At 38.9% G+C, this 134,550-nt stretch overlaps 2 protein-coding genes across 4 annotated transcripts; both read left to right on the forward strand.

Moving 5' to 3' along the window:
- The first annotated feature begins 1,288 nt into the window (after positions 1-1,288).
- On the forward strand, positions 1,289-70,878 carry LOC148866995 (putative LRR receptor-like serine/threonine-protein kinase At1g56140). 3 transcript variants are annotated; one of them, XM_088981603.1, is made up of 24 exons: positions 1,294-1,486; positions 5,796-6,000; positions 6,101-6,178; positions 6,552-6,623; positions 15,160-15,231; positions 16,592-16,663; positions 22,775-22,846; positions 22,968-23,039; positions 23,154-23,225; positions 23,302-23,373; positions 23,542-23,613; positions 23,708-23,779; positions 23,908-23,973; positions 24,086-24,151; positions 27,305-27,349; positions 27,602-27,663; positions 56,139-56,524; positions 58,339-58,534; positions 58,657-58,818; positions 66,333-66,451; positions 69,461-69,671; positions 69,757-69,988; positions 70,098-70,251; positions 70,345-70,878. In XM_088981603.1, the coding sequence occupies exons 1-24, from the start codon at positions 1,357-1,359 to the stop codon at positions 70,702-70,704; spliced, it is 3,120 nt and encodes a 1,039-aa protein (XP_088837729.1). In that variant the 5' UTR covers positions 1,294-1,356; the 3' UTR covers positions 70,705-70,878. The 3 variants fall into 3 exon arrangements, with proteins under 3 accessions (XP_088837727.1, XP_088837728.1, XP_088837729.1); XM_088981601.1 differs by lacking the exon at positions 23,302-23,373 and having other exon boundaries at positions 1,289-1,486; XM_088981602.1 differs by lacking the exons at positions 23,302-23,373; positions 23,542-23,613 and having other exon boundaries at positions 1,289-1,486.
- A 55,523-nt stretch (positions 70,879-126,401) lies between these two features.
- Positions 126,402-126,920, forward strand: LOC148866996 (uncharacterized). Its single transcript, XM_088976446.1, has one exon. It carries the CDS (start codon positions 126,402-126,404, stop codon positions 126,918-126,920), a length of 519 nt encoding a protein of 172 aa, XP_088832572.1.
- The last annotated feature ends 7,630 nt before the right edge of the window (positions 126,921-134,550 follow it).

Genomic DNA, 134,550 nt, shown 5'->3' on the forward strand with positions numbered 1-134,550 from the left:
AAAAAGTAATTTAAAAGTCTCCTTTCGTTGGCATAAAAGTCAATCGTGATTGGCTAATAAAAATGCCATGTGTAATCCTTTCACATGAATTTTAATTAGCCAATATTAGTCAAATCTTCCTTTTCAGTTAAATTATTAATCCATCCAAAGTCATGCAAATTGTTAATTGTAGGTGGTTTTAACAAACAAAGCAAATCTCTCCTTAAGAATCCAAATGAGGTAAAATATAAAAAATCTTCCCTGATGTATCTGACAATCATAAAAATCTCCCATGATGCTTCATTCTAATAAAAACTTCCCTTATAATTTTGAAACAAAACTATAGTTACTCTCCATTTTATCATTGTTGTGATGCGAGTTAGTTTTTTTTTAAATACCGATCTTACCCTTATGTTTATCTATTTATATGAAAATTTATTAAAATACCCAAAAGAATTTTTTAACTTTTAGTTAAAAAGGTTTTTTGGGTCAAATTGAAAAGAGTTATTTTGTAAATTCTTTGGCTAGAGTGAACTAGTGAAATTTAGAAAGGCAAAATTGACATTTTGAATTATGTAGAAAGATGATCTAAGTCTCTAACATGTAGTAAGGGCAATTTATTAAAGGGCAAAATATAAAACCTCCCCTAATGTTTCTAACAATCATAAAAACCTCTTTTCTATTTTTGAAAAATTTAACAAATACCTCTCTTCCGTCGATGACCAAGACAGAAAATGTTAAAGAGATAATCATTTTTTTCAAATATACCTATTTTACCTTTTTATGAATTAATGTGCATCTATTTTTACTAAAATAATCCTGTCTCAACAGCTCCATAATCCACTCAAATACTGTTTATCTTCTTCCTCACGATGCACAATGACAGAATGGTAGTGCACTCCCCCCTCCAACCTTCCTTCTTTATGATTGTTAGAAACTTCAGAGGAGGTTTTTATGACTGTCTCCATTATTATAACTATGGTTTTGAAAATCGAACTGGACCGGATGGTCAGATTGTATGGTTGATCCGGGAGTTGGTCATGTGTTGAGTCTGGGTCCAATTTTGGACCCCAAAACCGTCCAGTCGAATTTCAGACCAGATGGTTGAACTGTTTAACCCAATTCAAAACTGTTCTATTTCCTGTCTGGTTTTCAAGACTATGACTGAAACAATGACCAAAGGGATGTAGCTAGATGGTTTTTCGTTTTAAAACCGTGGGGGGAGATTTTTATGATTATAGAATCTTCGGGCAAGTTTTTATATTTTACGCTAAAATATAAAAGAGGTATATCTCTCCCTCGCATAACGACGCATTAATCATAACTGCTCTTGGTCATCATCTCCGCGCAGAGACAGAGAGAGAATACGGAGAGGAAATGAAACCCATAACAAAGCTTCATCGTTCGTTGGCCTTTACCTTTGTTTGCAGCTGTATTTTGTCATTCAACCTAATCGATAAATCCGAAGCCCAAACAGCTGCCAAAGCTACTACGGATCCGATTGAAGGTACCTTTTGCAACTCTCTCTCTCTCTTGATACTTGTCAGTTTGATTTGATCGACGTACGACTGCAACTTTGTTTGTTCAGGTTGTTATTATGAATTTGTGATGATACAAATTCCTTGAGTTAGGTGATTAGTATAGCTGAAACCGTATGTCAGGTGGTTTGCATACAGTGATACAGCTGAATTATGAAAGAGATTAATTATCTTCCGAGCTCATATTCATGAAGCTGGACAAGATGTAACCTACTGATTTCACTGTTTGGATAATTACTTGTTTGCGATTAGATCTTTTAACCATTTCTTGGTTGTTCTTTACTTCAATCTTAGATCTGAAGCAGTCTATCATTTGTATGCTTTCTTAATTAAAAATTAAAAGGTTTTTTTCTTCCAACATGAGTTCTTTTTCTTGCTGCAAAATAAATCAAAATAACCGGATTTAAAAATAGATTTACTTTTCAAGACAGAAAACATGTTTTTTCATGTTTACATATTTATTTCATTTTTTGGAATGTTTTTATTGCTTTTAAACATTTTTTTTTTGTATTTGCACTATTCCAAATGGAGTCTAATTGATTGGTTTTAGAGTCCTGTTAGTATGAGAAAATCGTAGTTTTTCAGAGGACATAAGAAACCTCAACCTCTAACTTCATGGGGCATAATGGGACCCAATATCATAATGGGAAATGCCAATTCACGTAGGATTATGTGGTCACATCCTATCCTAGTCACCAATGCCCAACTTGTGTATTGGCATCAATTCCGAATTGGATTTTTTTGTTACAATATTTGACTATTTGATTCTGATGTAATACCATGACTGGATTTTATTGCCTCATATTTGGACATCACATCAGCTCCTCACAGGGCACACCCCACAGGTGGTCCACATGTACATCTTAGCGTGTATTGGGAACATTTTCCATACTTGTCAATGAAAAATATTCCCAAATCTCAGTATATGGTTGGGATGTGTTGTAGATGAGTTCATACTTGACATTGCATCTATCAAAAACGGGAATTCTGCTTCGATCAGGGCAAAGCCTATTCGAGCAGCTTTTACAGCCTTGCATTGAGAATATCTCGCTACTTATATACTTTATTTCATGGGAGATATTCCCAATGCAAGATTGCAAAAGGTGGTTGGAATGTTGTGAGCACAGACTGACCCTAATTCTCAAGAAAATGGGATCCATGTCAGAAAACTCGAAAGAAGGTTTGATATATATATGCTATATATATATATATACATGGTTCGACCTTGGTTGATTCTTCGCCTTGTAAACTTCTCTATTTTCCAATTTGATTCTCAATCTGCTTCTTTGAACATTGATGCCAATACATAGAGAATAGTGTGGTCACAATTCATTCCTATATCATAAAATTCCACATACCAGCATTTTACAGGATGTCTGATACGTGGAAATCTTTTTGCACAGGACAAGTGAGAATCCTCAAAGTCCAATTTCATGGAACTCATTATGACCCCATGTCAAAAAGGGGAAACCAAAAAAAAATTAAATGAGAATGCATGCCAATACATAAAATTTATGACCACCAAATAAAAAGTTAGGGTTTCTAAAAGTTTTTTTGGTCCTTGGTGTCATAATGGGGGAAGCATGCCAATACGTAAGAGCAAAATTTGTGTACATTTTCTTATGGGTGGCTCATTTGGTACAGCTGTTGGCTTCTTCCAGTAGAGGTGGTGGGACTATGGATTTATTGGGGTGGGTTACCCCAAATTCTGTATCCATTAAAAAAAAAAAACAAAAACAAAGACTTTCTATATATGTCTATATAAAAAATTATGGGTTCTAAAAGTTTTTGGTCATTTTCAAAAAGGGGGGGTGGGGACTATGCTCCCCATTCTCGATCCTGATCCCTACTGAGGAAAAAAACCCAGCCTCCACCCCCAATCCCCAATGGAGGCAGGTTCCCCATTGGGGACCCAAATCCCCGAATTCTTTTCTCTTAAATTGAAAACTTGTTTTGCGAAAAATATATTTACTTAAAGGAAAAATAAAAATCACTAACTTAAATGGGTTTAACATTTAATTAACATCATTAACACCAATATAACATAAAAATTAAAATTTGTATAATAGCATTATTATAATTATACGAAATTATTTTCAAAATTTAAAATATAAATAATATTTTAAAATATTTAATATATATAATTGCATTCGGGGTTGGGGCGAGGCGGGGATTTCACTCTCCACTCCCATCCTTGTCCTGATCTGGTATATCAATTGGATGCCATCCTTGTCCCTGCCCCGCTAGAGCAGTCTCCGTCCCCGACCCATTGGGAGGCCAGGTACCCAATAAGGACGGGAAATTGTCATTCTTAATTTTGGCCCGTTTTTGTCTTTCAACCACTGTTTTTAAAATTGGATCGGACCGGACAGTTAAACCGGGAATCGATCACTTAATTGGTTTCGTTTTTTTTCCAAAATTATTTTTTTCTAAAATCGTTGATTTTGATCAACAAACTGCTGACCCGGTCGATTAATTATTCGAACAATTCGAACTGTTTTAACCATTTCCCAAGTTTTTAATTTTTTATCAGAATGAGCCGAAACGGTCAGACCGTTCGATAACCATACCCCTTACCGGTTCGTTTTTAAAAATCATGCTTTCAACTCCATTTCTTCTGGTCTGGAGTATAAGCCCGAACATAATGCGGGCTAGCCTGGATGCTTGGTCCAGGCCCATACATATATTATCTGGCAGTCTTAAAACGTTGTTACCCATGTAAAAATCCTGACCCGGTCCCAGATCAGCCCTGGCCCAAGATCATTATTAATTGAAAGGCATGTGATTCATTTAATTGGATCTTAATTTAGGATGGATTACATCCGATTTGCATTCCTAGCATTTTATTGGTCCATCTTGTTTGGTTCTATAATGCTCAGGGTGCAAGTCGGGGCGGATTAGGTCAGGTTGACCTCAACCCTTGTCCAACTGTGGTTTTGAGCTCCAACCTGTTATTCAACCTGAACTAGTCTATTCTAACCAGGAATGATCATTCTTGGCCAGACTTGGAAACTCAGACTGATCCATAATATATACTTAAATATACTCTATATTTTTTAAATAGACTTCAATATACTCCCAACAACCAGCGGGTATACCCTTTTAACCTTCAAAAAAAAAAAAGAAATTTTTATCTTTCAATCATTTTTTTTAATTTTCAAAGAGAACCAGGGAAATCCATACCCCAACAACCAGTGACTGCCTTCTACATTCCTCCTCTCCTGTTCTTTCTTAACTAGAGAAGTTAACGAGAGATGGTGGCCCAACCCTACCTTTCTCTCATCGCATACTAGGAGACCTAAACTCAACTTCCATGACCATATGCTGATCATATTTTTTTTCTTTGACATTTATTTGTTTAATGATTTTATTGGTTCTTTTAGTATAAAAATGAAAAGAGAAAAAAAAAAAGAAATGTTTTGAATAAAAGTTGGGTTGAAAAAAATCAACCCTAACCCTAACCCAAAAATCAACTTAACCGGCTTTCCCAACCTAATCCAACTTGACATTTTTTTTTGGATCCGGTTCTAGCTAACCTGGATGAAGTTGTGGTCCTAGTTTGGACTGCAAATCAGGCTGGCTGGGCCAGGTTCAGATTAGTTCAAGTCCAACCCTAAGAATTGAGCCCAAAGCTTGAGACTAGCCAGAACCTGAGGTCAAGTCCAAACTATTCAACTAGGCCCAACCCGCACTAAAATTTGATACAATAGAGTTGGTTTATTAAAATAAAAATGCATGTATACATGGAAATATATCTATCATACAAATTATATAATCAAGCTAAGCTCAGGTTCAAGCTACCTAAAGACTAAGCCTGAATTCAACCCTAAAAAATTAAAACACCCAAAAATTTTGAACCCAGGCTTTGCCGGAGGACCCAAAATCCAAACCCAGCCCATATGAAATTGTGGGTTGGTCCGGTTGGATCAGTCAAGGATCGGGTTGGACCCGCCCAAATTGCACCCTTAGTCCTAACAAAGGTACCAACCTACTAAATCAAAGCCCTTCGATTTGTTGCTATGGCCCCACCTTAACTCATATGAAATGATTTGTTGATGGGACCACATCTAAGGCCATGATTTTCTGTTTTAGCCACGATGTCGTGGCATAAGAACTCCAAACGTGTTTTGCGCATCCACCGGTCACTGCTGTTTAGGCTATATGTTTGCGGTTACGAAAATTGAAAATGAAACTGCGCAAAACTCTTCTACTGGTTTGTGTAAACATAACAGTACGTTGACTTAACGAAGTGATGAGGTTGATGGTGGGGTGGTACAGTGGCAGCTTTAAACACCATCTTCCAAAGATGGGGAATCTCATCCCAGGATTCCGACTCCGCTTATCAGTGGAATACGACGGGAGATGTCTGCAGTGGTTCTGCCATCGCAAGCGTCGCAGGTGTCATTGACATTGAGACATTCAACCCGGGGATTATATGCGATTGCAAATACAACAATCGTTCTACTTGTCATATTACACGCCTGTAAGTGCTCTCTCACTCCATCCCTTTCATTGTTATGTATGTAGCTACTGGGTTGGGAAAACAGAATGAGAAATCTCACTTATGGTGTTCGTTTTGCCAGCAAAGTAATGGATATGGGGGCGAAAGTTCAAGGGGGAATTCCGGAAGAGCTCCGCAACTTGACTTATCTCGAATATCTGTATGGTTTCTTCTCCCTTCCACAAGTTGTTTTCAATTTCATGTACTTGAATTGAACTGAGCTTTTTAAATATGCTCAAAATACCCTCTTAAACATGGGCCTATATATATTATAGGCTCTGTTAAAATATCTGCACTTCATTCTAGGCTAAGGGTGTTTTTGGCTATCATGGTGATCAACATTTTCTTCCTTTATTGTTATTATTGGTGTATACATGGCTTTCCTTTTGAATAAATATCTGCTACGCCCGTTGGCGTAGCTTTGGGCTTTCATGGTTGAGGTTTGGCAAAAAATTGTGATGTGGACTCTGCAGAACAATGCTATACAGTTTTAAATCCACGCATTAAGTGAAGAGTAATTAATATTTTTGCAGGAAGTTGGATAAGAATCACTTGACAGGTCCCCTACCAGCATTTCTTGGCAACTTAACTAAATTGCAAGTATTGTAAGTAAAACTCATTCCTGAAAACTTGTTAGTTACTATTATTCAAGAGTTGATAAACTTGTTATTTACTAGTATTTCTCACCTGAAAGTTTACTCTTATTAATTTTTTAAGCATACAATGGAAAATATCAAAATTTAATCCAAACTGGAACTATGAGAGATGTTGATGCACCACAATCATGCTTGGTAAAGAATTTTTTGAATACTGCACGTAAGTGGTAAGAATTTGGGAGCACCCCATGTTGAGACATGTGACTGAATTGAATACTTTCTCTGAGAAAATGAAATGAAAATGTAAAAAATGACCATCATATATATTTTTAGGGTAGACATTAAGATTAAGGTTACAAGTGCAGACATCAAGATATCCATAAGACTACACTAATACATACATATATTTTGACTACAAAATGTGTCTAGTATATATGTATGTACTTAAATAAAAATAAAAAAGCAAATAAATTATTAACCACAGGATGAATAGAAAAAATGCAATAAGTTTGATTTGATTCAAACTTTAGACATATGGTTTTGGGCTGAGCACAGAGCTGATTTTTGATAGCCTTGGATTGAGGTAATCTCAAATTGGCTTGAGTTTGCAGCCCCAAAAGTTGTTCACTATTTATACACCATCTAATCATAAAGCCCTCAAGTAAATGATAAAAAGTGGGATTTGATTCCAACTTCCAAGTTTCTGCTACAACCATCTAGATACCTTACAAGTAAGCTAGCCGACATTTTACTTAGAAATACAATTTGAATTGATCTAGGAATAATATTATATTAGACATTCCCAGACCTGAAATATTTACATCATATGCTAAGAATAACATAGCATTTTCTTGCCAAGTGCTACATTCTACTTTAATTTCACTTCGCTTCAAAAAGTAGTACAGGAAATTTTATAGTTCTCAAAGACGATGTTTAAAGAGCAGAATTGTTTTATTTGGCAAAAGGTCTTCAAACAGTTGATGATCATAGAATGACTGAGAGCCTCTAGTTCATGATCATTTCATGGAGATGATTGGTTACATTTATGAACTGAAGTTTCAAGGACTGGTTTAGATTTAACATTAAGATCAAGCAATATTCACATCTTTTCTTCCTTTCTGTAATTAGTTTATATTGAATAAAAATATAAACAAGATAAATATCACCTTTCCTGCTCTCTGTAATATATTACACAGCAAAGGAATTAATAAAGAAGGAAAAACTTGTTACTTATGGAAGTAGGTTGTTCTAAGTCCAATAGAAAATGGAAGAGAAATCTTGAGAAGAAGGCCCTGAAGAAACATGGTCAGATATTGGAAGAAGAACTGTCCACACCTAGAATTGATCAAGAAGAACATGCTTTCTGAAGATATGTTCTAAGCTCAGATCATTGATACAAATGTGTTGCTCACTTTTGTTTCTACCTAATGTATTGACTTAGAAGCATCTTCTCATATGTGTAGCACTTTGTAAAGGTTTGAAGAAAGTGGAAGGCTTATTGAGGATAATTAAGATGGTAATCTACCTGGGGACTTCTATAACAGTTGAGGCTACTTCCGTAAGAACAATAGAATTAGCATTAAGGAAGATTTTTGATGTTTAAAAGATTGTTTTTTATACCTTAAATAAGAAATTCGATTTCTGTTTCTAAATTGTGGGGTGATGGTCATTCTTGTTTCTAGTAATAAGATTACTACAAAATTGAATAAACAAATTCATTATTTCAAGAAACATGGAGAATGGTTCCTTTGTCTTGTATCCTTCTTTAGAAACTAAGTGAAAAAGTTTCACCTAATAGCTTTCATAAGAGAATTTATGATACCATTAATCCACTTACCTATAGAATTTTAGACTTGGTTATATTAATGTTATTTTATTCACAAGACTAGTAAAGGATAGTCCCTTAGATTCTCTAATAGTATATTCCTACTTTAAACATTGTTTACTTTTTTTTTTGTAGAAAAACATTGTTTACAAGGTAAGATGATAAAAAGACCATTTCTAGGAAAATCCCTAATAAGCATAAGTGTGTTAGACTTTGGCATATATTGATGTATGTGGCCCTTGAATATTAGGGCAAGAGGTGGATATGTTTACTTTGTTGTTTTTACCAATGACTTTTTATGTTGTTGTTTTTACCAATGACTTTTTATGGTTTGGGTATGCTAATATCACAAACAAGTTAGGATCCTTTCAATGGTGTGGTAGAAAGAAGAAAAAGAACCTCATTAGATATGATCCAATCCTTTCTAAGCCACTAGTCTCTTAGAATTCCCTTAACTTTCTAGGGATATGCATTAAAGATTGTAATTATTTGTTAAATAAAGTTCCAACCAATTTAATTCTAAAAACTCCTTATGAGCTATGGACTAGTAAAAAAGACACTTCAAAGTATGAGGTTGCTATTGATGTTTCTTGTTCTTTTAGCTCCTAGCCAGGTTAGAGTCCTTAGAAGGAAGGACACCTTTATCAAGGAGGGAAGTTCATTCCCACTTTTATTCTAAAGTTTTTTCCACAACTGTAATAGGATTATAGGTATAGTTACCCATCATTCTGAGTTTCAGAATGTTGACATTCCCATGGCCATGTGGAATGCCCCATTTAGAGCTAAGTATAAGGAAGTTAGGTGAATTAAAATGGAGGTTTTAATAAAAATTAGACATATAAGGTCGTGGACTTACCTAACTGTTATGAATTAGTGGGTTTGGATTTTCATAATAAAGTATAGAACTGATAGGTCTATTGAGAGATACAAGAAAACACTGGTTGTTAAAAGGTAATACACAGACCCATTGAGTTGACTATTTGGTGACCTTTGCACCGGTAACCAAAATGAACTCATTGAGAGTGCTCCTAACTCTAACAGCATAATATTCTTAGCCACTTCATCAACTACATATGAAAAATGCATTTTTAAATGGAGATTTACTCAATTTATTTATGTGTATTTGAGGCATAGTATGCTTTTGGCAAGAGAGGAAATTTCTATAGTACAACATATATTGTTTAGTAACATGTTTAATTTCTTTGGTTGACACAATTTGGTTAAGGGCTGCTATTGATGCAATTGCCTAAAACATGATCTGTGAGTTCATAAGTTTGGTTAAGGGGGCTGTGATATATGCAGCATAATATATATATATATATATATATATAGGTTCCTAAATGTTTCAATATACTTGGTTGTTCCTAATAATAAGGAATGTGTAAAATTTTGATTGTGTATTCATTATCACTTTACAAGTGAAATCTTGATTGTATATATGTACGTGGTGCTGTGTAACAGTGTTCCTCAATGATAGGAACTGATGACTATAGTTACAACAGAATTGACAAAAGTAAAATAGATTCAAACATGGTCATGTGTATAATCAACTCTAATACTCCCTCTTAAGTTGGGGATTAGATGCAATGAATCAATTTGCATATCAAATTTTGAAATATATTTTTCCCTCAAAGACTTTAAAACATTTTCTATTCAAAAGATAAGTAGAAATGGATGTTGGTTTGATGAGACCTGATTGAATCTTTTTTTTGAACAATAAATAAATTCAGATTTCATTAAAACAGAAAAAACAAATTACAAAGGAGAGGTAAGAACTCTTAACTCTCACCGAATATTAAAAGCATAGTTACAATTGAGTCCAAAACAATTGATTTCTTCCCAACCCTTGTTTTACCAAAGCACCAGCAGAACTATTAGCTGTTCTTTTAACCCAACTAACTCTCACATCCATATATTGTATCGGCCATTTAAATTTCTTCTGTTCATTGCTGTAATTCTATAGTCTTGCTTCTTCCTTTTGCAACCAGTCCACCACCAGCTTTGAATCTCCTTATAAAATCAATTTACTGATGTTCATATCCTTTGATCTTTGCACTCTTTGCATATGAACACTCCTATGTCAAGCTTCCTTGCTTGAGGAACACTTGTCCTCGGGTCTTAGTAGATCCCTAAGAATGACTTACGATTATGCTTCCATTGTGTTGCTTTGTTAATGACTTCTTGATAGGTAATTGGTGGTGTAAACCTCCAATACCAAGAAAAATTCCTTCACTAAATCTCTCAACCTTTGAAGTTTATTTCATGTTCCTTAGAGAGGCCAGTTTTCCTTAGATCAAATTGGTGTAAATAAGGATCTTTGCAACTTTGTAAGTCAAATCTCCAATATAACAAGTGTGGTCTCCATGATTTTCAAGTTCATCAAGGATGTCAAAAGCTTCCTTTTGGGCAATGGGTTCTTCGTAAAAAATTGGAGGGTTTCCCATTCGATATCTTCTTCCTCAAGAATGGGTTTTAACATAGGAGGGGTGTCACTTTTTTGTTCATTCTCTTTCACCATTGTAAGAGCATAAGCTTCCTTAGTTCCTTCTAACATCTCGTCATATTTAGAGAATAAGTTGCTTCTCTCCACTTTAGAAGGCTTGGGAATACTCTGTAATTTGGAAAGGCTTAATATAACCTTTGAAAAAGGAGTAAGTATTTTTGAACCCATCATAAACAACTCTTCTATCACATTGCCATGGACGACTAAGAAGAAAATGACAAGCATCCATATAAACATCATCACACATCACATCATCTTTGTACTTCTTACAAATGGAAAACTGAATCAAGTATTGTTTATCAACTCTTACCTCATTTCCTTTGTAAAACCATGAGAGCTTGTAAGGGTGAGAATGCCTCTTTGTCTTCAGGTTCAATTTCTTTACCATAGATGTAACTACCACATTTGTACAGCTTCCTCCATCAACAATGATGTCAGACGCCTGCCATGAGAAGTGCAACATGTATGGAAGATGTCTTTTCTGAGCCAAGCTTCTTCTTCCACATGGATTTCATTAAAGTTGTGACAAATAATGAGAAACTATCCTTGATCAGCATAAATCAGTTCTTCTTCTAATTGCTCCTTAGAATATTGTGAATCTTCTTTTGGCCTCTTCTTCAACAAGAGAAACCATCTTCTGATTGGGGCAATCGGATGCAATGTGACCAGAACCTTGGCACTTGAAACATCCAATCTGTTTGACATTGGAAGAGTGTGGCTGTCCAGAACTAGCCACACTATCTTTCTTAAAAGTTAATTTTGAAGTGGTGGTCTCAAGGCTGTAGTATACTTAGAATCAGAGATGTTGCCTTGCTTTGAACCATTAACATGGTCAAGAAATCAATAACTTCTCCCATATGCCTCTTTAAATTATTGCTTACCTTCATTGTATTGAGAAATATATTGTATTTGGTTGTATTTGGGTTTTCTTTTAGGGAGAATGTTGGAGGTTATAAGGGTATATTTGTAATATTGATAATTTTTTGGGGACTTATATGTATTTATGGAAGAAAGAGGGGCCTGTGTGTAATTCTAATATAATTTGGCCTCTTGCTTATTTAATCCATTGCTTGTTTGGGATTAGGGTTGAGTGAGTGGGGACATTTGTTGTGAGTGCATAGAGAGGTCAGTCTTGTATCTCTTCTTCTCATAGTGGATGTTTTCTCTCTCTCCTTTGGATGTAGGCTACTGAGCTGAACCATGTTAAATCTTTGTGCTCTCTCTTTCTTCTTTCTTCTTCTTTTTTTTTTTTTTTTCTATTTTCTACTTGGTTTACTATTCTCTTTCCTGCTGTTTGACATGGTATCAGAGCAGGTCACGACCTGATTTGTTTTCCTTGTGAACTGCATATTGGTGTGAACACTCTGCTACCCATCAGCCTTGCCTTCTATCTGCCAGCACTGCATCATGTAGGGACCACTTTGCAAAGAAAAGGTTACAAACCTTTAATAGTAGTAACTGATTAAGGAGGTTAAAGGTTTGTAGGGGGCTTTAGTGTTAAATCAGTAAATAGTTTTAATAAGTTTGGGGCTTCAAACGCTAAAACTGATGCGACTTGGTCTTGAAGGGGAGAGAAAGGGGTGATCATTTCAGCCCAGCCCGACTCGGAAATTCCAGGCTTGGGCCCGGGCCCATATCAGGCCCGCAAATTTTAGGGCCTTACTTGGGCTTAATACTTCAAGCCCAGCCCACATATATTTAAACTTACACATTTTGTGTGTAATGTATACATATGTATACATGTTATTTTACATTATATTATATATTTTATACATAAATATTATAACATGACATGTATAATTTATATTATATGTAATACTTTATATTATATAATGTATAAAATAAGTTTATATGCATGTTATGTCATTTAATATATAGATATGTAATGCTTTATATATGAGTGACATTGGCCTGGAATCAGGCCCGGCCCGGCCCGGGCCTGTATTGACCTAGACTAGGGATTATGTTTCAGGCATGGAACCCCGGGCTGGGCCGGGCCCGGGCCTGGGCCTAAGCTATAGCCCTTATTATAAGTACAAAGCCCGGCCCGGCCCATGATCACCCCTAAGAGAGGGAATTGGATTTGGTGACTTCTAGTTATGAAATCATAGAGAAAAGGAAGGATGTGTCGAAGGCCTTGGAAGTTTCTGATGGTATTGGTGTCTTCTGTTGGTATGAAATTTGTAAGTTGGTGGCTGGGACAGGTGGGCACACTGGAGATAAAAATGGTGTGATTGGATTAGAGTCTTGTCCTCTATAATCAAATGATCTAAGCTTAGTGCCTAGCTCGGTTTCTATCCAAGAAGCGGTGATTCAAGAGAGAGAGGCTGTTGTAGAAGGTTTGTTGTTTGTTCACTGGTTGCTCTGGGGGGTGGAAGTGGGGATTGAGGATGAATCAGGGAATGGTGTGGAGGCGGTTGTAGGAGGTGGGGGGGTACTATGGGGGACAATATGGAGAGGGATGGTGTAGAAGTGTTGGTGATGTAGAGCTGGTAGTTAATGATTGCAGTCAAAAGAATGGATGTGATGGTGCGGAGAAGGACAAGGCTCTTCTTCAAAGGAGTTGCAAAGATTATTTGGTAGAAGTGGTAGTTGGAAATATTGGAGTTGATCTGTGTAGGAGGAAGGTGTCTAATAAGATAAATTTTGGTGAAACTTCAATCCTAAGACAGCTTTGAAGAAACCCAGAGGTCAAGTAAATCCCACATTGTGCATGTTATCATGGTTTTCTCGTGGTTAAAAGAGGGACTTGTTGGGGCAGGTCCTAGCAAAGGTATAAAAAAATTATTCAAGAGAAATGTGGTGAAATTTAGAGCCATGAACCAAAAGGTCCTTGCTTGTGAAAATCTACATTGCCAAGATGTTAATGCAGTGCCTCTTTAGGGGAGTTGGAGGGGAAAGGAGCTCTATAGGAAAGGAGGGTGGTAATGAAGGTTTGGGCAAAGTTGACAAGATGCTCTCTGAGGTGTAGGAAGTGAAGCAAGAAAATTTGGATCTAAAGAAAATTGTATAAGAATGTAGAGGTTTGGAAGTCTTTGGGGTCTGTTTTTCTTGGGAAAAGAGGTTTTCTCCAGAAGAGCTTTTGAGGAATTTGAGAAAAGAAAAAGGAAGAGTCTTAAGAAAACCACTTCAGGGGAAAGGGGAGAGGTGTGGTCAAGGAAGAAGGGCAGGAAGATGACTTCAATGGGGAGGACTAATCTCAGTCCTTAAGAGGAGTTTGTGGAGATCGGCATCAGTGGTTTTAAATAAGGGAGCCTCTTTTTCCTGTTAGATCATTAGTGGGGGAGCAATTGGGAGGTGTTTGAATTTCAAGTAGTGTTGTTGATATTTTTGCTTTGTCCTTTTGAGTAGTCATTAGTTTGAGTTGTTGACATTACCTTAACATCATAGGAGTGATAAAAGTGATAAAAGCAAAAGAAAAAGAGAAGAAAGATGATAAAGAACTGTGCAAAAGTAGATGGAGAGAAGACAAGAAGAAAGAGGGAGAGCAACCAAGGAGAAGCCACTTTTTGTCTCCTTGACTCTCGACCCTTGGTTTATTTCTATTTCATAACTGCTGAAATTAAAAAGTTATAAAAGCAAAAGAAAAAGAGAATAAAGATGATAAAGAACTGTGGAAAAGTAGATGGAGAGAGGAGAAGAAGAAAGAGGGAGAGCAACCAAGGAGAAGCCACTTTTTGTCTGCTTGACTCTCGACCCTTGGTTTATTTCTATTTCATAACTGCTGCAATTACAACTATGCCCCAGTAAGTGAAACTCATACAAAGGTAAGATGGTGAGCTGGAAAGAAAGACAAGAGTTCTCCCCAAACTAACTTTAACACATTGCTTAAATACTCTTTGGTCATAACCAATAACTAGGGGACTGAAGGATCACTTTATATTAGACCTCTAATAGACATCACTAGATTATTCTTTTATAGCTTATAATATGTTTAGTTTTGAGCGACAATGTAACTTTAGATCTGTCTAATGTAAAGTTATTGAACTTTTTCTTTTCTTTTTTATTTCTATTCATCTCATCATAAACATGTCTTTCTTTGTGACTCTTTATAACTGTACATAGTCTCGACTTTATATTGCTTTTCCACATTGTTTATTGTTTCATATTCATGCACCAATTCTAAATGTTGCCACTTATCTGTATTTCACTGGTTACCATTATTCGTTTTGGTTTCTACCATTTTATGTTAGTGACATTTGTTTCAATTTTACCAGGGCTACTGCTTATAATTCATTGTCAGGATCAATTCCAGAGGAGCTTGGAACCCTTAAGGATCTAGTTGTTTTGTGAGATATCTCCATAACCTTTTCTCTAATGTAAACAATAACTGAGTATGAGTTACACGTAACAAATCTAATGACAATGGAAAACCTTCATTACCTAATTATCTTGTTGGGTATCCCCATGTTCTTTTCTCTAAGATAAATAACATAAAATTTATTCAAAATTGGTATTTGACTAGAGTTTGATACATCCAGAATGAATATCAAGGTTTGATTTTGACTGCCAAGCATGGGTTGGGTGGATTGACCCATATGTTATGCATCTAATTAAAGCTCCAAGCACCCTAGGGGCAAAAGAATTAATTAGCACTATTCTATTGATATTATTATATGTATTTTTTTATCAACAACCATGGAGTTTATTAATGAAAAAGATAATTCAATCATCTCTAAAATAAGCCAAGGAGAGATAAAACCCCTTATTTCTCCCCACTTTCCTATCTTTTTGTTACAATTGAGCCCAAAGAAATTGCTCTCCCGATCCCTTGTTAGCTAATGTATCCACCAAGTTGTTGGCAATCTTTTTTACCAATTGGAATTTCACTTCCATGTCTTTAGTCAACCATCTAAATTGTTTCTTGTCATTTCTGAATTTCAACATCATCTCATTGCTTTGCAACCAACCCACCACCAACTTGCAATCACCTTCAATGATTATCCATTTAATATTTAGGCTTCTTGCTTTTTTACTCCTAGCATGCTAGGACTTCAGCTTTTAGAGAGTCACCGAAAGCAATCAGACTTGAATAGAGAGTAATTATATGACCCTTTCCAATTCTAAACACCCCACCTATTCCTGACAACCTTTGAATTGGCCATATTGCTGGCATCGAAATTCAGCTTAATGAATCCTTTTTCCAGTGGCAACCAAACAGGAATAATGGCATTCTTAGGTATAGAAGTCCCTGCAACTTCCCTCCAATTTTTATCCTTTTGATCTTGCTTTTTTTACTCCTTGCATTATAGGACTTCGGCTCTTAGACAGTCTCCAAACATACTTGGATAGAGAGCAATTATATGAACCTTTCCATTTCTAATGAATCCTTTAGAAGAGTAAGTTTTCTAAACCCCTCATAGTAATTATCAAAATAATCAATAAAATTTTTAGTGGTCACCCCTCCATGAGAGTAAAGATTGGGAATATAAAACCTTCTAAGCTATGAAAATGAAAATTTACAATGATTAGAGAATTATCAGAATAAAAGCTAGAAAACTGTAATTAATTGCAACCATGTATATAACTGCGGCAACTAAATGCTAATACGATGTTGATTGGTTTCATATTTTATGTTGGTAAGAAAAAGGAATAAATTTAATACTTAATTTAAAAAGTGTGTATTTTTATTGTTTGTATTTTGCACAGGTCTTTGGAATACAATAATTTCTCAGGAGCACTCCCTTCGCAATTAGGGAATTTAATCAATCTTGAACAAATGTAAGTTTTAATTATGTGTGTGCATGTGTACACGTGTGATTTTATGTCTATGTGAATAATAAAAAGTTGATATTACAATATGGGGTGAAAATTAGGTTTGTCTAGTTTTACTCTTTTCATTTGAGGACATCAACTAACTTGAGGTCTCAGAACCTGTGAATCCATACTAGAAGTCTAATAATAGTATTGGGGTAGTTATATTCTTAAGCCTAGTAAGAACCATAAAATTCTTGTAAGCTATGCCATTAATCATTACGATGGAGGGAAGTTAGTTCTAAAGTACTTAGGTGGCCTTAACTTGCTAAAATGACCAAAATGCCTAGTGAGAAAGGGTTATTTTAAAATACTTAGTCCACTTCATTCACAAACATAGAAAATTCTAAGGTTTAGAGACGTGATTTATGGTACCAATATATGGAGAGTATATGGAGATTATAAATGTTGCAAAATTTTTAGAGGATTTAGAATCTAAAATGTGCAATTCTTTGGGGTGCAATATTTACAACATATAGTACTCTACTATGTGAAAGTACGTTTTTATTTTATTAAATTGCTTATATATAATATATAAACAATTATATTTGTTTTCTTCTAGGAAGAAGAGAAGAAAGGATGAAGAAGAGAGAAGAAGGAAGAGAAGAGGAAGAGAAGAGAAGGAGAAGAGAGAATGGCTGGTTGGAGCCAAAACTCTTATCTGGCAGCACCCAGCTTTCTATTTATATCAATGAGATAAAAAATAAAAGAGGGAAAATTACATGCTTGCCCCTGGCAGCACACCCTAATAAAAACAACAATAAAAAAACAGTAAACAAGCTGACAACACCCTAAGACTAACAACACAAAAGACTATAACAACAAAAACAACTAAGAAATCATTCTAACAATACTCCCTCTCAAGTTGGGTTGAATATCTATCATGCCCAACTTGTCACATAGCTCATTATGTCGTAAGTGTGGAAGTCCCTTTGTGAGAACATCAGCCAGCTGCTCCCTGGAGTTAATATATGGCGTGCAGATTTCACCCTCTTCTAATTTCTCTCGTATGAAGTGCTTGTCCACTTCAATGAGTTTTGTCTTGTCATCTAGGACAGGGTTAGTAGCAATGTTTATGGCTGCCTTATTATCACAGTAGAGAGACATGGGGCTATTAATTGGGAACCCAAGCTCCCCTAGTAAATTCTTTAACCAAAGTGCTTCAGCTACCCCATGGGCCATAGCCCTATACTCAGCTTCAGCACTAGATCTTGCAACTACATTTTATATTTTACTCCTCCATATCAATAGATTTCCTTCCACAAAAGTGCAGTACCCACTTGTGGTTTTCTTATCATCCACATCACCTGCCCAATCAACATCTGTATAGACTTTCGCTTAATGGTTGTGCTTATGAAATAGCAAGCCAGTTCCTGGATACTTCTTTAGGTACCTAAGAATTCTTTCTGCAGCCTTCATATGTGGTATCTTAAGGGAATGCATAAACTGACTTAGAACACCAATCGGATAAACTATGTCCGGGCGTGCCATGGACAAGTAAAGCAATCTTCCCACTAGTCTTTGAAACTGTTTCACATCTTTTAGAGGTTCACCATCACAACTGCCCAATTTATTATCAACATCCATAGGGGTGTCTGCTGGTTTTGCAGCTAGCTTGCTTGTGTCTTGTAGCAAATCTAGGATGTACTTCCTTTGAGAGATGAAGATACCCCTTTTTGAGCAGGCAACCTCAATCCCAAGAAAGTACTTTAGGGGACTCAGATCCTTTACCTCAAATTAGGAAGCCAAGAACTCCTTCAACCTTTATATTCAGAGCTCCAATTCCCTGTAATAATGATATCATCCACATACACTACCAACACTGCAACTTGTTCCTAACACCTCTTAACAAAGAGAGTGTGATTAGACTGAAATTGTTTGAATCCTACCTGCTGAACTGCCATATGAAACATATTGAACCATGCTCTAGGAGATTGTTTTAGGCCATAGAGAGACTTTCTCAACTAGATCACCATTTAAGAAAGCATTTTTTATATCAAGTTGATGTAATTCTCAGTCAAGATTTGCAGCCAATGATAACAAAACCCGAATTGAATTCATCTTCGCTATAGGGGAAAATGTCTCATCATAATCAATACCATAAACCTAAGTGTACCCTTATGCTACCAACCTCGCTTTGTATCTTTCTACCATTCCATCAGCCTTGTGTTTCACTATAAACACCCATTTACACCCCACAGGTTGTTTCCCTTTTGGAACATCCACTAACTATCAAGTGTGATTCTTATGGAGGGCATTGATCTCCTCCTTCATAGCATCTGCCCATTCAAGATAAGTTAGAACCTCTGCCACATTTTTGGGTATGGGAATACTATCAACAACAGATAAGAATGCATGGTAAGAGGGGGAAATATGGTCATAAGATACGTAGTGGGTAATAGGGTGTTTGGTAGTACATGACTTGACTCCCTTTCTATGAGCAATTGGAATGTCAAGTTCATCCACAACTGAAATGGGAATAGGGGAATCAATAGGGACAAGGGTGCCTGGTTCATTTGGACTTACCTCCTAGGAGTCTGATGGCGTTGGTTGCTCAGTATCCGATAGCTCTACTTCTTTAGAACACTGTTGGTCTTTAAGGCATGTACGCAGGAAGACACGAAATGGAGTTGGATTCGGAATAGAGGGAAGAGAGACTTGGTGAACCTGTTTTTCCTCCTCTGTACTACTCTCCCCCTGAGGAGAAGCAGGGTAGAACGGTTCAGACTCGAAGAAGGAAACATCCATAGAGACAAAGTACTTATGACCAACAGGATCAAAACACCGGTACCCCTTTTGAGAGGAGGGATACTCAAGGAAGATATATAGAATAGACCGAGGGTCCGACTTACCACGAGGAGACAAATCATGAACAAAGGCATGACAACCAAACACTCTCATAGGGATGGAAAACAAAGGGGATTGAGGAAACAACAATTGATGGGGGGACTTGTAGTTCAATACTCTAGAGGGCATGCAATTGATGACATATGCAGTAGCAAGTACAACATCTACCTAGAAACGTTTCAGCACATTCATATGTAACATCATCCCTCATGCTATTGCAAGAAGGTGTCTATTCTTTCTTTTAGCAACACCATTTTGTTGTGGTCTTCTTGCACATGAATTCCTGTGAAGGGATCCATGGGAAGCAAAAAATTCATTAAGCTCACCATGGAAATATTCTTTTGTATTATCTAATTGAAAGATCAGAATCTCAACATGAAATTATGTGAACACCATCCTTTGGAAGTCCCTTATAATCTTTGGGACTTTGTCTCTGGTACACATAGGAAATATCCATGTATAATGGGAAAAGTCATCAATCAATGTGATAAAGTATTTATATCCACCCTTTGAAGTTATAGTAGTAGGCCCCCAGACATCAGAATGCACAATATGGAAAGGGAAATTTTCTCTTTTATTACATAAATGAAAAGTTGTTCTCATTGTTTGCTCAGTTGACACATTTGACATTGAAAATTTGACATCGAACATGACTTAAATAAAAACAGAAACAAACACTTTAATATTTCAAAGGACACATGGCCTAGACGATCATGCCACAAAAAAACTCGACTCTTATTGGATTGACCCAACTATGTGACTCTAAAGATGGCCCAATTGAAGATGACACTAAGAAACCAGCCTTGTTGTCGACAGTATAGAGACCATCTACTAAGCTTCCTCTACCAATCATCCTCCTAGAAGTTAGATCCTGAAAAATACACGAACCAAGAAAAAATGGTTACACTACATTTTAAAGAATTTGTGATACTACTAATGGAAAGAAAATTGATAGGAAGTTTAGGTACATGTAACACATTATTAAGGTCGAGGCCATGGGGAAGAGATATTAATCTCTGGCCTGCAATGGATGAGAATGATCCATCTGCAAGCCTCACCTTATCTCTCTTGGACAATAGGCTATAAGACTGGAAAAGATTTGGCTTACCAATCATGTGGTTCGAGGCCCCTAGATCAATAATCCAAGGGGAATCAGTGGTAGTGGAAACATGGAAGGTAGAGGCCGCATTACCTAATGTAGATGCAAATGAAGTAGGAGTACTAGTAACTAAGTTGGCAATTTGACGTAGAGCCCTACTATACTTCTAGATGATTACGGAATGAGTTCATGATATCCTCCTTAGGGTCAAAACTCGTGGACTGTTCCTGTGTAGCACCCAGGTTATAGGTAGATAGACCTGTTCATGGGCCGGGTAGGTCTTTCACTAGTTATTAATAGAATCTGATACCTGAGCCCGGCTTGATTGTCAGGCTTGTAATTGGGGCCTGAGCCCGACCCTCATAAAAGTCCGAAGCCTAGGCCCGAGCCCGAAGCCCGACCTATTGTTCCCAAATTGCAACTGTTTTCTTTCTAAATTGTTCCCAAATTTTCTAAAGTATTGATTTGATATAAAAGGTTTTTGAAGTTTTGTTTAAGGCCAATAATATGGTGGACTTGGATTGTTTGGGTGGAGGAGGTGGAAGGGTAACAAGTGTGTGTGATCGAGTGAGAAGATCAGGGAAGTTTAAAGGTTGAAGAAAGAAAGTGTGAAGATGGATTCGAAAGAGAGAGAAAAGGCCAAAAGAGGGAAAAGTTGGGTTAGGGTTTTGGGTTAAAAATAAAAATAATTAATATATAAAATATATTATATAATATATACAAATATTTATATATTTTTTATTATATAAAATAAAGTCGGGCCTGGATTTTATGATAAATCCTGAGCCCGGCCCAAAAATAAAGTGGGCTTAGTGTTTTGGGCCCAACTTCAGGCCCGCGGGCCTAAGAATATGCCTAAGCCTAGGCCGGGCCGTTAGGCTACCCGGCCCATGAACAGGTCTACTGATAGACTGAAAATTTTGATCTGCCATATTTGCTGCATTGTACTTCTGACCCTATGCCTTTTTTTTGTGTTTTTGATAAGTAGACCCTCCTTACCTTGCTCTTCCTTTTTCATAGCCCACTTCGGTTTCCCAAAGAACTCCCAACATGTGTTACGAGTATGTTTTGAATGCTGACAGTGAGTACACCACAACTTGTCCTTGTTATCAGCTTTCTTGGGATCACTTTTCTTTCCTACATTAGTATCACCTATTGCAGCTAATGCAATCCGCTACTCCCCCTCAGTTGCAACCATTACACTTCGTCTACTTTCCTCAAATTGGGCCAAGGCATACACCTCTTGGACTAAAGGCAATTTGCGACTTCCCAAAATCTGAACTCTTAGAGGCTCATACATAGGATTCAATCCCATCAAGAAAGCAAAAACCCGCTGCTGAGATACCAACTTCTTATAAGCTTTGGCATCATTATCATGTTAGACAGTGCATGCCCTTAGCTCCAATCGGATTGATGTACAGATACATTTATTGTAAATGAATAAAAGTACATAATTGTTTCATGTTATCATTGGTGTGTTTCTGTTTAATTACCGTTTAAACTGGATACTTATGAGACTCGTGTTAGTTAGAATGTTCTCAGTCGTTGGATAGACTTTGGGAGTTTATCCTTCCAAGGCTGACACTAATGTGCTGTCAAAGAAGTTGGGGCAACTTGTCTTAACTGCTAGGGTTAGACCTGAAGCACATGTAGTGTGTGTTTGATTGAAGCACTAGACTCAGACCATTTTCCAGTTATGCCCTGGACCTTAGAGATTGATGGGCAAAACTGAAAAGTTACACATAACCACTAGACTTGATTATGGTATTGCACTAGGTATCAGATCGAGCTGCCTTTGATATGCCAATCAGTGAGATCCTTTGGGGGTCAAAACTTGGGTATGTTGGGGCAGTCTGAGAATTCATTGAAGTGGGTGATCATAGTGATAGGATTAGCCCCTTTGTCGGACAAAGTGAATGATCAGGACTACACTCTCTTTGATAGAAACCAAAAACTACTGGCAGTGGATTTCAATCGTGTTTGAGATTTGGATTTGCAAAATATATTTATATGATATATATATATATAATGTTTTAAGAAAAGTGTTTGCAAAATGTTTTAAGAAAACCCACTAGTACCATATACAATATAAAATTGCTTGCCTTTGATTATATTCTTTTTCATTTTTACAGTTACATAAGCAGTACTGGACTAAGTGGTGAGATTCCTTCGTCATTTTCTAAGCTATTAAAAGTGAAAACTATGTAAGAAATTATGATTTTTATTAGTTTTGTTTAATATTTTACATTTGATTCCTTTATTAGAATAAGAATGAAAATTATTGAACTAACTTTATTTATCTATACGAAACCTATTGGATGTTAGGTGGGCATCAGATAATAAATTTATAGGAAAAATACCTGATTCCATTGGAAATTGGACAAGTCTAGAAAGTTTGTAAGTATGCTATTGCACAACTTTTATCTTTGAATACATTATAATTATATGATCTTTTAAATTGTGTGCTCCTTTTTTCATTATATTTTGTAAAAAGGTATTATATTTATACAGGAGATTTCAAGGAAACTCTTTTGAAGGTCCAATACCATCTAGCTTTTCTTCCTTGACTTCCTTGACTGATTTGTAAGTTCTTGATTTTCGTTTATTTAACAGATTATTACTTATTAAATTATACCGAGTATAATATTTTTTCTTGCAGGAGAATAAGTGAGTTATCTAACACAAGTTCGACATTGGATTTCATTAAAAATATGAAGAACTTAGTTACATTGTAAGAGAATTCACTAAGCAATGAAATAATACTTATAAATATAAGAAATAAGTATATACTTTCATTTTTTTGTAGAGTATTAGAAATAAGTATTCACTAAGCAATGAAACTTAGTTACATTGTAACAGATTATTTACACTCATTAGCTATACTTTCATTTTTTTGTAGAGTTTTAAGAAATAATATGATTTCTGGTTCCATTCCATCTAATACTGGAGAATACTCAAAATTGGGAAGTTTGTAAGTTAAATCTATTTATAGTAATTTAAAATAATGTATAAGAAGTAAACAAATAATGTTGTTCTAATTTCGTCTAGTTCATTGATTTATATAGGGATTTAAGCTTCAACAATTTAACTGGACAAATTCCTAGCTCCTTATTTACTTTGCAAGGGCTCAATATCTTGTAAGTAACATATAAATTTTATTAGTTATTGGATAGCACATCCTGACAACTAATAATATGTGTTTATCTTATACTTTCTTAAAATTCATAATATTTTCTCTTCACATGGTATTTCTTTCATGCAACAGATTTCTTGGAAATAATAGCTTATTTGGTCCTCTTCCCACGCAAACAGGATCAAATCTTCTTAATATGTATGTTATTATGGTTACTCTATTTTAATGTATGTACTTTCTTTTCATGTAACTAAGTCACATAGTCTATATATTTGCAATGCTTTATTCATTTGCATATGTTTTTATGCAGAGATTTGTCATACAATGAACTATCAGGAAGCTTTCCTCCTTGGGTGACAAATCAAAATATACATGTGTATGTTTAAATAGAAAATATTGTATCAATCATTTTCTTTTTATTATAGTTCACAAAAATAGTTTTATAGAGTTCTCATAAAAATGTTTTATTTGTCTTCGTTTATCTCTAAATATTGCTCAAAATGGAGAGGTAATCACCTGGAACTTTTACTACCTTTTAAAAAACCTATACAAGGGACGTAAATATTTTACCCTTGCAAAACTTTGGTTAAAAGGTCAACCAAACTAATTATGTTATTCAACATTACAAAGAGCTTAGAAACAATAAGATTAAGAATCTCTAGATTTTACTATATCACACTTTGTGCAATTTAAGGTGAGGTCCATGTGATCACACTTAGAATAATTCCAAATGAAGTTTGATAAGGCCCGACTTTTAGTTAGTTACATTAAATCATGCAAACAAGCCATGTATGGGTCTATTTTTAACAAGAAATATGGATCTACAAACTTCCTATTTTTCATGATTTGATTTGTCACTTTTATCTTTAGTTTCCTATTATAATTTGTATGCAATATGCCAATATGTATTGATTTAAGTAAAATTGATATAGTTCAATGCTACCATGATTTGAGAAAGGTGAGTGCTACTCTTTTACTACCAATCTCTTAAAAAATCTTTATGCTATCTCTAGAATGGAAGATGGAGAGAAGAGAGAAATAGAGGAGAGAAGAGAAGATAGTTTGCTAAAAGATAATGGGGGTGGCACCCCACTTGACTTATATATTAGGGAGTTCAAATAAAAGGAGAATATTACAAGTATACCCCTGATTACAACTTAATAGAAAAGTTACATAAAACAGGCCCACTAACAGCCCCCTACAGCCCATTATAGACCTAATAACATTCCTAACAACATTTTCCCTCAAGTTGGGCTGTAAATATCTATCATTCCCAACTTGGTACATATATCGATATGGTGGGTACTAGAAACACCCTTGGTGAAAATGTCACCCAACTGATCCATAGAATTTACATAAGGAATGCAGACTTCGCTAGCTTCAAGTTTCTCACGAATGAAATGTTTGTTGACTTTGATATGTTTTGTTCTTTCATGCATCAAAAGATTGTGGGATATATTGATTGCTGCCTTGTTGTCACAATACAATGACATTAGGTTGTGGACTTCAACTCCCAGCTCTTTAACATATTCTTAAACCACAAAATTTCTGCAACAAAATGTGCCATGACCCTATATTTTGCTTCTACACTTGACCTAGCAACCACCGTTTGTTTCTTGCTTCTCGAGGTTGCCGAATTTTCTCCAACAAAGGTTCAATAACCTGCAGTAGATCTCCTATCGTCAACTGAGCCAGCCCAATCTGCATCAGTGAAGACTTCTACCTTCAAGTGGCCATGCTTGGAAAAGAGGATACCTTTACCAGGAAATCTTTTCAAGTACTTCAGAACATTCTCTACAGCGACAAGATGAGTAGTCTTAGGGGCATGCATACAGTCATACACCAGCTCAACACCCCAACAACATAAGCAATGTTTGGTCTAGTCATGTATAAGTACAACAATCTCCCAATAAGCCTCCAGAACTACCTTACATTAGAGAGAGGCTCACCACCTTCTTCACCAAGCTTATGATTACTATCAATTAGAGTATTTGCAGGTTTGACCGACTCCAACCTTACTAGTGTTCTACAGAAGATCTAGAAACTTCCTTTGAGAAATAAGATGCTTTTGTGTAATCTCACAAATTTAATTCCTATGAAGTGCCTAAAAAGGCCCAGATCTCTAGTATCAAACTGAGCCCCCACAAATCTCTTTAACTTCTTTATCTCTAACTCCCAATTTTTCATGATGACAATGTCATCCACACAAACTATAAGAATTGTCACCTGATACCCTTCCCATCTTAACAAAGAGAGTTTGATCACTTTGACACTAGAAACCAACCTGCTTGATTGCATTATTAAATCTATCAAACCAAGCCCTTGGAGACTGCTTCAAACCATTGGTAAACTTTGCCTTCTGTTTCCTCTGAAGCAAAACTTGGAGGCTGGACCAGTGATTTAAAAGGCGCGCCTAGGTGCACAGGCGAGGCGCATCCCTAGGTCCTAGGTGCAGCCTTTCAAAAGGGCACAATGCGCCTTGTGCCTCAGCCCAGGCGTGCGCCTTTTGAAAATTTGACGCTTTTTTTTGCTTTTATTGAACATAGCGGCTAGGCCGGGGCCGACCCCCGTGCCATGCCCCAATTTGGTAATGTTGTTCATTCATTCATCCTAATAAAATGTCTTCTTAAAAAGCAATTAAAACTATAAAATCATTATTTTTTGTGTGAAAACTAAGAATTTAAGACCTAACGTGGACTTGTTTGGGCTTGCCTCGAGGGGCATGGCACAAAGGCGGCTCATAGAATCAGGAATGTAATATGTTTTACATTACATTAGCTACTTGAAGTAATGCAATTAAGTGAAAAAAGAGATTAGAGGTTTTACATGCTTGAAAATGTTTTATATGTTTGATTTTATTTTTAGATTCTCATTTGAATATGCTTTACATCTTAAGTTTATGTATTTTAATTTTAGACAATAGGTTTTTTAAAACATTTATTTTAAAATTTAAGTTTATATTTTTTATTAATTTTATGTTTAATATATATATATTTTTATTTTTTTGAACTTTTTGGCATTTTTATTAATTTTATGACAATTTTTTTTAGCAATTTTTTTTTTGTATTTTTGTGCCTTGCTTCAAAAAAGGCACAACCTCTACGAGACCATAAACTTCCCTTTGTTTATGGAAAACATAAAAAGTTGTAGACAATTTTTTTAATAGTTCTACATTGCATCTATATGCATTTATGGACATTAACTCGGTGAGGTGGAAATGAATTAGTCAAAGAAATCATAAACTTCCCTTTGTTTATGGAAAACATAAAATAGAGATCTTTATGTATTTTCTTACATACCAAGGGCTTTTTAACATTCAATTTAAGATATCCTAACCCATGATGATATATCAGAATCTAATGGGTAGTTCAAATATTTTGGCTATAAATCCCAATATGATAATATATATTTCATATGATAATTATACATTTCACATAATTTTCTACTTATTTGTTGATGTTATTTATATTTTTATCAGTGCATATGAAATTAGTAATAGTTTCTTTTCTTTGTTGTATGGAATGTGCAGGAATTTGATAGGCAATAACTTTACATTTGATAAATCAAACCTTAGGTGAGTTAATGTATATTTATAGCATCTAAAAGAATTTTTGTTGTTGCAATACAAATATATCACCACACTAGATCCACTGTTTTTTCATTCATAAGTCTACATTATCCCATTGATTCTAAGATTATTTTAATTCTTTTTAAAGTAATTAATATATTACCTAATCAAGGCATATCTATTTTTTTCTTGTTCATCATCTAAATTGAGGTTTGGGTTATCTTACTGATTTTGGGAGTATTTCCATTATTTATATAGTAATTTTAAAGGGCTAGGATGTCTCCAGCGGAACTTCCCATGCAATAGGGGTACACCACGTTGTAAGTAACAGTTTTTTATATTATATGAATTATTTAACTTGCAGATGATATAAACCTCCTTTAATATCTAACAGAAACAACTAAAATAAATTCTAGCCATCTTGAAAAGTTAAATGCATCAAACCTTTGTTGTAATTGACTTTGGATTAACCAATGCATTCATATAAAATAACTTTTGAGAACTTCAAAAGTTTAACTAAATTGTTTTTGCATTTGAGTGATTCTTGCAATCAGAAGTAATATAGGTAAATATATGATGCTGAAAAGACATGATACCTGAAGATTTTTGACCAATCAAATCCCCCTGTAAATTTTGATGAACACTGCCTGATTGGTTACAACCTCTACGAGACCAATTAATTGGTTTTAAGTTTATTTGGTATCATGCCTTTGTGGTATCATTGTCAAACCCATATTATTTAATGAATCTACTCAATTAGATTACATCGATCTTCTAACACCCGAACAATTTAGAGTTGCTCAAATTATTAAAATTTGACCACTCCATCTAGTGACAACTATGAATTTGTTAATCATGTAAGGAAATGTGTTATTAGATCTCCTATGATGAGTCCTACTCAACACTGTCCTAAACACCATTAAAAACTTTAGTCACACAATAAGCATAATTGTATAAGAAATAGCCCATAGCGAAAAAAGGCCATTACCCAATCTTGGTCCTAGCTATTTGAGGTCTTGGGAGAGGTAGACTGGATACAGTCCTAAGCTTCTTTGGCATCTTTTGCACAAAATGAGAATGTTATTTTTAATGATAGAGGAAATAACCAAATTATATAACAAACTTTCTTAGCCAAATAATCTCCTTTGGTACTTCACAAGTTACAAAATACTCTATATTTCATGATATTCTATTGGTTAACACTACTCTAACATATTAGTAGAAACCACTATCTGCTGATTTGGTCAAGCTTCTTGTGAAAGGAAGAGGTGAAAGTTGTAGATTTCAGCAATAGAAAGAGAAAGGGGAAGAAAGGAGAAGAAGGTCAACTAAGACTATGTGTCATAACCCTAGCCGCCAGCCCCTCATTCTATTTATATTTAACTTAAATATGAGATATTACAATGATGCCCTTAGTAGGGCGGCAACTCAAACTTAATAGTTACAACCCTTTTAAAAAATAAAAACTAATGGGCCCAAGGCCCAACAACTTAATTTAAAAGAAAATAAACTAAACACAAATAGGCCCACTCAACAACACAAATCGGTGGCCCCACTCAACACTTCCCCTCAAGTTGGGAGTAGATGTCACACATCCCCAACTTGCGTAGATCATGCTCCAGCTTATTCTTTGCAACGCCTTTTGTGAGAACATCAGCAAGCTGCAAATCAGAAGAAATGTATGGAAGACAAATTTCTCTAGAAGTTACCCTTTCTCTGATAAAATGTCTATCTACTTCAATGTGCTTAGTTCGGTCATGCTGGACTGGATTATGGGCAATATTAATTGCTGCCTTGTTATCGCAATATAGCATCATAGGTTCTTCTGCCTGTACACCGATTTCTTCTAACAGAGAATGGATCTAGAGAAGTTCTGAAACTCCATGTGCCATGGCCCTATATTCGACTTTTGCACTTGATCTTGCCACAATTGTTTGTTTTTTATTCTTCCATGAGACTAGGTTACCCCCAACTAGGGTGCACATTCTTGAAGTTGATCTTCTGTCATCAAGGCATCTTGCCCAATCTGCATCTGTATAAGCCTCTAGCTTCAACTGTCCATGATCAGTAAACAATATGCCTCTGCCTGGATGTCCCTTCAAATAATCAATGATCCTGTCAATTGCCTTCCAGTGCTGGTCTCGTGGAGCATGCATGTGTTGACTCACTACACTTACTGCATAGGAGATGTCTGGTCTTGTCATACACAAGTATAGTAGCGGACCCACAAGTCTTTGGTATCTCCCAAGGTCCTTTACTGGTTCACCTTCTGATGCATTGATTCTATGGTTCTGATCAATGGGGGTGCTAGTTGCCTTCGTTCCAAGCTTCCCTGTCTCTTGGAGAAGGTCCAAGACATACTTCCTTTGAGAGATAAAAATTCCATGTTTCGATCTTGCAACTTCGATGCCTAAGAAGTATCTCAGTTCTCCAAGATCCTTAATCTCAAATTCCTTATGCAGGTTCCTCGTCAGACTATCAATCTTACTCAGATCATTCCCAGTGACAATAATATCATCCACATAAACAATTAGGATTGACACCAAAGATCTCCTGCGCTTCACAAACAAGTTGTGATCAGATTGATTTTAAGTGTAGCCAAAAACAATCAGGGCCTTTCTGAATCTGTCAAACCATGCTCTGGGAGATTGTTTCAAGCCATATAGTGATTTCTTCAGCTTGCATACTTTTCCCTTTTCATCATTATCATAAAAACCAGCTGGAAGATCCATATACACCTCTTCTTGCAGATCCCCATTTAGGAAATCATTCTTCACATCCAGTTGAAACAAGGGCCAAGAGTATGAGGTAACAAGAGAAAGGACTATCCGAACAGAGGTCATCTTTGCAATTGGCGCAAATGTCTCTAGATAATCAATGCCATAGGTCTATGTGTACCCTTTCGCAACAAGTCTTGCCTTGTACCTCTCTATACTTCCATCTGCCTTATACTTTACTGTGTAAACCCAACTGTCTCCTTGCCTTCTAGTAGGTCCACAATTTCCCATGTCTGATTCTTAATCAAAGCCTCCATCTCTTCTTGCATAGCTGTCTTCCTCTCAGGTTTGGAGAGAGCCTCGCTAACACCCTTGGGTATAGACACTGAATCCAGAGAAGAGAGAAAAGCACGGTAGGAAGGAGAATGTCCACTGTAGGATAAGTACTGTGAAATACAATGAGCAGTGCACTTTCTCTTCCTTTTTCTAAGAGCAATAGGGAGATCAAGGTTATCTATAACAGTGTTAGTAGGACCAATGGGAACCGAAATAGTAGTGGGATCAAGAGGAATACCTGAATCCGTATCAGCCGAATCTGGAGTCTCCAAGGGATCGACAGGAAGTGGTATGAGTTCTGCTGTAGTGGAATCATTCGCCTTATGAAGTCTCTGCCGTGAGTAATGCTGTGAGACGAAACGCAAAGGAGGTGGCAAGGTAGGTGACATCGGGTGGTGGTCAAGCACAGGAGGGACTAGAACTGGGAGAGGGATAGACTGCTGACTTACTTCCCCAAAACACTCCCCCTGAGAAGGATTCCTTGAGAAAAAGTACGTAGATTCAAAAAAGGTAATGTCCATAGTAACAAACTAGTTCCCAGAGACTGGATCATAGCAGTAGTACACTTTCTGATTCTCTACATATCCAAGGAAGCACATTTCTTTGCCTTGGGATCAAGCTTCGAACAGTAAGGACCAAGGATATGCGCAAAGTAGACACACCCAAACACCCTTAGAGGAATATGAAACATCTCCCCCTGAGGAAAAAAGAAGGTTGAATGGAGTGCTGAATCCAAGTATACGAGAAGGCACCCTGTTAATCAGATATACTGCCGTGAGAACTACATTACCCCAAAAATGAACCGGAACTATAGCTGCGATCATCATGCTTCTTGCTGTTTCAACAATGTGTCTGTTCTTCCTCTCTGCAACACCAGTTTGCTGTGGACTGTAGGAGCAACTACTCTGATGGACAACACCATACTCCAACAGATATGAGGCAAGATGTCTCTCAAAATATTCCCTAGCATTGTTAGATCTGAACATCTTTATTCTCGTTCCAAATCGTGTTAGTACCATCTGGTGGAATTGCCTCACCAAGGATGGTACTTCATCGTGGGATTTCATCAGGTAAATCTAGGAATATCGAGAGAAATCATCCACAAACAGGAGAAAATAGCGATAGCCGCCCATAGAGGGAACATGATAAGGGCCCCACACATCCGAATGAATAACATCAAAAGGAGAAGAACATCTTTTATTATTAGGTTTAAAAGAGTGTCTACAATGCTTTCCAAGTTCACAACCTTCACACTTCAAACTTGGCAGACTCACAGACTTAAACAGTTTTGGAAACAAAGAACTCAAAGAAGATAAAGACAAATGACCCAGACGATTATGCCAAAGTATAATCTGATCCACAGATTTTGACTCACTGTCCCTACAAACATGATGGCTTTGGTGAAGAGGAAGAGCATCCAGGAGGTAGATTCCATTCACTTCACGACCATTCCCAATTGCCCTCTTTGAATCCCGATTGTGCAAAATACAGCGTCTAGGAGAAAAAATTACTGAGCAGTTCAGATTCTTAGTTAAACTACTAACAGATAATAAATGGGTGCTCAATCTAGGCACATGGAGGACAGAGGGTAAACAAATAGAATCATTAATCTTGACAGATCCCTTCCTAGCAATAGGAACAGGGGATCCATTAGCTATGAAGATCCTATCTCTGCCAGAACAGAGCTGGTAAGAGGAGAAAATAGTGGAGCAATGGGTCATGTGCTCTGAGGCTCTAGATTCTATAATCCAAGGAGATCTCTCCTTACCTGAAGCAGAAACATAGTTTGCAGTGACATGTGAACTACCTGTGTGGGCAAAAGGAGGTAGAGTGAGCTCCACCTGTGCTACCTGTACCTTGTTGTCCGCTTGTGGTTGAACTGGAACTAGCTGTATCCCTTTGATTCAGAAGTAACCCAAACCTCTCAAGCTCGACCCTTACTGCAGCAGCTGCAACAGACTCCAAAGCAGCTGTAGTAGGGGGCGGAGTGTCACCAGTAACTGCCATGTGCGCATTTCCTTTCTTATTCTTCAATCTGGTCGGCACAAGATGTGGGTGAAGCTTCCAACAAGTATCTCTTGTATGCTTAGACTTCTTACAGTAGTCACAGACTAAGTCCCTTTTGTCTTCCTTCTTGTTTTCATTGCCATTCTGTTTAGATTTGATAGCACTTACCATAGCGGACTGATCAGAAATGAGATTTTTCATCATTACATCCCTCCTGCACTCCTCTCCTGACACAAAGGCATATGCTTGGGAGAGAGTGACACTGTCCCTGGAAAGAAGATGCTGTCGTGCAATGTCATACTCAAGGTTAAGGCCAACAAGGAATTCGAGCACCCTATACTTCTCTAAGTGTCTTTGATAGGTAGCTGCATCCTTGGTGGTTTCCCAAACAAAAGTCTCTAGATGGTCGACCTCCTGCCACAGGGTCTTAAGGACTGAAAAATAAGCTGCAACAGATCTATCTCCCTGCCTTGTAGCAATAATCTGATTTCTCAGTTGATAAGCCCTAGCAACATTCTCCCTTTGTGAATAGGTTTCTGCAATCCCATCCCATTTCTCCTTACCAGTATTTGCCCATGAAAAATTTTTACTTATATGTGGCAACATGGAATTACACAACCATGTCATTACCATATAATTTTCCTGCACCCACTAGGAGTTGCCAGTTTTAGGTTTCACCTTTTCACCAATAATATACCCCAATTTTCCACAAGCCCCAATGGCCATCTTTGCAGATTGGGACCATTCCAAGTAGTTTGTACCATCCAACCTAACTATAGTAATGGTCCCAGCTTCGAAGGGGTCTCCAGCACCTCCTCTCACAGGTCCCATTTCATTCTTGGGCTTATATTCAACTCTGTGTCCCTCCATGCCTCTCAAAAGGGTATAGAAAACAAATAAAAAAAATGCAGCAAGAGCAAACAAAACACCTTCTGGAACCAACGACACTCTTTTGGTGTCTTGGACTTTCTTTCCACGAAAGATTCCTTTTCTGTAGGATGAGAGAAGAGAGAGAAAAAGCAATCGCCCTCTCTGAAGCCTCCAAACCACGTGGGACTTGAATCGCCCCTTATAAAAAACTCCAAGGAACCCTAAAAAATTAGGGCGCCACTACCTAGGTCAAAATTGAAGAGTCCAACAAAAACATGACTCTTCCCCTTTCTCTAGTTTTTCCTGATTCTGATGAGAAACCCTAGACCAGCTACAGGGTATATAGATCCATCAAGAAAATCCAAAACTGGGCTTATCTGAGAGCTTCGATCAACCTCTTAAATCTCCATGTAGTCGGCCGATCTAGGGCTGCATGAGAGAATCACTTCCAGAACCTTCAACCTGCTCTAACACCAAGTAGAAACCACTATCTGCTAATTCAGTCAAGCTTCTTGTGAAAGGAAGAGGTGAAAGTTGTATATTTCAGCAATTGAAAGAGAAAGGGGAAGAAAGGAGAAGAAGGTCAACTACGATTATGTGTCATAACCCTAGCCGCGAGCGCCTCATTCTATTTATATTTAACTTAAATATGAGATATTACAAAGATGCCCTTAGTAGGGCGGCAACTCAAACTAAATAGTTACAACCCTTTTAAAAAATAAAAACTAATGGGCCCAAGGCCCAATGACTTCTTAATTTAAAAGAAAATAAACTAAACACAAATTGGCCCACTCAACAACACAAATCGGTGGCCCCACTCAACAATATTGCTTCATAACATAACATAATAACTATTCATATCAAATTTAACTAAAAAGGTCAATTGATATTTTCAACCTGAAAAAGTCATAGGAGTGGGAAATAGAATCACCATCTATCAAATTTGAAATTGGAGGTGACGGGACTAGGGGTGCAGGTTGAGTAGCCAACTTTCAGGAATAATATTTTTAAACCATTTTGAGTTTTTAACGATTTCAAATATGCCTAAGGTTGTCCCAACTAAATTATAGGTATAGTATGGATTGAGAGAGGGAAAGATGTTAGGCACTCCCTCTCTCAAGCCCAATTTAGGCCTGAAGGATGTATTAATGATTCAAAATCTGATGGCTATGGGATTTTAGGGTCCTAGATCCATTCAAGTTCTACCTAGGCCTCATTTTCATGTGAGAAAGGCCATAGGAGTGGGATAGCTATGTAGTACTTTTCCTCTTCACTTCCTAGTTCAATCTTCACATTACTCATGAGGTTTTAGGATTTACATGAGCTAGGCCTAGGTCAAAATACCAAGTAGTGAAAGAATACAGCTCTACAAGTCTTGGAAAGAGCAAGTAATGGAGATTACTAGAAAGAATTTAAACAGACTCTACGTGTTATTGTTTACCATATGAAACAAGGAACTAGCATATAATTGGCACATGTAAGTTAGTATGCAAGTGATCAAGTTGTCAAACTATTGCAGCTTGAACTTAATCAAAGAATCTCATTCAAACTTTTACTCATATGTTGGTCTGAAAATGTGGAGAGTATTGACGTATCCTATTATAATAGTCCCTGTTGTATTGTATCTTATTCTTTTATATTTTTGTCTCTTTTAGCGCCTTGGTAGAATCCCTAGAGCTAAAAGAACCCCACCTCTTGCAAGCCTCCTTTACCTGGTCGAATTTTAAGGAAAACCAAGTGTGTTCTAAACTTGATAGATTCCTCTTTTCCATTGATTGGGAAGATCTTTGGGGAAACTTAGTAATGAAGTTACTTCCTAGGGTAACCTCTAATCATTGTCCCTCGTGTCTTAATCAAGAGCATCCCCTTGGGGGCTCCACTCCTTTCAGGTTTGAAAACATGTGGCTAGAAGCTCCGAAGTTCACTGAAAAAATAAGGAAGTGGTGGATGGAAAATGGAATCAATATCAATAATAAAGGAGTGAGATTCATGAAAAAGCTGAAGAGGCTGAAAGAAAGGATAAAGGATTGGAATAAAGAAGAATTTGGGAGAATTGAAGAAAAAAAGGGCTTAGTTGCTAAAAAGATTGAGGAGTTAGATCAAAAGGAGGCACAAAGAGTGTGCAGTGAGGAGGAAAGGTCGGAGGGATGGCACCTAAAGGTAGAATTAGAGGAAATTTTGAGGAAGGAGGAAATCTCTTGGAGACAAAAATCGAGATGCAAGTGGCTCTTGGAAGGTGATGGCAATACTAAATTCTTTCACTCGATAACCAATGGAAGGAGGAAAAATCTGATTTCTAGTGTTGAGGTGGAAGGTTAGGTGTTAACTTCAGAGGATGACATAGTAAAGACTTTTGTGGATCATTTCAAGTCAATTTTTGCCACTCTAGGTAAAAGGAGTTTGGAGGTAGAGGATCTGGATTAGACTAGAGTTTCGGAAGAGAAAGTAGCTCTTCTAGAAAAGCATTTGTGTGTGGAAGAGATTCATGAGGCCATTTTCTCAATGGAGAGATGTAAAAGCCCCTGGACCAGATGGCTTTTCTATGGCATTCTATCAAGATTGCTGGGAAATTATAAAATCAGATTTGGTATATGCCTTTAATGAATTCCACTTTAAAAGGGAAGATCTCCCTAGGAACAAATGCAACCTCCATTACTCTAGTGTCCAAGAAGAAAGAAGCTAGATCTCCAAAGGATTATATGCCAATAAGTCTTGTGGGTAGCTTTACAACGTAATTGCAAAGGTCTTGGCAGGAAGATTCAAGAGCATCTTACTGTTGTTAATCTCATCAAATCAAGTAGCTTTTGTGGAAGGGAGACAAATAATTTACCAGATCCTTGTGGCAAATGAATGTGTGGCAGAAAAGAAAAAACATGGAGGTAAAGGATTAGTGCAAAAAGCCTATGATATGGTGGACTGGTCCTCTTTCTTGGAGTTACTAGAAAAGTTGGGTTGGGAGGAAAATGGAAAAAGTGGATCAAAGGCTGCCTCAACTAGGCTCATTTCTCAATTCTGATAAATGGAGTGGCAAAAGACTTCTTCCTAGCCAAAAGAGGACTAAGGCAGGGAGACCCCATCTCCCCCTTCCTCTTCACCCTTGTTGTTGAGGTACTAAGCAGGCTGATATAGGAAACCAACAGAGAGGTTAGAGGGTAGGAAGAAATCAGGTTGTGGTGACTCATTTGCAATTTGCTGATAATGTAATCAATTTTTGTGAGGACTATGCTTAAGACATTTGAAGGCCCTAGTGGATTTTTTCCAAAGAACCTCAAGTTTAAAAATTAATTGGGAAAAGAGTGGTGTGGCAGGAGTGAATTTGGAAGAGGAAGAAGTTTGTTCGTTAGCTAGAATTCTAGGCTGTGAGGTAAAGAACTGGCCTCTAGATTATCTTGGCATGCCTTGGGGGGGGGGGACCTCCGAGAGCAGATAGCTTTTGGAAACCAATAATCGAAACATTTGCAAGGAAGTTAGCCATGTGGAAAAGGAGCTACATTTCTATGGAGGGAAGAATCAACTTGATTAGATCCACACTAGCTAACTTCTCCACCTATTACTTGTCCACCTTTAGAGTCCTAGTAAAAATTGCAAGGCAACTGGAAAAAAGTAATGAGGGACTTCTTGTGGGAACTGGGAAATGAAAAGAAAGGCCACCTGGTAAAATGGGAACAAGTATGTAAAACCAAGGACCAAGGAGGACTAGGTCTAGGGAATCTGGTTAAGAAAAATACAGCTCTCCTAGGAAAATGTCTTTGGAAGTTTCCCCTAGAAGGTGACAGATTATGGCACAAGGTCATTGGTAGCATCCATGGTGTAGCAGACAACGACTGGGATGCAAAACTAGCACCTTAGACAACTTCGAACTTCCCTTGGAAAGCAAATTTTGAGTTACTTCTTTTCTTAATTTTATTCGTTGCGATGTGGGATGTGGAAACAAGGTCCTTTTTTGGGAAGACCTTTGGTTAGGGGATTCACTCCTGAAAGAGCAATTCCCTACACTCTATGCTTTATCAGACTATAAGGCTGAACCTGTTGCCAGGTTTGGCTCACCCTCAGAACATGGCTTAAACTGGGACTTTGACTTCAAAAGGGGCTTGAGGGATAATGAGTGTGATTCCTTTGTTCCTCTGCTTTCAAAGCTAGATAAGGTTTTCTTGGTCCAAAATTCCTTGGACAGCAAAGTATGGTCTTCCTCTCCGGATGGTTTGTTCTCTTGTGCCTCCTTCAATATCCTCACCCTTTAGAGCCCACGGGAGAGAACTTCCTGGTGAAAGAAATTTGTTGCAAGACAATCCCTCCCAAAGTGCAGACTTTGTGTTGGGAAGTGTTCCTTGGAAAGATTAACACCTCTGACTTGCTACAGAAAAGAAGGCCAGCAAAGTGCCTTTCTCCTCATGTTTGTATCCTCTGTTTGGCTAGTGGTGAGACCCTTCCTTATTTATCGATTTCTTGCTCTCTTGTATCTTCTATTTGGGATTACTTTTCCTCACTTTTTGGATGCAGATGGAATCCTCCACAAGATGTGGTGAGCCAGAAAAAAAGGGCAAAATGCTTATAGAGGGTAACAAGAGCAGTTGTAGTTTGGACCATATGGGAAGAAAGAAATCAAAGGATTTTCTTTGAGAAGAGCAGATCTAAAGAGGAGGTAATTGAAACTATAAAAATCAAATCCACACACCGGTAAAGGCATTAGACATCTTCAAAGATGTTTCAACAAATGATATAATAAGAAAATGGAAGGAGGTGGCACAAATGGAATTGCATAAAGAAAGAACCAAGTGGAAACCGCCAGAGCCAAATAAATTGAAGTTGAACTTTTATGGCAGCTCCTTTGGGAACCCGGGGAGGGCTGGAATAGGGGAATTTTTCAGAAATCATCTTGGAGTGATTGTGGCTTTATTCTTAGGACCAATTGGGTATGGAGACTCGGTTCAGGCAGAGACAATGGCACTCTTGTAAGGGTTGAAATTAGCAGTGCATTTAGAAACTAGAGAATTGGAAGTAGAAGGGGACTCACTGTTAGTCATTTCTTGGGCTAAGCAAGTGAGCTCAGCTCCATTGGAAGTGCAAATTTGCATTTAGGGTGATTGAACTACTGGCCAAGAAATTTAACTCTACATTTGGGTGGATCAAAAGGACAACAAATAAATTGTTAGACACTCTGGCAAAATAAGGAGTTGATAGACCGTCTCTTTTTTGGGCAAAACTGTAGCTGAATGTGTTAAATAAAAGATAGATGATCTTTGCATTCTGGGGACTTTCTATACTATTTTACTCTGGAAAGTACTTGTAATCTGTTTTTGTAGAGGAGATGGGCCGAATGGCCCATAGACTGTCATTCTATGTTATGTTTATGTTTTCCTCTGTAATGGGCCTTATTCTGGGTCCATACTCTTATATACTTTGTTTTTGTAATTTCTTGCCCACCCAAGGGCCTCTATGTAATATTTCAAAGATTAACTCAATAAAATGTTTTAGAGTGTTAAGAGGGAGGTTTAGTTCAAACTCTCACTCTCTAACTCTCATTGCCGCGAACTCCCTCTCATCATCTTCTTAATCTTCTCTTGTTTGTTTGTTTTCTGGTTTTGCATCTAAAGTCAAGCAGTTCTATACTTCAAGAGGACTGTTTTTCAACTTGGTATTAGAGCAGGCCAGAGCTTGGTGTGACCCTCATGTGGTTCTAGTCCAGCTGACTGCATGAGGATGTTCTAGGGCTGGAAGTTTAAAGTCTTTTGCTTGGTTCTTGGAGGTCGTTGGAGGGTGCCCAAGTCTCTACCCACATGGAGATTAGTTCGGTGACCAGGAAGAATCAGAGAGAAAGGTGTTCGGCCTGATTTGAAGCTCAAATCAGAGATTCACATACTGTAAGTTACTGCAGTTATTGCTGGGTTATTTTCTTTGCTTGGGAGGGCTGTTAAAGTACTCGAAACCCCTCTCCATTCTGCCCTACTGTTCGACTGTTGCTGGATTGATTCAACTCAGAGATTTCTGGGTTATTTTGGGGAGCAGTTCGGCTGTTGTTGGACTGTCAAGTTGTTGAAACTGGTTTGGACTCAGTGGCATTAGTCTCTAATTCATCCCAACCCTTTTCTTGGACCTATACGAAATACTATTGAAGTGGTTTTCTACTAGTTATCAGTAGGGTGTTAACTACTGCACACAGAGTGTTTGTTAAAAGGCCTCTTAAGGACTATGGACTGTTATTTCTTCTCTTTGGGACAACGGTTGTTGGGGACCTGGAATACTTTGTGTTTGGAGGTCTGCTGGTTGCCCTTTGAAGGCTGAAATAGTATTTCTTCTTCTAGAAAGAGCAGCCACCAAGCTTGGCTGTTATGGTTGTCAAGACTGAACTGATTTTGTGAGTTGTGTGGTGTTGCCGATTCAGCTCAAACCAAGTTCATCAAGAATCCATGCACTTTGAGAAACTTATTAAAACCCTAATTGGAACCTTTTCATGATGGACATCTCAGACCTTGAAAGCAAGAGTGCTGCTGAATATGGACAGACTTTGGGAACCCAACCGATTCTATGTTGGTTGTAACTACAGTTAAACTTGATGGGACCAATTACTTGGCATGGTCACAATCAATGAAAATCCATATTTGTAGCAGAGGAAAATGGGGGTTTGTTTTTGGGAGCAAGAAAGCTCCCCCAGAGGATGATCCATCTTATGAGAGATGGATGCAAGAGAACTACACAGTGATTGGGTGGCTTGTGAATTCAATGCAGCGACAGATTAGTCAACACTATCTTTGGATGAACTCGGCTAAGGAAATCTGGGATAGTGTTGCAGAAACCTACTCCTAGAAATTGAATGTTGCCAGAGCCTATAAACTGAGGAGTGATGTGAAGAATCTAAGACAGGGGGAGAAATCCCTTGCGGCATACTTCTCAACCCTGAAATCTTTATGGCAAGAGATTGATCTGATAGAGGTTATAACATGGGATGCCCCCAATGATGCTGAAACATACAGGGAATTAGTAGAAAGGAACAGGGTCTTTGAGTTCCTAACTGGGCTGAATCCTGAATATGATATCACAAAGCAGAACATTTTGTCCAAGGTAAGTGTTTCATTGTCGCAAGCATATGCTTTGGTCAGCAGTGAAGAGAGTAGAAGACAAGTACAAGTTCAAGGAGTTGGCATCAATGATCATTTTGCAAATATGGGGGTTAAACGGGGTTATAGGGGCTTCCAGTGGCATAGGAAAGAAGGAGGTGGTCTGTGAATATTGCAAGAAGCCGAAACACACCAAGGACAAGTGTTGGAAATTGCATCCCAGTCTTGTCCCTGTTCGGTTCCAGAAGAAAAATGACAGTAGAAAGATAGGAAGTGCAAATGCAGCCATGGGTACAGATACAGAAGTTGAGTCTGCTTGTGCACAGTAGGCAACCATGAAAGCTGAGTATGAGAAGTTTGGAAAGATGATCAGCCATCTTGAAGGTGTAACTTCATCATCCAACCTTTCTGGAAATTCAGCCACCACCACATTTGCTCACTCAGGTATAAAAGCTTCTGCTAACCATGCATCCACCTTAGGTAATCCTAAGACCCCTTGGATCATAGACTCAGGTGCTTCTGATCACATGACCAACCTTTCCACTCTGTTTATTCCGTATGATTTGCTTTCTGGTCATGACAAAATCACCTTAGTTGATGGTTCTCTTGCCTCTATTTCTGGCAAGGGAACTATCAAGGCTACAGACTCCTTACTCTTATCTTCCACTCTTCATGTACCTAAATTAAATACCAATTTATTATCTGTAAGTAGCTTAACCAAGTCATTGAATTGTTGGGTAACCTTTTGCCCTTCTCACTGTGTGTTTCAGGACCTGGAGTCTCGGAAGGTGATTGGAAGTGGCCATGAAGCGAATGGAAGATACTTGCTCGACCCCCTTGGCTAATGCTTTGATCATCCCAAGAATGCTGTTGGTTCTACTTCTTCAGAGTCTGTCAGTCAAATTATGTTGAGTCATTGTCGGTTGGGTTATTTACCTTTTTATGCTTTAAGTCATTTACTTCCCGAATTGTTTAAGGGAGTCAGTGTTTCCAGTCTCAATTGTGAGTCATGTCAGTTGTCAAAGCATTGTAGAAACAATTACCCTGTGAGCAATAAAAGATCTTCTTTTCCTTTTCATATTGTGCACTCTGATGTGTGGGGGCCTTACCACCTTCTTATGGGGGGCTATAGATATTTCATCCTGTTTATTGATGACTTTTCTAGATTCACTTGGATATACCTAATGAAATCCAGTGATGAAGTCCCAAGACTTGTGAGGCTATTTCATGAGCTTGTTTTTACTCAATTTGATACCAAAATTAAGCTTTTAAGATCTGACAATGCAAAAGAGTATTTTGAGAAGAGTTTATCCTTGTATCTCTCTGACATGGGGGTTATTCATCAAAGCTCCTGTGTTAGAACCCCTGAACAAAATGGATTTGCTGAAAGGAAAAATAGACATATTGTTGAAGTTGCAAGGAGCCTTTTGTTTGCCTCACATGTTCCCACAAGATTTTGGGGTGATGTTGTTCTTACTGCTACCTATCTCATAAACCGTATGCCATCTAGGGTTTTAGGGTTTAAATCCCCCTTTAGTCTTCTTCATCCAGACAAGGATCTCTTCCCGATTCCTCTTCGTGTGTTTGGCTGTACCTGTTATGTTCACATTCCAAGTGCCCAGAGACAAGTTTGAACCAAAAGCCCACAAATGCATCTTCCTTGGTTACTCCCCCACACAAAAAGGTTATTGTTGTTTTGGTTCAAAGACTGGCACTCGACATGTCTCTATGGATGTTACCTTTGATGAGCTTTCTCCTTTTTATGGTTCCTCTCAGGAAGGACATTGTCAACAGGGGGAGAGTCTGTCACAAGTATTTGCTCTTCCTCTTCATGTCCCAGTTGAGTCACTTGACAAGCCTGTATCCTCACCAAATGAATCAAAGGAGGATCAACCACTTCATTCCTCTTACCCTAGTGCCCTTATTCCTTTACCTCCTCGTCCTACCCATAATCCCAAAGTGTATCAAAGGCAATGATCCAGGAATGAGCAAGTTGTTTCCCTTACAACAGATGAGGCTCATACATTCCCAATCACAGATGAGATAACAAGTACGGCTTCAGCCTCTTTGGAACCATCTTTCCCAGATCTTGATGTCCCCATTGCTGTTAGGAAAGGAAAGCGGAAGTGCACTGCACACTACATTTCCAAACACCTTTCTTATGATCTACTTTCTCTTTCATACTTCGCCTACCTTTCTTCAGTTGCTTCTAACCCCATTCCTAGGTCTGTGTCAGAAGCTCTTGGAATTCTAGAATGGAGAGATGCCATGAAGTCTAAAATGGATGCTCTACACAAAAATGATACTTGGGAGGTGGTGGATTTGCCTGAAGGGAAGGATCCAGTTGGGTGCAAGTGGGTCTTTACCATTAAATATAGGGCTGATGGGACTATTGAGAGGTACAAGGCCAGACTTGTTGCAAAAGGCTACACACAAACATATGGGATTGACTACCTGGAGACCTTTGCCCCTATTGCCAAGATGACATTTGTGAGGGTTCTCTTATCTCTGGCAGTTCACTTTGATTGGCCTCTTTATCAGTTGGATGTAAAGAATGCATTTTTGAATGGTGACTTACATGAGGTGGTCTACATGTGTCTCCCTCTAGGAATGTATGGGAAAGATATGCAAGGAAAGGTATGCAAATTGAAGAAATCACTTTATGGCCTCAAACAATCTCCTAGAGCCTGGTTTGAGAAATGTTGATAGTTGTTTTGTGTACTCAGGTTTAGTACCGCAAGGGTACTATTGTAATTTCTCCCATTTTTATGTTGTACGACTGGGCCAGTATAAATAATATCTCTTAAACTCGCCCCTGGCATTCTGGAGGGTTTTCAGTCCACTCGACTCTCCTCTCTTCTCTCCTCTCCTCTCCTCTCCTCTCTTCTCTTGCTCTTGCTCAACATGGTATCAGAGCAAGTCGTCTAGGCCTGAAGGGTGGTGTCAAGCAAACCTGTTGTTCAATGTTGTGCAGATGGTTTCTCCATCTCCCAGAGCTGCATCCCTCGAAATGCTAAGCTGTTGTGTTTAGTTCAACCCAGAAGTTATAGAGACCTTTCATCTCCTAGAGCTGTCTCCATCGAACTGCTAATCTGGTGTACTTAGTTCGACCCAGAAGTTATAGAGTCTTTATCATCTTCCAGCCCAGAAGTTGTACCCCTTGTCTGCTCGACTGTAGAGAGGCTATCGTTTGAGGTTCGTAGAGGGAGTTCTGGTTTATAGAGAGACTATCATCTGAAGTTAAAGGAGGTACTGGTCATCTTCTGTTCGGCTGCCCTATTGATTGACTGTTCAGCTGATTGATGGATTGTTGATTGACTGTATTCCTTAACAAAGTAGCTGTATTCAGCTGATTTTTTTTGGTATTATGGGCTGTTCGGCTACCCTGTTGATCTCATTGACTGGTTGGCTATCAGGCCTACTGATTAGGTGTGGTAAACTTCACCCTCTTTTTTTCACTCTGTTGGGAGATCATATGACTTCTGTTCAATTGTAGGTCATTCAGACCTAGTGATGTACTGCAACTGTAGTGTTTCTTTTTGATTCCTACAAAATCGTAGGTCATACAGACCTGTTCCTATACTACAACAACAGTGTTCAGACTTTGTTCTCAGTGAAACCGTAGGTCAGAAGGACCTGTTCCAATACTGCAACAGCAGTGTTCAGACTTTGCTCCTAGTGAAACCGTAGGTCAGAAGGACTTGTTTCTGCAATAGCCTTGTATGGCAGTACTCATTTGGTTGCTGTTTCTTTTTTATTCTGATATCATGGGCAGTGAAGATTCAGCCACATTTGAAGTTTCCTCAATGCTGAATGGAATGGGTGGGGGTGACCTATCCTTTACTATGGCTGTTGTCCCTCTTGATGGTTTAAATTACCTAGAGTGGTCAAGAGGGATCAAACTATACATCACTGCAAGGGGGAAGATGGTCTATATTAATGAGAGGATAAAAAAACCATCCTCTAGGAGTGCTGAATATGATAGATGGAATCAGGAGAACAGTATGGTTAAGTCTTGGCTCTTGGTTTCCATGCAACCTCAAATAAGGCAGAATTTCATGTGGGCTGAAACTGCAAATGAAATCTGGGAACAAGCAAAATCTACATATTCAGAATTGCGACACTATGCCAAAATTTATCAACTGTAGGCAGCATCATCTACTTGTAGACAGGGGGAGAGGTGTTTATCAGTTTATTACTCTGACTTGGCCTTTGTCTAGAAGGAGTTGGATCATTACCAGAGTGTGGATTGGAAGTGTGATGAGGATGCCAAAAGGTACAAGCAACTTGTCTCCCAGCAAAGGGTGTTTGCCTTCTTACATGGTCTAAATCCTATGTATGAATCTATCAGGGTTCAGATTCTCAGCTCTAAGGATCTCCCATCTGTTCAGGAAGTTTATGCTCTTGTACAATTTGAAGAAAGCAGAAGAAATTTGATGAACAACCCTGGTGGGGATGCAGTTGTGGTGCACTTATTGCCAGAAACCCCGACACACCAAAGATACCTGTTGGGATCTTCATGGGAAACCAAAATGGGCCTAGGATCTGACTAAGAAGCAAGGTTCAAAGGTGAATAAAAGGTCCAGATAGCAAGGTACAAAGAAACATCACATGGCCAACATGGTTACTCGGGAGAACCGCCCCCCATTTCTACTGTGACTTGGACACATCTCATTGGATCTGACCTGAGGGAGGATATTATGAATTCCTTCCGTGACCATTTAGAGCTCTATGGTAGAGCAATTCATCAGATGGATGCTCCTCCCTCAATCTCATTTGCATCTACGTTAGGTAACTATTCCACAGCTTTCCATGTTACTTTCTCACACCCTTGACTCTCCATGGATCATTGATTCTGGAGCGTCAAAACACATGACTGGTACGTCCTCTTACTTTCAAACCTATCACCCTCTTTCTGGAAGAGACAAGGTGAGACTAGCCGATGGATCATACACTTCCATAGTTGGTCAAGGAACTCTCTCTCTTCCTCTTGGTCTTACCCTTTCTGATGTCCTTCATGTTTCAAAATTTCCCATTAATTTGTTCTCTATTAGTAGTGTTATTAATTCCTTGAATTGCTCAGTGACTTTTTTCCCTTCTCATTGTGTGATTCAAGATCTGGCATCAGGGAGGACGATTGGTAGGGGACGTATGGTTGATGGACTTTACATGTTGGAGAATAAGGTCGGTCTTCATGTTACAGAGTCTATGAGTCAGTTCTGTAAGAAGAAAGTCTATTTATGGCATTGTTGTCTTGGTCATTTGTCTTTTGAGTCTTTGAAAGTTGTATTCCCAGAACTGTTTAAGTTAATGTCTGTTTCTGATTTTTCTTGTCAAACGTGTCAGTTAAGTAAACATTGTAGAACTCATTTTTTTCAAAGAAATAGTAAATCTGAATCTCCTTTTCACATTGTTCATTCAGATGTATGGGGCCCTGTTACTTTACCATCTGAGAGTGGCTACAAGTATTTCATTACCCTCATTGATGATTATTCTAGATATACTTGGGTATACCCGATGCAAACCAGGGAAGAAGTACCAAAAATCATTCAAGATTTCCAGCGGATGGTCTTCACTCAATTTCAAACTGAAATTCAAAATTTTCAATCAAACAATGCAAAAGAATTTTTTCATAGTGACCTCACGGAGTTTTTTGCTTCGCGTGGTTCCCTTCACCATAGTTCTTATGCTTGCACGCCACAACAAAATGGTGTGGTCGAACGGAAGAACCGACTTCTCCTTGAAGTGGCTCGGAGTTTACTACTTCATGTGAATGTTCCCAAACGTTTTTGGCTTGAAGCTGTTCTTTGTTTCACTTACCTTATGAATCGTATGCCCTCTCTTTGGTTAGAGTACAAAGCCCCACATCAACTTCTCTTTCCTAAGGCTCCTCTTCTTTTTATTCCTCCTCGTGTCTTTGGTTGTCGGTGTTTGTCCAAAATTTGTCTCCCACCCGTGGGAAATTGGATTCTTGTGTTATCTCTTGCATATTTCTTGGTTACTCCTTCACTCAAAAGGGATACCGTTGTTTTGATCCTGTTTCTCGGAAATTCTATGTCTCCATGGATGTTTCTTTCTTTGAAGATGAGCCTTTCTTTCCTGTTTCTCCTTAGGGGGAGTGTAGGCATGAAGAGAAACTGGTTCAGCTCCCCTCTCTCCTTGACCCTCCGCCTTTTCGTGTTTTTTCTCGTCATCGCAAAGGCCAACCAAATTCAAGAGTTGTGGAGAATCCAGAAGCTGTACCTCCAGTGCCACCAGACTCCTTGGGGGAGGATCATACTCACTCAGGTATTTTGGCTCCCAATGATGTCTTTGAATCTATTGAAAATGATTCCTCTACTGCTAATGATCTTGATCATTCTATTGCTCACAGGAAGGGTGTTAGATTGTGCACCACTAAACATCCCATTTCCAACTTTGTTTCCTATGAGAACATTTCACCCTCATTTCGTGCTTTCCTTACCTCTATTGACAATGTCCCTATCCCTAAGAATGTGACAGAAGCTCTTTCAGTTCCTGAATGGACAAATACCATGAAGGAAGAAATTAATGCCCTTCACAAAAATGGCACATGGGAACTTGTTGATCTTTCTAAGAGAAAGGTTCCAGTGGGATGTAAATGGGTGTTCACAGTCAAGCATAAGGCTGATGGAACAGTGGAAAGGTATAAAGCTCGCTTAGTGGCAAAGGGATTTACTCAAGCGTATGGAGTTGATTATGTAGAAACTTTTGCCCCTGTTGCCAAGATAAACTCTATTAGAGTCCTTTTCTCTCTTGCGGCTAATCTGGATTGGGATCTATACCAGCTTGACATCAAGAATGCATTCTTGAATGGTGACCTTGAAGAGGAAGTTTACATGATTCAACCTGCTGGTTTTCTGGCTCAAGGCAATGAACAAAAGTGTGCAAGTTGAAGAAGTCCTTATACGGGCTGAAACAATCACCAAGAGCTTGGTTCAGCAGATTCCATGCGGCAGTTCAGCAGAAAGGATACAGGCAATGTCAATCAGATCACACATTGTTTGTGAAAAGAGGAGAAGGTAAAATTGCTACTCTACTTGTATATGTGGATGACATAATTGTTACCGGTGACTGGGATGATGAAATTCAAAGGTTGAAGTTTTTTCTTGCCACTCAATTTGAAGTGAAGGATCTAGGACCTGCCAGGTACTTCCTTGGAATTGAAGTTGCCCGATCAAAGAAGGGTATCTTCATTTCTCAAAGGAAATATGTCCTAGATTTACTTCAGGACACTAGGAAGATGGGGGTGAAGCCAGTTGACTCTCCCATTGACCCCAACCATAAATTAGGTGACAACCGTGGTGAACCTATCAAGGATGTGAAACAGTTTCAGAGGCTTGTAGGGAGATTGTTATACCTTTCTATGACTCGCCCAGACATTGCATATGTTGTTGGTGTTCTCAGTCAGTTCATGCATGCTCCTAGGTCCTCTCATCTTGAAGCAACAGAGAAAATCCTTTGATATCTAAAGAAGTATTCGGGTACTGGTTTGCTATTTCAAAAGCACGAACATTTAAAAGTTGAAGTTTATACAGATGTAGATTGGGCTGGATCCCAAAGTGACAGAAAGTCTACCAGTGGCTATTGCACCTTTATAGGAGGGAACCTTGTTACATGGAGGAGTAAAAAGCAAAATGTGGTGGCTAGGTCCAGTGCTGAAGCTGAATATCGTGCTATGGCCCACGAGGTTGCTGAAGGCATGTGGATAAAGAATTTGTTGGGTGAGTTGGGTTTCCTAGTGTCCAAACCTATAACTCTATTCTGTGATAACAAAGCAGCTATAAGCATTGCTGCCAATCCAGTGCTACATGATAGAACAAAACACATCGAAGTTGACAAGCATTTTATCAGAGAGAAAGTTATCACAGGCGAAGTGTGTACTCCCTATGTCAATTTTGAGAACCAGCTTGCAAACATCTTTACAAAGGGTTTAAACCTTTCCAGACATCATGATCTTTGTGACAAGTTGGACATGATTGATATCTATGCTCCAACTTGAGGGGGAGTGTTGACAGTTGTTTTGTGTACTCAGGTTTAGTACCGCAAGGGTACTGTTGTAATTTCTCCCATTTTTATGTTGTACGACTGGGCCAATATAAATAATATCTCTTACACTCGCCCCCGGCATTCTGGAGGGTTTTCAGTCTACTCGATTCTCCTCTCTTCTCTCCTCTCCTCTCCTCTCTTCTCTTGCTCTTGCTCAACAAGAAATTTAGAGCTGCACTTGTTAAATTCGGCTATGTTCAGACACAGTCAGATCATACTCTCTTTGTGAAGAAAAGTGGATCTCTAGCAGTGTATCTCATTGTGTATGTTGATGACATTATAGTGATTGGTGATGATGCCTCAGGCATTCGGGCCCTTAAGTCTTTCCTCCATACAAAATTTGATATTAAGGATCTGGGAGAGTTGAGATACTTCCTTGGCATAGAAGTTGCTAGATCCAAGGATGGGATTCTTATTTCCCAGAGGAAATATGTCCTTGATTTGCTGTTTGAAACTGGAAAAATGGGTGCTAGACCAGCTGCAACTCCCATTGATATGAGTCACAAACTTTCAGCTTCAGATGGAACATTGTTGGAAGACAAAGGGGTCTTTTAGAGACTTCTTGGGAAGTTTTTGTACTTGTGCATGATTCGACCAGATATTCCCTATGTTGTCAGTTGTATTAGCCAGTTCATGCATGCTCCTAGAGATACTCATATGGCAGTAGTAGAACGGATTTTGTGCTATCTGAAAGGCCCTCCAGGAAAAGGAATTCTATTTACCAAGCATGGTCATCTGAAACTTGAAGCCTATACTGATGCTGATTGGGCTGGAAATATTGATGATAGAAGATCTACTTCAGGGTATTGCAGTCTAGTGGCTGGTAATGTTGTCTCTTGGAGGAGTAAGAAACAATCAGTTGTGGCTCGATCCTCCGTAGAAGCAGAGTATAGAGCCATGGCACATGTTGTCTCGAAATTGTTCTAGCTAAGGTCCTTAATGGAAGAACTTGGGATTGATCATGACAAACCCATGATGTTGTACTGTGATAATCAGGCTGCCATCAACATTGCTCACAACCCAGTACAACATGATAGAACCAAACATATTGAGGTTGATAAACACTTTAGTCGAGAAAGAGTCTCTTCCGGTGAAGTGTGTCTTCCATTCATTAGTTCTGAAGGACAATTAGCAGATTTCCTCACCAAGGGTATTTCCAAGGCAAGGCTTCAACATGACACTAGCAAGCTGGCATGATTAACATCTATGCTCAGCTTGAGGGGGAGTGTAGAGGAGATGGGCCGAATGGCCCATAGACTGTCATTCTATGTTATTTTATGTTTTCCTCTGTAATGGGCCTTATTTTGGGCCCATACTCTTATATACTCAGTTTTTGTAATTTCTTGCCCACCCAAAGGCCTCTCTGTAATATTTCAAAGATTAACTTAATAAAATGTTTTAGAGTGTTAGAGGGAGGTTTAGTTCGAACCTCTCACTCTCTAACTCTCATTGTTGCCAACTCTCTCTCATCTTCTTCTTAAACTTCTCTTGTTTGTTTGTTTTCTGGTTTTGCATCTAAAGTCAAGCAGTTCTATACTTCAAGAGGACTGTTTTTCAATTGTTTTTAAATTAATAATATTATCTTTCACTAATATATATATATATATATATATATATATATATATATATATATTGTTAGAGTGAGCCGAATAGGGGTAGTTTAGTAATCTCATGTCAGTTAAGTACTTTGCTTATGTGGCTGTTTTATTAGAGTACTCTACCCCACACTTAAGTGAGGGCAGTTTAGTCTTTGTAAGTGTAATTAGAACCTAATAAACATAAGGGGGTCGACTGAATGGGAGACTAATCAGTTTCGACTAAACCCTCCTGTTCTCTCTTTCTCTTGTCTTCTTCCTCATCTTCTTCTTCCTTCTTCACTGGTTCGGAGTACTGTAGCTGCTCCAAAACATGGTATCAGAGCGAGGTTTCTGACCTGCTTCCGCTTGCAAAGCATCTCAGCTGTGTTCGTGGCACCTTCTTCTTCGTTTCTGGTTAGTTAATGGAGAGAGTTGGTTCGCCCTAGGTCTGAGACATCACAGCTCACTCTCTGTTGCGCACAATTTTTCTTCATCAAGGAAGGTGATTTCAGCAGTGAATGGTTGGCTGATACTCTCAAAGGAAGGTTGGTTATTTAGTCCTTTTGTGTTACTGGTATTTCTGGGTAGGAACCCTTAAAGAATTAGTTAGTACTGATTAGAACCTAGAGAACTAGGTTCATTGTTGACCTAAGAAGGGCTGTGTGTGCAGTAGCCGAATGGTGTAGGGCTGCTGTGAGTTGTTGAGTGGTGTTAGGGCTGCTGTAGGTGGCCGAGTGGTGTAAGGTGGAATGCAGTGACCTTGCCAAGCTCCTTGTGGTCGTGTAATGCCTTCTTAAGTGTGTTAAACAAATCTGAAGTGGGTGTAGCAGTTTGACTGTGTTGTGGTGCTTGTGATGCACAATTTTTTTTATTATTGAGTGGTTGTAAGAGGGCCTACTGTTGTGTTGTGGTGCTTGTGATGCTTATGTGGGTCGTAGGTGTGTGAAGTCAGCAGTAGTGTGAAGAAGAACAAGTGTGTGCTCCCACTATTGTGTTTAGGGGCTGCAAAAGGTGCTGAAGTATCAAACTGTGAACAACATCAATCAGCTTGTAGCTGAGAAGTAAGGTTAGAGGCAACTGTGAAAGAGTACAATGGTAGCAATAGGAGATGGCTACAATGACCAGAAACCTAATGTGGTAATTTCCTCCGACTACCTAGGGGTACAAATGACCTCAATTAAGCTGAATGGGGAGAACTATGTTCCATCAGTGGAAGTGTTTCTCAAGGCAAAGAAGAAAGTAAAGCATGTAAGAGATGAGAAGCCACCGGAGGTTTGATGATTGGGAGCAAGAAGATGCTCAAATCATGACTTGGCTGTGGAATAGTATGGAACCCAAAATTAGTGCCAACTTCATGTTCCTTGATACGGCTAAGGATATATGGGAGCATGCTAAGAAGCTATATTCTGGACGAGATAACACAACAAGAGTGTATCAGCTTTATTAGGAGTATTTTGATTTACAACAAGGAACCAAAACACTAGAAGAGTACTATATGAACTCAATGTCTATCACCCCCTTACTCCAAATATTAAAGTTCAGCAACAGCAAAGGGAGCAATTAGATGTTACAAGATTTTTAGTGAGGCTGAAGCCGGAATATGAACTAGTTAGAGCCCAAATATTGGGGGGCTCTACTCTTCCTACACTTGAGGAAGGATTCTCAATGCTTCGTAGAATTTCTTTGGGACAGACAGAGAACTTCACACAGTCTGATAGATCAGCACTTGTGATAGCTAGAGGGGTTGGACATAGTACAAGAGAGGGAGGTCATGCTCCCCGAGAAGGCCGTGGCAGTTCCATGATTAGTCGGGGTGGTCGTGACTCAGGGGGAGGCCATGGCAGTGGGAAGAATAACTCTACAAGTAAATGTACACATTGTGGTAGAGAGGGACACAGTGAATTTCTGTTATGATCTACATAGCCCTCCCTCTAAATGGGCTAATCATGCTGTAGCAGGTGAGGTTGATATCAGTGACAGTAAACTGGCAGACCGAACTCCTCCCACATCTACATCTACCTCTGGGAGGGAAATGGTGAGCGTACCGCGTGATGAGTATGAACGGTTCCTTCAAACTACTTCACAACATACCACTGCCACACTTGCCCAATCAGGTATTGCTTGCATGTCATCTAAAACCCCTCCCTGGATTATTGACTCTGGAGCCTCAGATCATATCACCGGGACTCCAGGTGTGTTCTCTTCTCTTTCTGAAACCTCCACATCACAAACTGTTACACTTGCCAATGGGTCCTCATCCCCCATATGTGGTGTTGGTAATGTTGACATGGCTTTTGTGCCCTTATCATCTGTTTTATATGTCCCTAAGTTTCCATTCAATCTTATGTTTGTTAGTAAAGTAACCAAAGCTCTTAACTGTTCTGTTACCTTCTTTCCTTCCACTTGTGTTTTTCAGGATCTCAAGACGGGGAAGAAGATTGGTGGGGGGCATGAAGTTGGTGGACTGTATTATCTTAACGGTGGTGGATCTTCAATTGCTCTTCAGACTTCACTTACTCCTCTACAATGGCATTGCCGACTGGGACATCCATCTCTCAAGGCTCTCAAGATTTTGGTCCCGTCATTGAGTCATTTGTCAGTTTTGCAATGTGAGTCATGTCAGTTTGGGAAACATCGTCGTGTGTCCTTCAGTCCAAGAGTTAAGAGTCGTATGTTGAGTCCTTTTCTTTGGTTCATTTAGATGTTTGGGGTCCAATCAAAATAGTCTTATAATGGGTACAAGTATTTTGTCTCCTTTATTGATGATTGTTCAAGAATGACATGGATTTACTTAATGAAAGAAAGAAGTGAATTGTTTTCCATTTTTCAAAAATTCCATGCTGAAATACGCACACAATTTGATGTTCCAATCAAAATTCTCCGTTCAGATAATGGTCGTGAATACTTTCTTACTTCATTTCAACAATATTTAGAACAGCATGGCATTATTCATCAGACATCATGTGCATACACCCCTCAACAAAATGGGGTAGCTGAACGGAAGAACCGTCAGCTTCTTGAAACTGCTCGATCTATTCTTCACCACATGAATGTTCCTAAACATTTTTGGAGTGATGTTGTACTCACTGCATGTTTTCTCATTAATCGGATGCCCTCCATCCTTCATGGTCGGTCCCCCTTCTCTATCTTGTTTTCCACTTTATCTCCATTCCCATTAATTCCTCGTGTCTTTGGTTGTGTGTGCCTTGTCCAAAATCTGAGCCCTGGAATAGACAAGCTAGATGCACGCTCAATTAAATGTGTCTTCCTTGGCTACTCACGGACTCAAAAAGGGTACAAGTGTTATAACCCCATTACCCGGAAGTGCTATGTCTGCCCTGATGCCACATTTTTTGAGTCAGTCCCCTTCTTCTCAAGTCCTGAAGTGCCTTCGTCTCCACCCGCACTTCCTCTTCCTCTCCCTGTCAGTGATCCAGTTCCAGATGCTGTTGTTGGAGTAGACTCATCACCTCATCCCGTGTAGATCACCACCGAACGTCCACCAATCCGGCAAGTGTATACACGTCGAACAACACCGGCCCCTCCTCCAGCTTCTACCTCATTTGCGGATCCTCTCATGGCTCCTATTGTTGAACCTTCAGACATTGACCTACCCATTGCCTTACGGAAAGGTAAACGCAGTTCTACCCTCCATCCCATTTCCAATTTTGTTTCATTATCTCGTCTTTCTACATCACACCGCCAGTTTGTTTCCCTTTTATCCTCTATTTCCATACCTAACAATGTTCAAGAAGCTCTCAGTTCACCTGATTGGCGGCGGGCAATGGAGGAGGAACTTTCTGCTCTTCAACATACTCAAACGTGGGAACTTACTACTCTCCCACCTGGTAAGCATGTTGTGGGATGTAAATGGGTGTATACTGTGAAATACTTGCCAGATGGTAGTGTGGAGCGTCTGAAGTCCAGACTTGTTGCTAAAGGTTACTCACAGTTGTATGGAGTGGACTACATGGAGACATTCTCTCCGGTGGCTAAGATTGGTTCTGTTCGTGTACTAATTTCCCTGGCAGTTATGTATGATTGGCCTTTGTTTCAGGTTGATATAAAGAATGCCTTTCTCCATGGTGATCTTGCGGAGGAGGTATATATGGAGCAACCACCTGGGTTTGTTGCTCAGGGGGAGGATGGTAAGGCATGCAGATTGAAGAAGGCAATTTATGGGCTGACACAATCGCCGCGTTTTTGGTTTGGGAAGTTCAGTGAAGTGGTGAAGAGTTTTGGAATGAAGCAGTGCCAGGTAGATCACTCAGTGTTCAGCTATGACTTAGAAGCTGGGAAGATTCTATTAGTGGTCTATGTGGATGATATTGTCATTACTGGCAGTGATAAATTGGGGATTGGCAAATTAAAGGTATTTCTGCAACATCATTTCCAAACAAAAGATCTTGGAACATTGAAATATTTCTTGGGAATAGAGGTTTCCAAGTCAAAACAAGGTGTAAATCTGTGCCTAAGAAAATATGTTCTTGATCTATTGGAAGAAACAGGACTGTTAGGTGCAAAACCGGCTGAGACCCCTATGGAACCAAATGTTAAGTTGAGCAGTGATACAAGAGAAGTATTTGAAGATCTTGGAAGGTATAGACGACTAGTGGGGAAGCTGAACTATCTGACTGTCACAAGACCCGACATATCCTTTGCAGTCAGTGTGGTGAGCCAATTCATGTAGAACCTTCGTATACTTCACTGGGATGCAATTCTTAGAATTTTGAGGTATTTGAAAGGAGCTCCAGGCCGTGGACTATTGTATAAACCAGGAGGAAAACTTGAAGTAGTGGGGTATACAGATGCAGACTGGGCAGGCTCAGTGAATGATAGAAGATCTACTACGGGCTATTGCACATTTCTTGGAGGAAATCTTGTGACGTGGAAGAGTAAAAAGCAGACGGTTGTGGCCAGAAGTAGTGCTGAAGCTGAGTATAAGGCCATGGCACATACTACCTGTGAGTTAGTGTGGTTGAGGAATCTTCTACAAGAAATTGGGTTTCACATGGATAAACCTATGAGACTGTATTGTGACAACCAAGCTGCACTCCATATCTCATCCAATCCTGTATTTCATGAGAGAACAAAGCACATAGAGGTTGATTGCCACTTTGTGAGGGAGAAGGTCCTTGTTGGAGAGATAAACACAGAACATGTGGGCTCGAATGATCAATGGGCAGATTTGTTTACAAAAGCTCTAAACTCAGGGAAAGTGAACCATCTATGTAACAAGCTGGGATTATATGACATATATTCTCCAGCTTGAGGGGGAGTGTTAGAGTGAGCCGAATAGGGGTAGTTTAGTAATCTCATGTCAGTTAAGTACTTTGCTTATGTGGCTGTTTTATTAGAGTACTCTGCCCCACACTTAAGTGAGGGCAGTTTAGTCTCTGTAAGTGTAATTAGAACCTAATAAACATAAGGGGGTCGACTGAATGGGAGACTAATCAGTTTCGACTAAACCCTCCTGTTCTCTCTTTCTCTTGTCTTCTTCCTTCTTCACTGGTTCGGATTACTGTAGCTGCTCCAAAACATATATATATATATATATATATATGAAGCAGATGTTTGCATTGGATTCTGTGCAAATCGTGAAAGTCTAATGCAAACACCATATATCAACTAGTGTAAGAAAATGTGCTCTGCATGTGTGCAAGTATTAACCATATATATATGGATAGATAGATAGATATAGATATAGATACACACACAATATGTGGAATCAGCTAAACTCTAGGACTTTATAAACATTTTTATTTATTTATTTATTTATTATTATTATTATTATTATTATTATTATTAGTAGTAGTAGTAGTAGTAGTAGTAGTATTAGTAGTATTAGTATTAGTATTAGTATTGTTGTTGTTGTTGTTGTCATTGTTATTGTGATGTAGATGAAATAATAGATAGGCCCTACACTAGAGATCCTTGGTATCATATACCATTGTACATGCCTATATTAAATTTAATAGAACATGATGATTAAAAAGATGCATCGGCCACTAAATTCTATATTGGAACCATTGATTACTGTACTAATGAAAGGCAAATATTTTCTTTTGTAAAATGTGATAAATTATAAAAAGACGATTCATATTTCAAATGCAATAAATAGAAACTAAATTAAACTACTGGTTTTATTCTATTCATTTGTTTACAGATGCCAAATTTGCAATCAAGTGTGGTGACAAAACAATGAAAGATTCTAATGGAGATGAATTTGAAGGAGAAACTTATAACATTAGCGCAGCATCATACTTCGTTACAGACAATAGAAAATGGGCAGTTAGCAATGCTGGAATATTTTTTGATAGAGAAAATCCCAGTTACCTCCAAAGCACCGTGAGACCAATTCAAGGTGGAGGTACTTTAACAGTAGCCTTCTTTCAACAATCAAGGTTATCTCCAGGATCTCTAAGGTACTACGGCCTAGGTATGGAGAATGGAATGTATACGGTAAGTCTATATTTTGCAGAAACAGGATTTGATTGGGCAGCCAATTCCTGGAAGTTTCTTGGAAGGCGAATCTTTGATATTTATATTCAGGTATTGTGATTTAAGAGATATATCTTTTAATATTCAAGGATCTGAAACTTTTTGGTATCACTTATCTCAACCTTCACCCTCTAGCCTTTAACAGTTTAAAATTTTCAAATAACAAAACTATGCCCATTTACCTGTAGTAGATTTACTAGGTCCTAAGAGATTGAATAAAACATAACTCGTCTCAGGTTCTTATTAAAGTTCCAACTTTTTTCTTGAATTTTGTGCTTTAAGATGGATTGCGGTAAATGATGTAGAAGATGAAGTTAGAGTTTTTTACTGAACAACATATGCTAATGTTACATTAGTAGTATCAATTAAACAAATCAGTTCATTTCTTCTATTGGGTCTTGTTTTTTTATCTTGGTCAATACTTTTCTTAGATTAGAAAAAAGAAAGAATAAAAATGTTCTACGAAGTTAAAATAATCCCAAGCTATAATAACTATTTTTTTTTTCTTAAGAGTTTAAGCTCTTAACTTGAAAGGTTTAAATGCAACACAAGACCATTGTAAACACAGGATTATGAATCTTGGCAACATGAAAGCCCCAGATCTCCTATTAACTTCGTACTAGTATTCTTTTACCAATCCAATTATATCATAATATTTACAGATCTTGCTTTCATGGTAATCAATACTGGTACTTAAAACATGCTTTTGTCCACAAACTTGTGATATATTTAATAATGGTTGTAATATAAACTATGTAAAGCTTCCCTCCAACATTTAGATACCTCTGATAACCTCTTGTCGAAAAGGCTTTAGTCAGTTTCTCAGTTAATCTAAGTTACCATTTCGTCTCATAATAGGAGTAGTGCACTTCATGTAGAAATAATTTCTAGGTGACAAAATTGATCTTAACCCACTTGACATTATTTGATATAATTTGATGTGACGAAAGTACCCTTAAACAGATGCTAAACAATTTCTGTATGAAAAGCAAACTAAAAGAAAAAAATTAATGGTTCTACAACTAAGACCATAGACCATCTATATACAAGATCATGGAAGTGCATTATTTTTTTTATGTATTGATGTTCAATTGGATCAGATTCATAAATTATAATACCATGAGGAAGCAAGGAAGCACATTGATCTGATTGTCCAATGGGATGCCAAAATATAAACATTTAACTATGTCGTCAACATGGTTGGAAAGATCCACATTGAAAAGGACGGTCCATCTTAATAAATTAAGACCTAGCATTGATCTTCCCTCACACTCATACATTTTGTTAGTTCAGGTGTATCGGTCATCTACAGGGTGGTGGTGATTTGATCATGTACTTAGATATGTATGTATGTATGGAAACACAATTTATTATGGATAGAATAGTAACTTAACATTTTCTGTATTTGCATTTTGGTGGACTATCTCTGATAGGGAGGACCTTTGGTGGTATATGCAGTTGCAGGTAGTTTTAAACATTGTGAAAAGCATAAAGGGAGAGGTTTAGATAATTCCTCTTAATCCTAGTTTGTCGCAATGCAATTTCATTTATACCAGTGCAAAAGGGAGTGCACATAAGATGAATGCAAATTCTGATTTAGTTTTGTTTTAAATTTTACTCTGTTTTGTTTGTCTGCAGTCTAAATGAAGTAAAATAAGACCCAAGGAAAAGTAAAGTGAAACCCCAAGTGAAAGTGAACAAAAAATTACACTCCTGATTTATTCTCCTATAAATTTGCATTAATGTAAATGGAATCTCATTGTAAGCAAGTTGTGAATTGTTTTTCACCGCCTATTATTTATAGAATAACTTTCCAATTTTAAAGCTTTTATGTACTTGGTGTAGTAACAAATTTAATGCTACAGGGGGCTCTGCAAATAAAAGACTTTGAAATAGCAAAGGAAGCAGATGGAATGTTTATAGGCATTTCAAAGGATTTCAAGGTTAATGTAACAGAGAACTATGTTGAAATTCATCTTTTCTGGGCTGGAAAAGGTACTCAGAGAATACCTGAAGACGGCTATTACGGATCATCCATTTCAGCCATAAAGTTCAGTCCAGGTAATATCACATAGAATTTGATTAAACGCGCCCCCAAAGTGATGAATGTTGGCTTATCAAAATACTGTGTTAGATATTCAACTGATATTCTATTAAATACGGATAATGAATTTCACGAGTAGATTTCACACCAACTGTACGTGGAGATCAAACATCACCTTCATGGAAAAGGACGGTCTTGATTGTCGGTATTGTAGTTGCTGTTACAATTGCCATCTCTACATCCGTCTTTGCTTTCTTCTATATAAGACAAAGGAAAAGAAAAAGCATCCTCGAGGATGAAGGTAATATATTGATTTTAGTATTGATAGTGGGTTCATCTATTTTTATCTTATGTCAGCTACCATGTGCAGTATATTTATCCATTTTTTCTCCATTTTGGACGGAAATGGGGAAGCTACAGTAAAAAAAAAGCTTTCTAGACCTTTTTGTCCTCTGCTGATTATTGTGTCCTCCATTATACCACTAGTGGTCATTGTCCCTTTGTCCACATTTATTGAAAATATCAACCAGAATAGAAGTTGTGGAGGCTAGGTTTGTTTGCAGTGCAAATCTGTACCAGATACAAATTTTGCACCCGGTTCAGTTTTGCATCTGTCTGTTTGTAACTATGATTTACACTTCTACATGATACAAAACTTGAACTTTTTGTCTCATTTGCACTTGCTGGCTGTGTAAATGTTGCAACTTAAAAACTGATGTAAAATTTGCACCACTTTCCTCCAAAAATTGTCTCTCATATTAAGTGGGAACTACATCACCTTGCTTCCTACTTCACTTCCAAGTTCCAAACAAATAATCCTCCTCCTATATCCATGCTTTTTCATTTAAGGTGGTACCACACCATTTTACTTGCTCACAAACAAATGAGACAATGTCAGATCTGATGGAAAAGTAAACCAGAATTTACACCCAGCCTATTTTCAGTCCCACGTATTTACACAGTTACACCAGTGCAAATGAAATTCATACTGCAACCAAACAGAGTCAAAATAACATGAATGAAGAAACATACCCAACCCATAACACAGAAACATGCTTTGGCATTCAACAAACTTAAAGAAACTTTTGATGAGAAATAGTGAGTTATAGATTGGAAATGATTGATGCACTTGATGAAAGCACCTCCAACTTGTGAATAAACCCTAGTTGTTTCTAGGTCAAAGTAGAGAAGAAGACGGAAGAAAGAGAAGAGAAAGAAGGAGAGGAGAAGAGTGTTCGGCCAGACTAGAAGAGAGGATGTTCAAAAGTCACTCTCCTAGCCGACCCACTTGACTTTTATTCATAAAACTTAAGTTACAAGAAAGACAATTTTGTCCCTCATAGAAGATGGGACACATAACTTAAACTCAGATACAATAGACATTTCACTTTCATTAAGATACACCAGAATGACCAAAATACCCTTGACTCGAGCATTCTAACACTCCCCCTCAAGTTGGAGAGTATATATCATTATAGTCCCAGCTTGTTACAAATGTAATCTATTCTTCCCTGAGACAATCCTTTTGTGAAGAGATCTGCCCACTGATTTCCTGAGCTCACATGAAATGTAGTTATTACCCCACTTATCACTTTCTCTCTCACAAAGTGACAATCCACCTCAATATGTTTAGTTCTTTCATGGAAGACAGGATTGGATGAGATGTGAATAGCAGCTTGGTTATCACAGTATAGTTTCATGGGTTTGTCAATTGAGAAACCCATCTCCTATAGTAGGTTCTTCATCCATACTAGTTCACACGTGGTATGGGCCATAGCCCTGTACTCTGCTTCCGCACTACTTCTTACCACCACCGTTTGCTTCTTGCTCTTCCAAGTTACAAGATTGCCACCCAGGAAGGTACAATACCATGTGGTTGACCTCCTGTCTGATATAGAGCCAGCCCAGTCAGTATATGTGTACCCTACTATCTCAAGAGTTCCTCCCTTTTGGTATAACAAACCACGACCTGGAGCATTCTTTAGGTACCCAACAATTCTCAGAACAGCTTCCTAGTGAGGAACCCGGGGATGTTGCATAAACTGATTCACCACACTCACAGCAAATGATATATCTAGTCAGGTAATGGTCAGGTAGTTCAACTTTCCCACCAACCTTCTGTATCTTCCAGGATCATCAAACTCTTCACCTACATCCACACTTAGCTTGGCATTGAGTTCCATAGGAGTCTCTGCAAGTTTAGCACCTAACAACCCTATTTCTTCAAGTAGATTAAGAACATATTTCCTTTGACATAGGTTGATCCCCTGTTTTGACCTTGCAACTTCTATTCCTAAGAAATACTTTAGCTTCCCTAGATCTTTCGTATTGAAGTGGTCTTGTAAGAATTTTTTCTGCCAATCAATTCCATTGCTGTCACTTCCAGTTATGATAATATCATCCACATACACGACTAGCAAGATTCTTCCATCTTTTGAGTTATAGCTAAACACAGAATGATCAACCTGACACTGTTTCATCCCAAAGGCCTTCACCACTTCACTGAACCTGCCGAACCATGCACGAGGAGATTGTTTCAGTCCATAGATTGCCTTTTTGAGCTTGCACACCTTACCAGCCTCCCCTTGAGCAACAAACCCTAGTGGTTGCTCTATATACACCTCCTCAACAAGATCACCATGTAGGAAGGCATTTTTTATGTCAAGTTGTAGGAGAGGCCAATCATACATAGTAGCCAATGAGATCAACACCCGAACTGAACCAATTTTAGCCACAGGAGAGAATGTCCCCATATAGTCCACACCATATAACTGAGAATAGCCCTTGGCCACTAACCGTGCCTTCAATCGTTCCACACTGCCATCAGGAAGATTCTTCACTGTATAGACCCATTTACACCCAACAGTGTGCTTACCAGGAGGAAGGGTGGTGAGTTCCCATGTATGATTATGCTGTAGAGCAGAGAGTTCTTCTTCCATGGCTTGCCGTCACCCTAGAGAGATAAGGGCTTCCTGTACAGTCTTGGGAATGGGAACAGATGAGAGTAATGATATAAACTTTCAATGAGAAGCAGAAAGGTGAGCAGTGGAAACATAGTCTGAAATGGGATGAGAAGTACAAGTACGTTTACCTTTCCGCAAAGCAATAGGGAGATGAAGTTCTGAGGGAGAAGGAGCAGTAGCAGGATCTGTCGATGGGTACTGAAGTGGAGGAGGAGCCGAAGCACTTCTGCCGGTATACACTTGAGTAATTGGTGGCCTCTCTGTAGTAACAGGCATATGATGTGCCTCTGCAGTAGGAGTGGGAGCAACGGGAAGGGGGTCCACAACCGGAATAGGAAGAGGAACCACAGAGGGAGAAGAAGAGACCCCGACATCGGAGAAAAAAGGAACTGATCAAAGAAGGTGACATCAGGGCACACAAACGATTTATGAAACTTAGGGTTATAACACTTGTACCCTTTTTGAGTCCTTGAATAGCCAAGAAAAATACACTTCGTAGCTCGAGCATCTAGCTTGTCTACTCCAGGCCACACAACCAAAGACTCTTGGGGTGAGAGGAAAGGGAGACAAAGTGGGGAACAACACGGAGAAAGGGGATTGACTTCCAAGGATTGACATGGGCATCCGATTTAGCAAAAAACGGGATGTAAGAACAACATCACTCCAAAAGTGCTTTGGGACATGCATATTGATCATCAAGGACCGAGCAGTTTCAAGAAGATGTCTATTTTTCCATTCAGCTACACCGTTTTGTTGCGGGGTGTTGGCACAAGAAGTTTGATGAATTATTCCATGATGTTCTAGGTATTGCTGAAATGATGAGGAGATATATTCTTTGGCATCGGAGCGAAGTATTTTCATATGAACACCAAATTGAGTGCGTATTTCAGCGTGAAATTTCTGAAAAATAGAGAACAATTCACTACAGTCTTTCATAAGATAGATCCATGTCATCCTTGAAAAGTCATCAACAAAGATTACAAAATACTTAAACCCATTGTATGACACCACTTTAACTGGACCCCATACATCAGAATGAACTAAAACAAAAGGACTTGAGACGCGACTATCAATTCTTGGACTAAATGAGACGATGATGTTTTCCCAACTGACATGACTCACAATCTAATGATGAAAGATGACTCAAGGATGGAACTAGCAGCTTCAAAGTCTTGAGAGAGGGATGACCAAGTCTGCAGTGCCATTGGGGAGGAGTAAGAGACGACTGAAAAGCCACTAGATGGCCATCACATGGTACAAACCACCGGCTTCATGCCCTCCACCAATCTCCGTCCCCATCTTGAGATCCTAAAACACACAAGAAGAAGGGTAGAAGGTTACAGAACAATTAAGGGACTTGGTTAATTTGCTAATAGACATAAGGTTAAAAAGGAACTTAGGAACATATAAAACAGATGCTAATGACAATGAGGAGAGATCAACATCACCAACACCACAAATAGGAGATGTAGAACCATTAGCAAGTGTAGCTGTCTGATATGTGGAGGTGCGAGAAAGGGAAGAAATTACATCAGGAGTCCCAGACATATGGTCCGAAGCTCTAGAATCAATGATCCAGGGTGAGGCTTTGGAAGCTAAACAAGTCATACCTGAATGGGCAAGTGTAGCTGTGTCCTGCTGAGATGTTTGAAGAAACTACTCATATATTGCCCGTGGTACACACCATTTCCAACCCGGAAGCACAAGTGGGTGTGGAGGGGGTTGGGGCAGTTTGCTGGCTTTCAGTAATTGTGCTACTACCCTTAGATGTAACATGGTGAGCCCAAGTGTTGGGTGGACCACGCAAATCATAGCAGAAATTAACTATGTGCCCCTCTAAGCCACAATGTGTACATTTTCTCTAAGCATTACCCCTTCCTTTTCCACGGCCTCCCTCTGACTCACGGCCTCCAGTCCGGCCACTGGCCCGGTTAAACATGTATCCACCATAGTTGCTTGGAGGGCCACTGCGCCACCACCACTTCTACTTCCACGACCACTCCCTTTAGTCACTACCAAACTAGATCTATCAGAGAAGGAAGAATGTTCCACCGGCTCAATGGATGTCTTCTTAAGACGGGCAAAAACTTCTTCAAGTGAGGGGAGAGCTGATCCCCCCAATATCTGTGCTCTGACAGGCTCATACTCAGCCTTCAAGCCCACAAGAAACCTAGTCACATCGAGCTGTTCACGTTGCTGTTGTTGGATCTGGACATCTGATGTTAGAGGGTGATACACATTTAGCTCAATGCGGATGTTCCTCAAACTTGCATAATACTCTTCTAAGCTTTGACTTCCTTGCTTCAAATTGAAGTACTCTTGGTATAACTGATATACCCTAGTTGTGTTGTCTTGTCCAGAGTACAACTTTTTAGCATGATCCCAAATCTCTTTGGTTGTATCTAGGAACATGAAGTTCACACTAATCTTTGGTTCCATGTTGTTCCAAAGCCATGTCATTATCTATGCATCATCTTGTTCCCAATCACTAAACTCAGGAGAATCAGAGGAAGGTTTCTCCTCCCTCACATGTTTTACTTTCTTCTTGGCCTTCAAGAACACCTCTACAGATTTTGCCCATGGTACATAGTTCTCACCATTCAACTTGATGGATGTCATTTGAACACTTAGATAATCTGAAGAAAGCATGATGCATGTTTTGTTGTCATTCCCAACTACAGTTGAAGCCATCTCAATTAGTTCTCCTTTGAATATACACCACAATCTGACACTTGTCACAAGACTTATCTCACTTATGATACCACCAACCCATTTTCTTCAACTGCACATTACACACTACACTCTAAAGCTGAAATCATTCAGTCAACACATCAAACACTTGGACTGCACACTGCAGGACCATCTACCACCAACACACCACTACTGAAATTACTCAGTCATTTCATCGAACACTTGTTCTTCATACTGCAGAACTGATTACACACAAGGTCTAGGGGTTCACTTTTAAGCATTTAGAATCATAGATATGTCAGCCACTACAACACAATCAACACCACACCATTGCTGTCGTGGACATCAGCAGTCTACTACTCTTCTTTCAGCACACATGCGAGTAAGAAAACACAAAAAAAAAACATGACTGATATGTATATCAGTTTCACCCAGCACCACAACAACTAACTTTTGAAGCACAAAAAAAAAATCAGCATTCACAGTCCATTTCTGAACACACGACAGCAGTGTCCATACCTGTATACGCCCAGCCCTCTTCGTACACTGAATAGAGGGGCTAGTATACCACTTAAACGACCACCACAGCACCGGCCAGAGGCATTCTCATCTCTAGGCCCTCAAAACGGCAACTCCTTTTCAGCCCTTTATCGAGTCTTCAATCAGATCAGATGTAGGATGATGAAACCTACTATGAAGCTGGCGGCGAACCCAGGAAGAAGACAGCAGCAAGAAAAAGAACACGAGACCTTAATGCTCTGATACCATGTGAATAAACCCTAGTTGTTTCTAGGTCAAAGTAGAGAAGAAGACAGAATAAAGAGAAGAGAAAGAAGAAGAAGGAGAGGAGAAGAGTGTTCGGCCAGACTAGAAGAGAGGATGTTCAAAAGTCACTCTCCTAGCCGACCCACTTGACTTTTATTCATAAAACTTAAGTTACAAGAAAGACAATTTTGTCCCTCATAGAAGATGGGACACATAACTTAAACTCAGATACAATAGACATTTCACTTTCAATAAGATACACCAGAATGACCAAAATACCCCCGACTCGAGCATTCTAACAACCCTGACCATGAATCAACATTCTACATTCTTATTATTGATTTTAAAGCTAATAGTTGTTAAATCCTTCCTAATGATGCTCCATCTACATTCTCCATTTTTGAAAGGGATGCAAGTCAGGTACCTGGCTTGAAGAATTTACACTGGTTTTGGGATGGGCTGATTCAATTTTTATCAAATGCTCAGCCTGAGCCTGCACAAGCAGCCCTGATTTTAGGCAAGGCTGCAGACCTAATGTGTAGTCCTCTCACTGTAAAATAATTTGAGCTTACAAGAATTGAACTTGGGCCTCCTTGTGCATTCCATACACACAAAAATTGATATTGTTTTTTGGTATTCCTTAGAAAAGCCATTCCATGAAATCAAATTGCCCTAAGTTAAATAATAGCATCTAAATTAGTTGTAAATAATAATGTTGATGATTTTTTAGGACAGCACATAAGATTAATGGCAAACTATTTTGGTTCATTTAAGTTCTTCAGACCAAAAGTTCTTAACCAATTTTATTTCAAGATGACGCCTCATATGATAAAGAACACTTTGTGATACATTCAATAACGAACCGGGAAAAGGCTTAGAAAAATGAACCAGGAAAACAAAATAGCTTCTAATTTTTTTTCTAATAAATTATTGTGAGGCTTATCCAATATAAAGTTTCAGGTTATGTGAAAGATAGCTTGCATTTAGACAGGCTTCAGGATTTGTGTTTTTAAAGCCCTAATTTTAGGCTTTTTGTTTTTGGGCATAAAAGTGTGTTGACTTCAGAATGTTCAAAGAAACACTTAAACACTCACAACGCTTGGTCACATTTTTGTTTACCACAGACCAAAGCTTAAAAGCAGAAGCTTATACAATCATGGGCTTATTTATTGGCTTATATGATTCAAAAATAAATCTGCTTGATAATGCACACACTGTGCACAGAACTCTGAAGCAGGGATTTTGATCAAGCATGCAAGACTGTGTATTGGCTTATTTCTATCAAACTATGCTTGTTATTAATAAAATTAATCGGATCACATTAGAAAGTGTAATAGGATTGCATTGCAAAATAGCCCATTGCAAGAGTTATAACCTATCTATTTATAAATTGCAGAGATTTTATCAATGACTCCCAAAGCCAACATTTTTAGTTATGTTGAACTGAGATCTTCCACAGAGGACTTCAATCCTAAAAATAAGTTAGGGGAGGGTGGATTTGGACCTGTTTACAAGGTAAGATTTAATTAGATTTACCATTTATATTGCACTAGCAAATACACACGTGTTTTGCACATGACATTTTAAATGATGATGATGATGATGATAGTAATAATGTGTCCAAATTTTTATAATTCTATGTTTATAAAAACAATTATTATTTGTCACACTAATTTTTGTTTAATATGATAGAATATATAATATTAGAGTTGTGCCCAAATGTTTTCTACAAAATTCAGGTATTTTTCATAATTCTTTTATGTTTTTAACTTTTTTATTTTTACTATTTAACAGTGAGATCAAGGGTTAAAACATTTGACCTGAAAGATTGAATAGTTGATCTGCCAGTAGATGGGAAAACAATTTTATTTTTGGGTCAATTTTAAATTTCATATTTCACTCCCATCATCATTAAAACAATCCCTGTATATCACACTTATTTTTCTTTAATATGATTCACAGTTGTCAAGGCATCTAGGTGATTTTTGGTGACACCGGGGCACCTAGTAACCTAGTTGCCTAGACAATAAGAACTTTATAAGGTAAAGAACTAAATTTTGGTTAGCTCTCTAGTTTTGTATACCATTCGGCATGCATATTAATTGAAAAAATAGCAATCCTTTTTATTAAGAACTTTAAATTTCCTTAACAAAACTTGGAAAACCATCATATCTAAAAGATAAAATCTTGTAAATATATTAATTTCATTATTTTCAAAAATAATACTCAGTATCTAAAAGAGCAATTTCATATCTACTAACAACTAAAGAAGGTTATAACTTGTATGATAAAAATTCAAGATGGAAAGTAGAATAGAAAAAGAACAAGGATGATAGCATGGTAAAACATTAAAACATGGATGATAAAAATTCAAGATGTAAGAAAGAAAGAGAGAATAAAAACAAAAAAAAAAAAAAAGAAACCTCTTTATACTTCCATGCATTCTTTCTTTTTTCCCTTCTCAAACAGTCAAACTCTTTGATCTTTTAAATTTCAGTAGTAAAACATTAAAACAAAGAATAAATGATAGCATACTATATAATAGAATGTATTAACAAAACATATTTCTCAAGGAACTGTTCAACCTAAAAGCTTAAGCTATTAGGTGAGGTCCCTGAATAGGTCATGCAAAAGCCCATCGGGCTTGATGCATGGACAAGCACAGGCCCACACTTACCTTGTGCTTAAAGTTAATTAATTGTAATGGGGGCAGCAAGGATCAAACACTAGACCACTTGATCAAAAAGGCTCCGATACCATCTCAAGGAACTGTTCAACCTAAAAGCTTAAGCTATTAGGTGAAGTCCCTGAATAGGCTTTTATTCTCTAACAATGTTAATAAGATGTAATATAAATGATGTTATAATAAGGCATCCACTTTGTCATTTTTGTCACTTGGGTTGACACCTTATCGCCAAGGCTGGTGTCTTGTTTCTATAGGTCAGGCATTTAGGGAGGGTGCTCAGCCAAGGGCACCTAGTCACCTACGCAACACCTTGACAACTATGGTATGGTTAACATAAACTATAAGATATGTGCCCATTTTTTCTACAATTTTTTTATTTTTTTGTAATGCTATACTTATTTATATTTAAAAACTTATTTAACTATGATATCATAGGTTAACCCATTTGACATGGATGGTTGAATTGCATATCCACCACTTGTACAGAAGAATGGTTTTGCTTTTAGGTCAGTTTTAAAAAACATGGGTTTTATATTGTTAGAAAGTATTGAATATAAATTATCCAATTTGTAGAATTTATTGGTGAGAAAAATACCTTAAATATAAGATTTAATGAGAGAGTATGAGAATTAATACCTTAAATATTAGACTTGATAAGGGTGAATTAAATGAGGTGAAAATTTGTAATTTAAATTACATTTTCTGTCCTCACAATTAGAGAGAGACCAAATTCAAAAATAGGGGTATTTTAATCAAGAAGAAAAAGTTCCACAAGCTCATTTGTACTTTTAATAGTATTATAGATATAGATGTAGATATAGATACAGATTATGCGACAAGTTGAGGTCATAGTCAAAAGATAGAATTGGATTTTATTTGTTTGTACCAAGAGATTGTTAAACAAATTAACCTTAGATTCATACTAGTTGCCTAAGCCATAGGGTGTTATCATCATTGTTTATGCATACTTCATGAATAAGCATGTAACGACAACATGAGAACATTGAGTTGGCTGCACTATATAGGTGTTCCTGTGGATGCATTTATTCCAATTTATAAAAAGAAAAAATAACCTACTTGTAATCAAACCATCTTTTCAATGTAGATAAAGAACCGGGTCCAACCATGATTGGGTTGGTAAGATCCCCTTTATTTATGAAATCATTTTAATATTTACATATATAGAATAGTAAATATCAATTAACAAGGTGAAAATAAAAGGATAAAAAACAGAAATTTATACGTTTAATGTGTAGAACATTTTTATCTCACTCACCTTATACCCAGGTTAAAAATACAGTGTGTTCTATTGACAATCAATGCCAACTTTTGGAAAAAAAAAAAAACTATCATGAACCCAGTTTAATTCTATCATTGGTCAACTGCTTCAAGGTTCACTGTTACGTTTTAATTAAAATCTTATTTTTTTTTTTTTATAAAAGTGTGATTTTCGGAGAATCAAACCAATTTTGACTTTTATCTTTTCAGTCTGATTGAACCCAATCTGACCATAGGTCTGGTCTGTTTTTAGAAACACTCAATGTGTTCTGTGAATTTCTAGCCAGACTTTGATGCTCTACAGAGTATAGACATGATGGGGCCAATATCAACCGTTGTTTTCTAGTTGTGTTCCCTTGGTTCCTGTCATGCCTGTAAGGCTCTGAACTCTGGAAAAGTTTTGCTTGCTAGCATTGATCAATTGGTATTAATTTAATCATATTGTTTTCCCTTTTGCATGCTTGATAAACATTGCAGATATTTAAAGCAAAAGAATATTGCAGATATTTTTCATAATAAGAGTAGATACATCCATAAATTTATACTGAAAATTTATGCAGGGAAAACATTCTGATGGGAGGGATGTGGCTGTGAAACAACTCTCAGTAGTATCCCCCCAGGGAAAGAGGCAATTTGTAGCAGAGATTTCTACAATATCTGCTGTTCAACATCGCAACCTTGTAAAGTTATATGGATGCTGTATCGAGGGAGATAAACGACTCCTCGTTTACGAGTATCTTGAAAACAAGAGCCTTGATCAGGCACTCTTTGGTATGAACTTATCTCAGCACTATGTTTTATGCTCTGAACAGGATGCATAAAGATAAATCTGTATAAAATTGGAGCAAATTTGCAGGAAATACTCATCTATATCTTGATTGGACGACACGCTATGCAATTTGCTTGGGGGCAGCAAGAGGCCTAGCTTATCTCCATGAAGAATCCAGTCCAAGGATTGTACACAGAGATGTGAAGGCTAGTAACATTCTGCTTGATGCCGATTTGAACCCCAAAATTTCAGATTTTGGTTTGGCCAAGTTATATGATGAAAAGAAGACGCATATCAGCACCCGAGTTGCAGGAACAATGTGATCTCCCATAACTGCATATTACTTGTATTAAATCATAACAAGTTGCATATTACTAATCTTTTCCAATTTAAATTAACGATTCCACTTCTTGGTTTTGCCTTTGTAGTGGATATCTCGCACCAGAGTATGCTATGCGTGGGCATCTAACAGAAAAGGCTGATGTCTTTGGATTTGGAGTTGTTGCTCTTGAGGTTCTTAGTGGAAGGCCAAATACTGACTACTCAAATTTGGTTTCAGAGAAAATATATCTTCTTGAATGGGTATTAGAAGAAACAACTTACCGAATTTATCTACTGTATAGTGGTACCACTTATAGCATTCCTTCTTAACACCATCATTTCTTAATTCTTTAGGCATGGAATCTACGTGAAAATCACCGTGAACTGGAATTGGTGGATCGAAAACTGAAAGAGTTTAATGAAAGTGAAGCTCACCGACTCATAGGAATAGCTCTCTTGTGTACTCAAGCATCACCAACACTACGACCATCCATGTCACGTGTTGTGGCCATGCTAGCTGGAGACATTGAAGTGGGCGAAGTCACATACAAGCCTGGCTATTTAACGGATTGGCAATTCAACGATATTATCAGCACTCAAGCTAGCAGCAGTACTTCAACGTTTGTTCCAAACTCAGGCATGAAAGCTAATTCCAGTCCTCCCATAGATGTTACTCAACCAGTCCTCAATGACAGTATTGTTCAAGCGAGGTGAAAGTATGTTGTTTTGACATAAAGAAGGATAGAATCCATATTACTCAAACCCAGTAGCTCTGTTTAGTCGACTAATATAATTTTCTTGTCACAAAGGCTTTGTTTGCAGTGTGAATTTCATTTGCACTGGTGTAAATTCATGGGATTGCAAATAGGTTTGTGAATTCTGGTTTAATTTTGCTTCGGTTTTGGCTTTGTCTTATTTGTTTGTGAGAAGCAAAATAGGAAGTAAAATAGTGTAGTTCTCACCATATACGAAAGATAATGGGGGTAGGAGTGTTATTTGTTTGTGAGCAAGGTAGGAAACATGATGATATGATCCTCACTTTATACAAAAGAAATTGAGGTAGGGGGAAAGGGGTGCAAATTTTGTATAATTTTCTGGGATGCAAAATTTACATTTATAGTGGCTAGTGAGTGCAAATAAAACAAAAAGTGCAAGTTATGTGTCAATTCGGATTGTAACTCATTAATAAACAAACGAAAGCAAAATTAAACCGAGTGCAAAATTTGTTTACAGTTCAAATTTTCACTGCAAACAGAGCCGAAAACAAAACCTAGAGCTTCGAAGTGATAAAGCACCGTTCTTGAGATGGTCAAAATTTGTGGTACAGAGCTTCCCATTGTATGACTTGAAAAAAAACGCAAGACTTCCAAATGGCCATTTTTTATGACGTCGATAAATGCTACCGTACAGGTTAATCAAATCCTTATTTTATATTCGACACTGGATATATGCCCCATACAATGCACCAATTAGATTATTAGCAATACCTTTGCTTCATTTTGTCATTGTCAATTAACCTCATGCAATGTTGTAGTTAAGTAGGCTCAGGTTGAAAAGAGTATAAATACAAATATATACAGTGCAAATATATACAAAATAAAATAATATAAAATATAAGATTTTGCACTCAATATATTTGTATTTATACTCCTTCCAAACTGAGTAAAGATCTTTTATTGACTATTTCCCAACCTATTTTCTAAGTTCCAGGCGTCAAATGGAAAATTTGCTGGAAACATCGACTTACAGGGTGTCACCTCAACTTGATACCTTGGATGCTGTAGAGCACCTGCAATTTGAATAGGACATTAGAGATCTCGGGTGATATTTCTGGGGTATGAACTTCAATGGTCAAGTCAACAATGTCAAAAGTAAAGAAGAGCTGAAAATCTCGGTGAGGTAAGACGATGTGCTAAGGTGTTTGTTGTGTGTAGTATCCAATGTACTGTAATAAATGAAAAACTCACATATTTATAGGAGAGGAGCTTCGCTCAATAATGGGCACATCACTTACACAAGGCCAAAACTAGATTGGCTTGTTACATCTTGGGTTGACACGTAATGTGCACGTGGTAAGCAATAAACCTGCTTTGAATGAAATGGAATTGATGCTCTGATGTGTTGCTTCCTTGGTTAACCAGATGTACATGTTATGAGTTGGCATTAGGTCTATTTCATCAAATCAAGTGAACTCGGCAAGGTCAACTAGGCTTAGGTGAGCTTGGCTGGGTCAAGATGGGCTTAGGTGAGCTTGATCAGGTCAGTTGAGCTTAAGGGAGTTTGGTCAATTCAGCTCAGCCTTCTAAGGTAATGTGAGGTCAACTGACCATGTTGACCCTAGCTTGTTGCCATGTGGTGTGCCTTTTGACTGGTGATCAGTTTTGGCCATATCATATGCCTCCACTTCCAAGATGAGGTAGCATCTAGATTGACTCACTTGAAGTGTCAAATTAGTTACTTGTCTCTAAGGTGATGGGTTAGCTGTATCTTGTGTTCAGCTAAGTTAGTATAAGTTAGCCACCATCCCAAGTCATTTTCATAGCATTGATACTTTATTTTGGAAGGGGAGGTTGCTAGTTGAGCCTTTTAATGAGGTGGTTGTTAGGTCAATTTGATCAAAAGCAAGGTTCAAAGTATCAACATGTATTGGCTCGTATAAGTCGATACATATTGTTTCGGGAGCTACCTGATACGCCCCTATAGAGGGTGTATCAAGGTTCTAACCGGTACAGGGGGAGGAGCCTTGAATTGGCCCCCCTGAACCAGTTTTGAAAAAAATAAAAAGGTATATCACGCGATACGCCCCTACCTGCATATCGGTATTTAGAACCTTGGCTAAAAGAGATGACATTGGGTCAGCTACTTCAAGTCGCCTTGGATGATAGGTAGATTCAAGTTGGCAGCCCTAGACAATAGGTCAATACAAGTCGGTCATTCCAGGTCAACCATTAATAGGTTGGCCATTTGGAGGTTAAGTCATTAGGTTGGTTACTTCTTGGGTGAAATGGACGTTTTGTTCAATTTCCACAACATTGCCATTTGTTACTACCAAAATTTGTAACAAGGATAGAATTGAAAATTTGCAATTGTGAAGCACCTATGACCAAAAGAAAACATCAAAGACCTTGGGGTGATATCACTAGGCATGAACTTCAATGGTCAAATCAATAACACCAAAAGTAGAAAAGATGAGTTGAAAAGTTTTTTTATCAATAACAATCAGCTTTATTAAAATAGAAGGGAGCAATTACAAAATATAGGGGAGGTAAAAGGACTTAACTCCCCATCAACAAATTACACAAAGAGATAAATTAGAAATTAGCCAAAAACAAAGACACCCTATTCACCCCTTACTTAGCTAAACTATCAACAAAAGAGTTGGCATTTCTTTTCACTTACTTGTACTTCACCTCAATGCCCCTAGAATACCATTTGAACTTTTTCCTTTCATTACTGTAGTTCCACATGTTATTGTTGTCTTCCTTTAGCCATCTAACCACCACCTTCGAATCACCTTCAGTGACCAATCTTCTTAAGTTCAATTGTCTTGCTCTTTGTATTCCTTCCAAAGTCGTAGAGATCTCGGCCTTGAAAGAGTCTTCTCCAATTAGACCTAAATACAAGGCCATAATAGACCCTTCCTCATTCTTGAAGACACTCCCAATCCTAAATGACCATGGATTTTCAAAACTACCCCCATCAAAGTTTATTAGTTTTATGAATCCAGAGGGTGGGGAAGTCCAAATGGGGCTAGAAATTCTCTTAACTGGAGCAGAGTTTGCTATCTCTTTCTGATTTCTCAGAAAATCAATCATGGAAAAGTTTGTAAAAAGGACCAATGATTTCAGCCAGTGAACCACCCTTAGGTGTACCAGATCTATTAAGCTTTCAGTTGTTCTTTCTTTGTCTGAAAATATACGAGAATTCCTTTCTTCCTATAAGGACCAACTAATTGCTGCCCAAATGCATCTCCGCATAATCCTCCCTCTTTTTTAGGCCAACTAAAAAAGGACAAAGAAAGGGGGAGTCCAATTACACCCAAAAGGGGATAAAGCCCATTCCCAAATAGATTTAGAAAACAAGCAACCATAAGGTGGTATCCATTTTCCCCATCAACCTTGTAGAGAGAACATTGATTTGGGGATAAACAAGAATTAGGTCTCTTTCTTCGAAGTAGGTCACTTGTGTTGATTCTTTCTAATAAGTTTCTTAGCAAAAACTACCAATCCGATGAGGAATGAGATTACTCCAAACCACTTTAGAAGGGAAAGTAATCTCAAAAGGAGTAGAGGGATGAGCTAATGTTTCAAAAAAAGAGGCATAGGAGAAGGCATCTAAGGAGGAAGGGGTCAAAATTCTGATATATTAGTGGGGTTCAATAAAACTTTATCAGTGATGTTTAACAATGCCAAAATGTAGTCCAAATTTGTATCCCTAATGGCCCTTCTCAGGCCTAGGTTCCACTCAAAGCCAAAAGTTGAGTATGAAGGAACTAAAAAGGAAGAAATAGGTTTATTCTTTAGGTCTAATAAAACAAACAAAGAGGAGAACTGTTCCATCAAAGGGGAATCCCCAACCCAAGTTTGTTCCCAAAATTTTATTAGGTTACATGAGTTCAAGTCATACTTGATCCAAGGAGAGACTGTTGGAAGTATATCATGGATGGCTTTCCACGAGGATGCAGCTATAGCTCTTGCCAAAATTCTAGGATCTCAGCCATTGTCCTCTAGCCCAATAATGCTAGTCATTATCTTCGTCCACAATGCCCCTTTTCAAAGGAAATCTCTACAACCATTTACCTAATAAGGTCATGTTTCTTTTCCTAATATTCCCTATTCCAAGATCTCTTAGGCTTTTTCTTCTAGTTACCACCTCCCAATTCACCCTATGATCCTTCTTCTCCACTCCCGGTTCCCATAAGAAGTCCCTCGTAAATTTTTCCAACATGTTTGAGGCTTTGGTTGGAAGCTTAAACACTGACAAGAAGTAACAGATAAGTTAGCTAAAGTAGATCTAATCAAAGCAGTCCTCCCTCTCAAGGATAAATAATTCTTCCTCCAAGAAGCAAGTCTTCACTCAAATCTCCTAGGGGGAGGCTTAAGTAATTCAAAGGCCAACCCGAAATTGCACAACCTAACACACATGCATAAACTCTTATTTCCCTCTCCTCTATGTTTACCCCCGTTATACAACTCTTATCAAAGTTCACATTGAGATTATACATTTGCTCAAAGAGTTGTATTACCAATTTTAGGTTCATTATCCAATTTATGTCCCCACCTTCACAAAACAGAATTGTATTATCTGCAAATTGCAAGTGTGTAAGTGGAACTTCCTCTTTTCCTACTCTCCATCCTCTTAGTAAATTCCTCAAATCAACTCTATGAATTAATCTCCCAAAAACATCTGCAATCAAAGTGAACAAAAAGGGGGAAAGTGGGTCACCTTGCCTTATTCCTCTCAAAGTACGGAAGAAATCCACCAAGTTTCATTCACCAGAATGGAATAGTGGCAACTCCTAATACAACCCCAGATCCATTTGCACCATCTGTCCCCAAACCTAAAGCAACTTAACACTTTCAACAAAAAAGACCAATCAACTAGGTCATAAGCCTTTTCTGGGTTTAGCTTGAAAACCACTCACTACTTTGATTTCCTAAAACTCTCCAAGCTCTCATTTGCAATCAATATTTGATTGGTTACATATCTTCCCTTCACAAGCACTCCTTGGTTGAGTGCAATAATAGTAAGGACTTCTTTAATCTTAAGAGAACACTTTTCCAATTATGTTGTACAGATTGTTTACCAAGCTTATTAGTCTAAAATCCACCGATTGTGATGCCTCTTTCTTCTTTGGGACTAGAGCAATAAATGTTGAGTTCAATCCTAGATTAATTACTCCCCTTCTATAAAACTCATCAAAGGCTGACACTAAATTGTGCTCCAAAAGTTTCCAACAGTCCTAATAGAAATCCACTATAAAACCACCGTCTTGAGTTTTTGTTTTGTCCATCGAAAATATTGCTTCCTTTATTTTCTCTAGCTCAAATTTTCTTTCTATCCACTTCTTGTTTTCTTCTCCTCAATTCAGCCACTCCAAACCTTTTAAACAAACCCTCCCATTTAAAAGTCTTCTAAAGATAGATTGGAAATGATTAACAAAGGCCTCCGCTATCTCTTCTAGATGGGTTTTGACTACTCCATTAACTTCTAGTTTTGAGGTGAAACTTTTTCCTACCATTTGCCATAACATGGAATAACATAGTATTTCTATCTCCCTCCTTTAACCATTTACACCTAGATTTCTGTCTCCAACTTATTTCCTTATTATGCAATAGATCATTTAGTTGCTTCCTCAAATTCCATTTATTCTCATTGTTTGTTTCTCCAAAGGATCCCCTTTCTTCCTTCGAGTCCAAATCTTCAATTTGCTTCATCAAAATTTGTTTTCTTTCCTCCAATAGTACAAATTCCAAAAGGTTCCACTCTTTAATATGGGCTTTTAGGTATTGAAGCTTCTTGTGAAATTTCATACCCTCTTAGTTAACTGAAGGACTAAATCACCCCATTGTTCCTTGATTTTCTCAATAAACCTTGGGTGGAGCAAGTACATATTCTCAAACCTGAACGAGTAGGACCATCACCTCTTACTTCTTTCTTACACAACACTATAGAAAAGCTTTGTAAGACATGGATATGAGGTGATGTGATACAAATAAAAAATTATTTTTTATTTGATATTTAAAAAATTAAGAATTATAATAATTAGTTGTTATTATTATATATAAAAATAAAATATTATATATTTAACATTTTTATTATATATATTATTTTCTATATATAATATTTTTATATTTATTATTTTTTATATGTGTATTATATGTATGTATGTATGTATGTATGTATGTATGTATGTATGTAGAAGAGCAATTAGGCTCATGAGCCTCATGAGCCAAGCTTTATTAGGCTCGAGCTCGGCTTGAAGCTCGGTTTAAACCGAGCCTAGCCAAGCTTGAATAGCCCGTGGCCACCCCTACTCACACGTGGCCAGAGCTTAGTCCACTTCTCACACCCTGGGTTGATACATTATGTACACCTTATAGACAGTGGGCCTACTTTGAATGCAATGGCATTGATACTCCGATGGGTGTCCATGTTTTGCTTCCTTAGCATCAAGTTTGTTTGCAGGTCAAGTGAGCTTAACTAGGTCAGTTCGATTAGGTTAGCTGGCTTAGGTCAGCTTGGCTAAGTTAGGTGGTTTAGTTTAGGTGAGCTTGGTCAAGTTGGCTCAACCTTCTAAGGTGATTTAAGGTGAGCTTGGTTTTGGCCACACTTAAGAGATTTATATAAAAAAGAAGAGAGAGAGAGAGAGAGAGAGAGAGTACAAATGCTAAGAGAAGAAGCAAATGATGCTAACAAGCATTAAAAACCTGAAGTAACTTAAGACCTATCAATGGGAGGCATCTAATATGGTCAAAACTGATGAGCATCAATCAAAAGCCACCATGTGGCAATAGGTTGGAAGAATAGTGATCAATTGACCTTACATCACCTAAAAACGGTAGCAAATCCCTTCATTAAGGCTATGTTTGGTTTAAAAGAAAAGGTTAATGGTTTATAAAGGTTTCCTTATCTTTCTCTTCCTTTTCCTACTTTTTTCCTTCATACCAAATACAACCCAAGTGAAAAAAGGGAAGAAGGAAAAGAAAGGGAAAATACTAACCCACAGGCATTTTGTTAGAAAACTTCTTTTGCTTCTACAAGGAAAAAAGAGAGGATGGGGGTGTCCATAGGCCATGCCAGGTTGGCTTGCTATAGTGTGAGTGACACAATTAAACCATGTCGGACCAGTAGGGGTGATCATTTTTATCCTAGCATGGAAATCCAGGCTTGGGCTTAGGTTTATATTCAGGCCCAACTTGGGCCCCACATCAGTTTCACAAATTTCAAGGCTTTCCACCTAATACTTTAAGCCTAGCATGCATATGTAGTCTGACCCACAATGGCACAATGCCATGTCATGCCAAGCATGGCACGTCCGCGTGCACACACACATAATCTTTGTAAAAAATTTTTGGGCCGGCCTACGAACCTGGGCCCATGCTAGGCCCCTCCCTAATCTATCTGGCCATGTCTAGACGACCAGCTATGGTGTGGGCAACATGACAAAATCATGCCATGCCAGTAGGGGTGATCATTTTCAGCCCAGCCCGGAAAATTTGGTCTTGGGCCTGGGCTAATACTTCAAACCCGGCCCACATATATTAAATTATATGTATTTTATATATGTACATTTTTATGTTATATTATATATTTTATATGTAAATATTATAATTTGACTCTTATAATATATATTTTATACATTGTATTATATTATATAATGTATACAATAAATTTTGTGTGCATATTATATGTTGAATAATATAAAATATTATGCAGCCTCGGCTTAGTTTCAGGCCCGGTTTGGGCCTAGGCCTATTCTATAGCTGTTATAGGTACAAAGCCCAACCTAGCCCATAATCACCCCTACATGCCCGGCATAGCTCACATTACACTTAGGTCCTGTTTGCTTTTCGGTAAGTTAATTATACAGGTAAATGCACTTACCTAGGTAAATGTTTCCTAAGAAAGATTTATGTGAGTAAGTGCATTTACCCATGTTCTTTTATTTCCCAGGTAAATAAGGTAATAACTATTTTATCCATAAAAAATCTATTATTAAAAGGGCATTTTTGTTCCATTCAACATTCAAGTGTTGGCAACTTTCCCCCTAGTTGGAAAAGTTATTTATCCACCTATGAGATGGGATACTTAGGATAAAATTTCCCTAGTCCCACATAAATCTGAAAAAAGAACAAGGGTTTCTTGGTTAATACCAATTTTCCTCCTCTCAAAATCCAAAAAAGGAATGCCCCTTACAGTGATATCACTACTAGTTCGATGTTTTGGATAATGTGAGGAAGATTATGAAAATTCCTAAATAATGCAAGGAGAAAGATGACAATGAATCTTATTTGGCACATGAGAGAAAACATCACGTATAAGGTGACAAAGTGACCTCTTGTTGAGACTTTTTAGATAGGGATGCAAATGGACTAGATTGGGTTCGAACCTGGGTATATCTGAATCCAATCCAATACTATGAACAGTAGATCTGATCCAATCGGATCTCACAAACATTGATTTGAATTCAAATCCGATGAGAAAGTCAAATATTTGGATCTAATCCGATCTGAATTATTATTTTTTAATTAATAAATTATTAAAAGAAAAATAATTATAACAATTTAAATAAAGAAAAATAAAAAATACAAATATCTTTTCAACTATTTTCATCATATATATACATGTTTTTATAAAAAAAAACAAATATATAACAAATTTACAAAAAAAAATACAAAAGTTCTATATAAATAAATGAATGACATATATACGATGGTCCACGTCACCATGCCTCTCCTTGCTCCATTACCCCACCCTGCATTCTCCTTGACTCTCTTCTCTCCCCTTAACACTGCTCCCATTAAGCCATGCCATCATCCTCTCTCTTCATTCCTCTCTCTTCCCATTGGGTTCTCTCTTTCCCCCCAGCCCCACAATTCGCATCTCTCACTTTCTCTAACAACCTAACATCTCTCCTTAATCAGCTAAATATATGTTCTATCCTCTCCTTCACTTCTATCTATATTTTCCCTCTATTCTCTCCACTTTCCCATAAACATATGGCCTTAATTTATTAAGATTTGGTTTTCCAAATGAAACAATATTTATATCTATAAACATGATCTCAAGAAAAGAAAGGGGAATAAGGGGAATTTGATGTTTCTTATATATTCATGGCATCTTTTATTCGAAGATATTTTCTAAATCCTTCTTCATATTGAAGAATGCCTTCCCAGGACACTTTATGCCAAAGAAACTTGGGAGAGGTGGATAAAATTGGGGAATCATGGAAATATGAATAGGGAGGGATCACATTCCTTTATGTTCAAGTAATTATGATTATTATGTACACAATTATAGTTGGTACTGTAGTCATTTTGCCATGTCCGAGCACAATGGTTAATTTGAATACAGTGTTCAATACAAAACTGCTATTGAAACTATAAAAGGCAGATTGAGATACCAACTTTGTTTCAATTTTCCACTAGGTACACTTAGTTCCCTTCTGTCGTTGATTTTATTTTTGATTTGAAGCTTTTGTTCAAGTTCACCGTTGACTTAGGTACGATGTCCACCATAATCTCTAACTTTTTCTAGAAAATATTCTACCAAAAATTGTGAAATAATTATTTTAGAAATAATTTATTATTTAACAAATATTAAATAATTTAATAATCTACCAAAAATTAATAAACAATCTATTACTTAATAATTTTTGGTTAATTAATAAATGTTCAAAATTTCAACGTTTAGCATAATTTACATTAATCATTGTAATTTAATAAGTTTTCATTAAACTTTTATAATATTATTTATTGATAAAAGATATTACTAATTAGCGTAATTTATTAATTTGAATAAAATCAATAATTATAGTAATTATCAAATAATTTAGGGAAACTTTTTAACTAATAATCAATAATTATTTTTAAATATATAATTTAAAAAATTAAGAAATTAAAATATCAAAAAAATTCTCCATAACTATTGAAATAATAACCCACTATTATTATTCAATTAAATAATTATTAAAAAACTCTTGGGAAAATTAAATTAGGAAATTAATCTATCAAAATTGTTTCTTAATTATTTAAGTAACAGTCCATTATTATTGTTATTTCAATAAATAATTATTAAATAATTTAGAGAAGTTATTAAATCTATCCACATTGATCTAGACCACTTGATTGACTTCAACCGTACCTGGTTTTACATTAATTAACAACAAATGATTTACTTTCAATTAAAATTAATGTAATTTATCATAGTTAAATTAATTTACTATAATTACATTTACTTTGATTAATAGTAAATAATTTAGGCTTAAAAAGTAAATAATTTGCATTAATTCACATTAGTTTATTGTTATTGTAAATAATTAGGCCCCGTTTGGTTCATAGGAATAGGGGTATGGAATTGGAATCGGAATGGACTTATTCCAATTCTAGCCATTTGGTTTGGCAGAACCAAAATCCCATTCCCATCCTTACTGGTATGGCATTCCCCCATTTGAGGGACTGGCCATTTCCTACCTCTCCCTTGGGAACCAAATAGACTATGGGAATAGAGCATTCTGATTCCAATTCAAACTATGAATCACCCTTAATTTACTATACATTATTGCTAATCAATAGCAATTTCAATAATTTTTTTTGGAAATTATCATAAAATATTGTAATTTATTGTTATTTAATTTACTGTTAGTCAAATAGTTATAGAAAATTATTAGAATTGTAGGGAAGACAAATTTTCCTATAAAACTGGGGCCCTACCCCGCCTTGTCCTGAACGGGGTGAGTTTTCTCAAATCTTAAATGGGGATGGGGCAGAGCCGATGTGGGGGCAAGGAAAATATTTTTGTCCCAAATTAGGGACAGAGGTTTGAATATAATTTCCTTGAACTGGATGGTAAATTAGTAAAATATTTGTAGATTTAATATTGATTTTTTAAAATATCTCTAAGCTTTCCTCATATTCTTGTAATTCTATGATCCCATAATTCTATTTATAAAATACCCTCAAATTGTCATAATCCAATTCCTAAAATACCCTAAAATTCCCATAATCCAATTTGTAAAATATCCATAAATTAGATTATTTTTTTAGATGATTGCCTTAAGGTGGGAATAGAGTGTCTTGACTTACAGGGGTGGGTGCCCCATACCGTTCATCACACGGGCCCCGTTGGGTACGCTCAGATCAGATGAAATCTGATCCAATCCATTTGTTGCACTATTTTTAGGAGTCTTATCAGCTCTGCACTTTGGGCACACAGCCCCAAAACTCGCAATATCATTCTCTTGACATCAAAGTGAATTTGAGAAGGGCCAAGGCCTAAATTGGGGTGGATGACTAACATGAGATCACATTGGCGCGCACAGGGCAGTTTGGACCACATGTATATCTCAGCGTACACTGGATGACTAACATGGGAGATGTTCTCGATACTTATCATGCGGAAATGTTCTCAATGCATGGTTGGAAACATAGAATGAATTATGGGGCATGAGTGTGGGATGCTGATGCGAAATCGACAAAAACATGGATCTTGTACACAGGGCCGGTCAGCCTCCGTTTTCTGTCATCAGGAGCTCCACCGTGGAGCAGGGCTGGTCGTAGAACCTGAACCAAAATATTATACCAACCAAAATATTATACCACATCGTGTGTACCTGTGTGATGCAATCAGTGTTTTATTTATTAAAACCCCAGCCGAAATTTCTTTCAATCATCTACCTTAATAAGTCAACCTATGATATGAATTTAAAATTTTCAAAAACAATAAAATAAAATAATACAAGAAGCTGATCACTTGCTGAATCGGACCAGAAGGGTCAATGGTTTAACTGCCAGTATTATTCAAGTCAATGAATCGTTGACAAGGCAACAGATATTTTTTTGTAAAATATTACTTTGGAGGTTGATCCAAATCGATACCATTGACAGGATCACCAGCTGACTATATGGGTAAGTCGGAACCCGTCTTCTGTGAGGGCGGATTCAGTACTCACAAAATTGTATTTACTCATTTTCTGTGACTAATTTATTGATAGGAAGGCATTCCCAATATAGGGCTGAAAAGGGTTGTGAGCAGTGGCGGTGCTAGAAATTTTATTCTGGAGGGATTAAGTTAAACAAGAAAATGAAATAATGAAATAACGACTAGAAGAGGTAGTGTTTCAACAGAAAAGGAGTGAGAAGATTTGAGTCCATTACTTACATATTTTCTTAATGATGTGTTTGGTTGTAATGCAAATTTATTTATATTAGTATAAATGCATCAGAGTGCAAATGTAAAAAATGTAAATTCTTGTTTAATTTTGTTTTGGATTTTATTTTATTTGTTTTCATGTCTTAATTTACTTCATTTGTATCATAATCAAACAAAATAAGCTAAAATTTGAAACAAATATAGGTCAGAATTTACACTCAAATCATTTGCACTGCCATGGCTTTGCATCAATATAAATTTATTTACATTGCAATCAAACGCAGACTATGGAAAAAATAAATATTTTTTTTTTTTGAATTTTGGGAGTTAGAGAATAGTTAGGGAGTTTATATTTTCAATCCAGTGTCCACGTACTAGATATATGAATGATAATTTAAGGACCCCCACCAATATACTTGACTCTGCCCTTGGTTGTGAGAACAATATAAGCACAATTTTGTGTGAGGACTAAATCCGATTTCATTTTTTTAATGGATTTCGAAACTGGTTTTCTATATAGTTTGCCCTACTCTCTTCCCGGTCAAAACCCCATTTTCTAGTTCATAAAGAGGAGAGCTGGTGAACTCATTTAGCAACAACAACAAGCCCTAGCCACATTTTACTTTTTTTTTTTTCAAGTGCGGTACATTTTTACTTGACTGATGCTAAACCTACCCAAACAATGAGCTGCTGGGTTACACGATACTGCACAGTAGCAATGTCAAAGGAAGACGTACAATAGGTTCTTTCAATGCTAAGAATTGTAGATTGAGAACCTCCTTCTAGGCAATAAAGCAAATGGATGATAGTCTCAAGGATTAATTCTTCAGCTTCTCCAGGAGAGAAACAATTGCGAGTTTTTATAATCCAAATCTGAGTAATTGGGTCAGATGTCGGATTGGGCATCAAATTTTTTCTCTGTTGTTGGTGGCCCTAGTTTTCAACGGAAGTAACCCTAAACTTGGTAAATCTAAGTTGTGTTTGGTATCATTTTTCTGTTTCTTCATGAAATGTTTGGCTTTTACTTTTTTTTGTTAGTCATGAAATGTTGGGTTGATCAATATAAATAGGAATTAAAATATGAATTGTGATGCTGATCAATACAAATTTCTATTGTTATTTGGAACATCAACTTTGATATTTCAACTCTAAACAGCAATGATACTCCCTTATTAAGACAACTCGTCTTTTTCGTCAATTTTTAATGATCATGAAGAAACTGCAATTGTACCAAATACGAATTGTCCTATGTCAGATGTCCAAAAGACTCTCTAAAAAGGAAAATAAATACCTAGAAATACGGATACAGCCGATGTAGCTCCTTCTTATAAACCACATCCTGCCTGCAAATTTGGCATCAATTCACGGTTAGGATGCATTCCCCCTGTACTATGAGGCTATAAAATTCTGATCTGGACTGATTGATCATTCTAAATAAATAAATCCAGCCTAAAGCTCGGTCAAGGGGTGAGCATAGTTTGGTTGAAATAAAAAAGCCATGCTCAAATTTGTTTTTATTTTTTTGGTTTAGGGAGTATTCCAGTTATTGGTTTCAAGGTTCAAAATATGGATCGGGCATATCGGACGAATTGATACTGTTTTTTTTTCACTTTTTTTAATTTTTTTTTTGAAACCGGTTCAGGGGGGCCGGTTTAGGGTTCCTCCACCCCCTGAACCGGTCAGACCCCCGATAGATCCACTATAGGGGTATATTGGAGGGGTCCTAGAACAATATTTATCCACCGATACATGTCGATACTCTGAACCTTGACTGGTTTCAATCATTAAGTTTAAAAATTAATTAATAAAAAAACTATGTAATCTGGTTTATTTGGTTTAACCAAAATAATCGAATAAGAAATTTGATTTTGTTTTGTTTGATTTAATTTTTAACCGAATAAATGAATGTTCACCCTAAGTCTTCTCCTTCTCAAATTTGATAGATCTTTGACTGGTTCTTTTAATTACCTCATATAACAGGTAGAGAATATGACTACTCAAGTTTGGAGAGGAAAATATTTAGGCTGCATTTGGTATTTCTTATTTTAAAGAACTTATCTTTTTGCAGTTAAAATGCCTCAATTTTAACTTAAAAAAAAAACAAATTCTTTAAAATAAGGAATGCCAAATGCTGTCTTATCCCTTCCAGGTGAAAAAGCCCTTTTGAAAGCTGTGGGTGCAGCTATTCCCACATATCCAAGAGCACTTTTTCTGCCTGAATTCGTGCTTGAATCACCCAAGATGAAGAGAAGATTTTGGTGGAGCGGTGAGAGAGAGGTTATATAATGCTGAAAAAAAGGAAAAATTGGATAAGGTAGGCTAATATTTATCCCCTTGGTAGAATGGTATCATCATAGCCCGATAGCCATCATTAAAAGTCACAATCTCCGATTATTTAAGGATTATCTTCCCGTTCTAATGGTTTATTGGCCCTCAAGGATATTAATTATGCCCTAAGTGGATGTGAAATTAATTTGCTTTTATCACTATGTAGGCAGACTGGTTCCTGAAAGCCAGCCCTAAGATTTTGGATTGAAGGAAAAAGTAGAAAAAGGGGGGAGGGAAATGTAGGAAAATCTTTATAACCAAACATAATCTAAAGGAAGGGTTTTTACACAGTAGGGGTGTCAATGGACCAGTTATAGGTTATACCCTATTCAAATCAAAATCAAATTGGACGGATTGGATAAACCAATAAGATATATAGAATTTGACCAGTTCAGATTTAATAATCCAAAGTATTTAGTGGATTCATAATGGATTTACTTAGGATTGAGTTGGGTTAAACCAATACCCAGTCCATAGTAAAAGATAAGAATACAAGTATCAATGGAACAGGTATTGGGAGATTGAACAATCTATACATTGAATTGAACTGGTCCATAGTATTCATTAAATTGGTTTCATCTGTAATGGATTCATATTAGACCAGTTCATATTGGACCAAATGTGTATGTCAGAAGTTAGCATCAGGTCAATTTGTTTAGAACGGGTGAACTCAACTAGGTTAGCTGGCTTAGGTGAGCTTGGTCAAACTTGCTCAGGATGTGAGGTTAATTGACCACTTTGCCCCAAGGTCGTTGCTTTTGACAGGTGGTTGATTTTGGCCATATTACCAAGATTTACATTAAAAAAAAGAAAGGAGAGAGAAGAAGAAGAAGAAGAAGAAGAAGAAGAAACCTAAACATATAAGCCTGAAAAGTACAATATATACAAGTGCCAAGAAAAATTGCAAATGATGCTGAGAAGCATTAAAAATCTGAAATAGCCTAAGACCTATCACCAGAGGGCATATGATATTGCCAAAACTGAGCACCAATAAAAGGTGTCACGTGGCAAAAATAGGGGTGCAAATAGGGTTGGCCCAACCTGAGCCTTAACCGGTCCAGCCCATAACTTTACATGGGTTGGGTTTAAATTTTCTATCGTCAAGTTGGGCCTGGGTCGGAGCCCAAAAGTTCAGGCTTTTAAAATTTTTGAGTTAGACTTGGGCCTAGCCCTTAGAAAGTCCGAACCCGGTCTGATTATATACATGTATATGTGTATATATAAACATATTTACATGCATACATGCATATATATATTTTTTTAATAGACTATAGATATATGCATATATGTATATATATATATATATATATATATCAACTTTTAGTGTAGATTAATTGACCAACTTGAGTTCAATCTAAATTTGGCCTAGGCTCGAGCCCAACTGAAGTGCATCAAACCTTAGGGTTGGTCCTGGGTTAAACTATAAAACCCAGCCTAGCCTGACCAATTTGCACCCCTAGGCAACAGGCTAAGGGAAAATGCAGCCACTCAACAGGAATAAAATAAAGAAGAAAAGACGAACAAGGAGTGCTAAGAGAGCAGCCCCAGTTACATAACCACCCTTGCAAACCAGAAAACCAGATATGATAAATTAAAACTTGTCTATTTTTTCCTGAAAATAAAATAATATCATGATGAGAGTCGTGAAGTTATGAAACAACGCTTTTATATTAGCAATTGTAAAAATAAAGGAAATTTAAAAGCCGATGTGAACACCGGCATGTGATTGAAATGGTCCTCACAATTAGGGGTGGATAGGAATTGAGCCTTTACGATTTATTCGAGTTCGGTTTGAGAAAAGTTCAATTCGGTTTAAATTAAATTGAACTAATATATTATAAAAATAGTTTTTATATATAAAATTTTTTATTTTTATAAAAAGTTTGGCTGAGTTGAAATTACAAGTTTTTGAGTTGAGTTTAATTTAAGATCAAATTTATAATTTGAATCGAATTCAAATTCAAATCTCATAATTTTTTTAATGAATCAAACTTAAATAACTAGATATTTGACTTGGCTCGGCTCAAATCCATCCTTACAATTCTTGCCAATGCTTAATTTCCCCTCTCATTTGGAGTCTAGATCTTGACTAGCCGGCCACGTTCAAGTTGTGCCCTTACATAGGGTATAACTCTTTCTCATTTCTGCCTCTGGTTGCAGCTCTTTCTAATACAGAGTTTCGCGACATAGGACATAACTCTTTCTCATTTTAGTTGTTGATAGCCCAAGTTCTCAATGGAACTAACCCTAAACTTGGTAAATCTATTGTTCTCATTAACAGGTTTGTAGAAGACCAAGAATTCCCTTTGTCAGATTGCAAAAGGATCCTTGTTTTTATGGTTGTAAAAGCAAAAAAAGAAAATAAATAAGTCCAGCCCAAAGCTAAGACAAGAGGTGAGCATATTTTGGTTAAAACCGAACTGATTTTTATTTTTAGGGTATTCTGGTTATTGGTTTCAATTTTTAAATTTGAAAATTAATTAATCAAAAAACCATGCAGTTTGGTTTATCCCTTGTAAGTGTAGAGAATATGACTATTCAAAGTTGGAGAGGAAAACATTTATCCCTTGTAATTAAGGGAACAAGTCCAAGCTGTGGTTGCAGCTATTCCCACATATCCAAGGTCATGTTTTTCTACTTAAGTTTGTGTTCTACGGGCTACCCTGAATAAAGAGAAGATTTTGGTGGAGGGATCGATGGGAGAGAATTTGATGCGAAAGAAGGAAATGTTGGATAAGCGAATATATATTTATTCAATTATTCCTTGATTGAAAGTCACAATCACCAATTATTTAAGGATTATCTTCCCGTAAGAGTATTTTTTGGTCAAGATATTAATTATGCCCTATAGAGTGAATGTGGAATTTGCTTTCACTAGTTAGGCAGTCTGGATTCCTGGTTTTGTTTTGTTTTATTTTATTTTATTTTGGGTCATATTGATCATGGTTTTATTGAAATTAATAGTGCCAAATGATGTTATCATCCAGAGATGTTTCTAATACATAAGGGAGATTTTCAGTAAGACGTTGTGAGGCGCATATGTGAATTCGGATAATTGTCATTCATGCCTGGTCTGATAAAGAATCCAAAATTTTGAAAAAAAAAAAAAAGTTTGCATGAGCTCAAAAATTGATTTTAGTAGTAATATTGTAGAAATAGCTCAGTCAACGCAACTCAATCACCGTAGAATCCTTTCAAACGGATTCATAATTTCACCACGAAATAATTTGTTAACTGAAACTGAAAGCCTTCCAAACGGGCACCGGATCAGTTAACAGTGTGGAGCAAGATATGTGGTTGGTTTTTGTCCTTATGTTAATAAGTAGTTTGTATCTGTTTTTTCCTCATTTATTGAAGCCTCACTTTACTCTCCAAAAAAGAAATAAAAAAGCCCAGAGCTAGATTGATAAAAGCCAACGTGGACAATGTTCGACGAGCTTCCCTACTTGCAAAGTTAGTTGTGTGAAGGGTGGTTCTTGTCCTGCTATTTCAGCTCACTTCACAAAACCATGGGCTCTCACTCTCCGAGAACGTGTTGGCAAGGCAGAATAATTTAAACAAAATTATGCTTAGTTAGTGCATGCACAACAACAGTCTTGGTTGTGTCCATTTCGCGTCGATTTTATAGGCCTGCAGGTAGATTACACCAGAAGTTGGCTGCTGATGTGGCTGACTTTTGCCGATTAGGGATCATTCTCACCGCTATTTTTTTTTTTTTTCTGCTTTGATTTGCTTTGGTGGTTGTTTGTGTGTTTTTCTGTTTCCAGCACTTGTCTTGGGTTCCATAAATATTATAAAAATTATATTGAAATATCACATATTATAAATTGTTAAGCTCTTAAACTAATTTTATCAATTTAAGTTTTCGTTTATCTAAAAGGTCTATGATACTAGTTAAGGGAATTTGCCCCACTTCGAGCATGAGGTAAGTTGTATAAAGATGAAACAGACATAAGAAAAAGGAGAATTTCTTTTATATCCTTATCATTTCCATTGTAATGACATATATAGTGATGCTTAGTAGAAAAATGGTTAAGCCAGAGAGGCACGATGCGTAATTAAGATTGTCCTTGAGCGGTTTCTATCCCCTGAACCGAATGGGTTTGGCAATATTCCTTCGAGATCATGGTATCTCCTGTTGCGGCAGCGAGCATGATTATAAGACTGTGGTAGCATGTGTGAGGGGTCTTGGGTACCAGTGGAACTCTTCTTATCATTGCCTAGTCCTACATGGTGGACCTTGTCCTCAAGGTCAAAGTCAGGGAATTGTTGGACTATGTGAGTCAATGGTTCCCATGTGGAATCTTCTATGGGAGGTCGGTCCATTTAATCAACAGCTAGGTCTGCCAGTGATGGTTCACCTTGATATTCCGGGAATCCAGAACCCGTTCAAGTGTGTAGAGTGGAAGGGTCGAGGCATAGCTTCAAAACGAAAATGTGGAAGACTGGGTGTATCCTTGCAGTGGGAGGGAGTTGGAGGCAGTAGGCAACAGGGCCAATTCTATCCAAAATATTGAAGGGACCAAAATAGCGTTTTGAGAGCTTGTGTGAGGAGCGAGCTGCAATGGATGACTGTCGGTAAGGCTGAAGCTTAACATAGACCCGGGAATCAACTAAAAATTCTTTATCCCGTCGATGCTTATCCAATTGGTTCTTCATGCGAAGTTGGGCACGGGTGGTGCTTGAGCAGTGAAAGGGTAGCAACGCGGTGACACATATGATCGTCAAGAACATCGACTGATGTGGAACTACAGATGTAATCAACCAGTGAGGGTGGACATCGTCCATAAAGTGCTTGGAATGGGGTCATGCCAATTGAAGAATGGGTGGAGGTATTGTACCGATATTCCGCCCAAGAGAGTAGTTGTACCCAAGACTTAGGCTGATCTCCCATAAAGCACCTCAAATAAGTTTCTAAGGTTCTGTTGAGAACCTCTATTTGGCCATCCGTTTGGGGATGATAGGCACGGCTAAATTTCAATTGTGTGCCCTACAATTTGAAGAGTTCCCGCCAGAAATTACTTAGGAAGAGCTTGTCTCTATCGCTAACAATAGACAGGAAAACCATGCAAACAAACCATCTCCTGAATGAAGTGTTCTACTAACTTTGAGGTCATGATCGTAGTGGGGAGGGCACAGAAGTGGGCATACTTGGAGAGTCGATTAACAACTACCCATATCATGTTCTTCCCCTGAGCAAGAGGCAGGTTTTGGATGAAATCCATTGAAATGTCATCCTAGACTTGTGAAGGAATTGGAAGAGGTTGTGAGAGACCCTTGAGTGTTGCTGGTTCATACTTGTTCTGGAGACAGATATTGCAAGCTGCAATGTATCTCTTGGTGTCCTTGGCCATGGACGACCAATAAAAGGAAGAAGACATCCGACTCAATGTTTTGGCATAGCCAGAATGCCCTCCTTGAAGTGAGGAGTGGAATTCCTACAAGAGGCATAAGCACAGGTCAGTTATAGTAGGGACAAAAATTTTTCCTTTGTACAGTAGCAAGTTGTCTTGTACAATATAATTTGATTAATCATTACAACAGTCGTGGAGCTCCCAGAGTAATTGTTGGGCCTCAGGATCTATGGTTATGGCTTGGCAAATGTGTTGTGAGAGCGCCATGAACAGAGAGAGAGCTGGTTTGGACCATCGGGAAAGCACATCAATTGCTGTGTTGGACAAGTCAGGTTTGTATTGGATTGTAAATTTAAAACCCAATAGCTTGGTCAACCACTTTTGCTACTCTGGTGTTTGTATTATTTGGTGAAGAATCTCTCAAAGGTTGTGATGATCTGTGATAATGGTGAACTTCCTTCCGAGTAAATATTGTTGCCACTTGTGTACTGTTGCAGCAATAGTGTACATTTCTCAGGCATATGTGGAGGTAGATTGGAGTCGAGAGCCTAGTCACTCACTGTAAAAAGCAATGGGACGATGGGCCCGGGAGAGGACGGCCCCAATGGCCACCGTGGATGTGTCTATCTCAACTGTAAAAGGGATGATGAAGTCAGGAAGTGCTAGTACCGAGAATGTTGCCATAGTAGTTTTGAGAGCCAAGAATGCCTCGATTGTTGCAAGGCTCTAGTAAAATTGATTGTGTTTTAAGATTAGTCAAAGGAGTAGTGATGGAAGCATAGCCGCGAACAAACTTGCGGTATAGCTAGTGAGTCCCAAGAATCCACGAAGAGCCGTGACAGAGGAAGGTTGTGGCCATGAAAGCATGGCGTCAATCTTTCGGGGATTAGCTTTAACACCATCAGCTGAGATAAGGTGCCAGATATTCGATTTCAGGCTTACCAAAAGAGAACTTGGAGAACTTTGCATAAAATTGATGTTGGTGAAGAAGAGAGAATACTGAGTGCAAATGTTGGAAGTGATCAGCCCATGATGCACTATAAACGAGGATATTGTTGAAGAAAACCAAAACAAATCTCTGCAAAAATGGTTTGAACAGAGAATTCATTGTAGCCTGAAAGGTAAAGCAGGTGTTGGACAACCTGAACGGCATTACGAGAAACTCGTAATGACCCTCGTGTGTGCGAAGTGCATTTTTTTAATGTTTGGCTTGTGCACACAAATTTGAAAATAACCAGAGCGTAGATCTTGAAAAAATATTTTGCACCATGGAACTCGTCCAAGAGTTCATTGGCAGCTGGAATGGGAAAATGATCCTTGACGGTCATTGCATTGAGAGCACGGTAGTCAACACAAAAGCGCCACGATCCATCTTTCTTTTTATTGAGTAGCACTGGGGAAGAGAAGGCGTTGGTGCTATGATGAATAAATTTTGCTTGTAGCATGTCGTGAATCTGCCACTCTATCTCGTCCTTCTGGAAGTGAGGGTATCTATAGGGTCTCACGTTAATGAGGGTGGTGTTTGGTTGCAAGGTAATGTGATGTTCGATGGTTGAAAATTGATGGAGGAGGTGGAGAATGTCAAGGGCGAGGGTGGATGGAAAGCTAAAAGGGGAGTCACAATCAGGGGAAGGGGCTTCAATGTGGAAGAAAGCGGTTGTGGCTTGGGTCGTAAGGAGGTGTCGGAATTGGTTATGGGTAATTGGGACTGGTTATGTAGGTGATGGAATGCCATGATGGGTAACAGGCTAACCATTGAGGCTAAAGGACATTGTCAACGCTTTATGGTTAGTGGTGATCAGCCCTAGTTTTTTGAGCCATTGAACACCAAGGAGGTGAAAATCAATGGGAAGCGGAGTACCTTGGATGATCAGGGTGACGGAGGCGCAAGTTCCTATGCATTGTAGTTGGTCGTCGTTGCCAACAGTCATTGATGAAAAGGTGGAGGGGTTGACAGGAAGGTGGAGAAACGAAGCGACGCGGGGTGTAGGAAGTTGTGTGTGCTCCCAGAGTTGATAAGGACAAAATTGGGGTGAGAAAGAATGAATGCGAGTAAGCGGAGAGAATGGGGAAAATCGTTGCCGTGGAGGGCATGGAGCAAGATTTCAGGGGATGGTTGACAGTCGATGTCGGGGGTAGGTGAAGCATCAAGGTCGGGAAATTCAAAATCCTCATCAGGAAGGAGGAGGAGGAGGAGTTGTGGAGTTTTGCACCGATGTCTGGGACGAAATTTTTCATCATAGTTGAAGCACAGTCCTCGGGCCCATCGTGTTTGTTGCTCAGCCAGGGGTCAGGCAACGAATGTTGGGTGGTAAGTTTGGAAGAGGAGGTGGAAGGCTCAGCAGGGGTGGTTTGGTGGAGGGGGGTAGTGGCGAGGTAGAGGGTCGCGAGTTGGTGCTCAAAGATGGAAGGAGAGTGATGGAGGGAGGGGGAGGGAAAGATGGTTGGGGCGGCGATTGGATGTGGTGTGAATAACTAGGGTAGAGGATAGTTTATCCTCTATCAGTTTTTCAAAAGAGAGAGTAGAAGAGATAGTGGTGAGTTTGACGACTGCTAGCTCTCGTTGTATTTCGGGTTTAAGTCCAAAGATGAAGCGGTTAAGGATTGTTTGAGGGGATAGGTCATCGATGCGATTACATCGGAGACTGAGGAGGTGGGTTAGCTTGAAAAGGGCGGCTTGGTGATTGGCAAAGGAAGAAGGTCCGAATTGTTCTTCAATTGTTGTGATTAGATTGGTCTAAGTGGATAGCTGCTTGTTGCGATGCATCCGTTGAAACCAGCTAAGAGCTTGACCGGTCATGAAGGAGGCAATGTCGATTCGTTGTTCGTCTAGGGTACGATGGAAGTTAAAATAACGTTTGGCCTGGAAAATCCTGTCCTGGGGGTTGGAATCATCAAAGTGTGAGATTTCGCAGCGGAAGGGATGAATGGAGACCAGAAAGTTGGTGGCAGAAGATGAGAAAGTTGATTGAGGAGGGAGGGTGACGGTTGGCTTGTCAGGGCGAGGAAGACGAAGGACCGGTTCATTGAGGGTGGATTGAATGTTGTCGAGCTTGGTCTGGTGGTCTATGCGAGATGAACGAAGTTCTTCGATGGCATCCTCTAATGCTTTGTATCTAGTTTGGACACCAGCGGCGACTTAGTCGGTCATGGAGGTAGAGCACAGAACGAAAGCACCAGTTGATACGAGTTAAGGGACTTTGCCCCACTTTAAGAATGAGGGAAGCTCTATAAAGATGAAATAGAGATAAGAAAAAGGAGAATTTCTTTCTATATCCTTATCATTTCCATTGTAATGACATATATGGTGATGCTTAGCAGAAAAACGGTTATGCCAGAGAGGCACGATGCGTAACTAACTAAGGTTGTCCTTGAGCGGTTTCTATTCCCTGAACCGAATAGGCTTGGCCTATTCCTTCGAGGTCATGGTATCCCCTATTGGGGCAGAGCATGATTATCAAACCATTGCAGCTTGTGTAAGGGGTCTCGTGTACCATTGGAGCTCCTCCTATCAGTCTACCCAGCAACACATGCTATGGGGTTCGTCCAACCGCCACTTAGAACTCTGCCTTGATACTGTAAGGCCCAAACTCTTTGCAACATCCTTGAGCCAAGGGTCCATGAGATGTTGGCATTGAATTCCATTATCTCCATGCCTAAACTTTTGTCTCCTATATCCACGATACTCATGCTTCGTAAAGTGTGCTCAGATACCACATTTATCAAATTACCTACATCTATCAACATATAATGGCTTATTGTGGTGGGAGTCTTCTACCATCATATCCTCGAGGTCAAATGAGATAATCCGTTCCTTTTTCCTATCCCATCTCTTCGACCTCTGCCAAGGCCCTAGCCATCCTATGATGTGCCTCTATGGAATGCTTTCTTCTTTAAAGAACCTCTAGAGATGTTATGCCATTGATCATGTTTATTCTCCCTGCGAGGGCATGGAGTGGCAAGGGCTGCTCATCTATTCCCTCAACAGGCATCTAGGAGTGGTCCTTCAATTGCACAAACTCCTCAAAATACTTTGGAGCAGGTAGCAATTCATGATATTGTGTGAGATTGCTTGGTGAAATTCACAAAAGTACATGCTTCATTTCTCTTCTTTAGTAGGCGGTCGAGAAATCGGTGACTGTTGAGTCTTGCCATCCGCAAGTAATCTCTCCATGATGACCAACACCTCTTGCTTACTATAGGAGAATGGGGATGGCCGTGGTGCATCAGTCCCTCCTCTTCCTCTTATTCCTCCACGGGTTGGGGATATTCGGTGGGAGCGGATCCCCTCTATGGTCCTCTTTAGGCCTCTTAACTGTCCAAGTTGTCCTTGTTGTGCATTGTCATAGGGTGGTGAAGTCCTGCATGTTCAGGTTCTCCAGGTTAGCATAGTAGTGGGGGTGCATGTTCCTAACGCACTCCTTCACCAAATTGAACTCCCTCACCATGTCACCATGGAGTTTGTGGGTGGCCACATGGAACTTTTCCAAATAGGCCAACAAATCTTTGGTGGTGTACTACTTCACTCTCCTAAGATTTGCCATAATGAGTTGGGTCTCGACAATGAACCACTGCGAAAGGAATCTCTCTGCAAGTTCCTCCCAAGAATGGATGCTACCTAGTGTTAAGTTGACAAACCAAATATAGGCTAAGCCGGTGAGCATCTTGGAAAACTCCCTGAGCTTGAGATCTCCATCTACATAGTGCTAACCAAGGGCTTCCTCAAACTTGCTAATGTGCTCTCTAACGTTTCCATGGATGCCATCATAATGTTGCTAGGAAGCGGGTGGATAGTAGTCCTGAGGGTAGGGTTTTTGCACAATGCGCTGACAATAAAGCCCCTAATACAAAGATTGGTAGATTTTTCTATTAGAGTTGCCTCCAACTAATGACTACAGGCACTTCAATAGCTCCTACTTAGACATTTGATGCAAACGATCCCTCTAATATTCTATTGATGGAGATCCCAGGGGTCTTCTATTGCATGGACTCGAAACAGTGGTGATGGTGGCCGTGGAGGAATTCTTCGTGATGCTCCAAGTGATGGTGACTCCTATTGGTATTGCTCCGCTAGTCGGGATGGCTCAGATATGGGATCTTTATCCCAATGATGGTGGATGGACACATGAGCCATAGATCTTGGTCCTAGCATCAATGTTGCTGACGGATGCATCGGTGAGGTTGGTGCCACCAATCTTTCTATCAACCAACTGAAGAGTTGGTCTTGCTTTTCCTCCATTTTGGAGAAACATTGTTGTTGTAGATCTTCCATTTGGTTCAGGCGTCCCTCCAGACCATAGACCTTGCTAGCCAAATTGACGAAATGATCATGGATCATATCATTGTAAAAGAACTCTTCTTGTTGTTCTTGCGCTGACATATCCAATACTGAACCCTTTGGTACAGGTGATTGTACTACGGATTCATCTTGAACGACGGTGATATTCTTTCATCGTGGCATCCTACTAGGAGCTTGCAAAATTGCAACTAGAGATTCTACTGTAAGGCTGGTGTGGTGAAAATGGTGTTAGCTCTAAAAATGTAAGTAGGATGCATGAGGTTAAGGGATAACAGAAAAGGGTTTAGAAAGGCTTGAGAAAGCTTAGAAGAACCTAGGAATGAGATCAGAACTGAGTCCAGATCACCAGACATTAAAATACATTCCAACAGCTTAACAACATCATTTGACACCACACATCTCATACATGGTGGGTCCCACTTTATGATGGGTCCTAGTCTCATGGTGAGATGTGTGATAGTAGATCAAGTTGGCAGGGTGTTGAAAGGTGTTTTCTTGGCAAGAAATTCCAATTCATCAAAACTTGGAAAATATTATAGAGTCTCTAGTATGTCTCTCCAAAGATGGTAATGTCTCTTTTCTATCGTCAAATACCTCCTATTTATAGGTGGAGATGAGAGTCTGTTTTGCGTGTGCATTTATGGAAGATTCCAAAAATCCTGCTTGTCCATTATTAATGCGAATCGTGAAACCATTAGGATGGTGAAACATGTAGGGCAATGATTCATAGAACATATCTGGCAAACTCCTACCACGTGTCATACCCAAGGAAACATATTCCAATGCTCGTAACTGTTGTTACAATCATCTTTTCCCATGCTTTGTCTTTTCTGAATACAATTTGCAGGAGTGCCTTTCTAGTGAATCTCTACTTTGTCTTATCTCTTCTTTTTTATCATGTTTCATGATTTGAGCATCTGTCTTGATTTTATTTTTGCTTAGACCGCGGGTTTAGTACATGTGATTTCAATCGTGAATCCACTGTACTATTTTGGTAAGTCCTCTTACACTTGAGACATACCTTGGGACTCTATGTTTTCTTGTAGGTATATAGATTTGGACTAAAACACTGCCTAAGAATTTTGAAATGTAAGCAACCTCAAATCACATCTGTAGAATAGAATAAGTAGAGGTGAGAGTGCAAATTTGTTAAGACATTGTGAGGTATGGTTGGTGATGAAGGGTGATTTGGCCTGACCTCGTAACAAGGGGACACGTGGACGCGACCTGACTAAGCAGATGATAGCTCAGCATGATCAGCCCACAGCATAACAGTCTTGGGTACTCATCTACCTCGGGCTAAAGTGACCTTGAGACAGGGTCACCCTGAAGTGAGACCGCCTTGGTACCAGATCGCAACAAGAACACTTAGATGCCAAGGCACTTCAACATTTAGTTCAGTTCGGGACTTAAAGGCGTTAGCTCAGGGATACCGACATGCCACTATGAGGTTCCAGAAAATCCCTCCGACGGTTCCAGGACTTCACGGGATCACGCCACGTAATAGCCAGTGTCATCTCCCCCGGCCGATTCGGGCGGACTCGATAAATCTTATCAGTTAACAACACTATCTCCCATTATCGCAGAAACGAACCTCGTCGTGATGAGAATTCCAGAACTACTCCACGAAACCCACGATGACTCCATTATATAAAGGATCCCCCAGGGGTGCAAGGTATGCGTGATTTTCTACTCTCAAGCTACCTCATTTTCAAGCAACTTTAGCTCGCTACTAGCCCAGTAACTTAAGCATCAGAGTGACTTCTTCGAGTTAGCATCCCGGGGTTCTCTGATATCCTTGCAGGTTCAATCCGCCACCTGTCTGGAAGCCAAGTCACCTCCAGTTGGGAGCAGCCAGATCGTGCTCAATCAATTGGCATCGTTTGTGGGAAGCGCTACTAGAAGCTTCTTTCCACCCAAAATCTCAAACCCATAATCAATGGCATCCTCCAGCAACGCCGGACAGAACGGTGAAATGAACATCTCCGGGGTGCAACCTTAGATCCCGACTGTGTGCATCGGTTAGTTTACCATACCGCACTTCGCAGGTGGGATCCCTACACTAACTATGCCTCAAGCAACTGTGCCCGTGAATGCCCCACTTCCTCCTGTAGTGGGTGCGACTTTTGCTGAACCAATTGTGGTTACCCATGGAGTCGAACAGAATCAGCTCGACAACCTGGTACACTACGTGCGGGCTATTCAAGCCCAAATGCAATAGGTCTAGCAATTTCAGCATTACCAACAACAAGTTTTGTACTACATCTACTAGCAGTAGTTCCCACCGTTGTAGCAGAATCAATAGCCAGTTCCAACTCGGCATCCGGCGACACAGCAAAACAAGTATCACCATCAGAACAATTGGCCTCCTCATTGGAGAGAGACTTCCTAGATCCAAAATCTTCTCAGGAGCCAGGTATCATCCCGCGGTAGGAGGGAAAGGAAAGTTACTCCTTCCACCTCGCAGCAAGTGAACAGGTTGGGAGACACTTAGTCCGCCAGAGCTACTTATCCTCGGCCCTCGCAACTTGAAGGTTCGCGTGTAGGGAACTTGTTCGGGGTTTTGGCCGTGGACTCCAGACGAGGCCCCTCTGTTCACAGTAGCTAGCGCCAATAGTCCAAGCCACTCCATGCCAGGACATTGCCCGACAAGACGGAGGTCAGCAACACCAATGTGGAGCCCTGTTAAGAAGCAACAAAGGCGGCGTCCTAAGGCACGTCGAGTAGTAGCTCCAAGCCAGCTCGCTGGACCCAGTCAGCCCGAGCAACCTAAAGGTAAAGAGGAGGCGAGCTCAGAAGCCACAAAGACCGCTCCCCTCCTCTCTGCGTCATCCCCTTTGTCCTCCGAGCTCCTGGCCACCCGATGCTGAAGGACTTTAAAGTACCTTTGCTGGATAAGTATGACGGGTCTTTCGATCCAAATGATCATGTAGACTCCTTCCAGTCCCAGATTCACCTGGCTGGAGCTGATGAATCTTGTATGTGTGTAGCCTTCTCTACAACCTTCAAAGGAGTAGCTCGCACATGGTATAGGAACCTCGCACCCGGGACAATCAAGATTTGGGTGCAGTTTGTGCAAATGTTCACCTCGCACTTCATCACCAGCAAGAAGTGTCTGAGGTCACAAGAAAGCATCCTCAACATAGTCCAGAGGGAAGGGGAGTTGATTTGAAGCTACATCAAACGCTTCAATGACACTTGTTTGAAGATCCCTGACCTGGATCCCGATGTAAGGCTCACGGCAGCAAAGAAGGGTATTACCCACAGAGAATTCAAGTGGCACATAGTGGCAAACAAGCCCAAAGACATCACTGAATTCCTCAAGCTCACCGATTAGTTCATTGGGACTAAAGATGAGATGCACCAGAAGACTGAAGCTCCAGCGGAGAAGAGAAAAAGGGAAGATGACAACCCAAACAACAGTGGCAGCAAAAGAAGAAAAAGCAAGTCCCCAACCAGGGGAGGAAACAAGTCAGATCAGCGTTCCTAAACTCCTCTAGTTGAAAGGATGAGCTACACGCCCCTCAACACGAAGCGGGGAGAAATCCTCATGGCGAGAATAGAAATGTTTATTGTCATTTTCATAAAGATCACGGTCATAGCACTGAGAATTGTAGAAATCTCCGCGACGAGATAGAAGAACTCATCCGTCGCAGATACTTAAAAAAATTTGTACAAAAAGAAAACAAAAACCAGACAGATCGGTAGGGGGAGCAAAGGAGAGATGCTCCTGAGTCCAGCAACAAACAGAGCGGGCAGCCGCAGAGACAACTGCCCGAAGAGAACGATCCATGGAGTAATCAATATGATTATTAGCGGGTCCATTATCGCGGGCTGCACCTCAGTAGCAAGGAAAGCCTCGGTTCGCGTACTAGAACGTAAGGAGCAGAATCCACCGAAGCGACCTAGGCTCGAAGATCCAATATTCTTTACAGAGGATGATGCGTGCGGGGTTCAGTATCCCCGTCACGATGCCCTAGTCATAAAGATGAGAATCAATGACTTTGAGGTGAAGCACGTCCAAGTCGATTTAGGCAGTTCAGCGAACATCCTGTTCTAGGACGCATTCGATAAGCTCCAACTCCAAGAAGGCGATCTCAAGCCAACAGATACACCCCTGGTGGGCTTTAGTGGAGAAGAGGTCAACCTGCTTGGTCTAGTCTCAATACCCATAGAGGTCAGCACGTGGCCCAACATCACGAGGTTCGAGCATACATTCCTGGTGGTCGCGACTCCCTCCTCATAAAATGCCATAGTAGGTCAGCCTATTACCCATGCACTTCGCGTAGTGGTTTCCACCTACTACCTAGCCATGAAGTTCCCTATGGACTACGGAGTAGGTGTAGTGCAAGGCAATCAGCTCGAGTCTCGCAAGTGCTATGTCGCCGCTCTCAAGGGGAAGGCCAAGATAGCGGTTGATGTCGAGCTCGAGCGACCTGTGGAGTACCCCAGTCTCAAAGGAAGATCTATCTAGAACTCTCCAGATCAACACATCGATTGTGGAACCACTCCGTTCTCAGCTGATATGTTTTTTATTTAAAAGTTTAGATGTATTTGCATGGTCCACGGTAGAGATGCCCAAAATAGATCCTAGTATTATAACGCACAAATTAAATATTGATCCTTTAGTCAGGGCAGTTAGACAAGCAGTTAGACAAAAAAATGCAACCTCGCCCCAGAGCGTTGGAGGATAGTTGACGAGGAGGTTGGGAAGCTCCTTGTAGCTGATTTCATTAAGGAGGTCAATTACCCGAGCTGGGTGGCTAACCTAGTTCTGGTAAAAAAGGCCTATGGTAAATGGCACATGTGCGTCGATTATACTGACCTGAATCGAGCTTGCCCGAAGGATTATTTCCCACTCCCTAAGATCGACCATTTAGTGGACGCGACCTCATGGCACGAGTTGCTGAGTTTCTTGGACGCGTACTCAGGATACAACCAGATCCGGATGGACTCTGCTGACGAGGAATAAACAACATTCATAACTGAACTAGGATTGTACTATTACAAGGTCTTGCCCTTTGGGCTAAAAAATGCCACGGCGACCTTCCAAAGACTTATAAATAGACTATTTGAGCCATTGATCGGCAATAAGGTTGAGTGCTATGTAGACGATATGGTCGTCAAGACCCAGTTTCCAAACTGTTTAATAAATGATTTACAGCGTGTTTTTGAAATTTTGCGCAAGTATAATATGAAGTTAAACCCTAACAAGTGTGTCTTCGGTGTCACCTCGGGTAAATTCTTGAGTTACATAGTCAACCGACATGGCATCGCAGCCAACCCCGAAAAAATAAAGGTCATCCTAGATATGAGGTCACCTCATAATTTGAAGGAGATTCAGAGGTTGAACGGTCATATAACCGCTCTGAGCCGCTTCATGTCTAAGTCGGCATATCACTACTTGCCTTTTTTCAAGGCAATTAATAAAAGCAAAGACTTTGGGTGGATCAAAGAATGCCAGCTCACCGAAAAAATACCTAGCTAGCATCCAATTTCTGACCCGACCTGAGGAGGGAGATGTTTTAAAGTTTTACCTCTCCGCGAGTGACAAGGTAGTCAGCTCGGTATTGATAAAGGAAGTAGATTGGGTCCAACGACCTATCTACTATGTCAGTAAAGTTTTGCAGGATGTCGAAACAAGGTACCCAAAGATCGAGAAACTGGCGTACGCGTTGGTCATAGCAGCTCAGAAGCTTCGTCCATACTTCCAAGCCCACACCGTTGTCGTCCTCACCAACAAACCTCAGAGGCAAATCTTACTCAAGCCCGAGGTATCTGGCAGACTGACGAAGTAGGCCATCGAACTCAGCAAGTACGACATCCGGTACGAGCCTCGGATGGCGATTAAGGCCCAAGCCTTGGCCGATTTCGTTGCAGAATGCACCTTCAGCACTGCAGTCTCTAAATTAATCGAGCTCAAGCAAAGAGAGGAAGCTTCAACCAGTGTGGCACCAGTCTTGGTTAGAGCAAGGCCGACCTCGGACGAGGAGCCCTGGATCCTCCATCTAGACAGCTCATCTAATCAACAAGGAAGCAGAGCTGGTATAATTCTGTACGGTCCAAGCGGGGTGAAGCTGGAGTACGCACTTCGGTTCGAGTTCGTAGCATCTCATAATGAAGCGGAGTATGAGGCACTGATAGTCGGGCTCGCTCTAGCGAACGAAGTGCAAGCAAAACGCATCGTCATCTGCAGTGATTCCCAGCTCGTGGTCAACCAGGTCACCGACGATTATGAAGCTCGCGACCCCACCATGGCTGCTTATCTAGCCAAGGTCAGGGGAGTTCTATGCAGCTTCCAGTCATACTTCATCAAGCAGATTCCAAGGTCCAAGAACACTAAGGCCGATGCCTTGTCCCGGTTAGCCAGCACGAGCAGCAACACCATGAGGACCGTGTATATAGAGAACCTACCTCGGCCCAGCATTCTCGGGGGGGCAGAAGTGATCGCTCCCGTTGCACAAGTAGGGCCGAGCTAGATTGACCCACTCGCGAGCTACTTGCTTCATGGGACTCTCCCTGCAGATCGCAATGCGGCCAGAAGGATAAATCAATAGGCAGCCAAGTACGTCATGATAGACGAATAGCTATACCAGAGATCCTACACACTCCCCTACTTGCACTGCTTCCGATCCTCAGAGGTCAAGCTCGTTCTCCATGAAACTCATGAAGGCCTGTGTGGCGGACACTTGGGAGGCAGGGCCCTCACCCAGAAAGCGCTGCGACAGGGGTACTAATGGCCTACAAGGAAGGTAGATGCACTTGAGCTTGTTAAGAAGTACGATAAATGTCAAAGGCACGCAAACATCCACCACTGACCTGCTGCTGACCTGAAGTATCTCATTAACCCGTGGCCCTTCGCACAGTGGGGAATCAACATTCTTGGACCATTCCCGCTAGCGACAGGACAAAGGAGATTCCTGGTGGTAGTAGTGGATTACTTCACAAAGTGGGTGGAGGCGGAACCCCTAGCAACAATCGCAGCCCGAAGCATACAAAACTTCTAGAGGAATATAGTATGCCGCTTCGGGCTACCTCAAGTGCTTATCTCTAACAATGGCAAGCAGATCGAAGATATCAAGTTCTAGAATTGGTGCACCGAGATGGGGATACAACAGAACTTCACTTTACTAGCACACCCTCAACTAAACGGGCAGGCGGAAGTCACGAACAAAGCTATACTCTGTGGACTAAAGGCCCGCTTAGCTCGAGCTAAGGGACTATGGGTAGACAAGCTGCCCAGTGTACTATGGGCTTATCGAACCACCGCCAAGACCGCCACAGGTGAAACCCCCTTCAACCTCACCTATGGCACGAAAATGGTAATCCCACCCGAGATCGAGGTGCCTACATTATGCCTAGAGGCATACGAAGAAGAAGCAAACAATGACGAGCTCTGTACCAACCTCGACCTGGTGGAAGAAGTACGGGACCTAGTGTACATTCGGACTATGGCCTACCAGCAAAGGGTGGCTCGGTACTATAATTCCCGGGTCAAGAAATGACACTTCCGTGTTTGCGACCTAGTCCTCAAAAAAGTCATGGTACCTAGGCCCGGTCTCGGTGAGCTCGGACCAAACTGGGAAGGTTCGTACCGAGTAAGACGGGTACTCGGGGAATGTATATATGAGCTCAAAACCTTAGAGGGAAAATAGGTACCTCAAGCGTGGAACATCGGAAACCTAAGGTGATATTACCTGTGATTGCCAAAATTGAGAGAGGACTACGAGTCACTCCCAGAAGTCCAAGGACTAAAAGTGTCGAGCTGATAAAAGACCTCGGCACTATGATAAGTCACAGTCGCCTCGTCGAAATGGGCACATAAGTCCCAGTCGCCTCTTTGGCATGGGCATACAAGACCCAATTGCTTCTTCGGCATGGGCAAAACCAAGAGTGGACTGTGAGTCGCTCTCAGAGCCTAAGGGTTAAGGTGCCGAGCTAACAAAAGACCTCAGCACCTCATAAGTCCCAGTCGCCTCCTTGGCATGGGCATACAAGTCCCAGTCGCCTCTTCGGCATGGACAGACATGACCTAATCACCACTTCGGCATGGGCAACTCATTTTCATGCCTAAGGTATAGACAGTTTGGGTATAAACCCTACGATGTCTAAACCACCTCGGCATACAATGAAAAAGTTGAACCCCAGCAAAGGGACAAATAACATCACCAAATAGCCCGCGTGCAAACAAGTCAGGTAGATACCCTACAATGTCCACGCACCTCGAGTACAACGTGTGAAGTTTCCCCTACTTGTAGTCCAGCTCGGTAGCTCGATAGTTCGGGGTAACCTATACTTATTTGGTTAGTTCGTCAGTTAGGAAATTATTTGTACTTAGAGCATTTGGCAAAAAAGTGTATTCCATTGATGTGAAGAGTTCATTACAAAAAAAAAAAAAAGAAGAAAATTCTCTACTCTAAGCCAAGCTCGAAGGCCCGGAATTTTCAAGGAAGACTCAGTGTTCTTTGCCCTTGTCCGAGGCCTCCGTAGGAGGATCAACCCTTTCGCCAGCACTGACCTCTCCGATGTCAAGCGGCTCATCGTCAGTCTCTACCTCAGAGTCCAGGTCTTCAGCGGCTTCGATGGCCATTTCATTTGAAATCCTCGAGGTGGTGATAGCACTTAGATCAAGCTGTGGGAACTCGTGCCTAGTCAACCACCTACTGAGCTTGAAGCCCTTGTGGTAACCTTCCATCCTGGCTTCCATCAGCTCTCCCTGGAACTCCTCCGAGCTCTTGTACTCTTAGACGGCCTTTCCTTTGGATTCTTCCACCGCCTGAAGGAGTATCTCGATTCGTTCCTTGACATGGGCCTCAAGGTTTTCCACCTCCCATTCCAACGCTACATTCTCGGACATTAGTAGTGAAATGAGCTCCTTCTGAGCCCGGGCATCGTTCTTCAGCTGGCTGATCTCACTACGGGCCAGATTCAGCGGGGCATGAGCTTCACGAGACGAGGACTCAACTGCAAGAGCCCGCTTCAAATGTAGCTCGGACTGGTATGTCAGAGTGTGCACGACGAAGTTCACTTGCCAAAGGAAAACCACAGTTAGTATCGAAGAAGTCTTAAACACAAAATTGAAGAAGTCAAGATGAAACTTACCACCATGTAGTGAGTAGCAGCTCGAGCTCTGAGTTGAGCGACCGACAGTTCGGTCCAGCTTGCGACCTCCTCAGCGTACACTACGGTTTTGCTCTTGAGCAGGCTATATTTCGGAGTCAAGATGCTCTGAACTGTTTCCTCGCTACCTGAAGATGTGGTAATTGTAGGAGTGGGCTCCAAAGATGCCTCCTCGGGCGCGTGAGGCGGGTGGCCTTCCCTGGTTCCTCCTCAATCAGGTCAATGGAGGTTGCACAGTAGGGGACTGTTCGGACTCAGGCATGGTAGCCTACAGTGACTCGACACGAGCTCTTTTGGTAGCTCGCTTCTTCTTCCCCCTCATCCGGTCAAAAAGTTGATCCGCAACAAGCTTCATTGGAGCTGCAACAGAAGCAAAATGTCAACAACTTTGTCAGAAATAAAGTAAAGACACAAACAGAGACGACTTACCAGGATTTAGGCCAGCTTGCACGAGCTTATCTTCAATCACATAATCTGCGAAGTTAAGGCCGAGCTCCGCCCAAGATTGCAGCACTTCCCTTGTCTTCAGGTCTAGTCTAACATTGGGATCCTGAATGGCTGCCCTCTAAGAGTCGGGAAGGGCCATCCCTCAGTATTATGGTCCATGAAATAACCTCTCTTCCAGGTCGGGACCCTATTTGGGAGCCCGTGCAAAAGCTTGTAGCTCGGACAAGGAGACAGGTAATAGGTCCACCTATGCTCGGGAAGGACACGGGAGGTGTTCTTCTTGATGGACAGGATCGAAGAAAAGATATCGAGGTCAAGGGGCAGTTTATAGTCACAAAAAAGCGAGATGGTCCCTACTACATTGCGAATTGAGTTCGAGTGCAGCTAGTCTATAGTGATATTATGAGCTACGAGCTGCTCGTAAGACGAAGACCAGCTACCAAAAGAGTTTCAAGACTTCTACGATCAAGGGATGCAACGAAAGACGAAGACTAGCTACGAGTTGATCCTCGAAGATCACGATCTCATTGTGATCATGCTCCCAAGGGAAGTTGCCTAGCAGAAGACTGTAAAGGAGGTCATTTGGGAGGTTGTACCGAGCTATTAAGGCCTGGAGCCTGTCCACTATCATTGTCGAGGGGCCAAAGTTGTCTGGCACCCGACCTCGGTGTGAGGAGGATGCTAGGTTTCCAGAAGCCTCTCACGCCTCCCAGAGTGGTTGTGCCTTAGGAGGGCAACAGACCATTTCCAGACCCGAAGTAGCTTTGGTTTGACTATCGATCTGGACCGAGGCACCCACCTTGGCCTCATCTATGAGACTATTGAAACTATAGCTAGACATGGAAAAGAAACTGAATCGAAGAGGAAAGCTAGGGAAGACTCACCAAGGAGGAAGACCGAACCGAAAAAGGAACACCGCACAGAAAGACTTGAGCTAAGGAGCTTGAACACGACCTCAGACTGAAGGAAAATGAACTTGTGGCGAAGAAAATGAGTATCGGGTTCCCCTATTTATAGTCATTGTACCGGAGAATCAATGGTCAAGATCAAAGCAATCCAATAGCTCCTAAGAAAACCGGTTGCACAACCCCCGATGTTGAAATCGATTTAGCACATTTTTTGACGTCCGCGGAGGTTGTAGATCGCGTGACATCCACGTGTAAACTAGACGTGACCCGGGTTATTCTTGGTTGAGACGAGCAGTCGAACTGGTCAGACCAACGATTCATCTGACGAAGCAACCTAGACCTCGAGCCAAATCCATACATCATGAACTCCCCACACCAAGTCTGGACCCCTAGCTCAGGGAGTGGGGGGCAATTGATGAAGGGTGATTTGGCCCGACCTCGTAACAGGGGGGACACATGGACGCGACCTGACTAAGCAAATAATAGCTTAGCATGATTAGCCCGCAGCAAAACAGTCTCGGGTACTCATCTACCCCGGGCTAAAGTGACCTCAAGACAGGGTCACCCCGAAGTGAGACTGCCTCGGTACCAGAATCCAACAATAACACTTAGATGCCAAGGCACTTCGACATTCAGTTCAATTTGGGACTTAAAGGCATTAGCTCGGGGATATCAGCATGCCACTGTGAGGTTCCCGAAAATCCCTCCAGCGGTTCCCGGACTTCATGGGATCATGTCGCGTAACAGCCAACGTCATCTCCCTCGGCCGATTTGGGCAGACTCGATAAACCTTATCAATTAACAACACTATCTCCCATTATCGCGGAAATGGACCTCATCCTAACGAGGATTTTGGAATTACTCCACGAAACCCGTGAGGACTCCATTATATAAAGGCTCCACCCCCAGGGGTGCAAGGTATGCGTGATTTCCTGCTCTCAAGCTCTCTTATTTTCAAGCAACTTTAGCTCACTTTCTATCCTACTGACTTAAGCATCGGAGTGACCTCGCCGGATTAGCATCTCGAGGTTCTCTAATATCCTTGCAGGTTCAGTCTACTGTCCATCTGAAAGCCAAATCAACTCCAACTGAGAGCAACCAGATCGCGCTCAATCAGTTGGCATTACCTTTGTCTTAGGGTTAGAGATTTCGATTCCAAAGCATAGATATAATAATCACTACTTAAAGTGTATCCATGGTAAATGGAGACCTCACTGGGTTTGTGTAAGTGGAGCCACCCCACATGGTATACTTTCTTTTTGACAATTATCCCACATGGTGTATACTTAATTAGTTTAGAAACCATAGTATACTTAAGTGGTTTGGTGAATCTACATGTAATTTAATCCTAAAATAAGATAAAAGTCTTCTTTGATAAGCCAATAAAAATCAAGTCTTCTTTTAAGTTGAGATTTGATTTTCCATTTAAAGTCTTATTGGCAGATAAAAAGTTAAGCATTATGGTTAATTTTTCAGAAAAATTAATCCTAGCGTATAAAAAAGCATCTCTCTTTCTTAACAATAAAGAAATGTCTCTACGAAACACGCACAAGATAAGCATACAGACTACATTAGATTTTGCTAAACTAATCCCATGAAACATCTTCAGCCTACCTTGGCACCTCTTCTGAGATGCTGATGTCAATTCAAATTATTTTTATGAATCAAATAAAAAAGGGAGAATGACCCATTAGCCTATGGTTAGAATTTATAGATTCAAAGTATTGTCGGGGTAGGTATCAGTTCGGAATTGATGTTAATTCATAGGTAGACTTGATGTATAAAGTGTGGATTGTTAAACTTTTGAATGTTTATAGTTCTGCAATAAAAATCAGAAATCTGCATTGGACAAAATCGATATTTCCCCAAATAAAAAAACATCACAAATAAAAAATATAGTAAAAGAAACATAAGCACAGTCTCCCCCGCCTCTCTCTGAATCTCTTATAAGGACATTTATGGTTGCTCTCAGTTCATTTCCTACCGTCCTACGCAGAGAAAATGAAACCCATATCAAAGTTTCCTCATTCGTCGTTTGCGTCTGTCTTTCTTTCTACCTGTATTTTCTTATTCTACCTGGTCGATATATCTGAAGCCCAAACCCAAACTACTACGGACTCGAATGAAGGTACCTTCTCTCTCTCTCTCTGCTCTCTCATATATAACTGTCACTTTGATTTGATCGACGACGACAAATTTGTTGGTTCAGATTGTGATAATTTAACGTGTGATTCGTATTGTTGAGTTAGGCGATTAGTACAGCTGAAACCATGTGGTTTTGAAGTATGGCCTCTGCAAACAGCCTAGAAGGGAGATTTATCTTTTTCATGCTCACATTTGGACAAGATTTAACCAACTGATTTTACTGTTTGGTTAATTACTTATTTGCGATTGGATCTGAACCATTTCTGGGTTGTGATCGTCAACAAGCTTTCAATCTAAACCCTTCTCAAGACTCAAACGTGAATTGTTTCCAAAACCAATCAAAATCATTTTGTTTGAAACAGATAAAAAAAATATTGTTGGTTGTCTCTTTTTTTTTTTCAAAATTAAAATAAAAAACACAGAAAATTTTGTAGGTACATGTTTTTTTTCCAAACATAACATGATTCTTGATGGAAATACACAACCAGGGTAGCCCGTCCCCATCCCTTTTTAAGGCCGTAAACCCCCTAACCGTGGAGATCAAATTGGTGCCCCACAAAACTTGTATTGAGAACATCTTTCCATGATAAAGACGGGAGTTGGTGTAACGGATCAATAAGACATGTTGTATTGGACCAATCCGATCCAAATAATTTATTAGATTGGATTGGACATGATCCGTCTATAAGGTTGATACACTCGGGTTGGGTTAAGGCCCTGGCCAGCTTAAGGTTGATCAGTGAATTTATATTAAAATTAAAATCTTACATAAACTTATGTGTATATATGAATATTTACACATATATATATATATATGCATGCATAAATGTATCTATATATATATATATATATAATACATGTAGGTATCTGATTACGGACCAAACTTTTGGACCTAACTTTTGGACCAACTTCAAGCCCAATCCAAAAAATAAAGACCTAAACTTTTGGACCTTAACCCAGTGCAATAGCCCAAAATCCAACCCCAGCCCATGTAGCATTTCGGGCTAGGTCTGTTTGGGCGGATTGATAGGCCCATCCAAACTGCAACCCGATGCACTGTAACGGGCTAACCTGGAGGACGCATGGCCCAAGATAACATAAGGCATTTGATGTACTTGATGAGGTCCATTTGTTAAGGAAGCTTCTTAACGTCATTAAAAAGTCCATTCGGCCAGCTTCGGGAACTTGATCTCAAACCCACTTCACAAAAGTCCTGGAAAAAACGAAAGGAGGGGAAGAAAAGTTCATGATTTACATTGTTGTGATTTTATTTTTACTCAAATCGCAAAGGAATTTTTATTTCCTTATATTAAGCTTCTCTTTAAGGCCATGTTTGGTTTGAAGGAAAAGTAAGACAAGGAAAGGAAAAGTAAGAAAACATATTCAAAGAATTTCCTTCAAACCAAACATAGCCCAAAGGATTTTCTATTTCCCTAAATTCGATTGGATTAATAAATGAATCCTAGATTTGAATTTAATTCGATTGGCACATTGGTTTTCAAATCATCATTGATCTGAACGAATTTAATTCGATTGGCTCATTGGTTTTCAAATCATCATTGATCTGAACGATTGGACCATTTGGCGAGAAACTAATCTGGCAACGGGCGACCGGTTTTGTTTCACAATAAATCGTTCTTTTACCTAAAACATTAATTTAGTGACCTGATAACTGATGACTTGAGTGGTTGAACTGTCGACTTTATTTAATTTCGACAGCAGTTTCTGACCGTTTTTTAGTTGAACTGGCGAATTCATGTTAATATGACAATTGAACCGCTGACCTGAAAATCCAGTGGCGAAGGTAATTCCGATACTAGGTTGTTTTTTTTTTTAAAAAAAAAAAAAAAAGTCATCTTAGATTGTCTTGACATCAACCCTAGCCCAACCGGAGGTTTTGAATTCCCAACCTTATTTAACCTAATTTTGGTTTGGACAGCCTCACTTTCTTTTCGAGATCAAATCAGCCCCCTGCTCTCTACAACGTCCTACAACACATCCCTGCCATGTATTGGAATGAGATGTTCCACCAATGGATGTGCTCTAATTTGAACTCCCTTTCCTCATTCACTTAAAATCTTATAAAATCTCTCAAGTTATATTTGTTTTGACTACAAAACCCGAACTTAACTTTCATCGCCATATATTGATTATATTTTTTTATTGGTATTTGCTTGTTTAATGTTCTTATTGGTTCTTTTAGTATAAAAGTGGAAAAAAAGGAATGTTTCAAATAATTATATTACTCTATCATGAATTATGATAGATCTCTCATATAAAATCTAAAATCATAAAACCATAATAACAATAAAAACATAAAATTCATCATCATCCATGTCTTAAGCCAATTATATGAAGTTGGATACATGGATCCTATTTCACCATTTCATTCCATTTAGTTCCATATCTATTGTTAAATAATTGATGCCTTGCCATTTCTATTCATACACTTTTTGTTCTATCCATAGACTTTTTAGTCCTTTCAACTGAGTCCGGATCATCTGCCAACAAAATATGTTCCAACACCCTCCCAACATCATCTGACAAAGACGTTCCACAAACTAGGATCCCAACTCATTTCAACTAGAAATAAATCATTTCTTATGGGTGCAGGACTATAACAACTTATCATAAAGGTTAGAGCTTAAGAGTTAAAATAGATGGATTATGATAAAATTAGACATTTATAACAATAGAGTCAGATTCGAATTGGGTCATTTTTCAATGGGTCAACCCTAACCAAAAACCAGTCCTACTCCTAACCAAAAAATCAACCCCAGCCCAAGCTGCAGTTCTCGCATGGTACCTTGCGCATCCACAGCTAAATGATTCCTTTAGTTATGTGGGAATTTGGAATTAAAATCGAAAAACACTGTACTTTTTCTATCAATGGATCCCAATCCCATGGTGAGATATACAGTGTCAGATCTTGTTAAAAGAGTGTCGGAATTCATGTTGTTGACAAGAGATCCCAATTTGTTTCATGATCCCTTATTTAAATTATGTTATTGACGATGGTGGTACAGTGAGAGCTTTAGACAGCATTTTTCAAAGATGGGGAATCTCGTCCCAAGACTCTTCTACACCATGGAATACGACTGGAGATCCCTGTAGTGGTGCTGCCCTCACCACTAACACAGGTGACATTGATAACGACCTATTCAACCCGGCGGTTATGTGCAATTGCAATTACGACAACGGATCTACTTGTCATATTACACACTTGTAAGTGTTCTCTCTCACACTCATTTTTATTGTCATCATCAAGTATTTTCGCTAAGGGAAATCTATGATGCCAGAAAGACATTATACGAGAACGGCTTTTATTCATCACAATCCCCCGTGTGAATTTTGATAAAAAACCATCTGATTGGTTATTATTTTTATGATGCTGATTGATTGGTTTTAAGTTTTTCCACATCCAATCTTTCTAGTATTATAGGCCAAGCCTCTCGAGAAAAATCTGTTACACCCATTGAGGTAGCTTTGGGCCAAAACCCGTGAATCACCTTGTTGATGTATGGACCCACCTTGAATTGATGAAATTGTCCGTACACATAGGGATGCAAACGGATCAGATCGGATTTCAAATTAAGGTATTATCTGAATTTGATCTAATGCAAGGATTCGAATTCGAATTCAATCGGGAAGTTGGATTTTCGGATCTGATCCAATCCAATTTGTTTTCTTTAAAAATTAATAAACTATTAAAATAAAAATAAAGTATACCAATTTAAATAAATAAAAACAAAAAATACAAATATTTTTTTAATTATTTTTATCATATATATATATATATATATATATACACATACATGTTTTTATAAATAAATAAATAATACAACAAATTTACATAAATACAATACAAATAATATATTTATAAATAAATAAATAACACATCATATATGAATAAATATATAACATATATCGGATTGGATCATGGTCTGATCCATTTGCACCGCTCCTCGAAAATAAGGGTGTCAATGGACTGGTTATGGATTGGACTCCATCCAGTCCAAAATATTTATTAGATTAGATTGGACCTGGTCCGTCCATAATAAATTTATATTGGATTGGGTTGAATTAAGCCAATATCCGGTCCATTAATATAAGATAAGAATATATTATCAATTGACCGAGTTTGGGTTAAAATCAATTTAAATTAAAATAAATTTGAACAGATTGAACAGTCCAAACATTGAGTTGGACCGATCCAAAATGTTCTAAAATATTTATTGGATTGAATTAGATCTGATCCATTTGTAATGGACTCAAATTGGACTGGATCAGATTGAACCCAATCCAATCCAATTAACACCCCTACTCGAAGGCCATGATGTTATAGTTTTAGTTTTAGCCCAAGGCTACGTCCCCTGACATAACGGATTAGGCTCGAATTTGTTACCCATGATCTGTTCTCGCATCTCTACCCATGAAAATATCTCCTTATCATTCATAATAAGAAAGATGTTTCAAAATTCAAATTCAAGGTGGTGGTAATATGTAGATAGGTATGTGGGAACAACTTGTCGTAGCATATCCCGAGTGAGCGGATTTCACCGCAAGTATTTTTTGATAAAAATGCTACCTTCCTAAGGTTAGAACGGTAAAAATGACCTTTGATATATTGCTCTGGCCCACACCTTAACATCAATTTATCAAATTTAAGGTGGGGCCACAACCGTGATTCACCGTTTTTCTCAAGGCTACGCCCACGGGTTTAGCTGATTGTTATTGTTACATAAGCAGCTCCTCCATAAAGAGGAACCTCACTTATTTTGTTTGTTTTGTCAGCAAAGTAATGGGGATGAAAAATGTCATAGGGGAAATTTCAGATGCTTAGTGATTGAGGGAGTCTCGTAGGTGGTGATTAGGTGGCTGAAAGGAGATATCAATGGCTTGTGGAGCTACAACAATGAGAAGAAAAAACTTAATTGGCTGTGTAAGGGAGAGGGAGTATTTTGTTTGTTTTGGGCACATTTTTAGTATTTTGTTGTCATTTTGATTATGGGGAGTTAAGATAGTTTACCTCCCCATTTTCTGTAATTAATTTTCACAAGTATTATTCATTAATAAAGATTTCTGTTATCGATCAAAAAAAAAGGGAGAGGGAGAAAAAATTTTGACCGAGATTGAGGTGAAAGGAGTAGAAATTGAGTCACAAGAGGAGATAGCCAATTGCTTTGTAACTCACTTCAAAATCCATTTTGAGTAGGCCGTTGGAGAGAAGGGTGAGAGCGGAAGATCTAGATTGGCCAGGTCTATCAGTCGGTGAGGCAACTTGGTTGGAAAGAGACTTTGAAGAGGAAGAGATAAGACAAGCTGTTTTCTCTATGGATAGGTCAAAGGCTCCTGGACCAGATGGTTTTACCTTGGCTTTCTATTAAAAGTGTTGGGACATTATTAAAGAAGATTTGTTTGAGGTGTTTAGGGAGTTTGAAAACAACCATGTGATTAGTTGCGGAGTTAATGCCACATTCTTAGCTCTCACCCCAAAGAGATCAGATGCCAAACACCCTAAAGATTTCAGGCCGATTAGTTTGGTGACCAGCATTTATAAGATTGTGGCAAAAGTGCTTTCTTTAAGGATTAAGAAGGTCCTTCCGTCTCTCATTACTCAAACCCAAGGTGCTTTTTTCCAAGATAGGCAAATTATAGATCAGATCCTTATAGCAAATGAATGTGTGGAGGAAATGAGGATACCCGACAATCGAGGTTTTATTTGTAAGCTGGACATTGAGAAGGCCTATGACTCAGTGGATTGGGATTTTCTATTAGAAGTGCTAAGGAAATGTGGATTTGGGGATAGATGGTGTAGGTAGGTGAGCGGATGCATAACATCATGCCAATTTTCAGTTCTAGTTAATGGAGGGGTCAAGGACTTCTTCCTAGCATGTAGAGGGCTCAAGCAAGGAGATCCTCTTTCTCCCTTTTTGTTCACACTTGTGGCAAATGTGCTCAGTAGAATGATTTCTAAAGCAGATAGGGAAGGGCTAATAAGAGGTTGGAGGATAGGCAGGAATAATGTCATAGTGACTCATCTTCAGTTTGCTGATGATATCATCATCTTTTGTGAAGGGGATGGCTTGGGGAGAGTGAAGAACCTAAAAGATCTTATTAAATTCTTTGAGTCTGCTTCAAACGTATCGATTAACTTTGACAAAAGTTGTGTGGTGGGAATCAATTTGGAAGATTGGGAGGTAGAGGCTATAGTAGGTTCTCTAGAGTGTTCCATATTTGATTGGCCTTTAACCTACTTGGGCCTTCCGTTAGGAGCTAACCCAAAAGAAAGTTGGTTCTAGTATCCAATTATGGAAAATTTTGAAAAGAGGCTGGCTACTTGGAAAAAAAATTACATTTCAATGGGGGATAGAGTGACCTTGATTAGGGCGACACTTTCTAGTCTTCTGGTTTATTTTCTTTCTACATTCAAGATACCCTCAAGGGAAGCCAAGAAGCTAGAAAAGGTGATGAGGGATTTCTTGTGGGAGCCAGGGGAAGAGAAGAAGGACCACTTGATTAGGTGGGAGATAGTCAACAGGAGTAAGGAAGAAGGGGGATTAGGATTGGGAAATCTAGTTCTTAAGAATGAAGCTTTACTAGGGAAGAGGCTTTGGAGATGGCCGTTAGAGAGAGAGAGAGGTTGTGGCACAAGGTGGTGAATAGTATTCATGGTTGTTTGCAGAACGGTTGGGATGCCGGGGTATCTCGACGGGCGACTCTTGCAACACCCTGGAAGGCCATTCATGGAATTCTACTCCATTTTCTCAATCTGGTCAGGTATGATGTTAATTCTGGACACAATGTTATTTTTTGGGAAGACATTTGGGTGGGCAACCAACCTCTTAAAGACCTTTTTCCCTCTTTTTACTCTCTTTCCCTTTATAAGGAAGAGCCGATTTTCAGTTTTATTTCCTACTCAGATTCTTCTTTGGCCCTAAACTGGGATTTTGATTTCCGTAGAGGGTTACGTGATGATGAAAGTGCTTGTGTTTCAGATTTATTGTCTTCACTTGAGTCTATTTGTTTAGATCCCCTCAAACCTGACACAAGAATTTGGACCCCTAACCCGAAAGGTTTGTTCACTTGCTCCCCTTTCTTCAAGTCCCTTTGTTCCACTTTTGCACTTCAGAATTTCCCAGTTAAAGAATTTTGGACTAGGCCCATTCCCCCAAAGATTGTTGTTTTTTGTTTGGAAGTTTATTATGGTAAGATTAACACCTTTGAAAACCTACAAAAGAAAATGCCAAATTGGTGCTTATCCCCTAGTTGGTGTGTTCTTTGTAAATCTCAGAATGAGGACTGTCACCACTTACTGATCTCTTGCTCCTTTGCTACAGATTTATGGAATTGGATTCTTATGTTGTTTGAGTGTAGGTGGAACCTGCCATCTAATACTAGTTTGTTGTTTAGTCTGTCTATTTTTGAATGGCACACAAAGAGAGGGAGAATTATGTGGAAGTGCATAAGAGCAGCTTTGTTGCGGACAGTTTGGGAAGAAAGGAACACCATAATCTTTTGTGAAAAAGAAAGGAACTTCTTGGAAGTTAAAGAATGTATTTTTTCCAAGGTCAAATCAGTGGCTGAAAACTCTAAAGATCTTTGATGCATACTCTTTTGATGACCTATGGAGAAGCTGGTAAGCAGTGGCTAATACTTCTACCAAGAAGGACAGACATGGGGTTGAATGGATGCCACCAGGGAATGAGTTTATCAAGCTGAACTTTGATGGAAGTAACCAAGGAAATCCAGGACCTTCAAGCATAGGAGTAGTGTTGAGAAACAAAGACAGTAACGTGATATCTTTGTACTCACGTCCTGTGGGTGTGGGTGTGGGAGACTCTTTTAAGGGCCGAATTACTGGCTGTTGTACAAGGAATCCTGCTTGCAAATCAGTTAGGCATAGAGCATCTGATCATTGAAGGGGATTCCCAGGTGATAGTGGGTTGGCTGAAGGATCCGGACACTATGATTTGGGGTTTTAGAGGTCTTCTCAAAAAGGTTAAATGGTTAACAAGGAATATGACAATTAGAGTTCAGTGGGTAGGCAGATCAGCAAACTCATTGGCTGATTCACTTGCAAAACAAGGGGTTTCCCGACATACTTTATTTTGGGCTTCAATGTAATTTCTTTTGTACTTATAATTCTGTAATTAGCTTTAAAGGAAAGGTCACATCGTGTGCCTTTCCACGGGTTTCATGTAACTCTTATTCGCTGGTTTAATAAAATTTCATTCATTTAAAAAAAAAGTATATCTAGTTTTTCACCATTTGTAGTGATAATATATGTCTACTAGAATGATGGGGTTTAGGAGACTGACCACGGAGGCCCCTGCCATTTGATTAGTGGCACCAGAGTCTATAATTCAAAGGTGGTTTGATGAAGGGCAGAAGGTAGAGGACTTACCAGACGAGCCAATAGCTGAGAAAGTGGAAGAGATAACCAAAAACATGAGTTGTCGAATCCGTTCTTTAGAAATACCACCAGAAGTATCATTCTATGAAGCCATTGAAGTAATGGTAGATGAGGCATCTGAATTCTCTACGAATGTTTGATAAGCTTTACTTTTGATTAGATCCATTTCCTTTTGGTGGCCGAGTGGGACATTCTGTAATGATATGCCCTGCTGTTTGTAGTAAGTGCATGTGTTCTTATAGTGTGAGACAACATGTCTGAACTCCTTGCATTCATAGCACTGAATTCAAGATAAATCCCTTCCCCTTAGATTTAGTCGCAAGAAAAACAACATCTATGTTAGGATCCTTTCTGTCATCAATGGTAGTCTGTGTGATCAGCCTTGTTTCTTCTCTCAAGATCTCCCCCAGAATAGTATCTAAGTTTGGAAGGGTCTCTCTAGTGAGAATATTAGACCTTATAGCTTCAAATTCAGGTCTGAGATGCATTAAGAAATGCACGATTTTCCTTCTATCAAAATGAGCTCCCATAAACTTCACACAACAGTTTGAAGGGTTTTCACCCATGTGCACAAGCTTGCATTTAGTCCAAAGGTTAATGAACCCAATATAATATTCTTGGACTTTTCTCTCACCTTGATGGTATGAAAATATGTTGGCTTCTATTTGATATTGCCCAGATTGGTTTGATTGTTGATATACCTTCTCAAGATACTGGTACATCTTATAAGTAGTTCTGTAACCTCTCATAGGAATGGCAATGTCAACCTCAACGGATCCAAGAATCCATGATGCAAATTCTGCATTATCAATTTTCCATTGATTTAAAGCCTTGGTGTTCGAGTCATCGGGTTTAGGTGTAGTTCCATCTAAATAGCCCCAAAGACACTTTGCCTCGACATGAAACTGAAAGTTAAACTTCCACAAGGCATAGTTTGATCCATTAAATTTGATGGGAAGGACATCCATTCTTTCTGAAGCCATTAGCATAAAAAAGGTGTTGGATAAAGACAACAATGGCTTATGGAATTACAACAATGAGAGGAGGAAATTTAAGTGGCTGGTGCAAGAGATGGAAGTGAAAGAATGGTAGGATCCATCTAATGGACGCCATGATGGTTGCGGAATAGGTGGGCGAATTTCAAAAATTTTCCTACCTTCTCCCAACTGGGAATCATATTCCCTAAATTTAGAATACAATATTCAAGGATTTTACTTGAACCATAATCGAACCAGATCTGAACCAAAAAAGGAAAAATGGAGGATTATACCTGATTCGGGGAAACAGTATCTCCCAAAGTTGGTGTTCACGCCCAAAGAAGACACCAAGATCTGCTCCTGCTGAAGATGACACAACTGTGGGTGGAACGGAACTAGCAGGGTGCGTCCTACACACTGGATCCTTCGCAAGAACCCTCTGGAAACTCTAAACACCGAATCTTTTTCAATCTTTCTTGCAAGACTGATGTCAAGAATTGATTTCTTGACTTCTTATTGCTGCAAAGATCAAATCTTGCAAGAGGGAATTGCGGCGGCTGGAGGAGAACTCTTGGGATGAAGATGGCTGAATTGCTTATCTTCTCTCTGGAGTTTGTATGAGATCTAATCTCAATTCGTAGGATGCTTTCTTGCTTACTCAAAAACCCTTGGTTCGAAATCTGATGTATTTCTCTTAGGGTTTCTCCTCCTTTCTTCTTGATTAAGAAAACCTCCTTATTAGGAGTTATCCCAATCCAAATCAGTATTTGGATTGGGGATTATCTTAATCCTATCTGCAGATTAAGTTAGTTTACTCCATATCTTATTAGGAGGTCACCAGATTCAAATTTGATTTGAATTTGGTCTCCCAGAGTGGATAAGGTTAAAGGCCCAATCATTTTACTAACATTAATCTCAGATTCGCCAGGTGATCATATCAGCCCAGCTCGTAATGGGCTTTTGGCTCATTAAGTGTTCAGTGTTTAACTAGTTTCCAATCTGCTGCCCAGTTGGACTTCTTTGTATGGCGAGGGACCCAAGCATTGATCTACACCCCAGCCACATGGGTTTAGCCCAGCCTTTATTACAAGGCCCAGCCGAATTCACTGAAAAGCTTAGTGAACCCCTAAGCCCATCACATGGACCCTATGGGCCCAACACTTACATTAAGTGGTCCCTGGGCCAAGCCATCTTATAAAACCCAGTGACTGTGGGTAGGTGCAAGATTAACCCATCAGGTATTATCCCAAATGGTCTTACACTTAACCTCTCAGCCCTTAATGATCAAGCACTACCTGACAAGACAGGACCTCTCCCTCGGCTGCAAGGAATAGTGCTGCACTCTCTACTCACATGGATTCCGGGCATTAAAACCATTTGCAAACTTTTTGAAACCGTACATATACATATAATATATATGTATATATATATATATATATATATATATATATATATATATATAATATATATATATATGTATGTATTTTGCAAAACAAAATTCCAACAATGGAAATCGACCGCCGACAGTTTGGTTTCCATCAGAGAGAGTGCATTCCCAATCATTTATCATTGTCCGACAAAGGGGCTGATCATGTCACTATGATCACTCACTCAGATGAATTCTCAGACTACCCCAACATGCCCAGGTTTTGACCCCCGCTAAGGATCTCACTGATTGACATATCAAAGACAACCCGATCCGACACCTAGTGAAGTGTCATAATCGAGTCTAGGGGTCAGGTGTAACTTTCCAGTTTTGTCCATCTGTCTCCAAGGTCCATGGCAATACTGGAAATCTGGTCCGGTTCAAGGATTCAAGTAGTCCCATACTGCATGTGCCTTGGGTCATACCCTGGTGGCTGAGATAAGCCATCCCAACACTTGGTGGCACACCAGTATCAGCCTTGGCAGGATAAATCTCCAGACTTATCCAATGGCTGTGAACATTTAAAACTAACACAAGTCTCTATAAGTGTCCAGTTTTAGGGTCTTACACAGAAATATACCAAACAACATGAATCACACATGCAGTTTATTTATTTACACTAAATAACAAAAGTACATCAAATCGGATTGAAGCTAAAGGCATACAAAACTGTCTAACAGGAAGTTAAGATGAGTTGGGTTAAAAGATCAGCTAATTATTTTGTTGATGGATTAGCTAAATAAGGGGTGGAAAGGGATTCAATGTTTTGGGCTCATTTGTAATTTTATTGTTTCTTCTTTTCCTTTTTCTTTTCTTTTCTTGGGGGTTCAAGTTGTAATTGGAAGATAAGAAAGTTTATCTTCCTTTTTGTAATTATTCTTATGTTGAATTAATGAAATTGTTATTGATAAAAAAAAAGATGGTGATAGGAAGGTACCTTTTCACTCAGATGTCCAAAAAAGGAAACTGTCACAGTATGACAAACCAAGAGAAGAATAAAACCCTTCTTGAGCCAATCCGATTTCAACCAGGCTGAAGAAGGTCACAAGAACTCCTCTGGGCGACACCAGATCTGGAGTTTCAAGTAGATCTGATGTCTCCAAGTGTAGATCAAAGAAAAGAAATAAATCTGGTGGTGCAGACTCCTAGGTTTCGGATCTGTCAAGGACTGATCGAAACAGCCTTAAGAGGAAATAATCTAGGGCACCAAAGGATCACCAAGTATTGTTAGGAAGATCCCTAGATGCCAAAAGATTCAAAGAACAGAGAAGTAAACTCAGCAGATCAGATCGTGACCTACTCTGATACCTTGTCAGAGTTTGATCTGAGTTTGTAAAACCAGAGGAAGAAAGAGAGCAATAGATTTGTGGGTGTGTCAAATAGAATGATCAACACCCTAAGAAAAGATATTTATATTAATCTGTAAAAGGACCAAAAAGTCCTTAGTGTACAAAAGGAATAGTGTACAAGAGAAATAAAATACAACAAGAAGTAAAATTACAAAAATAGCCTCCTTGGCTAACTCTCTTTATCTCTACACAGACTTCCTTGACTCCTCTCTAGTGGCATTGTAGACTTGGTCATTCATCTTTCAAGGCTCTCAAGTTACTAGTTCCTTCATTAAGTCGTTTGTTTTCTTTCCAATGTGAGCCGTGTCAGTATTGTAAATACCATTTGGTTTCCTTCTGTTTTGGAGTTGATAGTTGTATGTTGAGTCCTTTTGCTTTAGTCGATTTTGAGTTGATAGTTATTTGTCTTCTTTGTAGTGTGAGTCATGTCAATATGGTAAACACCATTGGACCATTACTACGTCCTCTACCATGAGCTCCCCCTAAATCTCGACCTCCAATACGTCCACCACCATGACTATACATGGGTCCACCACCACCACTACGACCGGGATGAACTCCCCGAGCTCCACCTCTAACTCCATGACCTCCCCCTCTTGTCACTGTAAAGGCAGACCTATTAGAGATATTAGAGTTCTTTGTAGGTCCAACAGAAGTCCTCCAAAGACAGGTAAACACCTCTTCAAGAGAGGGAAGAGCAGACCCACCTAGTATTTGTGCTCTCACTGGTTCATATTTAGGTTTCAGCCCTACTAAAATTCTGGTTATATCGAGTTGCTCTCTCTGTTGTTGCTGAGTCTTGACACCAGAAGTGAGGGGATGGTACACATTCAACTCATTACAAAGATTCCTCATGCTTGCATAGTATTCCTCAAGACCTTTATTACCCTGTTGCAGATTAAAGTATTCATGATAAAGCTGATATAGTCTAGTAGTATTGTTTTGTCCAGAATATAGCTTCTAGGCATGGTCCTAAATCTCCTTGGATGTATCTTAGAACATAAAATTCACACTAATCTTGGTTCCATACTTTTCCATAACTAGGTCATAATCTATGCATCTTCTTATTCCCAATCACTACATTCCTGAGAATCATTGGAAAGTTTTTCTTCTCTTACCTGCTTCACCTTCTTCTTAGCCCCAAGGAAAACTTCTATAGATTTCGCTTAGGGCAATAATTCTCACCATTCAATTTGATAGAAGTCATTTGAACATTCAGTAATCGGGGGGAACCCTAACACTAGACTTGTGTTCACTACCATCTCCCATATCTGAAATTTTATTTTTCCATTTTTTTTTCACTCACTTGTATGTCACATGCCTAATTCACTTCTCACCACACTACACACTAGTAACACGTTATTGCTGAAATACATCTACTGTCACAGTTATCAGCAATAACAGTCACTGTTATCCTCCACTTTCAACATCACAAAACCCCCCCGAATCCACACCACACACCTAGTACTAGATCTGCAGCCAATCAGCCATTCAAATCACACTATAACACCCATATATTGTGGATGCTTTTATTGGCAAGAAATACAGCCGCAGACAGTAGTAGTAATGGGCATTAAATTCAGTGTTCCTATCTTATCTCTTAGCTAACTTTAGTGTTCCTATCTTATCTCTTATCTAGATTTAGTGTTCCTATTTAGTAGCATTATTATCTCCTATTTAGAGATAAATGTTTGTTAGGAGGTTTTCCTAAAGAAGGACTCTTGTAATTTCCTATTTAAAGGAGCAGATGATATTCAATAAAATTATTGATATTTTCGGTCAAGAAAGAGCATAGGAGAGTTGGTGATCTCTTTAACAAATCACCATTAAGGCGCTAAAGATAGGTTCCTCGAGAAAAGGGAAAAACAAGGGAAAACAGGAAGTTTTCCCCGTTAACCGACCTGTGACGAGATCCTATTCGCGGGCCCTTAACAATTTGGTATCAGAGCAAGGCGTCATGGGTGACTTTGAGAAATTGAAGACTAGGGTTCATGATCTGGAGCATAAACTCATGGAAAACAGCAAGGAGGTGCGCGAGATCAAGGACGACGTCCGAGAATTGAGGAGCTTGATGGAGTTATATTTTTCCAGCAAGGAAAAGAGTTCAGAAGGGGCTGCAACCACAGATGGCTGCCGACCAGACATGGCAGAATTGTCTGGCGAGCAACGGGTCATTGCCCAGGGAACCGCAATCATTCCCAAATATAGCAGGCTAGAATTTCCTTCCTACAATGGAGCTGGAGATCCTTTGGGATGGCTGTACAGATGTGAGCAGTTTTTCTGCAACCAATGGACAGAGGACAGGGACGAGGTCAGATTAGCCACATTCCACATGACAGAGGAGGCGTAGCTCTGGTTTTATAAATTGGAGCAGGAGGAACCTGGGCTCAGTTGGACCCAATTCAAATCCTATTGCCTTCTCAGATTTGGGCACCCATTAACAAGCAATCCATTAGGCGAACTAATCAACCTCAAACAGACTGGAACTGTGGCTGAGTATCAGCATCAGTTTCAGACCCTCCTTGCAAGAGCATCTTCGGTATGACCAGATCAACAGGTTGACATGTTCACTGCGGGATTAGTGGAAACTTTGAGGGTGGATGTGGAGATGCAAAATCCCCCCAATCTGGGTACTGCTATGAATTTGGCTCGAGCTTTTGAACGAAAGTTGCAACTCAACCGCGGAAGTATCAGTATAGGGCAGCCTCAAACAACATGGGCAGCCCCGAAACCACTCGGAATGGCTCCATTTTCAGTAGCCAGCCGAGAACAGAAACCACAGACGGGCAACAATTCCAGATCGACATCCAGTGTGGGCAGCAGCGTTGTTGCACCCCCTATTAAGCGCTTGTCCATGGCTGAGATGGCGGAACATAGGGCGAGGGGACAGTGTTTTAATTGTCATGAACTTTACTCAGCAGGGCATAAGTGCAAGAGGATGAACCCTCTTCATTGGAACCTGAGATTTCTCTCCACGCAATTACTGGAATAAAAATCTCTTAAACTATGCAGTTGCAAGCGCGGGTAATAGGGAAACCAATACTGATCCTATGTTGATTCAGGAAGCACACACAATTTTGTAAGTGAACAAGCTGCCCTCCGGTTGGAATTGCCAATGGAAATCAAATTGAGACTGCAGGTAGCTATAGCAAACGGTGAAAGAGTACACAACCCAGGCATCTGTAAGGGAGTCCAAATACAGGTCAATTCTGAATCCTTATTTGTTGATTTGTTTGTGCTATCCTTGGATGGATTTGATGTAGTTTTTGGGGTGAAATGGTTGATCACTCTTAGCCCAATCCTATGGGATTTCAACGCCCTTACGATGACCTTCCACTTGAATGGAAAGAAAGTCACTTGGCAGGGTAAAGTGGTGAAGGCCAAATACCCACAGGTTCATGTGCTCCAAGATGAAATGACACACGCAACAACCATGGAAAAGCTCCTCGCTGATTTTTCAGAAGTATTCCAAGAAACCAAAGGACTTCCTTCTTCCTGAGCTTGCGATCACCGGATCACTCTGGTGATGGGTTCAGAACCAGTAGTAGTAAGGCCATATCGCTACCCACACCTGCAAAAAGATGAGATAGAAAGGCAATGTGATGAAATGCTGGAGCAAGGGATCATCTGCCTTAGCTGTTCCCCTTTTTCTTCCCCGGTCCTGTTGGTGGCAAAGCGGGTGGTACTTGGAGATTTTGTGTTGACTACAGGGAGCTTAATAATCGGACTGTCAAGGATAAATTTCCTATTCCCATTGTGGACAAGTTGTTGGATGAACTTCACGGTGCCCAGTATTTCACAAAACTAGATCTAAGATCGGGGTACTTTCAAGTTCGAATTGCTTCCGAAGACGTTGAGAAGACTGCCTTCCGAACTCATCATGGCCACTTTGAGTTTTTAGTTATGCCGTTCGGTCTCACAAATGCCCCATCCACATTTCAGTCCTTAATGAATGAGGTATTTCAGTCCCACCTTCGCAAATTTGTTTTAGTATTCATTGTTGACATTTTGGTTTACAGTAAAACATGGATAGAACACGTACATCATCTAAGGATTGTTTTTGAGCTACTACTCCAACACAAGCTCTTCCTTAAATGATCAAAGTGCTCCTTTGGAGAGCGCCAGGTCCTTTACTTGGGTCATGTCATTAACGGCAAGGGTGTAATAGTGGACAATTCCAAAATTCAAGCGATCAAAGAATGGCCCAAGCCCAAATCCGCCATGGCTTTACGTGGGTTCCTCAGTTTGACAGGATATTACCACAAATTTGTATAGAATTATGGCGTGATGGCTGCCCCATTAACCAACCTGATGAGGAAGAATGCCTTTCATTGGGACAATGCAGCTGACACGGCTTTTGCAAATTTAAAGAATGCCCTCTCCACCACTCCAGTTTTGCAATTACTGAACTTTGATCTTGAGTTTACAGTTGAGTGTGATGCATCCGGAATAGTGATTGGCACCGTATTACAGCAACAAGGGCACCTGATTGCTTTCTTCAGCCGTAAACTAGCCGATCGTCATTTGAAATTGCCAACCTATGAACGCAAATTGATTGGGTTAGCTAGAGCAATCCAACACTGGAGACCATACTTGTGGGGAAGATCATTTGTTGTCAAAACTGATCACTATAGCCTTAAGTACTTGTTGGAGCAACGACTTGTTACTTCTCCCCAACAACATTGGGTTAGCAAGCTACTTGGGTTTGATTTTTGTGTGGATTACAAAGCGGGATCTTTAAATCGCACCGCAGATGCATTGTCTAGGCGCGAAGAGGACACTATGCTTCTTTGTGGGATTTCACGTCCTCGAGTCACCTTATTGGATGACATCAAGAAAGAGATGCCACAATCAACAAAGTGGGCGACTCTTGTTCAGAAAATTCAGTCTGGAACCGCAGACTCCAATTGGGCCCTTACAGATGGGCTTGTGATGTATAAGGGTAGGATATATCTCCTGGCTGATTCCTCTTTGATTCCCTCCATCATCTCCAGTATTCATAACTCCACCCATGAAGGCATTCAGAAAACACTGTATCGCGTCCAAGCTGATTTCCATTGGCAAGGTATGAAGGCCTCTATTAGGGACTTTATACAAAACTGCTCTATTTGTCAACAACGTGAATGGGAAAATCTGCATCCAGCTGGTCTTCTTCAGCCCCTTTCGATCCCAACGCAGATATGGGCTGATGTTTCCATGGATATTATAGAGGGACTACCCAAGGTTGGGGGAAAATCAGTTCTTTATGTAGTGGTGGATTGCTTCTCTAAGTACGCCCATTTCATCCCTCTTTCTCATCCATACAGTGCTACTTCTGTCGCCCATGTCTTTTTCACTCACATATTTTGTTTACACGGGTTACCGGAATCTATTGTCAGCGACAGGGACCCGGTTTTTACTAGTACCTTTTGGAGGGAATTGTTTCGGTTAAGTGGTACCACCTTAGTCTTTTCTTCCGCTTATCATCCTCAATCAGATGGTCAAACTGAGGTGGTGAATCGAACGATTGAGATGTATCTCCGTTGCTTTGTTGGGGATCAACAGAGACGGTGGGTTGATTGGCTTCCTTGGGCCGAGTATTGTTATAACACTGCCTATCATTCTTCTTTAGGAATGACACCCTTCTGAGTTGTCTATGGCCGTGAACCTCCTCGTTTGTTGTCCTATGAACCTGGTTCTACTCATTTGAAGGAGATTGATCATTCCTTACAAGAGCGAGATGCTCTTTTGGCTGAAAATTCTCTTCATTTACAATAGGCACAACTCCACATGAAGCAAGCCTATGACCAGCATCATCAGAAATTGTCGTTTGAACCTGGGCAGTTTGTTTGGTTGAAACTTCAGCCTTATTGCCAGCGCTCTTTGAGTCACAGGGCTGTTCCTAAATTAGCTCCTAAGTTCTATGGGCCTTTGAAGGTTTTGCAGCGAATTGGTGAGGTTGCATATAAGCTGGAACTTCCAGAGCATAGTAGGATTCATGATGTTTTCCACATTTCCTTGCTCAAGCCATTTAAGGGTGTTCCTCCTATCAGTGTTCCCTCCATGCCACCTTTGAAGGAGGTTAAAATCATTCCCCAACCTCAGTCTATTGTTCTTTCCAGAATTAACCGCAGTGTTGTTGAAGTTCTGGTGGAATGGGCCAGCTTACCATTGGCTGAAGCTACCTGGATTCCTTTGACTGTGTTCCAAGACACCTATCCTAAATTTGAGCTTGAGGACAAGCTCTTCATCCAGGAGGGGAGTAATATTGCGGATGCTTTTATTGGCAAGAAATACAGCCGCAGATAGCAATAGTAATGGGCGTTAAATTCAGTGTTCCTATCTTATCTCTTAGCTAACTTCAGTGTTCCTATCTTTTCTCTTAGCTAGATTCAGTGTTCCTATTTAGTAGCATTATTATCTCCTATTTAGAGATAAATGTTTGTTAGGAAGTTTTCCTAAAGAATGACTCTTGTAATTTCCTATTTAAAGGAGTAGATGATATTCAATAAAATTATCGATATTTTCAGTCAAGTAAGAGCAGATGAGAGTTGGTGATCTCTTTAACAAATCACCATTAAGGCGCTAAAGATAGGTTCCTCGAGAAAAGGGAAAAACAAGGGAAAACAGGAAGTTTTCCCCGTTAACCGACCTGTGACGAGATCCTATTCGCGGGCCCTTAACACCATACTACACACTACAAAATAGACCTGTATTCGACTGAACACTGCACCACCCGAAACTGCTATCTTCGTACCATCGATTAGAGAGCTTTCTATAAACCACCACAAACAATCACCGCACCACAAACTGGAGGCATGAAAACCTCCCAAGGGAAAAAACGATCACTCCTTTGCAACCTTTTTCCTAATCTCCATGGGATTGTTGAGAAATCTGCAAAACCCTAGAAAAAATGGCGATGAAAAATTTTGGGCAGATCTGAACTTGTTACAGTAGCTCTGATACCATGATAAAATTCAGATCTTCACTAGTATTCAATTAAGAACAACAGTAGTAGGAGATTAAAGGAGAGAGAAGAGAGAAGAAGAGAAGAGAAGAGAGAAGAAAATACTGGTTTGGACAAGAGAGAAAAGTCAGTCTCTATAGTTGACCAGGTTTATTTTTATAGTTTTCTATTATAAAACAGAATGACTGTTATGCCCCTACTTAAGTATGGGACACATCACTCAAGTTAAACATTACACCTCATACCAAATATAAATAAAAAGACCAAACTGCCTCTATACAGTTGACACTAACAGGTTTTTAGAGGAGTAAGGTTTCTAAACCCCCATAGAAATTATCAAAATAATCAATAAAAAGTTTTAGTGGCCACCCGTCCACCAAGAGTGAAGATTGAGAATATAAAACTTCTATCTAAGCCATGAAAATGAAAATTATGGTGATTAGAAAATTATCGAATAAATGCTAGAAAACTGTAATTAATTGCAACCATTTACATAATTCTAGCTACTAGATGCTATATGATGTTGATAGTTTCATATTTTGTGTTGGTATAAGAGAGAAAGGAATAAATTTAATAATTTTAAAAAGTGGGTATTTATAATGTTTGTCTTTTGTACAGGTCTTTGGAATACAATAATTTCTCAGGAGTGCTCCCTTCGGAATTAGGGAATTTAACCAATCTTCAACAGATGTAAGATGTAGTTATGTGTGTGTTTTTATGTCTATATGGTATGAACAATAAAAAGTTGATATTTCATTATAAGGGTGAAAATTAGGTACACACAATTTTACACTTTTCATTTGAGTACACCGACCAACTTGAGGACTTAGAGCCTATGTATCCAGATATGGTTGTAGTTATGTTCTTAAGCCTAATAAGAACCATACAATTGTAATAAGTTATGCCATTAATTAATAGAATGGAGCAAAGTTATTTAATTACTTGGGTGGCCTTAGCTTGATTATTAAAATGACCAAAATGTGTAGTGAGAAGGGTTATTTAAAATACTTGGTGTACATCATACACAAAAATAGAAATTCTGAGGTCTAGAAACATGATTTGTGCTACTAATATTACTAAAATACAATAGGCTATATGCATATATTGTATATGGAGATTACAAATGTTGCATAATTGTATAGAGGATTTGCAACCTAAAATGTGCTTGGGGTGCAATATTTACAACCTGTAGTACTCCACACCTGAAAGCATGTTTTTGTATTATAAGATTTCTTATATATATAAAAAATAAATAATTATATTCATATATAAATTTTATTCATGAATAGGTATGCACATTAGAATCTTTCCATATTTGTAAAGGACATATATTATGGATATTCGATGATGATTTGGCAACATATAGTGTTTATGCCAACCAAGGAAGATGTATCCTAGAGTTTATGATTTTTTTGTTATGTTGGAAAATAATTATGGATGAGTTAAATCTTGAATTCATTAAGTCATACAATTGCTTAGCTTTGATTATATTATTTTCAATTTTACAGTTACATAAGCAGTACTGGACTAAGTGGTGAGATTCCTTCATCATTTTCTAAACTATTAAAAATGAACACCATGTAAGAAACTGTGATTCTTATTAGTTTTATTAAATATTTTACTTTGGATTCCATTGCAATAATCAGTATGCAAAATATTGATCAATCTTTATTTATCTATATAATATAAAACCTATTGGATGTTAGGTGGGCATCAGATAATAAATTTACAGGAAAAATACCTGGTTTCATTGGAAATTGGACACTGCTAAAAGATTTGTAAGTAAGCTATTACATAATTTTTATTTTTGAATACATTATAGTTGTATGATCTTTTATCTTGTGTGCTCCTTTAATTTTGTATTCATTATATGTTGTAATAAAAGACATTATATTTATACAGGAGACTTCAAGGAAACTCTTTTGAAGGTCCAATACCATCTAGCTTTTCTTCCTTGACTTCGTTAACTAATTTGTAAGTTCTTGATTTTGGTTTATTTAATACCTTATTACCTGTTAAACTTTACTAACCTTTTTGTTACAGGAGAATAAGTGAGTTATCTAACACGAGTTCAACATTGGATTTCATTAAAAGTATGACAAAATTAGCCACATTGTAAGAGAATTTACTAATCAATGAAAGAATTTTCATAAATATAAGTTTTTTTTTTTATTTATATTTATACTTATTGGCTTATATTATCAATGTTTTGTGTGTATAGTTTTAAGAAATAATATGATTTCTGGTACTATTCCATCCAATATTGGACAAAATTCAAAATTGGAAATTCTGTAAGTTACAGCACTTTTTAGTAATTTAAAAAATGTATAAGAAATAAACAAATAATGTTGTTATAATTTCTTCTATTTCATTGGTTTCTGTAGGGATTTAAGCTTCAACAATTTAACTGAACAAATACCTAACTCTTTATTTACTTTGCAAGGGCTCAACAGCTTGTAAGTAACATAGAGGTTTTCTTATACTTTCTTGGATAGCACTTCCTAACAACTAATAATGTGTTTTTCTTGTGTTTTCTTAAAACTCATAACATTTTCTCTTCACATGGCATTTTGCAACAGATTTCTTGGAAACAATGGCTTCGTTGGCTCTCTTCCTCCACAAACGGGACCAAATCTTCTTAATATGTATGTTATTATGGCTAAATGTATTTTGTTAATGTTCTTTTTTTACATGTAACTAAGTCACATAGTGTTTGTATTTGCAATTATTTACTTAACAGGAAGAATTAAATCAAGTTGCTTTGTTTATTTGCTTATGTTTTTATGCAGAGATTTATCATACAATGAACTATAAGGAAGCTTTCCTCCTTGGGTGACTAAACCAAATATACATGTGTATGTTTAAATAGGACTTTTTTTATCAATCATTTCTTTTTATGATGGTTCATAAAAATAGTTTTATAAAGTTCTGATGATGCTTTAGATGTCTTTGTTTAACTCTAAACACATTACTTATGGAGAGGTAGTCACCTAGAACTTTATTACCCTTCAGAAAACATTTACAAGGGACAAATAATCTATCCTTGCAAACCCTTGGTTAAAAAGGTCAACTGAAGTAATTATGTTAATAACATAACAAAAGGAAAAGATTAACTAGAAGTTGACTTGTATGAAACTCTAAGTGAATATGGGAACCCAATGTAAAGAGAATTGATAAGAGGCTGGCCTCTTGGGAAGTTAAGTATCTTTTCTTATGGAGGAAAAAATTACTTTGTCAAAGAGTGAATTGTCCTCTCTCCCCATGTACTTGCTCTTGTTGTATCAAATTCCAGTTGGAATGGAAAATGTTGTAGAAAAGAAGATGAGAAACTTTTTTATGGAGAGGATGGAGGGATGAGAAGAAAAAATGCAACTTGGTTTTCTGGTAAAAGCTATGCAAACATAAGCATCAATGACGTTTGGGTGTGCAAAGAGTGAAGGATATTAATATTGCTCTTATGGAAAAGTGGTTTGGTTGATTTGGAGAAAATCAAGGAGGTTTATGGAGAAGGGTGGTGGTAGCCCAATACGGACACAGACACTCAAGATGGGATCGGGGGTGCCAAATCCATCCATCTTATGGGTGCTTTATTTGGAAAGGCATTGAGGGGAAGCCTATGATTTCTTTTCAAATGGAACAAGGTTCAAGGTTGGACTTAAAGATTGTACTTAGGGTAAAATTCTGGAAGGACACTGTGCAAAAAGGCCTCTGAAGGAGGTTTATCCTATCCTTCTTGAGTTGTCCATGGACGAAGAAGTTTGTGTGGTGGATTGTATGCGGGTGCTGAATGGAAATGTTGTATGAGCTCCTTAGTTTAGAAGAAACCTGAATGATTGGGAGGTAGAGGCAGTGGTGTTATTGTTACATAAATTGTATAGCACTCTAGTGGATATCTGGAGAAATGATAGAAGAACTTGGGAGTGGGATTTCTTTTCAAATGGAACAAGGTTCAAGGTTGGACTTAAAGATTGTACTTAGGGTAAAATTCTGGAAGGACACAGTGTGCAAAAAGGCCTTTGAAGGAGGTTTATCCTATCCTTCTTGAGTTGTCCATGGACGAAGAAGCTTGTGTGGTGGATTGTATGCGGGTGCTGAATGGAAATGTTGTATGAGCTCCTTAGTTTAGAAGAAACCTGAATGATTGGGAGGTAGAGGCAGTGGTGTTATTGTTACATAAATTGTATAGCACTCTAGTGGATATCTGGAGAAATGATAGAAGAACTTGGGAGTGGGATAAATCTGGAAACTTCTCAGTCAAGTCCTTTAACAATTTAATTTCCAGGATGGAGGTCCAGTAAACGTTGCTTGGTGTAAGAGTGAGAATGTAAAATGATCCCACAAAGGTTGCCTCTTTTGTAGGGACAACCTATTTGAACAGAATATTAACCAAGGGTATGCTATTGGATTCCACCAACTGTGTTCTACGTGAGGAGCAAGCTGAAATAGTTAATCATCTGCTGCTATATTGCAGATTTGCTTCTGAGATGTGGTCTAAGATTTGGAATTTGTTTGAGGTGAACCTGTAGCCCAGAATCCGTGGTGGATTTTATACAAAGCTGGAGAGTTGGAGGTCTAAGTGGAGATTGGCTTCCATCAGGGCAAGCCGTGCCCACACCGTTCCAACCACCTTTTGCAACCTTGCATTGGGAATATCTCCCCATGAAATAAAGCACATAAGCAGGGAGATATTATCAATGTAAGGCTGTAAAGGATGCTTGAACAGGATTTTCCCTGACCGAAGCCGAATTCATCCAAGAGGGGAAAATTGGCATGGAAGATTGCTCCTCCAGCAGTTTTTTGGTGCATTTGTCAGGAGAAAAGTGCTCTACAAACACAGTATTTCACAAAGTTTTGGGAACAATATTTCTTGGCTATCGTGAGATGTCCTTTTCTTTATATAATATAGTCAAGGGCATTCATGTCCTTTTACTATTTTTAAATTGTTCTAATGTAATAGGGTAAATTAGGTTCTGCCGCTTACCCAAGACAGATTCTCTTCTATTATTTGACTTTCACAGATTTTCTCCTTTGTTCTTCTCCTCTTTTCTTATTTTTAGATCTTCTTTGGCAGATTACATGGTTATCAGAGCATATTCTGTCAGTTTTCTATTAATGAAATACTACACCTTTTCTCTCAAAAAAGAAAAAAAATCAGAGCATATTCTGTCATAGAAGAATCCTTTTTTCCCCTCTTAGTCTTCCTTTTTTAGATTGGTCACATTGGTAACTTGAAGAAACAGAGGTCTGGTCTGATCTTTACTTCCTTTTCTATTTTTTCTCTCTCTCCTCCTTGGTCGTAAGGCCAAGGTTTGTCTTCCTGAGTGGTTTCTTAAGAGGTTGAAGCATGTAGAAGACTATTTTGGACTGTTAAGGAAACTTTTCTTCTGGGTTCTATCTAAAATGTGTTTGTGGGGCTATGTTGAAGCCTGTGTTGATTCAAGAAGGTATTGAAAGGTGGGTAGACATCTTCTATTGATGTGGAGATGTGTTTTCCTAGTGATCCTTCATATATTTCCCTTGGTGAATGAAAAACAAGGTTCTTTTTGCAAGTTATGTTAGATTGTGTGTGATAATGAGGACAGTAGCAGTGTTTTTTCATGGTGGAAGTGTTTGCAGCCTGTGAATGAATGTTTATGGATAAGTATTGATCCCACCAGTTCAGTAGTTGTGCTGTCTATCCATTCTAGTACAGTTGTGTGACTGTTTTTAATCAGAAAAGGTGTTTCTTGTTACTTAATGTTGCTGGTTTTGGGTAGCAAAGGAAGTTGATAGTATGTCTTTATAGGGTTCTATTACTTCAGCCTCTTCTGGAGGGCAGTTGGTTTCTAGCAGTAGTCTAGAAAGCATGAGTTTCCTGTAACTATAGTCCTTTTTGATGGACTGAACTACTTGGAGTGGTCCAAGGGTGTGAAGTTGTTTTTTGGAGCCAAGGGAAAGTTGGGGTATTTTACTGGGAAGACGAAGAAACCTACTAGTGAAAGGGATCATTATGATAAGTGGGAGTAGGAGAATTATTATGTCTTGGCTTACATCTTGAATTCAGCCTGCTCTTAGAATTTTATGTGGGCTGAAACAGACAAGGAGATCTGGAATCAAGCAAAAACGACATATTTAGAACAAAGACATTTTGCTTGGAATTACCAACTCCAAGTTGAGTTGCCAGCCTACAAACAAGGTGACAAGTCTCTTGCAGCCTACTACTCTTCTCTCACCTCCATGTGGAAGGAGTTGGGTCATTTAAAAACTATTGATGGGAAGAGTGAGCAGGATGCATTATCTTATAAAAAATTGATTTTTGAATAGAGAGTTTATGCTTTCTTGGCAGGTCCGAACCCCATTTTATGAACCCATCTGTGTTCAAATTTTGGGTGGGAAGGAGCTTCTGGATCTTGAAGAAGTGTTTAACTTAGTTCATTCTAAAGAATGTAGGACTGCAATGAATTCCACTGAATTTGACTATACAATGGGTGGGGAGGGAGGCTAATGCTCTGGCTGATTCATTAGCTAAGCAAGGGGTAAGTGGGTAACTAGGGATCAGTTGTAATTCTGGTGCTGTTTTTTCTTTGAGTGAGGCTTCACCTCATGCCTCCATTGGGGAAGCTTGTAACAGTTGTTTATCTTTACTGATTTAGTGAAACTTGAAAGAATTTTTACTTATCAAAAAAAAAAAAAGGAATTCCACTGAGGGGGAACAAGTTGCTTTATTATCTAAAGGTGAAAGGGAAGGGTGAAATGCAAAAGAAGAGTGAAGACGATAAAGATAAGCTTTGGTGCAAACATTGTAAGAGGTATAGGCACATAAAAGAATTCTATTGGGACTTGATTGGTAAGACTAAGAAGTTCCAAGGGAAGCAAAGTTGAAGGCCTAATGCAGCTAATATAGCCACCTCCATTGCTAACGAAGAAAGCCAGTAGTAGCCTAGTCAAAGTAGCTCTATAACTAAGGAAGGTCTTCTAAATACTATACGTGCT

Source organism: Nelumbo lutea, chromosome 3 (genome assembly GCF_056320005.1).
Source record: "Nelumbo lutea isolate HS-2025 chromosome 3, American lotus-T2T, whole genome shotgun sequence".
Lineage (NCBI taxonomy): Eukaryota > Viridiplantae > Streptophyta > Magnoliopsida > Proteales > Nelumbonaceae > Nelumbo > Nelumbo lutea.

Bases quoted from the DNA above. Each gene is read 5' to 3' on its own strand.
- LOC148866996 (XM_088976446.1), top strand. From the start codon at position 126,402: ATGAAGCAAGCCTATGACCAGCATCATCAGAAATTGTCGTTTGAACCT.
- LOC148866995 (XM_088981603.1), top strand. From the start codon at position 1,357: ATGAAACCCATAACAAAGCTTCATCGTTCGTTGGCCTTTACCTTTGTT. The intron at 69,989-70,097 runs GTGATCTCCCAT...TTGCCTTTGTAG, and splicing joins ACCCGAGTTGCAGGAACAAT to TGGATATCTCGCACCAGAGT. The intron at 70,252-70,344 runs GTATTAGAAGAA...TTAATTCTTTAG, and splicing joins AAATATATCTTCTTGAATGG to GCATGGAATCTACGTGAAAA.